General features: G+C 44.3%; 1 protein-coding gene across 2 annotated transcripts; it reads left to right on the top strand.

The window, feature by feature from the left end:
• The first annotated feature begins 61,853 nt into the window (after window positions 1-61,853).
• On the top strand, window positions 61,854-132,454 carry ACDO1 (Protein kinase superfamily protein). 2 transcript variants are annotated; one of them, XM_086521028.1, is made up of 14 exons: window positions 61,854-62,367; window positions 62,539-62,745; window positions 62,823-62,912; window positions 63,002-63,148; window positions 106,532-106,696; window positions 106,847-106,987; window positions 107,080-107,259; window positions 107,418-107,613; window positions 130,776-130,903; window positions 130,973-131,044; window positions 131,146-131,252; window positions 131,321-131,459; window positions 131,701-131,770; window positions 131,898-132,454. In XM_086521028.1, the coding sequence occupies exons 1-14, from the start codon at window positions 61,993-61,995 to the stop codon at window positions 131,960-131,962; spliced, it is 2,082 nt and encodes a 693-aa protein (XP_086377154.1). In that variant the 5' UTR covers window positions 61,854-61,992; the 3' UTR covers window positions 131,963-132,454. The 2 variants fall into 2 exon arrangements, with proteins under 2 accessions (XP_086377154.1, XP_086377155.1); XM_086521029.1 differs by lacking the exon at window positions 61,854-62,367 and having other exon boundaries at window positions 62,641-62,745; window positions 62,790-62,912.
• Window positions 132,455-144,179: the final 11,725 nt, after the last annotated feature.

Here is a 144,179-nt window from a genome sequence, read left to right as displayed (position 1 = left end):
AGGCTTGGGATAGTTAATGCTTTCTACAAAGTTTATGTTATGCTTGTGATGCATGAAGCTTTCCATCTTCATTGCATCACCTAGGTCACAAGGAACACAAAGACTGTATTGTACCAAGTCTCTCTTGATGGGAGAAACTATAATACAAATGCCTATTGGAAGGGGCACTGGCTCCATATGAATCCGGTCATCAATTGTTGTCATGTTCTCTAAACTCTCTCTCTTGCAAAAGTATCGTTCATGCCAAGTTAACTAAGCACCATGTTTATGTTGTTACCATGAATTAAGTTCACACGCTATGGTCACAAAGTAACCTCACAAAAGTGCTTTATCTAATTTTCTAATTCCGCTACTCTCAAAGTTCATAGGCCATTTCCCTTACATTGGTATCAGAGCATTTGGTTTCTCTTTTCTTGCTTAAGAAGAGAGATCCTTAAGTAGCCTATTAATGGTTGATTTTGTTAATTTTAGGGTAAGTGGGACTGGGATCTATTATCGGTTTTGTTGAGCCCACTATGTGGGATATGGTGTACCTCGGAAGCTTTGGTCTTAATAATGGAGTCTTTTTAGAGCTTTACCATTATTGAGCCATAAGAAGTCCGAAAGGAGCTATCCCTAGGCAACTCTGCTATGTTCGACCCACTCCACTACTCTCTATAATTAACCAATACTTAAGTGCTGATTTTCAAAGGCCAAGAGGAGTAGCAACTAAAAAGCATACACTACGTAAACACATAAGTTTTATTAACGTGGCTGACAATAACCAAGAGAGTAGAATGAACATTGATAACTTTGATTTTGCACATGAAGGTGCTAATGATGATGCCCCCATGTTTTTAATTATATTGTTACTAGGTTGCCACAAGCCATGGGGCAACCCTGCTTTTCACCTTCCTCCTCTTCTGACGAAAGCTATGGCTATTCTCCTAGAGAATACAAAAGGGGAGGACATCACAAATGTTACCCTGCATGGCCAAGGTCACAAAAGCTGAAGAAGTTCAAAGAGGGAGGAAATAGTATCTCTTTTCTCACCTATGATGGCACCTTTGGTGCTACCGACAAAGTATTGGCCTTCATCCAACAATTTGATGTGGCCTTTGGAGACGAGGGCTTCACGGAGTCCTCCAAGCTCCACCATGTAGCTATGCACTTCCAAAAATTGGCTCGTCAATGGTGGGCTAGTCTTCATGGCAATGGCGGAGCCCCAAAGACATGGAAAACTCTACGAGTTTCCATCATGAAGAAATTCCTTGCAAGCGATGCAAAGGACAAAGTGCTCGCTAAATGGCGGAGTTTGAGGCTTCTCTCTCATGAGTCTATCCACAAATATGTGGACAAGTTTTGAGATTTATATCTCAAGGCTACTATCTTTCAAAATATAGACTTTGCCAAGCAAAAGCAACAATTATGTGCGGGATTATCCAAAGAGATGGCCAAGTATGTCAAATCTTAACGGCCTGGTTCTATCACCAAAGTAATCCACCACACCATGGTTGCTTTGTGCATCAATTTCCAACAAGGGGCTAGACAGAATGTCAAGCAAATGGAAAATAAAGACAAAAGTGATGCCAATGGGAGAACCAATGCCCAAAATTCTCACCAAGGCCATTCCAACAAAAACAACAACAATTGGTCCAAGGAGAAGGGAGTTTACAAAGGTAAATATAAACTCTCTCCTAAAGAGCTAGAAGCTTTTTGTAAGGACCACAAATGTTTTAAGTGTGGGGACCAAGGCCATGGTTATCGTTCTTGCCCCAAGAGAATTGCCCGCAATGAGACTCCTAGAGCCTCTATGTTTGAAGCTCCAAAAAAGGATGCTCATTTCCAAGGATTTCTCCTTTCCTATGCTTGGGGAAAGATGCAAGAGCATGATGCCTTTATTTTATTTGACCCTGGTTCAACTCACAACTTCATACCATGGAGTTCTCCACCAAGCTAAGCATACAATCCCACGAGATAGGAGATACATTAAAAGTCGATGGATCTATCAAGGGACAAGACATCTCAGTTACTCCCTCAATTTGAAAATTGAGGCTTCACATCCAAAGCTATGTGGACAAAGAGGATTTCTTCATCTCCCCTCTCAAACATGAGGATGTTATTTTTGGGGCACCATGGTTTAACCGCATGGCTTCTAACATGAAGCTCCTTGAAAGGAGAATCTACTTCACCTACAAGGAAAAGAGCATGTACATAGATGCTAATGAGTTGGGGAACACCATATCCCTGCAATAAAGGGAATCAAGAGGAATTAGAGTTGTCTAATTTCCTAAATGGATTCCAAGATGTTTTGATTGATGGCATCCCTAGTGAGCTGCCTCTAAAACGAGGGATGATGACCTTGCAATTGAGCTCCTACCAGGGAACTGACTGCCTAACAAGCCTCCTTATCGAGTTTCCCAAGATCAACAAGAGGAGATCATGAGGCAAGTGCATGATTTGGTGAAAAAAAGGAATGGTGAGGCCTAGCTCCTCTCCATTTTGTTCACCAATACTTTTAGTGCAAAAGAAAGATGGCACATATCACATGTGTGTAGACTATAGAGCACTAAATAAGATCACTATCAAAAACAGATTTCATGTGCCACGGCCACTCAAATTCTCTTGAGGAGTACAAGCGACACCTCTAGGTAATCTTTCAAGTTGTGAGAGAGAATAAGCTTTTCATTAATCAAAAGAAAAGTGAATTTTTCCTACAAGAGATTCAATACTTAGGTCACATTATCTCTAAAGATGGCACCCATATGGATGCCACAAAGTTAGAGGTGATAAAAAGATGGCCTAATCCAAGGAATCTACATGAGGTATGAAGCTTTGTAGGTATGTGTGTCCATTACATAACTTAATGGAAAAGAACGTTAAGTATTCATGGACTGCAAAATAGCAAGATGCTTTTGAAGAGCTTAAGCAGAAGCTTATCTCTCAATGTGTGCTCACACTACTAGATCTCTCAAAGCCATTTCAGGTCCAATGTGATGCTTGTAGTGATTGCCTTGGAGCTATTTTGCTTCAAAAATGGCATGCCATAGCATATGAGAGTCAAAGACTCAACTCCGATAAGTGAGTACTGGGCAGATACGAAAAAGAGCTACTAGCTATTCTATATTCCCTAAACACGTGGAAACACTATCTCTTGGGGACTCCATTCATCCTACGCTCCATCTCCATCTTCTTCTTCTTCATCTCCGTGTGTGTGTGTGTGTATGCGTGAGAGAGAGAGAGAGAGTGTGTGTGTGTGATCAAGCATTGCGACAGCGGCACGACGACGGCGGCAAGGCGCTCACGAGCGCGGCGTAGCGGCATCTCCCTCTTCTTCGCGGCGAGGAATCCTCCACGACAGCAAGCGTAGAGCGGTGAGTGACACACCATCGTCATCTTTGAGCTTACTAGTTTAGGCTAGTTGCGTGCTTGGAGCCATTTGTGACTCGCACACAGTGTATCGGCAAGTCCCTTGCATTGACATGTGCAACAGACGCGCACATTTTTGGCATCGTTGCCGGGGAAATGCCATACACTAAGCTTGAATGGCACTCTGTGCTTCTTTGTGGTGCAATTTCAATTATAGGAAAGGTAGAGAAGGAAGGTGTACGTGTTGAGAAGGAGTTTGTTTTGCTGCTGTGTATTGTTTTGCTAATAAGGAATTGAAAGGTACTGTGTTTTTTCTATGTTAAGGTGTTAGGATTGAGGTAGTAGATCCATAATACTAGTTTTGTGTAAAGTACAGTGAGTAGTAAGTAGGTCTATTAGAGCTAATGAGTTACTGTAGTAGTGTGTTATTGTGTAACAATAGCTGTATTAGTTGCAAGTAGGTAGGTTAGGTGAATGTGTGCTCGTGCGCACAGCGCGGCGGCCACGGCGACCTTATCCCAAAAAAAATAGAAAAAAAAATAAAGGTAGGATCGGGATTGGGAATATCCCCCAGACCCAAGCCCAAGCTCACGCTCAGGCTCAGGCCTCATTTGCCCTTTAAAATTACATATTTTAGCATCACACGTAGCTAAAAATTGACCTTTTTGAGGACCAACGGAGCTTCATGTGACCGAACGTTGTGCTGTAAAGCACACCACGACCCTCTGAGTGATATGCTTGTTTCAAGCTATGATACACTTTAATCAAAAAACCGATCATTAAAAAACATCAAAAAACGAGTGAAAACAGTCACCTAAAAAAGTAAGCGGTTAACCTTCGAGGTTATTTGCTGACGCTTGTAGGGTGCCAAAGGCACATGCATCTGCGCTCTGGTCGTGTGCTAAAGACGGAGCAACTAGAGAGAATTTCGACTTACGCGGGTTCTCATTATCCACCTACCTTAGGTTCCGGGCCCTCGGCGGGGACCCAAGGTAGTACAAACCAAGACCCAAACAATAGCGGCTAGTGACTCTTCCTCTGACTACGACGTCATGGAGGGTTTTCCAATGCCTAATCCCAATAGCTCAACCCAAGACATGCATGCCATGGGCCCACGCTCCGGGCCGAGCATGCGTAGCCGCTTGAAGAAAACCTTTAGTAGAGCCACTCGCTCCGAACATGGAGCTAATGATGTAAATGAGGGGGGTGGGGAAGTAAATTCTCCATTCATGACCAATGTAGACCCTATGCCCTTAGAGAATGTGCATGTGAATACTCCATTCACTGCACCCCCTGACTCTTCAGAACTATTCCCCTCTGAGGGTATATTACCTAATGGTAGAAGTCTTGTTGAAGTGCAAGAGGTTGAGCGATATATCATTGCAGCTAGGGAAAAGGAAATCAAGAGCTTATACAAGGCGGAGCAACGAAGAGAGTTAAAGGTGAAATCTCCTATGTCAAGATCTTTGTTAGGAGAGCAATCGAGTGCTCTCGAATTAGCAACCACTAAGGGTCAACCGATAGAGAGCCACATTGCATCTAGTTCAGAGGACACCCCTAGCACCTCAAGCTTAGATGGAGCGTTCCTAAATGAGAATTGGGAGTACGAACTACAAATGAAAACTCTAACTGGCCTATACACAGGTCACACCTATCACGTGGGTAGGTTAGATGTCCTACAATCCACAACGGGTGCTACTAGTGTGGAGGATCAACAACAAAGAGTTTGTGAGGTCATCCATAGGGTAATTCAGCTGGAGAGACAGAACAAGAGGATCCACATGCCTTCAACGGGTCTCATGAGATTCTTCGATATAGGGAATGTTAAACAACCGACCTTATTGCAAATAGAGACTCCCTCGGTAAGTCCGATGGATCCTCCATATGTTGTTTCGCCAGGGGTCTCAATGCAATCTGAGCCCACAAGTGATAGCTTTACCTTTCCAAGTCTAGCTCATCTTTCCCTTGATCACACCACGGCTACCATGCCTACCCCAATGATGGGCATGCCGAGAAACACGCCATGGACCTCATTTGTTAGTAAAGCACCGCTACATGGTAGCTCAATGCCTACAACAATACTTACAAGTGTCTACCAATCGTATACACCCATGGATCCTCGTACTCATGTAGTTCCTACCCCTCCTATTGTTTCAACTACCTATGCTCCACAACCACAACACCCAAGCTCTTATTACCATGGGACCGTACCGGCTCGCATTAGCATGTCACATCCAACGTTTTCTATGCCCAGGGCCACCCATATGAACTTTGGGCCGCCACATGGCACAACACCGTACCAAACGTGGAACCCAAGGGCTTCCTATGCGCCAAGCCCAATGCCAATACCTACTCCACATGTAGTCTCTGGAGCACCTCCACTCATGGTGCCTGCTCCCTTAGGTGACTTGGCAACATTTTCTCAAGCTATCGGTCGATCTATCGCTGAGAATATGCGTAACACGCCTGATAGAGATCCTAGAAGTAAGGCAGTACAAATAGCCAAGCTCACACAAAAATTTAGTGGAGACAGGGATGTGAGAAAGCATATCCAAGTGTTTGAACAAATATGCGATTCTCTAGGAGAACACAATGACCTGCATAAGAGTAATGCTTTAAGCCTAACCTTAAGTGGAAAGCCTGGGGATTGGTATAGAACCCTAAGGGTGGAAGAAAAAACGATTTACCCTACTCTGAGGAGACTTGTGCGCATCTGTCGCACGTGTCAATGCAAGGAACTTGCCGATACACTGTGTGTGAGCCACAAATGGCTCCAAGCACACAACAAGCCTAAACTAGTAAGCTTAAAGATGGCGATGGTGTGTCACTCACCGCTCTACGCTTGCTGTCGTGGAGGATTCCTCGCCGCGAAGAAGAGGGAGACACCGCTACGCTGCCCTCAACTGCCTCGCCGCCGTCGTGCCACCGCAATGCTCGATCGCACACTCTCTCTCTCTCCTCTCTCTCTCTCTCTCTCTCTCTCTCTCTCTCTCTCTCTCACGCATACACACACACACACACACAGAAGGAGATAAGGAAGAAGAAGATGGAGATGGAGCGAGAGCACTCTTCAATTGCACAAATGAGAGAATAAGTGAATTTTAGGTTTAGTTGACTTTTATATGAGCTCGCCCCATTCACACTTGGGCGCCCATGCTTAGCCAACTAATCCCTTGAATGTTCCAGTTAGAGTGCACCTCTCATCGGCGATCACTCTTACCCTTTTCCTATTGGACCGACAAGCCCAGTACCTGACTCTACCAAGTAAATAATACAACGTCCATCGTAGGTGATAAGAATGTGCATGAGGGTTAACATGCCCCCATTCCTGATGTAGATTCCGTCCTCGGAAGCTATTGAGTTGAAGCCTGTTCGTCGAGGTGGAAGAGAATTTGAGATGAATGTCCTTAACCTTCTTCAGTCACTGCAAAATCAAACAACATTGGCACAGTAATTGCATTCTCATATACAATTAAAAGGCATATGCAGTTGTAGAAAAACAATTTGATTGGTAACAAAATTTTAAACCATTTGTCAGCAATAAACATTAAATAGTAATATAATCAAATGCATAAACAAATGTAAAGGTAAAAATTAAACAAGTCTGGGGTCGCTAATTTAACGATCGAAAAGCACTAGAGATCGACTATTAATACCATGGGTAAGCTTCTCAATTTTCTCTGGTCAATTAAGTTGTTTAATCGCGAGAGCCAAGTATTTCATGTCCGAAGGCTGACTAGAGGCTACCTAGAAGGCCTTGTAGTTAAGCTACGATAAAAGGAATTCTCATGAAATCATCGCCTGACTGATTACTTTTTCTTTGACCCCCCAAAGTCTTTTCACAGTTATTCCATTTTGATGTGTGTGCTTATTTTGTATGCCTTGGGTTTTTTGCTTTTCAAGGAAAAGCGTCCACACTGGGAACCTCTAGGGCTCTAGTACCATAGGCGATACATGTGAGTGAAGTACCACATCAAGCTGAGATTTCTCTTCCAGCTTAAGATTTTACATTGTGGCACTTTGATTTATTTATTTTTGTGTTCGTTTTCAGCATTTTAATTTTGTAACTTTGGGGGGTTATATAAAACTGTTACACCTCCCCAGGCTCATCACACTAGTAAACTCCCTTTATAATACTTAAGCTAAAGGTCAATAGGGATTAAGCCCACTAGAAAGCCCTAGTACATTTCACACAATACTGCCTAAATCGGATTAAGAACCTAAGTAACCATTGATTATTAGGAAGGCATTCCCCATGGTATTAAGAGAAGATCTGTAACACCTAACTTGGTAAAACTAGCTTAGTCAGACTGCTTGATTTTTGAATCTAAACAAGTGATTATGACAAAAAATTACATTGAATTTAATGTTTGGTAATAAGCAAATGCGCTGAATATTATGCTACCAATCACAATCAAAGCAGACAAACATGGATGTAAAAAAGATAAGGGACAATGCTAATGGACAAGAAACACATGTTTGTGTTGATGGTCATGCTTGATTTGAAAAGTGGATGAGAGAAAGATTCCATGAAGGTCCCAATCCTAACCACAGCAACATGTTCCTGTACACACTTTGAAACACAAGAATACCTCTAGGAGGCACATCAGTGGGAAAAAAGAACTTTGGTAATCACTCAACTCTAAAACAGAAACACTCCTATCGTACTAATCTTACCTACCCTCCATCACTCGAGTGATGAGGATCAAAGGTGTTTGATGACATAGGTTTCTGTTTCAGTGTACCGGATGTGAATGTGTAGGTCTGGGTCAATGTTTTGACTTTTATTGTGCATTCTCGTTTGCTGATTGCTCTTGCTTTTTATTTTATTTGTTTTTTGTGAGTATAAGGCTTCATATATACATTCCCTAAGATTAGGAGATTGAGAGGTCAGGGAGGAAGGTTGAGAGGGAAGCAAGTGAATGATGGATGTCAGCAAACACTCCCGCCTTCCTTGGGTAGAGCATACCTTTTGGAATGATGTGGTCACCTTTTGAAACCAATTGTTCCAAGCTGTTATGGGTGAAGGCTTTAACCAATAGTTTTCGACCACCCTATGCGTTTCATCTAGTTGCAAGGGTGGTAAGGTACTCTCCCATGATTTTATTTGCAACATTGTTGTAGGTGGTGAACTTACAACGGGAGGTGCAAACTCTTTCTTGCTTGTATGGATATGTACAATGATAGGTGGAGGTTGTGTCGAAGCTTCTATTTCCATATAGGAACTAATTGAAGAGCAAGAAGCTTCATTTGATTTCCCTGTTCCTGAGCTAGGTGGAACAAATTGTTCTTTCTTCGGTACCGAAACTAGCTCTAGAGCGGGTGTGTAGCATTCTATGATTTTTTTCTTTCCACGATCGTCAATTCGTTTTGGAGCTACAGGATTGGGCATACATGGGTCAGGTGACAAGTAAGAACACAATCTACGTTTTGGTACCCAGATTTGATGATTTCCTTGATAGTAGCCTTGGGCTTCCAATAGTTCTTTAGAAATCCAACTCCATGTTTTCTTACTGTTCTTGGAGCGAGTGGGACGTTTCTTACAAGGCTTCTGTTTTTTAGCACTAGCTATGGTCGCTAAAGAAGCTGTAGGGACCCACTTGTATGTTTTCTTCATTATATTAGGATGAATCTTGTCAGAACAAGCTATATGCATTGCTTGTAGCATATTTAAGAGTACGGGCATTTCATCCCCCTCAGGTGTTACCCAGGTCGTCCCCCTATTTCCCCGAGTGTCTATGGTTGCTGTTAGGTGGACCCAATCCACATTGTCCGACTCAGTCATCCCAGGTAGGACATCCATATAAGGAGAATCTTCCCCATTAACATCAGTGTCCGCTTTACACGTGTAACAATACTGCAATGGGGGCAAGTGAACTGTGGTGTCAAATCTATGATCATTTATAAACTTGTTTCCTAGAGGATGTGCTCGACCAGTCCCAAGATCCACTCGAATGACAGAATCTTGGAATTGCAGGTAGACATGGTTTTTAGACCAGTCATGCACCATTTTTGCTTCCCTCATGAAAGGACGTCCTAAGATCATCTCCGATGCCATAGTGTGTTTGGAGAAATCCATAACAATAAAGGTAATCCTTATTTTATGTCCAAAGACCTTGATCTTGAGATCTTCTAGCATCCCAATAGGTTTAACAATAGACCCATTGGCCATCTTCACTACTATGGTTGTGGTCGCAAGGTGAGGTCTTCCCATAGTTTCCCAGCAATTAAAAGTCACAATGTTAACCCAAACGCCACCTCCAAGGATTCCCTTCACAGTTAATCCCTTAGTAGTGATTGGTATGGTTGCATTGGATTCATCACCCTCAAAGTATTGTCCCAACTTGTTAACAGGTATTTCTATAACAAGATTCTCATCTAGGTTGGGTTGTGGATCTAAGTGTTCCTCCTCTATTGGCATCCCCCAGCTTCATCCATCTGTGAAATTTGTGGTAGCCCAAACTTTAGTTCTCCATTGAGGAAGGCTCGAGGAGCTGAGACTAGCTCAAGGTCTTTATATAGTTTGGACATGATGGTGGTTCTAACTTCTGAAGAAATGAAATCCATCAATTTGGCAATGTTTAACAGCACCTTTTAGCCTTGAGTCCCTTGACGTGGGGAAGATGGGATCTCCATTTCTTCGATAGGATCAAGTAGTCCCTTTGTAAACATTCTTTCCATCAAGAAGTGAGTACGCCCACTTCCCCATGACTTTAAGTCACTTTCTTCTTGGATGCCACTATGTATGGCTAAGGGTCTATGGACTTGGTGAAATTGTTGTTGCGTAGGGAACACGCTGTCTGTAATCTGGATCTGCCTAGGTGCTGGTTCTAGACCCCTTTGGGTATCTTCTACCAAACTCCTTAATTGCTTGACTCGCTCCATTTCCTCTGTAGGGTTTGATAAGTTCCTATCTTCTTCTTGGATCCTGGCCATTGTGGCTCATGAAGATCTTCCTTGTTGGTTTCTATCTTAGTGGTCATTTTGGTCTCCATGGTTTCACTTGAATCAGAATCTTCTTCAGAGTTGTTCAGATATACAGGGTCGTTACCAGTCCGTATGTTGGTCTTTGAACTGGGGTATGGACTTCGCTGCTTTTTGCGATCTCTTCCTTCGTGTTTTCTTCTTTTTCTGAGATTGGGCAATTGATGCCGTGTCTCTTTCCTCAAGAATATAATTTTGTTTTTGGAGCATCGATCGTGTGAGTACGTTTACTGGTACCACATGTGTACTTTGTGATGGCTCCTCGGTAACGTCAATCAAGTTTAATGGCGTGATCTTCGGTGCATTTGGATTATTTGGACATTGGGCAATCAAATGATCTATGCCACATCGATTGCACATGAGTATCGGCATTGTAGACGTTCTCACTTGACTGGTTTTCATTAGTGTGGCATTCTTTTGTAGCCTAATAGGACACTCGGCTACACGATGTGGACCTCCACACTCATAGCATTGAAGAGGTGGTCTCTTAGCAGTGTAATTGATATTTTGGCCTCTTGCCGCAAGAGTAGCTACTTGATATACAGGTTTGACTTGTCCCCAATAGTCCTCCATGTAGTATTGTGGACTTTCTTCAAGAACATCCAGCCCATAGGCAATATTAGGATTTATTGTTGGGGTATAGGCGTCTGTGCCTTGCCTGGCCGCCCAGAGTCTGGGCGCCCATTGACTTGTATACCTTCTACATAGCATAAGTGTATAGGGGGCTGCTCACTCTTTTGAGTCTCCCCACCCACATCGTGTGTGTCTTCTTCTCTCTCTCTCACTCTCCGTCTGTGGTGATCCCCGATCCCCTTCAATTGGTATCAGAGCGTAGGTGCGGAGGGAGCGCGTGTGTGCACAGTCACGACGACAGTGGAGAGCCAGTTTCATTCCCGAAATCGCGTCCGCGCGCGCGCACTTTCAAGAGTGCAAACAGGGTTTCGACTTCGGCATCGGCAAATTCAGCTTTCCGAGAGCGTTTCCATCAGGTGTCCTACTGTTTTACCCCCTTTTCAAAGCCATTCGAGCCATCAAAAACTTCATTCAAGCTACGGTTGAGGAGCTGCATTTTCAGCCCTCTTTTGGCAGTTTATGCTGCGTTTTTGGGTCGAAACGGAGGTTTTGGGCATAGCTTTCACACTCGGACTCGGATACATGTGATCCAGGAGTCTACCTTGGGGTTTTGGCACGCTCCGGACGCGCTCGTCATATCAGAATTTTAAAATTCTGAACGCTGAATTTTTTGCAGCAGCAGCAGTTGTTTATTGTGTGTCGACGATTCCACACATGGTTTTGCTCTCAGATGTGAGAGTGATATTTGCTACAAGTTTCCTCACAGGTGGGAGGATACAATGTATGCCTTATGTGGTTTGATGCTCAGGGAGACTAATGTGATTGCATTTTGAGCTCGGCAATGTATGCCTCGAGCATATTTTTTGGCAGTCACAGGTAGAGCAGATATTTGTGTACTAGATTTGCAGGTGTTTGCAATGATGTATGCAAAGTGTGGAGATTGGTGCATGCATTTGGAGTGCGGTTTGATGCGCTTTGGTTGCTCATGGTTTTGAGCGTGTAGTCAGTTTGGTTACTGGTTTTGTGGCCGTTTTACTGACGAAACTCTGGCGAAATTTTCCCAGGATTTTTATGCACATCATTTATGCGATCTAGGTAGAGATTGCGGGTTGCACTCAGCATTTACGTGCGGTGTTCTCTGCAGGTGGGAGATTTGTGCGTGTGTATGCATCGATACCGCACAGTGTGGTCTTGGTGATTAGCTCACGGTTTGACATTCGTACAGTTATCTTGACACACTCACAAGAGTGAATGTTGTGATGTATGCTTGTGTGGCTACGAGCTAGGTAGCCGGATTCGAGCACTTATGGCTTGAGGTTTTTCAGCAGGTTTCAGCTACAGGTTTACAAGTTTACAAGTAGGTTTGAGGTCTTATTTGGGCGCTGAATTTTCAGCCATTGTTTCCTCTTTGCAGGTGTCCATGTATGGCTCAGTTGTAGGCCGATCTGGGACACGTTTTTGACTTGTTTATGCAGCTGTTAAAGAGCTGAATTTTGGGGCTGTTTTGGGGCTGATTTGCAGCCATATCTGCAGACTTTTGTTGATGCGATTTGAGCCAGTTTAGGGCTGACTTGTATTGACATTGTGGGAGCTCTACTTTGGAGTGTGTCTCACAGGTTTTACATTGTGTTTTTGGCCATATTGGTAGACAGTTTTCAGGTGTTGTTGGTGAGGTGGTTTTGCTTTCTAGTTTGCTACATTGTGCTCATGGCAGAGACAGGTGATCGATCAGATTGTGACCTCTCACAGATGCGCATGTTTGATGGGTCAGACTTTGCAGCATGGAGAGAGTGTATGCTTGATGCATTGACACAACGAGGGTTGCATCGACCATTGAGTGGTGATGCAGGTAGACCTTCAAACATGTCTGACGATCAGTGGTAGGAGCTAGAGGAGATGGCACTATCTACGCAATCTTTGCACCTTGCGGAATCTGTATATGCTCTTGTTATGTATGAGACTACTTCGAGAGCACTTTGGCGCAGATTACATGATATGTATGATAGATCTGAGTCATCACGGACTCGTGTCAGACATGTACATTCACGAGCACGCTGACAGGTGACATGTTGGTATTGTGGTCATTGTGGACACATTAGACGACGTTGTTTTCGTCGTATGCGACATCGTAGGAGACATGGCAGTCTCAGAGATGTATGTAGTGATACCATGGACTCAGTTGCTTTGACAGTTGAGGCACATGTAGTGTCGGAGTATACTAGTGATGGGGATGTCACTTTTACCTTGAGCTATGCACGAGATGCTATACATGTGGATAGTGCACTCCCTTCGCAGTGGTTGCTAGACGCAGATGCTATGTTTCATGTCACGCCGCATCGTGCATGGTTTTGTAGCTATTCTAGCGGGATGCTTGGCAGTATACGTTTGACCGATGGATCGGTGCATGCGATAGCAGGTGCAGGAGATGTGAGACTGTCATTACCGAGTGGTGCATCTTACTTGTCGACATGTGCGCTATGTACCAGATTTGACAGTGAGTTTGATCTCGATTGGTCAGCTTAGAGATTGTGGGTGTCAGATTTCTCTACGAGAGCGAGATTTTGTGATGCATTTGGGTTCGCTAGTGATTGCGAGAGGTGCCATGAGTGGTACAGGTTACCCATTGCATGTGGATCACGCGAGAGACGGTGTTGTCTCCGTGATCATGCAACCAGGTAGAGAGCGAGAGAGTAGGCGAGTCTCTTTTGCTCATGGATATCAGGGTACTTTGCATGGAGTGCAGAGTAGTGAGCTCGTTGTGCACACAGTTGGGGCACGACTTGAGCAGTCACACAGAGAGGTGACACAGTCAGACATGCATGCTTTGCTAGTGACTGAGCAAAGCAGAGAGTCAGTTGTGCAAGATACTTCTATGCAGGATAGACAAGTAGAGCGGTCTTGCTCTAGTGAGTCACGACAGGAAGACGTTGTGCAAAAGTCTATGCATACGGAGTTAGAGCATGAGAGCTCTAGTGAGTCACAGCAGATTGAGTGGTCATGTTTGCAGTGGATGATTGCAGAGGAGCCTGAGATGTCAGCGATTATGCAGTCATTCCTTTCTATGCTCGACAGTGAGCATGGGGATATAGTTGTGCAGGATATGTCTTCCAGCAGACACCTAGAGCAACTAGTTTGCTCTGAGGTTGCACGACAGGTTGATGCGTCTTTTGCGGACAGTCAGGAGATGCATGTGGCTGACATGCCTTGTCAGTCAGAGATGCCTATTGCCAGTGATATATATGTTGATGCATGCTCCGTAGAGCTAGCAGGGCCCGCTAGCATTGCATCAGCATTTGGTGGTCTCATGTATGAGATGTTGATCTTGAGACCGGATATCGCAGCTGCAGTGGGAGCATTTGCAGTTGGGGTTGTCAGTCGTTTGTTGACTGATGATGGCATAGTGCATGAGGGAGATATGCAGGTATTGCATACATACTTGCAGTACGTGTGCGGTACGTCTGGTGGTGTATGGACTTACACGGGAGCAGGACAGCCAGATGCACACGATCACAGCCAGCCAGTGGATTTCGGTTGAGAGCGGTTTTCTCTCACCTTTTGTAGTCTTTAGACTAGGTTCCCTTGCTTAAAGGCACAGTCGCCTTTAAGTGGGAGGTTGTTGGGGTATAGGCGTCTGTGCCTTGCCCGGCCGCCCAGAGTCTGGGTGCCCACTGACTTGTATACCTTATACATAGCATAAGTGTATAGAGGGCTGCTCACTCTTTTGAGTCTCCCCACCCACATCGTGTGTGTCTTCTTCACTCTCTCTCTCACTCTCCGTCTGTGGTGCTCCCCGATCCCCTTCATCTATATCTTCCACGCAGGCTTCCAAACAAGTAATAGATGACTCACAACACACTTGATTCACAGAAGTGATTCTCGAATGTGGTGGTTGCGGTCCTAGCACTGGAGGTGGTGAAGGTGTTGTTTGAACAACATTTTGGGCCCTAGGGACCATGTGTTGTGCTGTTTGTTCAAGAGGTGGGGCTGGCATCAATGCAGGCACTCGAGGTGTGTCTGTCCATGCTAAGGTTGGTCTATTGGCCATCGCGCACTTAAATACTATGCAATCCTTGGCTTGATGACCATACCTCCCACATGCATTGCAGTTCCCATTGAATTTTACTCTAGAAGTAGGGCATTCACTGGTACTATGCGGTCCATAGCATACTGTGCACCATTGTTGCTCCCTTCTTGGATACATATGATTGTTTTGCGGAGCACGATTTTCTTTGATACCTCTAATCCTCCAATTGGATTTCATTGGTGATGACTGCTTCTCATGTGGTGATACCTCTAATGACTAGGCCATTGTAGATATCCTCATGTCGTAATCCCCTAATGAATCTATCAAGCAATTGATTATTATTGAACCGCTCATTTGGATTACAACGAGAATTCAAATGCTTCAAGCGACTAATAAAGTCTCTCACCGACTCTCCTTCCTCTCGTTGGGCTTTCTGGAGCTGAGAGGCTACACCCCAAAGTACTCCCTCTCGTATGTATTCTTTCAAGAACAGTCTCCTAAGATTAGGGTTAATCGTTTTTTTTTCCACCCTTAGGGTTCTATACCAATCCCTTGCCTTCCAAGCACACGACAAGTCTAAACTAGTAAGCTCGAAGATGACGTTGGTGTGTCACTCACCACTCTACGCTTTCTGTCGTGGAAAATTCCTCGCCGCGAAAAAAAGGGAGACGCCGGTACGCCTTGCTCAACCGCCTCACCGTCGTCGTGCCGCCGCAATGCTCGATCGCACTCTCTCTCTCTCTCTCTCTCTCTCTCTCTCTCTCTCTCACACACACACACACACACACACACACACACACACACACACATACACACACACAAGGAGATGAAGAAGAAGATGATGGAGATGGAGCAAGAGCACTCTTCAATTGCACAAATGAGAGAATAAGTGAATTTTAGGTTTATTTGACTTTTATATGAGCTCACCCCATTCACACTTGGGTGTCCATGCTTAGCCAACTAATCCCTTGAATGTTCCAATTAGAGTGCGCCTCTCATCAGCAATCACTCTTACCCTTTTCCTATTGGACCGACAAGGATAGGAACGTGTGTGAGGGTTAACAAGCCTATTCTTGAAAGAATACATACGAGAGGGAGTGCTTTGGGATGTAGCCTCTCAGCTCTAGAAAGCCCAACGAGAGGAAGGAGAGTATTAGTCGCTTGAAGCATTTGAATCTCATTTTAATCCAAATGAGCGCTTCAATAATAATCAATTGCTTGATAGATTCATTAGGGGATTACGCCGTGAGGATATCGACAATGGCCTAGTCATTAGAGGTATCACCACTTGGGAAGTAGTCACCACCAATGCGATCCAATTGGAGGATAATTTAATGATTCAAGGAGAAAAAGTGTCTATTGAGCCTAAATCTACTAGCTCGCAAGCATCGGGACATCAGCCAATGACCCTAAAGCCTATTGCTACGGAGCCAAAGATATCTGAGATGACTTTAGCAGCTCTCACCAAGGCTATTCAAGAGAGTCTTAAAGAAAATCGTGCTCCGCAAAACAATCATATGTATCCAAGAAGGTAGCAACAATGGTGCTCAGTATGCTATGGACCGCATAGTACCAGTGAATGCCCTACTTTTAGAGTAAAATTCAATGGGAACTGCAATGCTTGTGGGAGGTATGGTCATCAAGCTAAGGATTGCATGGTTTTTAAGTGCGCGATGGCCAATAGACCAACCTTAGCATGGACAGACACACCTTCAGTACCTGCAGTGATGCCGGCCCCACCTCTTGAACAAACAGCACAACACATCATCCCTAGGGCCCATAATGCTGTTCAAAGAACACCCTTACCACCTCCAGTGCTAGGACCGTAACCACCACATCTGAGAATCACTTCTGTGAATCAAGTGGATTGTGAGTCATCTATTGCTTGTTTGGAAGGCTGTGAGGAAGATATAGATCCTAATTTTGCCTATGGGATGGATGTGCTTGAAGAAAGTCCACAATACTACATGGAGGACTATTAGGGACAAGTCAAACCTCTCTATCAAGTAGCTGCTCTTGCTACAAGAGGCCAAAATATCAATTACACTGCTAAGAGACCACCTCTTCAATGCTATGAGTGTGGAGGTCCACATCGTGTGGCCGAGTGTCCTATTAGGCTACAAAAGAACTCCACACTTATGCAAACCAATGAAGCGAGCACGTCTACAATGCCGATACTCATGTGTAACCGATGTGGCATAGATAATTTGATTGCCCAATGTCCAAATAATCCAAATGCACCGAAGATCATGCCATTAAACTTGATTGAGGTTACCGAGGAGCCATCACAAAGTACACATGTGGTACCAGTAAACGTACTCACACGATCGATGCTCCAAAAACAAAATCATATTCTTGAAGAAAGAGACACGACATCAATTGCCCAATCTCAGAAAAAGAAGAAAACACGAAGGAAGAGATCACAAAAAGCAGCGAAGTCAGACCCCAGTTCAAAGACCAACATAGGGACTGGTGACGACCCCGTATATATGAACGACGCTGAAGAGGATTTTGATTCAGGTGAAACCATGGAGACCAAAACGACCACTAAGATAGAAACCAACAAGGAAGATCTTCATGAGCCACAATGGCCAAGATCCAAGAAGAAGATAGGAACTTATCCAAACCCTATAGAGGAGATCGAGCGAGTCAAGCAATTAAGGAGTTTGGTAGAAGATACCCAAAGGGATCTAGAACTAGCACCTAGGCAAATCCAGATTACAGACAGCATGTTCCCTACGCAACAACAACCTCACCAAGTCCATAGACCCTTAGCCATACATAGTGGCATCCAAGAAGAAAGTGACTTAAAGTCATGGGAAAGTGGGCGTACTCACTTCTTGATGGAAAGAATGTTTATAGAGGGACTACCTGATCCTATAGAAGAAATGGAGATCCATCTTCCCCATGTCAGGAGACTGAAGCCGGAAAGGCGCCGTTAAACATTGCCAAATTCATAGATTTCATGTCTTCAGAAGTTAGAACCACCATCATGTCCAAGCTATATAAAGACCCTGAGCTAGTCTCAGCTCTTTGAGCCTTCCTCAATGGAGAACTAAAGTTTGGTCTACCACAATTTGCACAGATGGATGGAGCTGGGGAGATGCCAATAGAGGAGGAACACTTAGATCTACAACCCAACCTAGATGAGAACCTTGTTATAGAAATACATGTTAACAAGTTGGGACAATACTTTGAGGGTGATGAATCCAATGCGACCATACCAATCACTACTAAGGGATTAACTGTGAAGGGAATCCTTGATGGTGGTGCTAGGGTTAGCATTGTGACTAAAAATTGTTAGGAAACTATGGGAAGACCTCACCTTGTGACCACAACCATAGTAGTGAAGATGGCCAATGGGTCTATTGTTAAACCTATTGGGATGCTAGAAGATCTCAAGATCAAGGTCTTTGGACATAATAAGAATTACCTTCATTGTTCTGGATTTCTCCAAGCACACTATGGCATCGGAGATGATCTTAGGACATCCTTTCATGAGGGAGGCAAAAATGATGCATCACTGGTCTAAAAACCATGTCTACGTACAATTCCAAGATTCTGTCATTCGAGTGGATCTTGTAACTGGTCGAGTACATCCCCTAGGAAACAGGTTTATAATTCATCATAGATCTGACACCACAGTTCACTCGGCCGCATTGTAGTATTGTTACACGTGTAAAGCAAACACTGATGTTGGGGAAGATTCTCCTTATATGGATGTACTACCTGGGATGACTGAGTCGAACAATGTAGATTGGGTCCACCTAGCAGCATCCATAAACACTTGGGGAAACAGGGGGACGACCTGGGTAACACCTGAGGGGGATGAAATGCCCGTACCCTTAAATATGCTACAAGCAATGCATATAGCTTCTGACAAGACTCATCCTAATATAACGAAGAAAACATACAAGTGGGTCCCTAAAGCTTCTTTAGCAACCATAGCTAGTGCTAAAAAAAGAGAAGCCTTGTAAAAAACGTCCCACTTGCCCCAAAAATGTAAGAAAACATGGCGGTGGATTCCGAAACGACTATTGGAAGCCCAAGGTTACTATCAAGGAAATGATCAAATTGGGTGTCAAAACATAGATTGTGTTCTTACCTGTCACCTGACCCATGTGCACCCAATCCTGTAGCTCCAAAACAAATTGACGATCGTGGAAAGAAAAAAATCACAGAATGCTACACACCCGCTCTAAAGCTAGTTTGGATATCGAAGAAAGAACAATTTGTTCCACCTAGCTCAGGAAGGGGGGAGTCCCATGAAGCTTCTAGCTCCTCATGTAATGCATCCATAGAGGTAAAAGCTTCTCCACAGCCTCCACCTACAATAGTGGACCTCCATAAAGCTACAATGGAATCCACACCTCCCAGTGTTCAAGAATCACTTGATGAACCACTTCAAGTTTGATCCTGGGAGAGTACCTTACCGCCCTTGCAACTAGATGAAACGCATAGGGCGGTCGAAAACTATTGGTTAAAGCCTTCACCCATAAAAACTTGGAACAATTGGTTTCAAAAGGTGACGACATCGTTCCAAAAGGTATGATCTACCCAAGCAAGGGGGGAGTGTTTGCTGACATCCATCATTCACTTGCTTCCCTCTCAACCTTCCTCCCTGACCTCTCAATCTCCAATCCTAGGGAATGTATATATAAAGCCTTATACTCATAAAAACAAGATAAAAATAGTAAAGAGCAAGAGCAATTAGCAAAGAGTGTGCATAATAAAAGTCAAAACATTGACTAGACCTACACATTCATATCCGGTACACTGAAACAAAAACCTATGTCATCAAACACCTCTGATCCTCATCACTCGAGTGATGGAGGATAGGTAGGATTAGTAAATAGGCGTGTTTCTGTTTTAGAGTTTAGTGATTAGCAAAGTTCTTTCTTCCCACTGATGTGCCTCCTAGAGGTATTCTTTGTGTCCTCGTGTGTACAAGAACGTGTTGCTGTGATTAGGATTTGGACCTTCATGGAATCTTTCTCTCATCCACTTTTCAAATCAAGCACAATCATCAACACAAATAGGTGTTTCTTGTCCATTAGCATTGTCCCTTATCTTTTTTGCATCTATGTTTGTCTGCTTTAATTGTGATTGGTAGCATAATATTCAGTGCATTTGCTTAGTACTAAACATTAAATTCAATGTAATTTTTTGTGATAATCACTTGTCTATGTTTAAAAGGCAAGCAGTCCGACTAAGCTAGTTTGACCAAGCTAGGTGTTAGAGATCTTCTCTTAATACCATGGGGAATGCCTTCCTAATAATCTATGGTTACTTAGGTTCTTAATCCGATTTAGGCAACATTGTGTGCAATGTACTAGGGCTTTCTAGTGGGCTTAGTCCCTATTGACCTTTAGCTTAAGTATTATAAAGGGAGTTTACTAGTGTGATGAGCCTGGGGAGGGTAATACTGTTATATGACCCCCCAAAGTTACAAAATTAAAATGTTGAAAACGAACAAACAAAAAAATCAAAGTGCCACAATGTAAAATCTTAAGCTGGAAGAGAAATCTCAGCTTGATTTGGTACTCCACTCACATGTATCGCCTATGGTACTAGAGCCCTAGAGGTTCCCAGTGTGGGCGCTTTTCCTTGAAAAGAGAAAAACCCAAGGCATACAAAATAAGCACACACATTAAAATTGAAACAATGTGAAAAGACCTTGGGGGGTCAAAGAAAAGGAAATAAGTCAGGCGATGATTTCATGAGCAATTCTTTTTATCGTAGCTTAACTACAAATGTCTTCTAGGTATAGCCTCTAGTCAGCCCTCGGACATGAAATACTTGGCTCTCACGATTAAACAACTTAATTGACCAGAGAAAATTGAGAAGCCTGTCCATGGTACTAATAGTCGATCTTTAGTGCCTTTCGACCGTTTAATTAGCGACCCCAGACTTGTTTAATTTTTTACCTTTACAATTGTTTATGCGTTTGATTATATTTTAATTTAATGTTTATTGCTGACAAATGGTTTAAAATTCTGTTACCAATCAAATTGTCTGCCTACAACTGCATATGCTTTTTAATTGTATATGAGAATGCAATTACTGTGCCAATGTTGTTTGATTTTGCAGTGACTGAAGGAGACTAAGGACATTCATCTCAAATTCTCTTCCACTTCGACGAACAAGCGTCAACTCAATAGCTTCCGAGGATAGAATCTACATCAGGAAGGGGGGCATGTTAACCCTCACGCACATACCTATCACCTAAGACGGACCCCGTATTATTTATTTGGTACAATCAAGTACCGGGCTTGTTGATCCAATAGGAAAAGGGTAAGAGTGATCACCGATGAGAGGCGCACTCTAACTGGAACATTCAAGGGATTAGTTGGCTAAGCATGGGTGGCCAAGTGTGAATGGGGCGAGCTCATATAAAATTCAAATAAACCTAAAATTCACTCATTCTTTCATTTGTGCAATTGAAGAGTGCTCTTGCTCCATCTCCGTCTTCTTCTTCCTTATCTCCTTGTGTGTGTGTGTGTGTGTGTGTATGCGTGAGAGAGAGAGAGAGAGTGATCGAGCATTGCGACGGTGGCACGACGGCGAGGCAGTTAAGCGCGGCGTAGTGGCGTCCCCCTCTTCTTCGAGGCGAGGAATCCCCCATGACAGCAAGCGTAGAGCAGTGAGTGACACACCATCGTCATCTTTGAGCTTACTAGTTTAGGATAGTTGCGTGCTTGGAGACATTTGTGGCTTGCACACATTGTATCGGCAAGTCCCTTGCATTGACACGTGCAACAGACGCGCACACATTGCTAGCAAGCACAATCAAGTGGTCGATGCACTTTCACAACAACCAAGGGTAAATGTGGTGTCTATAACAACTCACAATGGTGTATCTTTTATGATAGGTGAGTATGCTACTGACCGAAACTTTAAGTATGTAATTACAGCATTTGTAATAGGGAAGAAAAAAGAACCATTCACCTTGAAGGATGGTTATTTTCCAAACGACAATAGGCTATGTGTTACTCACCCATACAATAATAAAATCATGTATGAATCCCATACTTCTCCTTATGCGGGGCAAAGAGAGGTTCCATAATCTACTCTTCGAGGAGTAGAAATATATTTCTGTTGGTCTACCATGAAAAGTAAACATACAAGAGTATGTTTCAAAATGCGTGGTATACCAAAAGTTAAAGTTTGATCGAGGGAAGCGACTTGGATTGTTTCACGTGACAGGCTTAGCAAGAAAACACACTTTATGCCCGTCAAAAAGACTGTTAAGGCACATCAAACGGCAACCGTCTTTAGATCTCAAATTTTCAAGTATCATGGCTTGCCAACATCCATAGTGTCGGCGGACAAAGATCCTAGAATGACCAATAATTACTAGATGGGTCTCTTTGAGAATCTAGGAAGTAGATTAAATTTCTCTTTCGGCCTATCATCCACAAACGGATGACCAAAGTGAAATAAGTAACTAACGATTCTTGAATCTACTAAAAGCAGATGTCATGGAAGTATATCAATGTTCTCAATGAGAGAAGTACCTACCTCTTATAGAGTATGCGTACAATGACATTGTACATACTTCTATGAGGAAAGCACCTTTTGAGTTTAAAGAAGGAAGATTCAAAAGTCCCTTACTACTTAAAAGTACTTGGGAAGATCTTCGCCTATTGATGAATATAGCCGAGACTCACAAGAATCTTTTCCAAAGATTAAAGAGGTTATATCCATATCAAAGCAAAGGCAAAAAGGGCTGCTGCTAATAAGCATAGAAGAGCCTTAGCCTTTAAGAAAAATGATTGGGTCTTGCTAAAGTTTCTCAAGGCTCATCTAAGGCATACTACGGGCAAGAATCCTTCGGGCCACCAAGAGTATAATGCTAAACTAGCAACAAGATACTATGGTCCTTTTTAAATTCTTAAGCCAATCAATGAGATGCCTTATCAATTAAAGCTGCCCAACCATTGTCTCATGCACCATGTTTTCCATGAAAGCCTATGTGATCCTTACAAAGGAGCACCACCAAAAGAAGCAATAGTTGCAAACCCTCCGAAAATCGAAGATCAAGAAGAAGTACTTCAATCAGAGTCCATCCTATGACATGAAGACAAGGTATTAATAAACGGTAAGATTATGTGATGATATCTTATTAAGTTAAAGAATTATCCTTCTAAAGATGCTAAATGGATGCAAGGAACCTAACTTAAGGATAATATGAACCTTGTCAATGCTTACAATGCTGCGCTAGAGTAAGCATATGAAAATGTATTTTAAATGATTTTTTTTTTTGTCTTATAAGACTAGTTCTCTTTTTATTGTGCACAAATTAAAATAGTATGCATACTTAGAATCATGTTTGTGGTGATGAAATTAGGAGAAAGTTGGACTCACTTTTGGGCCCTGTAAGAAGTGCCACGTCGGCTTAGAGAGAGAAAATGAAAATGTTAAATTGTGCATTTTATGTGATACTTTTCTGCACAACAAAAAGCCAAAATGACATTCTTTGGTAGGTAGCCGCCGTCTTTATCATTCTTATCCTTCGTTCTCTTGTCAGGAATCCAACTAACCGTATGACTAATGATTTGAAATGCCAACTTACAAGCGTTCCCTCCAGAAACATAAGCCACACGAACTCTATCAACTCTAAACTTGAGAATATGGCCTTCCCTCCCAAAACCTCAGATATTTCTCCGTCTTCTTCTCTATCAACTCTAGGAATGGAGAACGCATCTTTTCCTGATGAAAACACTAATTTGAACTTACAATCCTCAGCCCCTTCATCTTTAACACTTACCCAAAGAAAGAACACACATCATCTTCATGTTGATGTATTGCAAGAGTACGCACCGTTTGCAGAAACGTAGGAGGGAGTCTTTCTTATCTCAACGGGAGAAAGAACTTAGAAGGACAAACAAGGAACATCATTTGGATTTGTGGACCGATGGGTCTATTTATCCAAAGGATCCTAGACAAATGCACCCCCTCTCTTTGCTAATATCACTAACCTCTTACATTTCACAGGCGATGGCAAGGATGGGCTATTGGGATACACTGAACATTTGGAAATGAGAGGATTGAATGCGGAAAGGCAAAGAAACTTCCTGACGATGGAGAACATGTAGCTAAAGAAACTTAATGAAGCATGCTATCAAAAGATTTCATCAAACAGAGAGACAATCCAAGGCCTTGAGAAGAAGATCACAAGTTTGCAAGAGAAAGACACCGTGCTTGGTAGTCAGAAAAGAAAACGAGATCTGTGCAACATTGAGAACATGAAGGTTGGTAGTGGTGGCCTGAAAAAACGAATACGAGCTTTAAGGTAACTTGAAGTTTGTTTCTTCAATGTGCTTCATTAAGAAATGGATACACTTACTTTCCTATACATGATCATAACGCATGGTGCTTTTTTGGTAGGTCTTTACTGTATCCAAACTCAAACGGTGCATTACAGCCGTCTAGTTCCAAAAGAAGTAGTTGAAGAGATGATAACTCAGAAAAAAATTTGTAAGTTGAAATGGAGGCTACTTACCTCCTCCATGAACGAGAATCAGCTGGAACCAATGGAAGTGCAAGCAATACTTGATGAGAGTGGCATCTCGCAGATGGGATATAGGGCACTCTTCAAAGCATTAGCTAAAAAGTCTCAAAATAAACTACAGAGAGGATCATTGCTGCCAAAGCCATCACATGTAAAGGCTGCTCGCCGGCACGTAAACGATGAGGTGTTTGAGAAACTTGGGTCACCATTCCATATTGAAGCAACGTTCTTAGGCAAGGGCGGCAGAGAGGTACAGTTTAATGAGCACAACAACCTCTTCGTTGATCTTGAAGCATTGCAAAGGTATGCAGTTCACTTCTTTGACATCAGTCGAGACGAGTGCGGTGGGGTTCTCAAGTTTGTTTTGAAGCTCGACGAGTGCGAGGTCCTGAAGAACAAGAAGCTGGAGAGAGTCACCATTACCCTCATGAACAAAGCTTTGGATCCATCAATAACGAAAGAGGATCCATGATACTTCAGCGTGCAATCAGAAAACAACATTCTAACTCTAGGATCATTTCAGGTATACTTCATTCACTCTATGATAACAAAAATATTGATTATTTGGTTGTTGATTTTGTGTTTTCGTTTTTCACTACAGGTTGATAAGGAAAACTTTGAAATTCTCGATTGGGTTTTTAGTCAAACCCAAATTCCTTCTATCATCATTGAACAAAGAAACGGAGCCGTTCTTTCAGTGGAAGGATTTGGTGACTACACAGTGGAATGGCACATAGCAGGTGACTTAAAGACTCTTAAGTGTATGTACAACATAACACACGGAGCAGCTGTGGCAAATCCATGCTTATATTGCATGGCTGATGTACAATCACTTGAGAGTGTGCAATGGAATAGAGCTCCCAACAGACATCTTCAAGATAAAACTTTTAAACCAGTGCTTAATATTCCTCTGAGTAGAGTTCACGTTTGTACACTTCATGCACTCTGTCGAATAATTGAAAAGGTGGTTCATTTATGTTTTGCATGGACATTAAAGCCAAAGAGTGAGTCGAAAAGAGTGATCAAAGCATTAGAGGGAGTGCTCTCAGACATTGGTTTGCATGGAGGCAATGTCAAAATCGAAGAGGACCCTAAGATGTCTCAAAGTCGGTACAAGGTACCGAGGAAAGCATCGATAGGCGGAGTGAAGGCAAGAAGGTTTCTTGGGTTCAACCTCAAAGATTCAGATAGAGAAGAAAGGAGAAACCTGTTCAACAAATGGAAATAGTTACGTAAAGTGGTTAAAGACAATGCTCGTGGTGGGGCAATCCAGAATCACAAGGCGTACATGTGGAAATCACTAGATAAAATTTTCCATTACGTTGAGCAGCATTCTTGGGACCAAAGTAAGCTCACATCATTTCAAGCAGCCTTGCTGGATTGGAAAAAGGCTTACCTTATAGGGTGGGGTGGGCAACATATCACACATTACATGGTGGGTTGGCATTCTACGTATACAAAACAAAATTTTAAATTGTACTCCACTGACCATTTTGTTTTATTTCAATGCAGCACATACTTTTCAACCATGGTCCATTTTTGCCAAGACATACGGCTCACTATCAATATGGTCCACACAAGGCATGGGAAAAACCCACTACATGGCAAGAACAGGTTATTTTAAGCACACTAGACATGGGGGAGGAAAAGAAAAGGCCAATAGCCTATTAGAGTTACACCAATGCACTTATAGACGACTAATTCATAGAGCAAGGTAGAAGGAACTTCTTAAGAGTTCAGAAATTACACGGTCTTTACAACACATCCGCAAAGAGAAGAAATAGATGGCTTGGGGAGCTTCAAATGCGGCAGAGCGCCATGCGAGGTGGCGACGGTCACGAGTTAGGAGCGGGAGAAGATGGACCTGAGCCCGTCGTTTTTATCCTCTTCGATGCACCTCCTTCTTCCTCACTTTTTACCTCTTCGATGTGCAAGCTCTGTAGGACGAGCTCGTTCCTCTGTTGACGGCAGCATCCCCACGGGCATCAGGCGTCTTCTTTCCCTCAGAAATATCCACTTGTTGTATGGATCTAAGCTTTCCGGGTCTTCAACCCCTGCAGCCAGAGCCTGAGCTGTGTAGGACATGAAATAGGGGGCTCTGAGTGCTTGGCACCCATACCCAATGCCAAATACGCGTAGAGCAAACTATTTCTCAATCAGAATTAGTCTTTCAGCGTTTAGTGGGAGGGGGTGTCCACCACACAATCTTGAAATAACTTTCATTGCAAAGGGTGGGAACTTTGCATTGTCATCGGAGTATTCCTTGTGGTATATTATGATCTACATAAAAATTGTAATGAATTTATGGGCCGTAAGTGAGATGAGTACAATTGCCAAGTACTTGAATTGTTTCTACAAACCTTTTTGTGGTTGAAACGCCCGATGTAGTGAGACAACGCCGCATCTTTGCCTTAGACTCCAGTGACAAGCCCTTGCCGTGAGCCTACCGCTCTTCTAAGGAAACTATCATCATACACTAGCACCTAGCAGCAAAAAAAATGATCATGATATTTTATCACTGGGCCATCTCTAATACCATCTGAATGCACGACAAAAGTTACCATCTGATTCTCGTCCATTTTTAGCATTGACCTCCCCCACAAGTGAATAGACTGACTATTTGTTACCTGATCTTTGGGTGCCACGTACCTACCCATGTTTTCCAAGCCGAGTTGTTTTGTTGTTGATTCAAACTGCTCACCTCTTGGCAAATTGGCCTCTCCAGACTTCGCTTCATTGAACGTATCTTTGATCAGTTGCCACCCTGAAGTGAACAGTGAGTCGCTGACAGCTGTGTCAACAATAAGATGTTGGTCCACTCCATCATTGTCCACAAATCCCATGTCTGCCTCACAAAAAATCACAATTGCCGCTAGGCAGTAGTCCTCCCATATATTGAGCTCATGCATGATATCTGTGAGCAGAACATATTGGGTGTCGCCCGCCATAGCAAAGCTGGGAGCACAATTCAGAGGCAAAGTCACTTCCTTACTTGGACTTTCTTGCTTGCACCCTATTGTTGCATCCGCAAGAGAAACAAGAGTTAAGCCCGCATCAAATGTTTCCTTTAGTACCTCTACCCTCTCTTCTTCTGGGTCGAACTGCACCTCCACATCCTCTACCTCTTCCTCCGATGCCAATGGACAACTACCGAAAGTTGTTGACTGGGAAGTCTTTGACTCACCATCCGTCTGCAAGTATAAGTAACAGACAAACCCATTGTAGAATTCCACTAAGCGACACTTTTTGAAGTGCTTCATACACCTGTCTTGTTCAAGCAGTGCATTGGAGGGACACTTTTCTAGACAGCGATTCAGTCTCCTTGAAGCACTCTTGTCAAGGTCAAGGTCGGTTGGGTGCACATATCTCATGCCATCAACTGTCATGGAATTGTCACAAGTGAATGCCTCATACTGTTGCAAATGGGTTTGTAGGTACTCAAATGAGCAATCTATAATCCTTTGTATAGAAAACTCTCCATTGAACATTCCTGATAGTTCTGGTGTACAGTGATGAGCACGGGCGTTATATAAGAACGTGAATAGTTTTTCTTCACATGTATCCTCGCTCACGTCTGTCTCCAGGACTATGATCCCCATGACTGAAAGAAAAAGCAAGCCAAAACTATTTGGTGTCATAACCAAGCGAATATTGAGCCTCGAGTACCCCTCAATGTCTCTTTTTGCTTGGTTCTGTCCTGTGCGCTAATGTCACAAGAGGTGACGTTAGTTGAGTCAGAACCAAGCGAGTAGGGGCCCCAAGAATCTCCGAAGGGCCCTATTCACTTGGTTCTGTCCCGTGCACTAATGTCATTAGAGGTGACGTTAGTTGAGTAAGAACCAAGCGAGTAGGGGCCCCAAGAATCTCCGAAGGGCCCTATTCGCTTGGTTCTGTCCCGTGCGCTAATGTCATAAAAGGTGACGGCTCTTGAGTCAGAACCGAGCGAATAGGGGCCCCAAGAATCTCCGAAGGGCCCTATTCTTTTGGTTTTGTCCCGTGCGCTAATGTCATAAAAGGTGACGGCTCTTGAGTCAGAACCAAGCGAATACGGGCCCGAGAATCTCCGAAGGGCTCTATTCGCTTGGTTCTGTCCTGTGACCCAAGCATTCGGAACAGGTGGATAATAACAGAGCATTTAATGTTATCAGTGATAGATTCATAGGCCTACTCACTCACTATGCCCAAACTCAGGCACGGTCACATAAGGAGTAATTATTCCAACCATGCATGCGGTTTGAGACCAGAAGGTGGCGATGGAGATGGCGCCAGCAAAGGACTCGACCCAATGGAGGTCGCTCAACGCAGGATCAATGCAAGAACCAGAAGGTGGCGATGGCGATGGCGACATGCCAGCAAAGGACTCGACCCAATGGAGGTCGCTCAACGCAGGATCACGAGAGGTGGCCAAGCGGAAGAGCGCAGAAAATGCAAAGGCAACGGCGATCTGTTTTTTCTACTTGGACATGGAGATGGAGATTGCAAGGGTGATCGGCATCTGACTCTCAACATAGGATCACGAGAAGTGGCCAAGGGGAAGAGCGCAGAAAATGTAAAGGCAATGGCGATCTGTTTGTTCTACTTGGAGATGGAGATGGCGAATGCAAGGGCGATCGGTGTCTAACTCTAAACGCAGGATCACGAGAGCTGGCCAAGGGGAAGAGCGCAGAAAAGGCAAAGGTAGCGGCGATCTGTTTGTTCCACTTGGAGATGGAGATGGCAACTGCAAGGGCGCTTGGCGTCTATCTGACCCTAAACGGTCACTCAAAAAGGCACGTGGGCTGCGCTCACAAGGACAACCAGTAATAAATGGTCTCAGATTCCCATGCAGTACGATTTACCAACCACAATCTCGCGCATAAGTGAAGTTGTCACCCTCCCTGAGGTAAGAATTCTAAGTTGAGGCAAAACCCCCACCAAACATCTCAAGTTTCAACTATTCTGCCTCTTTTCACGTCCTCTACTACACATCATTCTAATTAACTCTACCCCCATCGACGCTACGGGGTAAGCAAACTCCGTCACCTCTTACTCTCGCGCATCCTCCTTCTCTTACTCTTGTTCTGTAGTGCTTCAGTGATGCGGAACTCTACACACAGTGAAGAGGTATGCTACTTACTACCCTTCTGTGCACTTGTATTTTGTGTAGTCAGTACCAAGCGAATAAGGGAAGGTAAACCCTATTTGTTGCACCTGTTCGCTTGGTACTGACCATCGTCCTTGGTCAGTACCAAGCGAATAAGGGAAGTCACTTAGTTCGATGCCCCTGTTCGCTTGGTACTGACCAAAAGAAAAGTTAAGTGATGTCTGCTAGTACAGAGGTCAATACTAAGCAAATAAGGGGAAGGTAAACCCTGTTTGTTGTGGATTTAGGGTTTTTTTTTGCCAAATACGCATTTTGAATTTATAAGAAAGAAACAAAATTACAACTTAACACCAGGTTTTGAGTTAGAAAACACTTCAGACTTTACAAAGAGTGGCCTACTAATTTCCGGGGGTTTAGGGTTTGCAATAACCATGTAGTCCTTTTCCTTCACAGCCAGACTATCTCTTCCTGAAGCCTGTTGGCAAAGTTAATGGCTTCCTCATATTTACTGGCTAGATCAAGCACTTCATCCTTCATCTCCTATAGCCAATTAAAGATAGCCTCTACAGAGTCATTCTCGACGATCAATTGCTGCATGTCTTCAGGCCTTCTTGCTTCCAAAGAGTCTTTAAGGATTGAGACCCTATGCCTGACGATCAACATTTGTTGCAGCTTCAGGCTAGCATCCTGCACAGAGCATTTAGCAAATAAGCTCTTCAAACTAGGAGCTTCGAAATTGGGAGCAGAAAGCAAAGAATTATCAGCGGCTTACCTCGAGAATTGACTCCCGTGTTGGCAGCAGCCACTCCCGGGCTGTGTCGATCGAGAACATTAAGGGTAATATCGGGGGAGGGCCAAGGGGGGACCTCATGAGGAGGGCCCGGATGCGGTGCTGCGGGAGTATACCTTGGAAAGCAATCGTCACTATCCTAAGCTTCTTGTAGTTGTTCTGCGAAACCCTGAGGGAGGTTCTGAAACAACTGCTGGTTAAATAGACTAGATGGACATGCCTAAAAAGCAGAGCGTGGGTTCTTGCTTATGAGTGAGTGGTCTGTGAGGGGTGGTACCGCCATGCGATTTCATGAGAGATGGACGTGGGAGAGAGAATCAATGGTACCATCCCCCCGAGATTAGGGGAGGTGATGGGAGGGAATGACATGACGGTTAGGACCGCATGGATTTAAACGTCTCCTTCACATTGGTATTTTGTTGCAGGGGATGCAAACCTGTTCGCTTGCTTGTACACTTTTCTGAGGTCACTACCAAGCGAATAAGGTATTTTGTTGTAGGGGATGCAAACCTGTTCGCTTGGTACTGACCTCTGAAAATGTAAGTGGTGTCTGCTATTACTATTTTCTGAGGTCACTACCGAGCGAATAAGGCAAGGCAAACTCTTTCCTATGCACCTATTCGCATGGTACTGACCTCATGCAATATAAGTCATGTCTGCTATTACTATTTTTTGAGGTCACTACTGAACGAATAAGGGAAGGCAAACTATTTCCTATGCACCTATTCTCTTGGTACTGACCTCATGCAATAGAAGTCATGTCTGCTATTACTATTTTCTGAGGTCACTACCGAGCGAATAAGGGAAGGCAAACTATTTCCTATGCACCTATTCGCTTGGTACAGACCTCATAAAATATAAGTCATGTCTGCTATTACTATTTCAGAGGTCACTACCGAGCGAATATGGGAAGGCAAACTCTTTCCTATGCACCTATTCGCTTGGTACTGACCTCTGAAAATATAAGTGGTGTCTACTATTACTTTTTTTTGAGGTCACTACCGAGCGAATATGGGAAGGCAAACTCTTTCCTATGTACCTATTCGCTTGGTACTGACCTTTTCTAAAATCTGAAGTCCCTTGTGCTGACAAATGAATTGTCTTTTGGTGTTATGCTATTTGTAGAGATGCCTCGTGTAAAGGCCACGGCTAGGAGAGAAATAGGTGACTCTTTGAATGCTCAAGCAAGAAGACGCCGATATGAGGCGCACAGAGGTGTACTGCAAGAGCTGCGCAGGATAGAACGACACGTTCAACCTGCTATTCCACGTCTCCCTTTCCAGCGAGTAGTGCGGGAGATTTGCGAGCAGTGGAGAGTCGACGTGCGATGGGCCAACAGTGCACTACTCTGCCTTCAAGAAATTGTTGAAGACTACCTCGTGGAATTCTTCAGCAATGGATATATCCCGGCTGCCCATGCACACCGCGTCACTATCATGCCGCGGGATTTTGATACTCTTCATAGGCTGCATTTCCGCTACGATGGGCTGCTTCAGCCAGTGCCTATCCGGGATAGTAGAACCATGGATATTCTCAACATCCCCCCTCTCCATCCTCGTGCACGACAGACAGAACCGTCTAGGGCTGAAACAAACAGCAGAAGGACCCGATCACGGGTCGAGAGAAACGACATAGATGGGCAGGCTAAGATAGCCGCAGAGGGGCATGAGCAAGCTAGAGTGGACCCCGAGGCAGTCATGGAAGAAACAGAGACAGTTATCGAGGAGCCAACTAGACACCAAAATGAGAAATTCATGGAGGATCCGCAGCCAGTAAGGGATGATGAGGGGCAAGAGCAGGCCAGGGTGGAGCCTGAGTGTGCGCTCCTTGCCGCACTGTCGAAGCAAGGGCCTTGCCTAACACTGTGTGCGAGCCATAGACGGCTCCAAGCACACAACTAGCTTAACTAGTAAGCTCAAAAGAGGGCAATGGTGTGTCACTCACCGCTCTATGCTCCTACCGTGGAGGACTCCTCGCCGCGAAGAAGAAGGAGACGCCGCTACATCGCGCTCAACCACTTCACCGCCGTCGTGCCGCTGCAATGCTCGATCTCTCTCTCTCTCTCTCTCTCTCTCTCTCTCTCTCTCTCTCTCTCTCTCTCTCTCTCTCTCTCTCTCTCTCTCTCTCTCTCTCTTTCTCTCTCTCTCTCTCATACACACACACACAAGGAGGTGAAGAAGAAGAAGATGGAGATGGAGATGGAGCAAGAGCACTCTTCTATTGCACAAATGAGAGAATAAGTGAATTTTAGGTTTAGTTGGCTTTTATATGAGCTCACCCCATTCACACTTGGGCGCCCATGCTTAGCCAACTAATCCCTTGAATGTCCCAGTTAGAGTGCACCTCTCATCGGCGATCACTCTTACCCTTTTCCTATTGGTCCGACAAGCCCGGTACCTGACTCTACCAAATACATAATACACGTCCGTCGTAGGTGATGGGGTGTCCGTGAGCCGTGAGGGTTAACATGCCCCCCTTCCTGATGTAGATTCCGTCCTCGGAAGCTATTGAGTTGAAGCTCGTTCGTCGAGGTGGAAGAGCATTTGAGATGAATGTCCTTAGCCTTCTTCAGTCACTGCAAAATCAAACAACATTGGCACAGTAATTGCATTATAATAAGTGATTAAAAAGCATATGTAGTTTTAGGTAGACAAATTGATTGGTAAAAGAATTTCAAACAATTTGTCAGCAATGAACATTAAATTGCAATGTAATCAAATGCATAAACAGATGTAAAGGTAAAAAATTAAACAAGTCTGGGGTCGCTAATTTGACGGTCGAAAGGCACTAGAGATCGAATATTAATACCATGGGTAAGCTTCTTAATTTTTTGTGGTCAATTAAATTGTTTAATCGCGAGAGCCAAGTATTCATGTTTGAGGGCTAACCAGAGGCTTTATCTAGAAGACCTTGTAGTTAAGCTACCATAAAAGGAATTTCTCATGAAATCATCGCCTGACTGATTACTTTTTCTTTGACCCCCCAAAGTGTTTTCACAGTGATTCAATTTGATGTGTGTGCTTATTTTGTATGCCTTGGGTTTTTTGCTTTTCAAGGAAAAGCGCCCACACTGGGAACCTCTAGGGCTCTAGTACCATAGGCAATACATGTGAGTGAAGTACCAAATCAAGCTGAGATTTCTCTTCCAGCTTAAGATTTTACAGTGTGGAACTTTGATTTTTTGTTTGTTCATTTTCAGCATTTTAATTTTGTAACTTTGGGGGGTCATATAACACTGATACACCTCCCCAGGCTCATCACACTAGTAAACTCCCTTTATAATACTTAAGCGAAAGGTCAATAGGGTCAAGCCCACTAGAAAGCCGTAGTACATTTCACACAATGCTGCCTAAATTGGATTAAGAACCTAAGTAACCATTGATTATTAGGAAGGCATTCCCCATGGTATTAAGAGAAGATCTCTAACACCTAACTTGGTCAAACTAGCCTAGTCGGACTGCTTGATTTTTAAACCTAGACAAATGATTATGACAAAAAATTACATTGAATTAAATGTTTGATACTAAGCAAATGCAGTGAATACTAGGCTACCAATCACAATTAAAGCAGACAATCATAGATGCAAAAAAGATAAGGGGCAATGCTAATGGACAAGAAACACCTGTTTGTGTCGATGGTCGCGCTTGATTTGAAGAGTGAGTCGAGATAAAGATTGCATGAAGGTCAAATCCTATCAATAGCAACACGCTCCTGTACACACTAGGAAACAAAAGGAATACCTCCAAGAGGCACATTAGTGGGAAAAGGTACCAACACTTATTGAACACAACAAAAAACATAAGGAACCCTAACCTAATTATTTGCACTCCCCCTAGAGAGTCAAGGGAATAGGATATTGTAGAGGTTGGGGGGAAACCCTAAGGCTAAACCCCTATCCTCGTCGTCGAGATAAACAAAGTCATCATCCATGAGACTATATGTGCCATCCGTGTAGTCCTGTAAATTTTCTTCTTCATCATAGGTGCCCATGTTTACTAAGAAGGTCACTAGACGCCTATAGTCATCTTGGTCAAAAGGGTAGGCTTGTGCAATGGGAGAAACGCTCTCTACTACGTATGGATCAGACGTGGTCAAGAGACGTACCAGCCATTCTAACTCCTCAAAATTCCTCTCACATGCTAGCGTACCTAACAAGTCCCATTCACATGCAAGCACTGGAAAGACCATGTGAAATATTTGTGAAAAGTAACGAGGGTACCTCTCACCCAAGGCAGGAGTGGATGACTCTAGCGTACTAGCCATATCTGTACACGCAAATAGATGATGGTTAGAGTGCAAATATTACAAGGGTCATGTTCTTGTGCATAATTTGTTTTTATGATTTTGTGTTATGGCTCTTGCTCTTTTACTTTTTTATCTTGTTTTTGTGAGTATAAGGCTTTATATATACATTCCCTAAGATTGGAGATTAAGAGGTCAGAGAGAAAGGTTGAGAGGGAAGCAAGTGAATGATGACTGTCAGCAAACACTCCCCCCTTCCTTGGGTAGATCATACCGTTTGAAATGAGTTGTCACCCTTTGAAACCAATTGTTCCAGTTGGTAATAGGTGAGGATTTTTGCCAGTAATTTTCTATTACCCTAGGTGCCTCGTCAAGTTGCAAGGGTGGTAAGGTACTCTCCCAGGATCGAACTTGAAGTGGTTCATCAGGTGATTCTTGAACACTGGAAGGTGTGGACTCCTTTGTAGCTTCATGGAGGTCCACTACTATAGATGGAGGCTGTGTAGAAGCTTTTACCTCTATGGATGTATTACATGAGGAGCTAGAAGCTTCATGGAACTCCCCCATTCCTGAGCTAGGTGGAATAAATTGGTTTTTCCTTGGAGCCCAAACTAGCTCTGGGCTAGGTGTGTAGCATTCTGTGATCTTTCCCTTCCCATGGTCTGCCATTGGCTTTAGCGTTACACTGTTTGACTCACATGGGTTTGTTGTCGATAGGGAAGGACACATTTTACGTTTAGGTACCCAAATTTGCTCATTTTCATCATAGTAGCCTTGGGCTTCTAATAGTTGTTTTGGAATCCATCGTGATTTGGTCTTGACTCTCTTAGGGCGCGCTCTTGGTTTTCCGGGGAAATTTTTTCTTGGAATGGATGGGAGGGTTTAGGTAGTTGGAAGTAAGGCCTTGGGGACCCATTGATATGTACTCTTAGGTCGTGCAGGTTGAGTACTTGCAATATTATTGCTTGCTGCAACTACAAGTGTTGAAGTGCTAGGTTCATGGGTAGCCGGCAAAGACGAGTTAACCACCTTGGCTTGTGAATGTTGGCTATCCTTCAACTTTGCTAGAGTTTGCAACGTAGGTGACTTTGCTTGAATGATAGGGTAAGAATCGGTGGTCGCGTCGTGACACTACCAGTATCCCAATCAATAGTGCATTTGGTTGCCAACATCCACATGCGTCCCAGGTTTACGTTGCCTTCCATAGCTCCCGCGGGCATGACTAGAAACCTCTGCACTATGCTTCCATTGTCATAGACAACAGGGGTCTGAAGGACTCCAAGAATAGCAGTTTTCTTTTTATTAATGCCCTTGACTTGCATCGTAATCGGGGATAGGGTTGGTTTCCCTAATTGACACCAAACTCCATAGGACAACAAATTGTGTTTAGCTCCTGTATCTAATAAGGCATTGTATAGTACTTTCCCATAGGGGCTATTTAGCTCAATTGGGTATCGTAGGGGTGGCTCAGATTCTAATGAGTCGTCATCTGTGTCCTCGAAAAATGCTTGCGTGATTCCCAGATTAGCCTCTCGTTGGCGTCTAAGACGTTGTTGTCGTTCTCGAGCCTCAACTCTTGCTTGGATTTTTTTAAGCTCTGTTTGTTCCTTGGCAGCCTTCTTTTGATGGATAGCTTGCAACTCTTCCTGGCTTAGAGGATCATAATATCTTTTGAATTTACTCCCATTAAGGAATCCAATGGTTTCAAATCCATCTAGAGTCTCCACACGAATGGTACCTTGCGGGGTAATTTCACACACTCGATATGGTCCCTTACCAGCGTATTTCAATTTCTTCTTTTCATTACGTACCCCGTACATAAGAACTTTATCACCAACCTTGATGTCTTTATCCTTTAAATGGCTATCAAACCACTTCTTTCTCCTATCCTTCTCCACTAGAGCATTTTGCACAGCTAATTGCCTCTCTTCATCTAGCCTTTCCAGGATATATAATCGCTCCACTAAGGGGTTACCATCCCAACCTTCTTGAGAAGCTACTCGAAGACTAGGAATGACAAACTCCCATGGTATAACTGCTTCTTGGCCATACACCATCTTAAACGGTGTGCAATTAATAGCAACTTTATACGCAGTACGATAAGCCCATAAAGCTGATGTAAGCTTTAGGTCCCAATCAGTGCGATGAGCCTAAACTGTCTTTGTCAAAATGGAGATGAGAGTTTTGTTGGTACTCTCAGCTTGGCCATTTGCTTGGGGATAATAGGGTGTAGACTTGTGGTGAGATATCATGAAGTTTGATGTGAGTTCTTTTATTACTTCATTTATAAAATGAGTTCCATTGTCACTCACAAGTTCAAAGGGGCATCCAAAACGTGTGATAATGTTCTCAAAGAGGAACTTAGCTGTTGTTTTTGCATCCGCCTTTCGTGTTGCTTTTGCTTCAGCCCATTTGGTTACATAGTCGGTAGCCACAATGATATATCGTGATTGCGTGTTACGTGCAGCCGAACTAATCGGTCCTACAAAGTCTAAGCCCCACTTTTCAAATGGTTGGGTTACCTTGATGGGATGTAGAGGCATCCTATCCCTTCTTTGTGGCTTGTTGAAGTGTTGGCATTCATCACATCCCTTTGCAAAAAGTGATGCATCCTTAAACAGAGTGGGCCACCAATAGCCTGACTGTAAGATCTTTCGAGCAGTCAACTTTCCTGAAAAGTGACCACCAACTACGCCCATGTGTGCCTCTTGTAGAATATATAAATACTCATTCTCGCGGGCACAGCGTCTAAGAACATCATCTTTTCCTCTCTTATAGAGAGTTCCCGCCAGTAAGCAATAGGGTTCGCATTCCTTGATTAATTTTCGAGCTATATCTTTTCGCAGCTCTTTGGGTGGAAAACCATTAACTAAGAAGTTAACAATCTTTTCACTCCATTCAGGCATTGTCTCAACAATGAACAAAGGAGTATCAGGCAATTCATCATCAACCCCCGTAGGAGCTTCGCCATTAGGGATACGAGATAAATGATCGGCCATGACATGTTTCCTCCCAGGCCTCACAACAACGGTGAAGTCAAACTCAAGAAGAATTAACAACCATCGTGTAATTCGACCTGTGGAACACGGCTTGTTTACCAAATATAGCAATGTTTGATGATCAACATAAAACACAAACTTGGTAGCAAGAAGGTAATAGCGAAATTTCTTTACTGCGTAAATCATAGCTAGACCTTCGCGCTCTGTAGTAGTGTAGTTCATCTCGGCATCATTTAATTGGCGACTTGCAAAGCTAATAGGGTAGTCCAATTTATGTTCTCTTGGTTGAGTTAGAACACACCCAATAGCAAAATTTGATGCATCAATATGCACATGAAAAGGTACATTCCAATCAGGTGTTCGCAGGATTGGAGCACTTGTTACGGCCTTCTTTAATAACTCATAAGATTGATGACATTCTTCTGTCCAGTGAAAATCGATAAGAAGCTTGTACAATGGACGTGCTATCTCGGCAAAGTTTAAAATAAACCTTCGATAATAACCAACATGGCCCATAAATCTTTGAACTCCTTTATAGTTCGTAGGTGGTGGCAAAACGGCAATGGCTTTAATCTTACTCTCATCTGTGGATATCCCGTTCTTGGACACTATATGCCCTAGAATGACTCCATGCTTAACCCAAAATTGGCATTTGAAAGGGTTCAATGAGATGCGATAAAATCTGCACCTTTCAAATATTTTTCGTAGATATAAAAAATGCTTCTCGCAAGAAGAATAAACACAAAGGTCATCTAGGAAAGCTTCACAAAACTCCCTTAGAAATTCTTTAAACGCAGTGTTTATTAATCGTTGGAATGTAGCAGGGGCATTTGTTAAGCCAAAATCCATAACACGAAATGCAAACACTCCAAACTCTGTGATAAAAGCAGTTTTAGCTTGGTCCTCTAATGCAATTGTGATTTGATTGTAACCAGAGTACCCATCTAAAAAGCTATAAGCTTCCTTGCCCGCAACTCTTTCAAGCACATGTTCTGAATATGGCAAGGGATAATGATCTCTCCTAGTAGCTGCATTAACTTTCTTGAGGTGCACGCACACTCTTAGTTTCCCATTATTTTTTGGCACAATGACTATTGGAGAAACCCATTCTGAGTGCTCACTAGGGTATATGAATCCACATTGGATAAGTTTTTCAATCTCCTCTTGTACAATTTTGGCGTACTTAGGATTCATTGGATATGATCGTTGCTGGACGGGTTTAGCAGTGTTGATCATGGGAATTGTATGTTGCACCACAGAAGGTGGAACACCCTTCATGTCATGATATGTCCAAGCAAAGATATCCTTGTATTCCTTGAGGAGATCCTTAAGTACAGCCTCTTCAGTTTCGGTAACGTCTTGAGCAATAAAGACTGGTTTAGACTCTGCTAATTCTATCTCTTTAACTACCGTTGGACCATCATAGACTCCATTGCTTCCATTGGTAGGTATTCGTTGGGCTTTGGCATACACAACCTTTCGCTCCCCCATGGTATAAGATTTAAAATGTTCAGGAGCCGTATGTAAGTCAGCAGGCTCTTGTCCTGACGGAGACCTTTCTTTTAGTTCTGCCTCCTTTTGTTGTTGTGCTAACTGTCGATTTTGACGTCTTCTTATAGTTCGACTCAATTTCGGCTCTGTAACCTCCAATTGAGCGAGGTCAATGGGTCGCGGGCTGCACCACATGACACTCTGGAGATGTTCACCCCAATTGTCTACTAGCTTTCGATGAGCATCACATGCCCCTAGATAGCTAAGCCATTCTGCAGTAGATCTTTCCTTGTTTATCCTAGCTCTCACATTTGCTCGATATCGTCCTCTCTTATATGACCTTTGTTTCTTGTTAAGGTTTTGATTTTGGTAAATGTTTGAACTCAAATCGCCTAATAGGTCTTCGCTTGTATCTTCTTCACTCTCATATAAATTACCATAGATGGTCGTACTAGGCCTTGAGTGTTCAGTTTCTATACTTGGCTCACTCGATGTTTCCTCAGGTTCTGAATCCATTTCTCCCTAAGATTCCGTTTCTGATGTGTATTGGCCTGAACCCTTTGAGGAATCATCGGTTTCACTCTCAGATAGGTGTGCCTCTTTCTTATCATCGGATGTTACATGCGCTACACCTAACATGTTTACTGGTGCAATGTGTGGTATCTCTTCCCCATCTGGTGTTACCCAGGTTGTTCCTCTAGCTCCCCATGTATCTATAGTTGCCGCTAGGTGTACCCAATCGACATTGTCTGACTCAGCCATTCCGGGTAGGATATCCATATAAGGAGAGTTCTCCCCAATATCAGTGTCTTCGTTACACGTGTAACAATACTGTAATGGAGCTGAGTGAATTGTTGTGTCTGATCGATTATCAATGATGAATTTATTTCCTAGAGGATGCGTTCGACCACTTAAAAGATCAACTCGAATGACAGAGTCTTGGAACTATAAGTAGACGTGGTTTTTGGACCAGTCATGCACCATTTTTGCTTCCCTCATGAATGGACGCCCTAAGATCATCTCAAATGACATAGGATGCTTGGAAAAATCCATAACAATGAAAGTCTGCCTTACCTTGTGTCCCAAGACCTTGATCCTGAGATCCTTTAGCATTCCAATAGGCGTAACAATAGATCCATTAGCCATTTTTACCACTACGCTTGTGGCTTCAAGGTGAGGTCGCCCCATAGACTCCCAACAACTCTTTGTCACCATGCTGACTCCCGCACCACCGTCAAGGACCCCCTTTACATTTAATCCTTTAGTAGTGATTGGTAGAGTAGCATTAGATTCATCACCTTCAAAGTATTGCCCCAACTTGTTAACGGGTACTTCAATTACAGATTCATGTCCCGCTAGGTCAGATGGTGGTGCTAAATGTTCCTCATCATTCATTACCGAGTCAGGTTTGTTCATATGTGCAAACTGTGGTAATCCGGCCTGTAATTCCCCATTGAGGAAGGCTCGAAGAGCTCAGACTAGCTCGGGGTCTTTATATAGTTTGGACATGATGGTGGTTCTAACTTCTGAAGACATGAAATCCATCAATTTGGCAACATTTAATGGCATCTTGTGGGACGTAGGACCCTGACAAGAGAATGGTGAAGATGGAATCTCCACTTCCTCAAGGGGGTCGGGCATTCCCTCACCAAACATTCTCTCTAGTAGGAAAGGTGTGTGTCCACTTTCAGATGTCCTACCCTCACTCTCTTCCCGAATGATATTGGGTATAGCTAACGGCCTGTAGTTCTTGTGAGGTTGAACTTGTGTGGGAAACACTGTGTCCGACATCTGGATATGTTTGGGTTCAGGTTCTAATGTTCGTTGAGTTTCTTCCACCAAACCCCTTAGTTGTTGGACTCGTTCAATTTCCACTGTTGGGTTTGGATAGGTTCCAATCTTTCTCTTGCAATCCTCATTTTTTGTCTCTCGTGGCTTATCTTGGGGGTTCGCAACTGGGTGGTTTAACTTTGAATACTCTTTTGGTGTTCGTCGTAATTCCCTCTCGTGATCCTCCTCACTGGCTTTTTCCTTTGTAGTAATAGTTTTGGTCTCCGTGGTCTCTATCGAATCTGAATCATCCTCAGGGTCATTCATATACACGAGATCCTCTCCTGTCCCTATGTTAGTCTTTGAACTAGGTTTTGAGCTAGAAGCATTAAGGGATTTCTCTCTTCGTGTTTTCTTCTTTCTCGCTCGGCCAATGGATGCAGCATCTCTCTCTTCGAGGTTGTAATTTTGCTTTTGGAGCATCGACCGTGTGAGTGCATTCACTAGTGCTATGTTTATAGTTGGTCGTGTCCCATCAACAATCTCTATTATGTTCAATGGTGTGATTTTCGGTGCGTTTGGATTGTTAGGACACTGTGTGATCAAATGATCTATGCCACAACGATTACAAGTGAGTATTGGCATTGCCAATGCACTCCCTTGACTTGTTTGCATTAGTGCGGCATTCTTTTGCATTCTAATGGGGCACTCAGCTACTCGATGTGGTCCACCACATTCGTAGCACTGAAGAGGTGGTCTCCGGGCAAAACTATTAATGTTTTGGCCTCTTGCTGCTAGCGTAGTAGCTTGATATACCGGTTTGATTTGTCCCCAATGGTCTTCCATATAGTACATGGGACACTCCTCAAGCATGTCGACTCTATAGGTGATACTAGAGTCTATGTCCTCTTCGCAATCTACATAAGTACTAGATGACTCGCAACCTATTTGGTTCATAGGTGTAACTCTTGGATGAGGGGGTTGCGGTCCTAGCACTGGAGGTGGCAACGGTGTGGTTTGGACCACATTTTGGGTTCTAGGGACCATGTGCTATAATGGCAACTGTTGCTCCATGGGTGGGGTAGGCATCAATGCAGGAATTCGAGGTGAGTCTGCCCAAGCTATAGGCGGTCTATTTTCCATGATGCGTTTAAGCATTAGGCAATCCTTCACTTGATGGCCATACCTACCACACGCGTTACAAGTCTCGTTAAACTTTACTCTGAAAGTAGGGCATTCACTCGTAGTATGTGGGCCCAAGCAGATTGAGCACCATTGCTGCTCCCTTCTTGGATACATATGAGTGTTTTGTGGAGCACGATTACCCCTAAGGCTTTCTTGGATGGCCTTGGTGAGATCTGCCAAAGTCATCTCAGATATCGTTTGCTCTTTCACGATTGGCTTTATCTTCATTGGCTCATGCCCTGATGCTTGCGAGCTACTAGACTTCGGCTCGGCAGACACTCTTTCTCCTGCAATCATTAAATTATTCTCCAATTGGATTGCATTCATGGTGACTACTTCCCAAGTAGTGATACCTCTAATGACTAGGCCATTATAAATACTTTCATGTCGTAGTCCCCTAATGAATCTATCGAGCAATTGGTTGTTGTTGAATCGCTCGTTTGGATTGCATCGAGAATTCAAATTCTTTAGGCGACTAATGAAGTCTCTCACGGATTCCCCTTCTTCTCGTTGGGCTTTCTGGAGCTGAGAGGCTACACCCCAAAGTACTCCCTCTCGTATGTATTCTTTTAAGAACAGTCTCCTAAGAGTAGAGTAGATCGTTTTCTCTTCTACTCTTAAGGTTCTATACCAATCTCCAGCCTTTCCGCTTAGGGTCAAACTCAAAGCCTTACACTTATGTAGCTCATTGTGCTCTTCCAAGGAATCGCACACATGTTCAAAGACTTCCATATGATTTCTAGCATCTCTGTCTCCACTGAATTTTTGTGTGAGCTTAGCTACTTGAACTGCCTTGCTCCTAGGCTCTCTATCAGGTGCACTACACATGTTTTCCGCAATAGAGCGACCGATAGTTTGAGCAAATGCATCTCCTATTTGAGCAGGTATAATGGGTGTACGTGCTCCTGGAACCACATGTGAGATGGGAGTTGGCCTTGGCCTTGGCATACATGCGGCTCTTGGGTCCCATATTTCGTATGGTGGTGTACCAGACGGTGGTCCAAAGTTTACAGGAGTGGCCCTAGGCATAGGGGGTGCCTGATATGGCATGTTATTATTAAATGGCATGGCTCCACTTGTATAAGAGCTTGGATAATTCCATTGTGGATTGTAAGCTCTTGGAATAATCGGAGGTGTAGGAGCTACATGAGGCTGAGGTACGACAGGTGCACATGATTGATACATACATGTAGGTATAGTTGGGGGCACTGTGCTACTAGGCATCGGCGCAGTGTTAACAAATGAACTCCATGGTGTACTTCTTATCATGCTCACCGCTGGGATATGCATGGTAGCCGTAGTGTCATTAAGAGAAAGATGAGCTAGATCTGGGAAGGTAAAGCTGCCACTTGTGGGCTCAGATTGTACTGAGGCTCCTGGCGAAACAACATATGGAGGATCAATGGGGCTCACCGAGGGAGTCTCCATTTGTGATAGGGTTGGTTGGTTGGCCTTTCCCGTATCCAAGAATCTCATTAGGCCTGTTGAAGGCATGTTGATCCCTGTGTTCTCTCTTTCTAACTCGACAATCCTATGGAGGACATCACAGACTTTCTGTTGTTGCTCATCTATGCTAGTAGCACCCGATGTGGATTGTAGAACATCTAACCAACCCACAGGATAGGTGTGTCCTGTGTACCGATCAGTTAAAACTTCTGCTTGTAGGTTATACTCCCAATTTTCTTTTAGGAATATCCCATCTAGGCCTGGCGTGCTGGAGGTTTCCCTCGAAGTGGAAGCATTATTGCTCCCCATCGCTTGCCCCTCCGTGACTGCTACCTTGGGAGCACTCGGTTGCTCGGCTGACATGATTGTTGTCATAAGAGCCTTTGCTTTCAGGGCTCGACTTTGTTCTAGCCTTCGTAGGTTCTCAATTTCCCTCTCCCTTGTTGCTTGCATATAGCGTTTGATTTCTTGTACTTCGGCAAGACTCCTACCATCGGGTAGTAAAACCTAAGAGGGAGATAGTCCTAAAGGATCAGGAGGTGCAGTGGATGGAACATTCACATGCACACTCTCAAGAAGCATAGGGTCTATTTTAGGCATGAATGACGAATTTACTTCCCCACTCCCTTCATCTATTTCATTAACCGCATGTTCGGAGCGAGTAGCTCTACTAAGGGTCTCTTTTAAGCGGCTAAACACGCTGGACCCGGGCCGTGGGCCCATGGCATGCATGTCTTGACTTGAACTATCAGGGTTTGGTGTAGGATACCCCTCCATGACTTCGTAGTCAGAGGAAGAATCACTAGACGCGATATGAGGATCTTGGGTCGCGCTACCTTGAGTCCCGGCCGAAGGTCCAGAACCTAGGGTGGAGGAATAATGGGTGCCCGCGTAAATGGAGGCACTACCAATATGCTCGTGCTCTAACACTCGTCCAGAGCGTAGGTTCATATGACTTGGATCCCCTAGAAGTGTCAGTGAGTGCCCGTGAAGGCTGCTCACCTAGTAATTTTGAGTGTTTTGCAACCCAAGTCTTTTCTTATTTATTTATTTTTTGATTTTTTTGTCCTTTTTTTCTGACCCAGCTATAGAATAGAACGTATGATAGCTCAAAACGAGCGTCTCGGTCAGAGGGACGTGCCGTGCTTTACAGCCCTCCATTTGGTCACTTTATGCCCTCGGAATTCCTAAAACCGTCAATTTCTAGTAGGGAACTAGGCCCAAATTAGAAAGTCTAAGGGTGCAAGTGGGAAGAGAAGGGAGGAGAGTGAAGGACTTGCTCCACATGCTCTCATTCCCTCTTGAGGGGGTAGGGTATATATATAAGAGTGAGTCTAGTATATATCATAAGATTGAGGATTAAGGCCTGGGCCTGGGCTTGGGCTTGGGCTTGGGGAAATGATCCCGATCCCGATCAAAATTTTAGTGTAGCCCCCCAGTCACTCACGCTTAAATATTTTCGTTTTTCTTTTTTAATTTTAAATTTTTAAATTTTTTTTTTTTTTTTGAGGCAACGACCGCGTGCGGTTTAGGTGACCCTTTCTTGGCCACACACACTGTCAACACCTACCTAACCTCTCTGTCAACAGCTCACAGACAGCTCACCACCTTATCTACTTACTAACAGTGCTGCTAACCGCTAACTAATCTACCTGCTTACTGACAGTGGGCTAAATGTCCACCTACTTCCTCTCTCACTACCTTCCTGTGCAAAGACTGTGTGCAGGCAAACCTTGACAGAAAACTGTGTACAGACTGTGTGCAAACAGAAATTGCTAACTGCCTACCTACTTATTCATTCACTGCGAACAAGCTAACGACTACTAATTGTGCAAAGACTGTGTGCAAACAGAAAACACAACATTATGCAGAAATCACAGAACTTGCAGACAATACAGAAATTAAAAACTTGCAGAAAAATAACTCATTCCTCTTCCTCTTCCTCTTCTTTCCTACTACAAACAACTCATTGGAGAAGCACAAAGTGCCTCTTGGGCTTAGTGCAGGGCGATTCCCCGGCAGCGGCGCCAAAAATGTGCGCTCCTTGCCGCATTGTCGAAGCAAGGGCCTTGCCTAACACTGTGTGCGAGCCATAGACGGCTCCAAGCACACAACTAGCTTAACTAGTAAGCTCAAAAGAGGGCAATGGTGTGTCACTCACCGCTCTATGCTCCCGCCGTGGAGGATTCCTCGCCGCGAAGAAGAAGGAGACGCCGCTACGTCGCGCTCAACCGCTTCACCGCCGTCGTGCCGCCGCAATGCTCGATCGCTCTCTCTCTCTCACATACACACACACACACAAGGAGGTGAAGAAGAAGAAGATGGAGATGGAGATGGAGATGGAGATGGAGATGGAGATGGAGCAAGAGCACTCTTCTATTGCACAAAGGAGAGAATAAGTGAATTTTAGGTTTAGTTGGCTTTTTTATGAGCTCACCCCATTCACACTTGGGCGCCCATGCTTAGCCAACTAATCCCTTGAATGTCCCAGTTAGAGTGCGCCTCTCATCGGCGATCACTCTTACCCTTTTCCTATTGGTCCGACAAGCCCAGTACCTGACTCTACCAAATACATAATACACGTCCGTCGTAGGTGATGGGGTGTCCGTGAGCCGTGAGGGTTAACACTGAGGCATCTATGGAGCAACCAATATTGAAGGAAAATGATCCAGATCCTGAGGAGCCTGAGGCTGTTAGGGAGGAGCTTGAGGCAGCTAGAGAGCCAGCTCAAGAAAGGCAAGGGTAAAGCTCTGCATCACAAGGGCCATCCAACGTATCGGATGAGTCAATTATTTTAGAACAAATCAACGAAGAGAATGAAGAGGAGTTGAGAGTTCTGTTGATCTCAACGCCTCTGCATGTGCAGATACAGCTGCCTGGAAGGTCAGAGGAGGCCTGCACTTTCAACCTCGATCATCTAGACTTCCTGTGCATGTGCAGTTTCACCAACTCCAACGCAACGAATGAGGTCGTCAACGTTGCTTTATGGTAATTCTCATGCTCTTTAAAAGTCACGTTTGGTTCATTAAATGGGTCTCTACCGAGACATGGGTCAATACCAAGCGAGACAGTGGCTTATGGAATTGGATAGTGGTACTACTCGCTCGGTATTGACCCATGTCTTTGCGACAGTCGTCAAGTTTTTCTTTATAATGGCTCACTACCTAGTTTGATGAACTGGTTTAGCAGAGTCAACTTTGATCTAGCGCGCTTTCTGGTCACTGCATACAATCAATTGTGAGTATTTTCTTGCCTTGTAAAAAACATGTTGCATTTAGAATCTCTCCTCATCTTTGATGGTGTCTTTGTAGTGATCATTGGAGTCTGATGTTATTTGACATGGAAGCTAAGATTGTTTACTACGCAAACTCCGAGCAAAGCAGGGCGTTTCACGGTCATGTAAAAACGTAAGGCCCATTTGGGTACATTTGGAAAGCAGTGTCTCTTTGTAATGTGTTGCTGACTCAAGTGGTTATGTATGTAGTGTCGGGAAAAAACTTGTATGCTGTGTAGAGCATCTTTTGTTAGAACATGATCTAGGAAATATAGTCCGGCACGAACGGGTAACCGTGCCCACGCAGACTGATGACTATAGCTGTGGTTGGCGAACCTGTTTGAATGCCCTGTTGCTCATCAGTCAAATTATGGATGTACCGAACGTAAGTAATCTGCTGTTTTATTGTTTGCTGCAATGTATGTATGAAGCAACAAATGTTTGTATCACGCTTCTACAGGAACTTCGATTACATAACTACACCCCCAACAATGTGCGATATTTTTTTGTAATGGTCATCCAGCATATTATAATCTCGATAAACAGACACACAAGAGAGGAGGCGACGAGAGCTAAGGAGTTCGAAGAGGCTCGCATTAATGAAATGACACAACGCCACAATCAGACTCAAGAAGAAGTTCGAAATATGGAAGAAGCAACAAATCAATATTATGCGGACGCTGCAGAAGTAGAGGAATGGGCTACACGTCGACGGCAAGAGCAAGAACAGCGGGAAGCTTCACAGGTGCAAGAAGCATGGGAAGCCATGGAAGAGGCCCATGATTTCGAGCGACGCAAAAGGATGCCTGAGACCAGCATCCCCAGAGGCAGAGGTAGCAGCAACCGGAGCAGAGGGCAAGGGATGAGTGGCACAAATCGGGGGAGAGGACAGGGGACGAGTGGCACAAACCGGGGGAGAGGATAGTAGCAGGGAAAGGGAGCAATTTACTTGTATAAATCTTGATAGAACAACACAATATGTAAAGTTTTGAAACATTGAAAATGTACATTTTTGAAACATTGTTTGACCGCCAAAAAATGTCTCTGCATTAGTCATTTTGAAGAGTACATCATGGTTTGCATGGCATCAAAGCTCTTTGCGTGCACAAAGTATGTGACCTAGCTTCCGGTGGAAGCAATTAAGTGAAGTGCATTTGTTAGTGACTCCTTGCACAATGTTGTTTTCTCTTTGCGCCTTGGAATCTGAAAAGAAGAAAAAGTTAGATTCTGTCTTAATGTATTAAAGACAATCAAAATTTATCGATTTAGTAAGCACCTTTCTATTGTTGAGACTGAATGCATACAATTCCGGCAAAAGTGGAAGTTCTTCACATGTAAGATCTATCCTGAGCTGTGCAAGAGTTGTGCTTGACATTTTCTCCATCACAGTAAGTAGGCTGTCTCGAAAGTAGAGCTCCATTGATAAAGGTTTGTTCTCGAGGCTATTCTCTGTATCTTGGTCGAGTGGAATAAGCTGCTCACTAAGAAGATGATATCTAATATAGTAAAACGATACTAAGAAATTTTGAGAGCTTATAATGAACTTGCAAATTATGGACTTCTTTTGCAAAATACAGATTTTGTTCTGTGATTGTTTCCTATCCCAATCATCATCTAAAAAGTCCAAACAGCTCTAAGACTTGCAAATGAACATTGTTGCGGTAGTTCTTATTTGCTCATCGAAGAAAAATCCACAAACACTTCAAGAGGCATAAATAGTGCGAGCCGAACTATTTTTGTGGCAATTGAATACTTGAGGGACTTTTGTATATCCTGAAACAACTTATTCCTAAAGCTTTCACTAGTTTGCGAAGTAGGCAAGGACCAATCCTTGCTGTCAAAGGATGGAAGTGACAAAGGAGCTGCACGACCCCAACCAATGGAAGTTCTCGGTTCCACATATGACATATCATAAAAGAAAATTCCATTATCTGCAAGTTCCTTGTGTTGTCTTCCTCGGTACATTTGCTCACCAATAAACGCATGGAAAGCATCAAAAATCCCAACTATGCTCTCAACTGGTTGCCAATCTGTCCTATTCGATGGATAAATATCTGAAACATACCAAAGATGATATCCACCACCTAATATTTGAATATAATCATGCACTAAGCGAGATGCTGAAATAACTTACAGTTGGGTCGATGCCTTGAAAAACTTGGAGGAGAAGTTTGCAACCTTAAGTTTGCATGCTGGAAAGCATGTTGTATGAGGACCTCTTTCACCCACTTGCTTTGTGCACACACTTTAAACTCTTTAACTTGACCCTTGAAGGCCTCCATGAAATCAGTGTGTTGCCTCCTCTTCCTCCTCCTAGTTTGCAGTAGAACCCAACTTCCGATAGTTATTTGAGATGGTATCCATGCTTGATCGTCTGTAGTATAACTGTTAAAAATGCTAACAGAGTCAATGGTAGTGCTACAGAGTCAATGGTAGTGCTAGGCCTTCGAGAAGTAGACATGGTGTGCAATAGAATGAATACACAAAAAGGTGAGCGCAAATATGAAAAAGGGAAGAAGTTTTGAGAGGGAAGTAGAGCTACTCGAAGTCATATTTGGGAGGGAACAAAGATACTAGATAGAGTCTTCAATGAAGTCAGAAATTCCTCAGTACAGAGTTAGTACGACTTACGGCATTTATGTCTTGAAAGCGTGAAATTGTGCAATTTGATGAACCAAAATAATATTTCCTCCCTTTTTTTAAAAGAGCTTGACTCCAAAATGTCGATTTTCAACGTAACGTTAGCCTCTTCCTCAGTAGTCGAGCGCCACTCTCTCTCTAGAACTGAAAGGCCCAAAAGTGAGTCCAGCTTTCTCCTAATGCGTCTCCCAAACACCAAGTATATAGAACTTGTCACTCTACTTTGGAAGTATGATATGGACTAAAGAGCAGACATGCTTGCGGCAGCTACATCTCCCAAGCACCAAATGAATTAGTCATCCATCTTGGAATGATGTTGTAGGGTAAAAAGGGATCCTCTACCCGCTAAGAAACATGGACTAATGACTAGGCTTTATCTTATCTACCTCATAGTAGTCGAGGACGACTATGATTTCCAGAGAGAGGTAACGTCATAAAATCTAATATCTAGCTAACCCAAATGATTTTCTCATATTAAATTGATCATTTAATGTGGGAGAATAAACGGGAACAAGAGTTAGAATAGAGACATCTACTTCTAGACCTATCTCAACAGGGGACCAAAAGAAGAGATGGTTGCATCTCAATAGGGGTCCAAAAAGGAGACGGTCTACCAAATAGCAATGTGTAATAAGTGCTTCTAAACTTATCTTAACCGGGGACCAAGAGGAGAGATAGTTACATCTCAATACGGGTCCAAAAGGAGGTAGTCTATCAAAGAGCAACGTGCATCTAATGGAGCTTAAAAGACCTTAGGGTTAGCTTCATTAAAGGCCTCCAATAGTTAGTGTTAAAAGTCCTTTGACCTTAGACAATCTAGGATTGAGCTTGAGGTGGGAACCCGGCCTAAGCTTGAGGTGCTTGTCGTGCTTACTGACTAAGGTGCTTGAGGTGCTTGTCGTGCTTGATGACTAAGGTGCTTGAGAAGCTTCCTATGCATGGGGGGTAAGGTGCTTGAGTAAAACAGAGACCCTACAAAGGAGGGAGAAAGGCCCAAAGTTAGGGGAATCTTTGACTTAACCTCCTACTCACCCAAAGGGCACCCTTTTCTCAAGGGGCACATGGGACACATGTTAGACTCTCCCTATGCTTAGCCACATGGTGTGCCTGAATGCTATTGGTTGGGCTAAAGAGGGGTCCAATGAGCTTCTAGTTCCATTCAACAAATATCTAGATATTTTCAAGCTCTCTCTCTCTAAGGGGTAAGGAGGACACTTGTCCAAAGACTACCCATGTACTTGAAATGCATGATGCATATGATTGGCTAGGGGGAGAGGGGTCCAATGAACTCGCCCAAAGTAGAACTCACCCAAAGCAAGCAAGGGGTGTGCTGGGGGGGGTATAAACCTCTCACACATTCATTTTGTGGATTCATTCTCACGTGGTGAAAGTGGAGGAACTCCATCTTCTTCTCCAAGCTTGTTGGGAAGTGAGAGCCTACACCAACTCTCTTGGCTATGGAATGCAATCCAACCAAGAGCCATGCTTCAATGCTTAAGCTTGCCATCTTCTCCATCTTTATTACTATGCTATTATGTATGCTAGCAAGAAGAGCGATAATGAGTGAGGAACTATTTCTTTCTCCTATGGAATGTTTCTTCTTCCTCTTCCCTACCCTCATTCCCCGCGCTCTCTCCACCTTTGAAGGTGTTTGAGGTCCTAGGACTGAAGCTTGGAATAGTTAATTCTTTCTACAAAGTTTATGTTATACTTGTGATGCATGAAGCTTTCTATAAAATTTAATGGCCTAAAAACTTGTGTGTAGCGGAAATTAGCATGAACATAGTGGGCATTTCATTAGAATAGATTCCTAATGAGAATTACAAGAGTTCTTGGGTGGAGAGAGAAACAAAAATCATAACACCTAGTTAGATGGCATGAACAATACTTTCAAAAGAGAGAGAAATTAAGCTATTGACAACAGTTGAGGACCAGATTTGCATGGAGCCGGTCCCCCCTCCAAAAGGTTTTGTATTATGGTTTCTCCCATCAAGAGAGACATTGTACAATACAATTCTTTGTGTTCCTTCAAGACTAGCTAGTGCAATGAAGATGAAAGCTTCATGCACTAAGCAAACACAACATCAATTATCCCCGGTCTTAGACCCAAGACCTCACACACCTTCAAAGATGGTGAGAGCTAGCAGGGTATGAGAGTAGACTGAGAGGAAGAAGGAGTATCTTACGAGAAAGATGTACATCTCCTCACGTAATCACTCATATTAGCATAGCTTAGCTTGGTAATTAGCTTGGTAGAGGAGATGAGTATGCATTGGAGCTTGGCTCTTGGTTGGATTTGCATCCACATGCCAAGAGTGTGCCGATGTAGGCTTCTATCTCACAAGCTTGGAGTAGGTGATGAGCTCTCCATTAAAGCTTGGGAAGAGATAGTCTTTTTCTTGCTTCTCACATAGACTGTGTGAGAGTGTGTGTGTGATAATGCCCTGCAAAAATCAGCCCCCTCTCTCCTTTGGGCGACCCCTCTTGCTATTTGCTCTTGCTATCCTCCCATTGGACCTCCCTAGGACTAGCCAATGACAATTAAGCAGCATAAGTGATAGCCTTCTGACATGTGTCCCCCTTTCCCCTTTTGTGAGAGCTTTAGGTAATTTAATAATTCAACTAAACTCTCATTGGACCCCTTTGCCTCCTGGCCAATAGGAATCAGGCAAGCCATTGGGCTGTTGAATGCTCATTGGACCCCTTGGGAGACTGTCCAATAGTCTTCTAGAGGACTTAATTCTCATTGGTTCTTTTATTAAGCGTTTTTAAATTAATTAAACTAGATTTACTCTAGCCTAATTCTCATTGGTCCACCTCCAATATGGTCCACCTCCAAGGCCATCCAATAGGAATTGGGTACACCTTGTGGGCATCTGGCCTAGGGAGCTGACATGTGTCCCTCATTCCCTTTGTGTAAAGGAAGCTTGTGTGTGTGTGTGTGGATTTCTCTCTCATCCCCTACATGCAAGGCTCGCCCCCTCCTAAGTAGGGATTGTAAAGACTTTTTTGTACACACACAAAGCATCCAATTCCTCTATGGTTGACCTTTGGACACAACCTTTGAATTTTGGAACCTTAGCATTTTGGAAGTCTTAATGGGCTGAACCTTAGGGTCTTTTTAGCCCATTGTTGCACATGGCTCTTTTGCAGATGGCCCCCCCTTTGGATCCCTATTTTCCCTCCTTTGGATCCCTACTATGGCCGGTCTGCTAGCTTAACCAATATTCTAGCTTTTTCTCCCCTGGCACTTCCCCATATTAAATGATCAGTTTAACATGAGAAAATCATTTAGGAGAATTAGATATTGATTATTATGACATTACCTCTCTCTTGAAATCATAGTCGTCCTCGACTATGGTGTAGAGAAGATAAAGCATATTCATGAGTCCTTTTCTTAGCAGGTAGAGGATCCCTATGTTACCCTACGACATCATTCCACAATGGATGACTAGTCCATTTGGTGCTTGAGAGCTTGAGGCTGCTGCAAGCATGCCTGCACATTAGTCCTATCAATCTTCCATAGTAGAGTGACAAGTGCACAATAAAGAAAAAGAGAGTCTTATAAGACAAAAACTTTGTTCATTTTTAACATTTTGTACATTTGCTTACTCTTGGGAACCATTGTAAGCATTGACAAGGTTTAGGTTATCCTTTAATTGTATGCCTTGCATCCATCTAGCATCTTCAAAAGGATAATTCTTAAACTTAATAAGATATCGTCGGATAGTCATACCGCCTCTTAGTACCTTGTCTTCATGTCGGAGAATGGACTCGGGCTGCAGCACATCCTCTTGGTCCTCGATCTCTGGTGGGTCTTCAATAGTTGGTTCTTGAGGTGGCTCTCCTTTCTAAGGCTTTAATAGGCTCACATGGAAAGCATTGTGTATGAGCCAATGATTGGGCAACTTGAGTTGATAGGCCATCTCATTGATTGGCCTAAGAATCTGGAAGGGACCATAGTACCTTTTTGCTAGTTTAGCATAGTACTTTTGGTGTCCCGCAGGATTCCTGCCCGTCGTGTGCCTTAATCAAGCCTTGGGAAACTTTAATAAGACCCAATCATTTTCTTTAAAGGTTTGGGCTCTTCTGTGCTTGTCAGCAGCAGCCTTTTGCCTTTGCTGTGAGATAGAGATAGCATCCTTAATCTTTTGAAAAGATTCTTGTAGGTCTCAGCTACACTCATCTGCAGCGAAGATCTTCCCCCATGTACCTTAAGTAGAAAGGGACTTTTTTATCTTCCCTCAATTACCTCGAAAGGTGCTTTTCCCGTGGAAGTATGTACAGTGTTATTGTAAGCATACTCCACTAAGGGTGAGTACTTCTCCCATTGGGATCTTTGATCTACTTCAGTTACATAGGCTTTTAGTAGATCGAGAATGGTTAGGTTAGCTATTTCACTTTGGCCATCCATTTGTGGATGATAGGCCGAAGAGAAGTTTAGCCTTGTCCCTAAATTCTCAAAGAGACCCTTCCAAAAATTACTGGTCATTCTAGGATCTCTATCTGACACTATGGACATTGGAAAGCCATGGTACTTGAAAAATTGTGAAATGAAGAGGGTTGCCATTTGATGGGCTTTGATAGTCTTTTTGACAGGTATAAAATGAGCTTGTTTACTAAACCTGTCTACTATCGTCCATATTCCCGTATTCCCATGGATAGACTTAGGCAATCCAAAGATAAAATCCATGGATACGCTCTCCCATGGTGAATTAGGGATTGGCAAGGGTTGAAGCAATCCAAGTTGCTTCCCTCTATCAAATTTTGTCTTTTGGCATGCCACACATTTAGAAACATACTCTTGTATGTTCACTTTCATGGTAGGCTAATAGAAATATGTTTCAATTCCCTTTAAGGTACACTGAATCCCTCTATGCCCCGCATAAGGTGGAGCATGAGATTCATACATTACTTTCTCACGTAGTGAGTTAGTAACACATAGTCTATTGCTATAGAGAAGATAACCATATTGTAAAGTAAATGGTTCTTCTTTCTTCCCTAATGCAAGGGCTGAAATCACATCTCTAAAATCGGGATCAATAGCATACTCATCTATCATTGAAGATAGATCATTGTGAGTTGCTATGGAAACCGCATTCACTCTCGGCTGTCTTGAGAGTGCATCAGCTACTTGATTATGCTTGCCAGCAATGTGAGCAATATGAAAATGAAATTGCGAAAGGAAATTTTCCCACCTCATTTGTTTGTCGGAGAGCTTGGTCTGCGTCATGAAGTACTTAAGACTTTGGTGATCCGTTCGCAGAATAAAAGGAGTCCCCAATAAATAGTGCTTCCATGAGTCTAAGGCATGTAGAACTGCAAGGAGTTCCTTTTCATATATGCATAGAGCTTGCTCAACAAGGTCAAGCCTTCGACTTTCATAGCCTATGGCGTGCCCTTCTTGGAGCAAAACAGCTCCAAGGCAATCACCACAAGCATCACATTGGACCTCAAATGGTTTGGAGAGATCCGGTAGTGTAAGCACAGGTTGAGAGATAATCTTTTCTTTAAGCTTTTCGAAAGCATTGTTCTCCTTAGCAGACCATGTATACCTAATGCTTTTCTTTGTTAGGTCATGTAATGGTCCCGCAATTTGTGAGAACTTTTCTATGAAGCGTCTAAAGTATGCACACATACCTATAAAGCTTCTTAGTTCATGAAGATTCCTTGGTTTAGGCCATCTTGAGAGATAATGTGACCTAAATACTGAATCTCTTGCAAGAAAAATTCGCTTTTCTTTCGATTAACATAAAGTTTATTCTCTCTTAAAACTTGAAATATTACCTGGAGGTGTTGCTTGTGTTCGTCTAATGAATTAGAGTAGATGATAATATCATCAAAGAACACTCCAGTGAAGGTTCGATGAGGCTTGAACAGCTTCTCCATCAAGCGGTTGAATGTGGCTGGTGCATTGGTCAAGCCAAAAGGCATGACAATGTATTTGTAAAGACCAAAGGTGGTGCGAAATGCGGTCTTTACAATGTCTTGATCAACTATCCTTATTTGATGATAGCCACTTTTTAGGTCAATCCTACTGAAGTAGGTCGATCCTTGTAGCTTATCAAATAGGTCTTCTACCCGTGGAACGGGAAACCTATTCTTGATAGTGATCCTATTTAGTGCTCTATAGTCGACACAAATACGATATGTGCCGTCTTTCTTTTGCACTAATAGCCCAGGTGAGCAAAATGGAGATGAGGTAGGCCTAACCATGCCCTTCTCAACTAACTCATGCACTTGCCGCATAATCTCCTCTTGTTGAGCTTGAGAAACTCTATAAGGAGGTTTGTTAGGCGGTGAAATTCCTGGAAGGAGTTCAATTGCATGGTCATCATTACCTCGTTTAGGAGGTAGCTCACAAGGGATGTCGTCAATAAAAACATCTTGAAACCCCTTGAGAAAATTGGATAACTCTAATTCCTTTTGGTTGCTTTTATTTTCTTTTGCTAAAGCATTAGGTTCATTTTGAGAATCTTTAACAAAAATCATGTACACGGAAATAGAGCTCTTTATTGACTTGTTGAAAGCTGGCGTATGTACAATGGGGATAGTGTTACCCATTTCCTTAGCATCTATATACATGTCTTTTTCCATGAACTTAAAGGAGATTCTCCTTTCAGGAAATTTAACATTGGCAGCCAGGCGGTCAAACCATGGTGCCCCTAGGATTACATCCTCATGCTTGAGAGGAGAGATAAAGAAGTCCTCTTTGTCCACATAGCTTTGGACATGAAGCCTCAATTTCCCGATTAAGAGAGTGACTGAAGCTTCTTGCCCCTTGAAAGCACTGTCTGCGGGTAGGACATCTCCCATCTCGTAGGCTTGTATGCCTAGCTTGGTGGCCAACTCTATAGATATAAAATTGTGAGTAGAACCAGGGTCAAAGAGAATAAAAGCATCATGTTCTCTTACCTTTCCCCAAGCATGGCATAGAGGAGATCCTTTGTGGTGAATTTGGTGAGTCTCCTCCTCTTGGATTTCAACCAAGGTATCTCTAGGAGGATCTTGGCGGTTGTTCTTTTGGGGACAAGCGCGGTACGCATGCCCTTGTTCGCCGCACTTGAAACACCGATTATCCTTGCGATAACGCTCAAGCTCTTCAGGAGAGAGTTTGTTTTTACCTTTGTAAACTCCCTTCTCTTTAGCTTTGTTGGAGTTGCCCTTAGGAGACTTTTGGACATTGTCCTTCCCCTTAGGCTCGTTGGAACCCTTGTTTTCTGTGGGCTTATTATTTCTTTTAGCCCCCGTTTGGAAATTGATTCGAGAGGCCACCATAGTATGGTGTATTACCGACAATATGGTACGTGGCCTTTGGGAGTTGACATACTCCGCCATTTCTTCGGTTAAGCCCGCACAAAATTGTTGCTTTTGCTCTCCAAAATCCAACTTTTTGAAGACAGTGGCTTTGAGTTATAGGTCCCAAAACTTGCCTACATATTTGTGGATGGATTCATAGGGAGAGAGGTTTAAGCTTCGCCATTCGGTGAGTACTTTGTCTTTGGCATCGGTGGCCAAAAACTGCTTCATAATGGACGCTCTTAAAGCTTTCCATGTTCGCAGAGCTTCACCGTTGGCTCGTAGGCTAGACCACCATTGCCTGGTGGATTTTTGAAAGTGCATAGCTACATGGCGTAGCTTAGAGGACTCCGTGAAGCCCTCATCTCCAAACGCCGCATCAAACTGTTGGATAAAGGCCAAGACTTTGTCTGTAGCACCAAAGGTACCATCATAGGTAAGGAAAGAGATGCTCTTCCCTCCCTCTTTGAACTTCTTCGGCTTGGACGACCTCTTCCATGCGGCATAGGATTTCCTATGGCCTCTTCTTTTTGATGGTTCAAAGGTTGCACCATCACTTTCTTCAGAAGGTGAAGAATTTGAGGAAGGTGGAGAAGAGGGTGACCTCTTTCTCGCCTTTTTCTTGTCTTGATCTTCGTCGTCTTCACCATCACTTTCATAAGAGGAAGAGGATGGAGAAGAGGGTGTCCTCTTTCTTGCCTTTTTCTTCTCTTGCTTTTTATCATCCCTCTTTGAATTATGGTGTGGAGAAGGGTGCGATGGTCTTCTCCGCTTTGGTGGTGATGGAGAGCGTTTAGCCCGCCATCTTCGTGGAGCCATCTCCGTCGAGGTGGCAGGAGACTCACTTCTTTCTCGTTACTTTGGTGGAGGCTCTTGAGTTCTCCTTTGGGAAGGAGATGCATCATCAAGAAGTAAATTCTTGAGCCCTTCGTATGGAGTCTCTTCTTCTTCTCGAATCGGAGAGAGACCTCTTTTGGAAGTCTCACAAGGAGGCTTCCTAGGTGTTCTCTCGTCATGGTGGTGAGCTTGGAGAATCCCGTGAGCACGGAGCTGCCGTTGCACTTCACTTTGGAGAGATGGATTGCCCATGGCTTGCTGAAGCCTAGAAACAAGATAGTTAACAAGCATCGGAGCATCATTAGTAGCTTGCTCATTAGCAAAATCAAAGTTATCAACATTAATTTCACTCTCTTTACTATTGTCAGCCATTCTAACAACTTTTAGGCGTAAACTTTTTAGGTGTACTTTGGCACTTCAAGCCCTAGTTGCTACTCCTCTTTACCCCTTTAGAAAAAGCACTCAAGCTATTGTACTCGTGGATCGAATACCATTAATTGCAAGGAATAGAAGAGAGGGTCTTTCAACACCAAAACATCATCGGCTCCTGTCAAGCTTCTAATAGCTCAATAGTGGTTAATAAGCCGTAGGCAAGCCTCGTAGGACTCCACTATTAAGACCATAGCTCTCGATGGTGATGCCCCGTTAACTGCACGAAGGCAGGCGCACTGCAAGGCTGAAAAATCCCTATTCTACTTACTCACAGGCAACTAATAATACCAACCATTTATAGCTAGCTTGAGGACCTCCCTTCTTGAGCAAGAAAAGAGAAACCTTGTGCTCTGATACCAATGTAACATTTAATGGCCTAAAAACTTGTGTGTAGCGGAAATTAGCATGAACATAGTGGGCATTTCATTAGAATAGATTCCTAATGAGAATTACAAGAGTGCTTGGGTGGAGAGAGCAACAAAAAGCATAACACCTAGTTAGATAGCATGAACAATACTTTCAAAAGAGAGAGAAATTAAGCTATTGACAACAGTTGAGGACCGGATTTGCATGGAGCCGGTCCCCCCTCCAAAAGGCTTTGTATTATGGTTTCTCCCATCAAGAGAGACATTGTACAATACAATTCTTTGTGTTCCTTCAAGACCAGCTAGTGCAATGAAGATGAAAGCTTCATGCACTAAGCAAAACACTTAGCAAACACAACATCAATTATCCCCAATCTCAGACCCAAGACCTCACACACCTTCAAAGATGGTGAGAGCTAGCAGGGTATGAGAGTAGATTGAGAGGAAGAAGGAGTATCTTACGACAAAGATGTACATCTCCTCACATAATCACTCATATTAGCATAGCTTAGCTTAGTAATTAGCTTGGTAGAGGAGATGAGTATGCATTGGAGCTTGGCTCTTGGTTGGATTTGCATCCACATGCCAAGAGTGTGTCTATGTAAGCTTCTATCTCACAAGCTTGGAGTAGGTGATGAGCTCTCCATTAAAGCTTGGGAAGAGATAGTCTTTTTCTTGCTTCTCACATAGACTGTGTGAGAGTGTGTGTGAAATAATGCCCTGCAAAAATCAGCCCCCTCTCTCCTTTGGGCGACCCCTCTTGCTATTTGCTCTTGCTATCCTCCCATTGGACCTCCCTAGGACTAGCCAATGACAATTAAGCAGCATAAGTGATAGCCTTCTGACATGTGTCCCCCTTTCCCCTTTTGTGAGAGCTTTAGGTAATTTAATAATTCAACTAAACTCTCATTGGAACCCTTTGCCTCCTGGCCAATAGGAATCAGGCAAGCCATTGGGCTGTTGAATGCTCATTGGACCCCTTGGGAGACTGTCCAATAGTCTTCTAGAGGACTTAATTTTCATTGGTTCTTTTATTAAGCGTTTTTAAATTAATTAAACTAGATTTACTCTAGCCTAATTCTCATTGGTCCACCTCCAATATGGTCCACCTCCAAGGCCATCCAATAGGAATTGGGTACACCTTGTGGGCATCTGGCCTAGGGAGCTGACATGTGTCCCTCATTCCCTTTGTGTAAAGGGAGCTTGTGTGTGTGTGTGGCTTTCTCTCTCATCCCCTACATGCAAGGCTCGCCCCCTCCTAAGTAGGGATTGTAAAGACTTTTTTGTACACACACAAAGCATCCAATTCCTCTATGGTTGACCTTTGGACACAACCTTTGAATTTTGGAACCTTAGCATTTTGGAAGTCTTAATGGACTGAACCTTAGGGTCTTTTTAGCCCATTTTTGCACAAGGCTCTTTTGCAGATGGCCCCCCCTTTGGATCCCTATTTTCCCTCCTTTGGATCCCTACTGTGGCCGGTCTACTAGCTTAACCAATATTCTAGCTTTTTCTCCCCTGGCACTTCCCCATATTAAATGATCAGTTTAACATGAGAAAATCATTTAGGAGAATTAGAGATTGATTATTATGACACTTTCCATTAGTTTTTCTCCCCTGGCACTTCCCCATATTAAATGATTAGTTTAACATGAGAAAATCATTTAGGAGAATTAGATATTGATTATTATGACACTTTCCATCTTCATTGCATGACCTAGGTCACAAGGAACACAAAGATTGTCTTGTACCAAGTCTCTCTTGATGGGAGAAACTATAATACAAATGGCTATTGGAGGGGGGACCGGCTCCATATGAATCTAAAATGTTGTCATGTTCTCTAAACTCTCTCTCTTGCAAAAGTACTGTTCATGCCAAGTTAACTAAGTACCATGTTTATGTTGCTACCATCAATTAAGTTCACCCGCTATGCTCACAAAGTAATCTCACAGAAGTGCTTTATCTAATTTCCTAATTCCGCTACTCTCAAAGTTCATAGGCCATTTTCATTACACCATTTGCACATAGGCTCCACCATTTAGTTTTTTCTGATCTTGCCAGTAGACTTGAGGATCCTTTCATGTCCTTTCCCTTCTCTACCATATTAAAGTCTCCGAAGAGGAACCATTCCCCTTCAATCGGAGAATCTCTAAGGTGCACCCATAGTTTGGCTCTTTCCTTGGCGGTGCACATATCGTATATGTCAAAAGTGGTAACTAACTCATCAGACCACTTAACCCTCACACCCAGATTTCTCCATGAGGGGTGATTTAATACCACCTTAGGCTCCATATCCCTGTCCACAATAGTGAGGATGCCGATGTACCCGTCCACTCCTTCTCTGTACAAGATGAGTTTCTTCCCTAAAGATTACTTTGTTTTGTTGAAGGCATGTAGGTGAGGCTCTTGGATGCGTGTCATAAGTCACTATCTCCACTTTTGCTTCGTATGGAATTTGACACTTTTGAAACCTTTTTTGCTTGTTGGCCTTTAGATGTCTGATTTGGGTGTCGCAAGACCTACTTCTAGGGTTTTGGGGCGTTCTGAACGCAATGGTATTGACAAAACAACCCATATATGCTCTTAATACTTGTTTCCATGATTTTCTAAGACAATTTGGTGAAAAATGCAATGTGAGAGTGCCACATCAACAGCGTGTTGAGTGTTGCAAGTAAACAAGGGAGATGTGAGTAAAACCACTCAGCAAGAAGAGAGATTCAATGTAAGAGTTTTTAATAGAAGTGTAAAAGTAGCAGCAAAACCGATGTGGGTAAAATTGCAAGTGAGAAGGATCCAAGCACAACCACCCATAAGCAGGAGCAAGAGATTTACATGAGCAGGAGCACGAACCAAACCACTTATGGCTACGTTATGCTGCAAATGTTGCAGCTTGTAGAGAAGAAGGGCTTGCCTACACGTCTTGAGGTTTGTGGATGAGTAAAGCTAATATGTGTTTACAACACATAGGACTACCATGCCATGGAGATATTGTAGTCAAACAAACTGATATAAGAGAAATAAGGTTTTTGAAATCATCATGAGTTACTATGACAGGATACCACAAAACGTGAGCACACTCATATGGCCAGTTCACATTGAGGTGGGTTGCAAACATTTTGGAAACTTGCAACTTATGGTTTTGGTGTTAAACCGCGTGTCAAATCATTTTTTACAGGGTGCTATGTCACTCTCCTGTGATTTTATTGGATGCAAGAGTTGAGGGCGAAGCCACATTACAACTTGTGGTCAACAAGTTGGCATTTTTTTTGCTGCAACCCCTCATGTGAATAGGAAAAGTTCGCTAACGATTTGCGAACCTTCCCATAAATGTGAGCGCCTCTATAGAGCTCATCCAGGATCCATTTCTTCGTGAGGGCGGTGTGGTGCTACCGCTCTGGCTTTTGGCAAACGCAAGAGATCAATTTGTACGCCACACGTCAGCACCGGATCCGACAGCGGGAGTCAACAACGGATAGGAAATTCTACTGGCAGGGCGCTTGCCACGTGGGCAAAAAGTACCCAACCCGAAATGCCGCCAAATTCCAATCCACACAAAAACATTCGCGTTCCTATCCCTTGCCGAGCAGAGAGTTGGAACTTGGCATCGCATCCTGAGCAGAGTAGAGCAGACCAAAGTTTTGTATCTCTAGGGTTTTCTGCTTGCCATAAAAGTTCAAGACAAGCTTGGCTACTTCCATGGCTGCCTCGACTTGCGATTCTCTCCTGCGCCTTCACTCATCTTCGCTTGTATCCGACTCACATGATCTCAACCATGGCGGCAGAGGCAGCTTCCTTGGGGCAAGGCTCTCCACAGATCTCATGGGTTCTACAGAGCTTGCAAGCAAAGGACAACATTCTGTTCGAAGGAACTATGAAGTTTTTGCAGTTTCTTCTGCTCCCACTCCGTTGAGAAATACGACCTCAACAAAACGAACTCTCTTGAAGCGCCGCGATTCTTTGGAAAATGCATATGTGAATAGTCCTATGGAAGATAAGTCTAGCACAGCTATGGATGTACTGGACTTGGAGAGAGGAGTGTGTATTCCATTTAGGAAGTACACACCAGAAGGGGTAAATTTTCTGTCACCCTCAGAAATTCACCGGATTTATCCACTTCCGAACATATCTCTAGTCTTTGGAGCACCTTTTTGTGAATAAAATGAGGGGGATAGGTCTTACCTTCACTCGAGTTTGCAAATGCTAGTGATGGTATAATTTACCAGATTGCGTTGTCTTGAGCAGGTTCGGCAAAAGGTTTTAGATACACCAGGGGCTTTTTTCTCTGTGGTCTCACGTGGTGCAGAGATTCTGTTGAAAATGGGTTATTATTGGGCCAGCCTTTCTTATGACTGTCTTATTGGGAAAGGTGAAGAAATGGTGCCCTACAGGGCTGAGCAGCTGAGGAACTTGCTGTGTGATCTTGGTCCATCTTTTATCAAATCTGGGCAGGTAATCTTTTGAAGAGTTTAGCATAACAGGTTTCCTTCTTTTAGTGATGGGATTTTAGATTTAAATTGGTCTAACAGGTATTGGCAAATAGGCCGGACATCATTCGTGAAGATTACATGAATGAGCTTTGCATCCTGCAGGATGATGTGCCCGCTTTCCCAAATAAGGTGCTGTGATGAGAACAGACTGGCAGCTTGCAAGGAAACTTTCTCCGATTGAATGAATTTCTTAAAAGAATTTCTTTGTGTTAATCCAGCTGGCTTTTGAGATCATTGAAGAGCAGTTGGGTGCACCATTAGAGCAGTTGTTCAGCAAGATATCATCACAAACTGTGGCTGCTGCCAGCTTAGGGCAAGTGTATAGAGCTACCCTTCGAAGCTCTGGGAAAGAGGTTGCCATCAAGGTAATTTTGTTCTCTCTAGTAACATTGGCAATGCTAGCATCATAATGCATACATGATGCATGCATTGTTTGCAGATGCAACGAATGCTTATTAGGCAAAAAAAACTTTGAATTATTTAAACGAATGTGGAGTCTATGGTTGTTTCACTTTATTGCATAGAGGAAAAGTGGATTATGCCTCAAAACTTGGGAATTGGGAGACATGAGTGACGACAAGAGTAAGTTATCACTATTAAAAGGCATCACTTTGATACCTGAAAATCCACCAATGCTTGTGAAAATTGCAGCAGCTATATCTTGGAATAAGTGTTGCATACCTTCTTGGTCAACCTAACCGAGCAGCTGAAGGGGCTATAGAAGATTGTATAATGTATGCCTTAATCTCAAGAAGTACTGCTCGTATGACTGTAAAGATCCTCAATTGTCTTCAGAAGATCATGAACATTCCCCTTTAATGTAATGCCTTTGTATACTCTAAGCACTAGAAATGTGACAACTTCTTACTTTTATCAACACAATTTTATAGCACTGCTGTTAGAGGTTCACTAGCCACATGATTTCCAATTTTGAATGTCTCGGCTTTCTCCTTCTCCGTATAAGCCTTTTGGTAAAAGGCTTGCCACCATGACACTGTCAATAGAGAAGTGTGCACTTTTGGAGTTGGGTCACCATGAAACACGTTTCGGCCCGGGTAAACCTTGAAACTTTGAAACTCCTGATACGTTTCAGATGGTGCTGAAATGCCCCACATGAAACCTCGACTGAAACACCCCTTAGTTTTTACTCCAGCTCGCAAAGAACGAAGGTCTTTTGATTTTTTTATATTGACGGTTTGATCCGATGTTTCATCTGCTCTTTCCTATGGGGTGAAATGATTCGCTCCGAAACTCTGCGTTTTCGAATGAAACATTTGTCAAAGTCGACAATGTGGATGCGAGAGAGAGAGAGAGAGAGAGAGAGAGAGAGAGAGAGAGAGAGAGAGAGAGAGAGAGAGAGAGAGAGAGAGAGAGAGAGAGAGAGAGAGAGAGAGAGAGAGAGAGAGAGAGAGAGAGAGAGAGAAATCTGTCTGTGACTGAAAGAAATCTGTAATCTTCCGCTGTCTCTGGATCTCTCTCATTGTGCTCCTCTTCAAGAGGTCCTCTGTGTGTTTGCGAATCTCCAGTAAGTATAATCCGAGGCATCTCTGATCCTGGTATCTTATGACTCTAGAAAGTGGCCCAAAACCCTCTGAATAGATAGTGAAAGCGGCCTGGTATCTCATAGTATACTGGGCAGTGACATATGTATATGTAATGTAGCTCTGTCTTTGGCTCTATTTGGCACACCTGACAAATCCTGGACTCATCGGGTACTCTTAATCTGCGTGTCTCGATTTCTAGTTGATGTGAGGATGTGCGTATCTGACCAATAGCACATCGTATCCCGTGGGATAGATGAGTATCCATGTATCCTGGTCTGATCACAAAACCATCCTCCGTGAGTTGGAGAAGATGCTCTCTATAGAAAGTCATCTTCGTGCCTAGCTCATGTGTAGGTTGTATCCATGTCCTCTTCGTATCCAGCTGAATCAAGTCCTGTCTGATGAGCCTGGTAATCTCTGCCCTAGTGAGGGAGATGGAGGGTGCATCCAAAGAGTATTGAAATGGGGGTAGCCGGTCCATACTAAAGCCATGTAACTGAAACCAAGATGCCATCTCTGCATACCAACATGATCTATCTCCCTGCAATGCTAGGTGTCGCGAAGACTCTAGTGCTAATCGAGCATATCTGTCTCTAGGGAGAGCCCAAGTGCTATGCATAAATGAAATTGATCGAGTGAGTGCCTCCACTACCAGTGGAGGAGCAGCGAGCTCTGCCCTAACAATGTCATGTGGTACTGAGGCCTTGGCCCTAATCATCCGAGAAATCATAGACACCAAGGGCTTCTCCATACATCTTCATCCATCAGTACTTCCAACTCTGCTATGATGATCAACTGAGAGGCCCCATATCTCCACTCCGTCCAGCATGGCTGAAGTGACCAAAGTGTCAAAGAGCCAAAGCTTTGTCCGAGGCTCATGGAACTGAACCTGCGAGCATATCCTCTCAAGCCTCCCCAATGCTGCATAGGCTCTGGTCGATCGCGTATCTGCTGCAGGCCTCAGGAAAACTGGACCACTGAAAACCGCCCCAAGATAAGTGTATGTATCTGCATACTCCACAGTCTCTCAACCATAGGTAAAAGTGGGGGCGGACCTCCTTACCCATTGCGCCGTGGTGTTAAACACCATTACCTTCGTCTTACCAAGGTTCACAAACAATCCACTGTCCCGTGCAAATACATGCAATGCATCCAAATGACGCTGCATCCCCTCTGGAGAATCGGAGATCAACACAATATCATCAGCATATAATAGCAACGGAATCCATGTCCTTGCAAGGTGAGCACCTCTATCACCCTCTGTATGTACATAATCTGAAAACTCATCTACATGTAAGGTGCAACGGAATGAATGTTGTATTTTCTCAAGATTAGTGATCTTTATTGCTCAAGGGTCCTTTTAGTTCTTAGGGAAAGAGAGAGCTTTCCGTCTTGTAGAGTGTTGTGGTCACGAACAAAGTGAGTGGATATTGTGCGTGCAAATGAATGAGACTGAGAGAAGGAGAGAGAAGAGATACGACACCGAGAGGTTGTAAAACCCTCCTCCGAAGGCCCCACTCTTGTCGGCGAGAGTGGTCTACTTTGATTGCACAAAGGTGTACAATGCGTATGCAATGAACTGATGCAATGGGACTATGCCGATGACGACGACGGTGGTGACGACGACGACTTAGGCTGAAAACTGTGATCTTCTAGATGCTGAATTTGTGGACTGTTTACGGGGATGAAAATGGACTGTTTACTGCTGTCTTGAGGCTGAAAATGAATGGTTCTTATCTGGGGGTCATGCTGAGAGTAAAAACGCTGGACTGCTGTACCTTCTTGGCTGCGATTTCTTCTGATGTTGAAGGCTGAAAAACGCAGGTTGCTGCAGTCTTTTCCCTTGCCAAAAACGCTGTTCTTGAAGTCTTATTTCATGCTGAAAATCGCTGCTATGGCTGAGGTAATCATGCGGAGAAAACATGCTACAAAATGCTGAAACCTGCTGCTGATGAAGGCTGAAAACAAAACGCTGGTTGGATCTGCCCTTGCCAGAAACGCTAGGAAGTTGGGGGGTAGTGCTGAGAAGTTGCCTGTTGAGCGGGAAGCTCCTGCTACCTCTTCTGCCAGAAAGTGCTAACTTGGGCTTGCTTATATATTAACTTGCAAAATTGCCCTACCTACTTTTGTTGGAAAGTCACTGAAAAAATAATAAGTGAAAATAACCAAAAATAGGAAAATAGGCTAAATGCACTGGAAAATTCCCCTAACTGATGCTAATGGATTCTGATGGGAATTCCGATAATCATGCTGTGTGCAACCGGAGGATATGCATCTATTGCTAAGTGATTGGGCATGCACGGTCTACGAATAGACTCACAAAAGTGCAAGATCACTGCTAATCTAGACTAACTGAACCCTCCTGTGGTGTAGCTTGTCCACGGACATATAGGGTTGGGATGTGTCACGTGACACTACATATATCCCAAAGAGAGTTGGAGATAGGGGATAACCGTGCTTCTCTCCAATGGTGGAGTGAACCATGTCGGACATGCCCTAAGTAGCGCGTACCTGTCCTACCACTGTCCTGTATAAAGCTAAGATCCCCCATATTAGCTTTGTGGGCACCCCTATGTCTTGCAATCTGCGTATGAGTCTGGCTTGTGGCACTGTATCAAAGGCTTTGCGGAAATCCACAAAGCTACAATATATCCTCCTGCCATGGTGTCTACCCTCCTCAATAATGGCTCTGAGTGTCAAAATCTGGTCAAGAGTGGAGATACCTTTCCTGAACCCTGCCTGTCGTGTTGCTCATATGCCCTCTCTCTCTCTGCCCATCCACTCAGCTCATGCTCAAGAATTGATGCATATAGCCTAGCTAGAGTGTGACCAACCATGATGGTTCGGTAATTCCCAAGAAGCATAGTATCTCCCGAGTTGAAGATAGGCACAATAGTGGACATACTCCAAGTCTCAGGGAAACCCTCATACATGACTCTATTAAACATCATAGCAAGAGGCTCTGCAAGCATATCTCTAGCATGGATAAAGTGCTCTGCTACGAGACCATCATGATCCTGTGCTATTCCTGTCTTGATCTTGTCAATGGCTTTCCTTACCCTCTCAGCCGTAAAGAAAGTACATGTTTCTGGGCATGTCTCTGGGGGTCAGGCAAAGGTGGCTGCCCCGATGCTGTATAGAGAGATGTAGCATATTCCCCCCATGTCTCTGTGGAAGTGATGGCTGGCGATGAAGAGTGCTCATTGAAAAGCATCCATGCCTCACTAGAGTCCTGACTCATAAACAGCTGATGCAAATCACGCTCTAATTGAGATATTTAAGTCCTCTTCTTTCGTCGCACTAGGCGGCGGAGGATAATCCGTGATTGTCTATGTGTAGTAGTACCCATGAGTACCTCTCTCTGTAATCTGATCCTCGTCTCTCTACACCTCATCATACCAACAGTTCTGAGGCATGCTTCCAGATCGTCTGCGTGTAGGCTGGCTGTGAGGATATGCCTCTGATGCTGCATCATGTAGCGTCTCTGTCCGGATCTGAGTGAGCTCATCTAGTGGTCGTCCTGGCTCCTGAGTGCATGGCTGTCTGTATATCTCATCAGTGTACACGTGATACGTCTCCCTCGTGAAGGTATAAACGAGTATGTGTGGAGGCCTCTCCCAATGGAGCTGTGTTGAACTGGAACGATAGAGTGAAAGACAAGATAGCATGATCGACTGCTACCCCAACCGGCCTAGTTCCCACCACGAAATCCTGAAAGGAAGGAATTGTAGTCCTTGGAATCACTCTAAGAAGAAAACCCATGTACACTTGTTACCTTGAGCACCTATCTGCTACTACCAAGTGCTCCCCTGGAAGCAGGTAGTGCTTGTCCCCTGTTCGCCACCACTTCACAACCTAGTTACTGTTGTTGAACATTGCGGCACCACTGCTTGGCCTATCGTACCTATGTGTGATCACCACCAACTACCCTGGTTTAGGTCTTGGTCCTGGCCCTAGTGACCCACCTCACTCTTTCTATGTCTAGTGGGAGCTCTCTCTCTCCCCCTCCCTCCCTCCCTGTGTGTGTGTGTGTGTGTGTGTGTCACATACAGTGATGGTCACACACACACACACACACCCCTAAAGTGAGTGAACGTGCGTATACACACACACGCAAGCTGTCAGGCACATAATTTTGGCTATACAGTCTATCCGTTGTTGAAAAAGGTTGGATTTGTGCAGTCTACCGGGTCTCTCTCTCTCTCTCTCACACTCTCTCTCTCTCTCTCTCACATGCACACACACACACACACACACACACACACACACACACGTGTGTGTGTGTCAAACACACAATCATGACTATTGCAGGTCATTGGGAAAGAATGGAGTTGCGTAGAATTTGAACCACTTCATGCAATTTTTGAAGTCTCTTTAATGTGTCTACGAAAAGGAGGATGACTTAGTAGGGACTTAACATCACAATTTTGACATTGATACAACAGGCCATGTAATTCAACCAGAAGGCAATGCTTGGAGGCCCTCTCCTTCGTCTAATCTTCTTTGCCTCCATGGATGGGAAGCGCATGATTAGAGCTCTTTCTTTTGAAGTCTCCCCATTTCCTTGTGTCTTCTTCCCTACCCTCCATGCCTTTGTATGAGTAGCCTCACTACCCATCATGCGGAGAAGTTATTTGACTTCCGCTTCCACATCATTTCGGTCTTTTAGACCGGTTATTCGTATGTGCAAAGCTCTAGTCTTCCTTCGTTGCTCTTCTTCTAAAGTCATGTTGATGATTGTAGGAGTGGAGATAGAAGTGGTTTCTTTTCCTTTCCCTTTCTTAGTGACTTCAATCTATTTCTCGGCCTCATCCGCCTTCTTGTATGTCTTCGTGATTACATCCACCCACGAAGATGTCTTTGCCCGATTCTGTTTCTCTTCCTCTTTGATCATTCGTACCTGTTCCTTGATGACCTTGATTTCCTCTTATCACGGAGGCTATAATTCACCATCCTCTAGTCCATTGCTTGCTCTATCAACAAGTTCTCGCTTGAGGGTTGAGACCTCTTCTTTGAGTGCTTGTGAATCCGTCCTAAGTGCTTGTATCTCTACGTGCAGGTCCTCTTTTTCCTTCTTCCATTGCATGCCTTCGTTGAGGAACATTTGAAGAAGGTTGGCCTTCTCCTTCCACCATTCTTCCATCTTTGCTTTCCATTCCTTCTATCTCCCTTTCCACTTGTGTTATCTGCTTGTTTGTAAGAATGAAGGTCGCCTTTGTACGGGACTTGCAAACTGGTGAAGCGTTCATGACCTCCATGGTAACGGCCCCTGTTACGCAGGTCCTCAGTTCTGCTCGTGTTTAGTAACACTGCTGAGTACTGATGGGGTTCTGCTGCTCCCACCTACACTGGCTAAACGTGATGGCGACTTGCTGTGCAAACTGTCCCAAGTCTGTTGCTTGTTGTGTCTGCACCTGTGCGCTGCTATGACTGTTGCTTTGTAGCCTGTTACAACGTGTCTGCAGAGAGAGAGAGAGTTAGAGAGAGGGTGTACCTGCGTGACCTGCTTCCCCTGTGTTTCCACAGTCTTGTGCGTTCAGCAGTCCTTGCTCAACAACCCAGCCGTGCGCGTCCTGCAGCCCTCCATGAGAGAGAGAGAGAGAGAGAGAGAGAGAGAGAGAGAGAGAGAGAGAGAGAGAGAGAGAGGACTTGGACTCGATGAAACTGCACGTTGCCTTGCCTAAACTTTGCCCTGTTGATTGAACCTTACGTTGCTGCTGCTGTCGTAACATCAAAATCAAAACATTAACGTAAGTTTTTATTACGTGACGTGGTTGTTTGCCGTCGACTTGCGCACAAATGCAAGCTATCGTGCAACGCGCAATAGAGTTACAGCGTGATGGGCTGGCTGAGCTGGATGCGCAAGGCGTTGAACTGCTGTCCCAGAGAGAGAGAGAGAGAGAGAGAGAGAGAGAGAGAGAGAGAGAGAGAGAGAGAGAGAGTCTCCTGAACCAATCAACCTCGGCAATGAATAATGGAATGTGTATACTATGGAGGCAAGGCGTTGCTTATATAGCAACCTCAGTAAATTGCCCTACTCAAACTTTGACAAATAAGTAAAATAAATATTTAAAAGCCAAACTAAATAATGGGATCACATTGGGTAGTTCACTTAAAGATGCCAAAATCCAACACCCTCTCTGCAGCTCATAGTGGACATCAATAGTGAGACCAAGTTGATGAAGAAGCTACCATGTGTTGGATTAAAGGCTTAAATAACCCCTTTTTGTACATTTTTTTACTTTGTCTAGGTTCAATATGAACCTGGACACATTTTTTTAAAGTCACTTATAATAAAAGTAGGAAAACCCAAAACTCACTTATTGAGTTTTCCCCAAAAACGTGAGCTCTCTCTCTCTCTCTCTCTCTCTCTCTCTCTCTCTCTCTCTCCGTGCTTCGATCCTTAGCACTTCCTCTCTGTTGCACTCCGTCTCGTGCTTCTGGCCCCAATCCTGCACTACATCGCGACGCGCACCTACTGGTACCTTCTGCTTCGTACTTTCAACTGGTATCAGAGCCCTAGGGTTTCAAAACAGCACTGCGCAGTTTGTTGGACAACGAGTTAAAATTGCTCTCCCGCGATCAATTTCGCTTCCATCGCAAAGCTCCTTGCTTCCGGAGTCAAAAAGGTCACAAAACTGTCAAAACAACCCGAAACAGGCTGTTTGTAGGTCAAAACAGGTGATTTACAGGTTATAATAGGGCAAAACAGCAATACGCAGGTGTACCAAAGTTGTGGGATCACATGTATTGATGTTTGTCGCGACAAATTGAGTGAAAAGTTGAGTACAGGTGCTTGAAATTGCATTTTTCAATTGAAATTTCAGATTTGGACAGTTTCATGTAAAGAAATTGTGGTCTGTCGTATACAAAGTCTTGTGGTTGCTCCTATTTGCTGAAATCTTCAGCCTATTGCATCTCTCTTGTATACACACTTGTGGTTGAATTAAAATGGTTTCTTCCTCTTCCACATTTGACACTAAAAGTTTGATGGAAATCAAAGGGTTTGATAGTCAAGGCTTCGACCTTTGGCAGGAACGCATGCAAGGTATCCTTTTCTTAAAGGATTGTGAAGATGCATCGGAAGAGAATAAGCCGCCAGGTTTGTCTGACGAAGAGTGGGCCAGGTTGAGTAAGAAGTCTATGGCCTACATCAAAATGACTATCAATGATGACATTTTGACGGACATCAAGCGTTTGGACTCTGCATATGCAATATGGCAAAAGCTAAAGTCCAATTATGAAAACACTACACCTGTGAACCAGGTGCATTTGATATGAAAGTTAGTGAATATACAGCTTGATGACTCGAAGTCAGCTTTTGAGCGTTTGAGCGCTTTTACAAGTGTGTTGAGTCAGTTGCAAGATAGTGGGCTTCAGCAATTCGATGATAAGCTGAAAGCTATTTTCTTGCTTATGACATTGCCAGATACTTGGGAAACCTTGGTTGTCTCCTTGAGCAACAATCCCACCCTCACGTATGATGTTGTGAGAGGGTCTATTCTCAATGAAGAGATTAGACGCAAGTCTAGTGGGGAAGGTGGCAGTTCTGCCTACAATGCAAGAGGTAGAAAACAAAATTGATGCGGGCAACGGGATTCAAAATAGAAGTAAGAGCAAGACAAAGGATAAGGATGTCTCTTGTTATCAATATGGCAAAAAGGGTCACAAGAAACCCGATTGCAGGTATTTCAAGAAAGAGCAAGAAAGGAAGAAGGAAACGCAAGATAAGAAGAAGAAAGATGAGAAGAAAGGGGAAAAATCAGCAGGTGATTCCTCCAGGGATGCTGAGAATGCAAATGTATCCTCTAGTGTGGTCATTGAGGAGTTGTCAGAGACGTTGAGGAAATCTTGGTAGCGGCTTCATGCCCCTCAGATTCGGTGATAGCTAATGCAGAAGACATACTTATCTCGAGGAAAGATGTCATTGATGCATTGCTCACTGCTAATGATGGCCTATCCTAGTCATGGATAGTGGATTCTGGTGCTTTGTTAGGTGCAGCGGAATGATTGTTTGCGCTTTGCTCAAGATGAGTGCTCCGAACTGTGCTCAAGGTTCCTTTTGTTCTTAGGGAAGGTAGAGCCTTCCGTTCTTAATGAGAGAATGCTATGCTCACAAACAAAGTGAATGGACACTGAGCGTGCAAGTGTATGAGACTCAGAGATAGAGAGAGAAGAGAGATGCGATACTAGAGACGTTGTAAAACCCTCCTCCAAAGGTCCCACTCTCGCCGACGAGAGTAGTCTACTTATGATTGCACAAAGTGATACAATGACGATGCAATGGACTGATGCAATCTGGGACTATGCTGATGACGACGACGGTGATGACGACGACGACTTTAGGGCTGAAATCTGTGATCTTCTATTTGCTGAATTTCGGGGCTGTTTTGGTGGCTGAAAATGACTGTTTTGGCTGCGTTTTCGAGGGACTTCTGCAATGCTTCTAGGGCTGAATCTGCTACCGATCTGAAGGCTGAAAACACTGCTGCATTCGCTTCAAAACAGGCTGAAAATGAAAACGCTGAACTGATCTGCTACAGATGGGCTGCAAACCAAAAATACTGATGCTCTTCTAGCGTTAGTAGAAAAACGCTGGGCTGCCTGGGCATCTGCTGGCGATTGGGGGAATCTGCAAACGCTAGGGAACTTGAGAGGATGGCGATCATGGGACTGATGAAAACGCCAAGTGATGGAAATGCCCGGCGATAAAGGAAATCCAAAAACGTTGGGGGTACTGCTGGGGTTCTGCTGAGAAGGTGTCTGTTGAGCATGTGCTCCTGCTGTCTCTTCTGCCAGAAAGTTCTAACTTGGGTTTGCTTATATATTAACTTAGCAAAATTGCCCTACCTACTTTTGTTGGAAAGTCACTTAAAAATAATAAGTGAAAATACCAAAAATAGGGAAAATAGGCTAAATGCACTGGAAAATTCCCCTGACTGAATTTGATGGATTCTGAAGGGAATACTGATGATCATGCTGTGTGCAACCAGAGGATATGCATCTATTCTAAGTGACTGGGCATGCACGGTCTACGAATAGACTCACAAAAGTGCCAGATCACTGCTAAATCTAGACTGACTGGACTGACTGAACCTTGATCATGCTGTAGCTTGTCCATGGACACATAGGGTTTGATGTGTCACGTGACATCCCCTCCTTTTCAAAGTGAGGTACTGGTACCGAAGTGTATGGCGTCGAGGGAGATCGCCAATAGCACCGGGAATCCTGGAAGGGACTCTTCTCCGGCCCACTCTGATGGGTGGGTCGTGCAGTACTTGAACTTCATAATGGTCTGCAAGGCTTGCTTCTTTGGGCCGCGCCGAAAGCGATACAAAGTCTTCTGTGGCTCCTTCGATGCTTCAACTTCGTCGAGAGTCGTGCTTCTTCCTTCTTCAAGAATCTCCATGTTTGAAAATTCCTGAAACCACTTCCAACACAAAACCATGAACATACCTATTCCATGTAAAGCGAGTGGAAAAAATCTTGTGTTCGCTAAAGACAGTGCATGCAATGTAGATGAACATAGAGACGGAGTGACAACCCGTTCATCAAATCTGTTATGATCTAGAGCAATCAACTTTGGCAATTCACAATGGAAATGCCCATGCTTGGTGCTCATACTTTCATGTGCTCTTTCTACAAATGTGTCATGCCAAGGAAGAGACATGGAATGTGACTTCCTTACAAACATACTTTTCAGCTTTTTATGAATAATCCGCATACATTGTGCTCATCCATGAAAGAAACGTGCTCAACATACAATATGTCATGCCTAGGAAAAGGGATCACATAAAGACGCTGATTAAAATACAAGAAATGATCACGAATGAAACACTCGAACAATGCGTGCGTATCAATCATGTGAACACATAATACTTCCTGTAAGTGTTCGTTGGACCTAGGATCGAGAGCCAAGATTGATCCTTCCTGAATGATCGAATCGTCCTGTGGGGGTTCTTTGGACCTTGTCTCGAAAGCCAAGATCGGTTCTTTGTGATTGATCGAATCTACAACGAGGTTAGCTTCGCTAGAAAAAGCATCTACTAACACATCATCCTTGTGAACAATCACATCATCTTCATGCAACTCATCATGCTTGTGAGAAATCACATCTTGATCATGCAAATCATCATACTTGTCATTGGCATTCAAATCATCATGCTTAGCAATATCATTCAAATCATCATGCTTATCTTTGTCATCCAAATCATCATGCAAATCATTATCAATCAAATCATCATCATGCTTCACACAATCATGCAAATCCTGTGTGTCATGCTTTGGAGAAGAAGAGACCGAGAGAGTCTCCTTTTCCCGAATCTCTTGCATCGGTGCCTGAACTTGAGAAAAGAGTCGCAACATCTCTTGCAGTCGTGCTTTGTTCTCGCGATAAAATCTTGCTTCTCTTTCTTTGTTTTCTCGATCAAATTTTGCTTCTCTTGCTTTGTTCTCTCGATCAAATTCTGCTTCTCTTGCTTTGGCTTCCAGCGTGCTTGCTCGCCCTCACACGCTATGGCTGCCATTCTTTCTTAGTACTTATGGTCGATGGCTGCGATTCTTTCTTTGCTTTCTAACTTCCTGTCCATCATCCTCTTGTCGAAAGTCTCCACAAGAGTTAGTGTAATCCTTGTCATAGTAGGGGAAGGGTCGGAAAAACCTCCTGGTGGGGAAAATTCTTCTTCACCTCTCTCATGCTCATCACCTCCAAGCGACGTATCCATTCTGCTTTGAGTGATGACCATTCTGAAGTCGTGGGTTCTTGTGGACTTGGGTTCTTAAGTTCACGAGGAACTTGGGTTCTTGGGGGTCTTGGGTTCTTGAGGTTTTCTTTCGCTTGCAAACCGCGTTTGAGAAGGATCTTCTCTTCACCCGAGTTCTACTCTTTTCCGCGGACGCACCCCTTGGCGGCCTTGCGCTCACACCAAAGTTGCTTTTTCCCACCTCACGTCGATTGGCCGGTCGCTAAGTGCATGGTCCCCTCTCAATGAGTGAAAAGAGACACAAGGGGAGGCTGGGCAAGCCCTTCTTTCTTGGGATTCCTGTCACTCTTCAAAAACACGATTAGGAATCGACACGCCCGAGTGAACTTGGGTTCGTGCGACCGCAACAAGCAAAAAAAATTATGTGGCTCTTGTGGTTCTTTCCTTGAGTGATACAGAACACTGCCAAAGCTCTGATACCAATGTTAGGTGTAGCGGAATGATCTTTTGCGCTTTGCTCAAGATGAGTGCTCCGAACTGTGCGTAAGGTTCCTTTTGTTCCTAGGGAAGGTAGAGCCTTCCGTTCTTAATGAGAGAATGCTATGATCACAAACAAAGTGAATGGACACTGTGCGTGCAAGTATATGAGATTGAGAGATAGAAAGAGAAGAGAGATACGACACCAGAGACGTTGTAAAACCCTCCGGCGAAGGCCCCAATCTTGTCGGCGAGAGTGGTCTACTTATGATTGCACAAAATGGTGCAATGACGATGCAATGGACTGATGCAATCTGGGACTTTGCCGACGACGACGGCGGTGATGACGACGACGACTTTAGGGCTGAAATCTGTGATCTTCTATCTGTTGAATTTCGGGGCTGTTTCGGTGGCTGAAAATGACTGTTTTGGCTGCGTTTTCAAGGGACTTCTGCAATGCTTCTAGGGCGGAATTTTCTACCAATCTGAAGGCTGAAAACGCTGCTGCATTTACTTCAAAACAGGCTGAAAATGAAAACGCTGAAGTGATCTGCTACAGATGGGCTGCAAACCAAAAACGCTGATGCTCTTCTAGCGTTAGTAGAAAAACACTGGGCTGCCTGGGCATCTGCTGGCGATTAGGGGAATTTGCAAGCGCTAGGGAACTGGAGAGGATGGCGATCATGGGACTGATGAAAACGCCAAGTGATGGAAATGCCCGGCGATGAAGGAAATACAAAAACGCTGGGGGTATTGCTGGGGTTCTGCTAAGAAGGTGCCTGTTGAGCATGTGCTCCTGCTGCCTCTTCTACCAGAAAGAGCGAACTTGGGTTTGCTTATATATTAACTTAGCAAAATTTCCCTACCTACTTTTGTTGGAAAGTCACTTAAAAATAATAAGTGAAAATACCAAAAATAGGGGAAATAGGCTAAATGCACTAGAAAATTCCCCTTATTGAATGTGATGGATTCTGAAGGGAATACTGATGATCATGCTGTGTGCAACCAGAGGATATGCATCTATGCTAAGTGACTGGGCATGCACGGTCTACGAATAGACTCACAAAAGTGCCAGATCACTTCTAAATCTAGATTGACTGGACTGACTCAACCCTGATCATGCTATAGCTTGTCCACGGACACATAGGGTTGGATGTGTCACGTGACATGGTTCATTGAATGTGACTCCATCTTTGGAGTGTTTTGCTACATATGCTGCAAGCAATTATGGCAAGGTGTACCTTGGTGATAAGTTTGCTTGCAATATTGAGGGAATGGATACTATGCGTTTGGCTCTAACAATGGTCAAGTGCTTGTGTTGAATGATGTCGGGTTTGTACCAGGCATTAAGAAAAGTTTGCTATCTGTTGGCCAGGTAGATGCACATGGTTATACTATCATCTTTGATGGGGGTTCATGGAAGTTGCTTAAGGGCTCTATGCTTGTTGCAAAAGGGTCTAAAAGAGGTACTTTGTACTATCTTCGATGCAAAGCTTTGCCTGGCAAGTTTCTTGCTGTTGTTGAAGTTGCTTCACACACGGAATTGTGGCATAAGAGACTTGGCCATATGAGCCAAAAGGGTGTTGATGTGCTTTCCTCTCTCAAGAGGGTTGATGTGAAAGGCAAAAACTTGGATTTTTGTAACGATTGTCTTTATGGAAAGCAAAAGAAATCTTCTTATTACTTTGGTGTCTCTCACAAAGCTAATCCTCTTGATCTTATTCACTTCGATATGCACTATGCCTGTTAAGTCTTTTGGTGGTGCATTGTATTTTGTTACATTTATTGATGACTGTACTAGAAAAGGATGGGTGCATTTGTTGAAAAGTAAGATGAGACTTTTAATGCTTTTAAGAAGTTTCATGCTTTTGTCACTATGCAAAAGAGTACTAAGCTTAAATGTCTCAGATTTGATAATGGAGGAGAGTATGTATCTGCTTAATTTCAACGTTTTTGTGATGAAAATGGGATTAAAAGAGAGTTGACAGTCCTTTATAATCCGTCTTCTAATGGTGTGGCTGAGAGGTATAATCGTACTTTATGAGAGAGAGTGCGTTGCATGTTGTCCACTGCTAATCTTTCCCAAGAGTTTTGGGGGGAGGCATTGAAAACTGCAGTTCATATTTGCAATCGCTCTCCTAATAGTACGCTGAAAAATGACATTCCAGAGGAGGTTTGGTCTGGCAAACCTGTCTCTTATGATCATTTGAGAGTATATGGCTGTGCGAAGCTTTTGTTCATGTACGCAATGACTTGAGAACAAAGTTTGATATGAAGTCCATTAAAGGAGTCTTCCTAGGTTATGGGGAAGAAGGTGAAATGAGCTATAGAGTGTGGTTACCACAGTTCAGAAAGGTAATACGCAGCCGAGATGTAGTGTTCAATGAGGCAAAATTGCTTAAGAATGCTACAAAATCTGACGTTGACAAGAAAACAGTCAGATTTCAGCCTTCTGTGCCACCCATTGATGTTGAAAAAGAGCCTCATGATGCATTACCACAAGCTGAAATTGATAATCAGCCGGTTAACCTTGAGCCAGAAGAGGTAGGACATGATTTTGATGCTCCTAATGAGAATGGACAGCCACCTGAATTGACTGAAAATGATTTTCAGCAGCATGATAGAGCTGAAAATGAGTTACCTTATGATTTAGAACCGTTGCCTGAGAATGTAGATCATTGGGTACGCAGGTCAACTCGTTTGAGAAGGCAACCGCAGAGATTTAACCCCTCTTTGGATCATGTAATGTTGACAGATGAGGGTGAACCTCTTACATATAAAGATGCCAAATCATCTGAGTCAAGCAGTAAGTGGGAGCTTGCGATGCAAGAGGAAATGAAATCCTTGTATGCAAATGATACTTGGGATCTTGTGCCATTGCCTAAAGGGAGAAAGGCTCTTCCTAACAAATGGGTATACAAGATTAAGATAGTGGATGAAAAACCAAAGTACAAGGCAAGATTGGTTGCAAAAGGATATGCCCAGAAAGAAGGAATTGATTTTCAAGAAATCTTTTCTCCTGTTGTAAAGCTTACAACTTTACGTGTCCTTTTTGCTCTCGTAGCGGTGCTTGATTTGGAATTGAATCAAATGGATGTAAGGACAGCGGTTTTGCATGGTGACATTGAAGAGGACATATACATGAAACAGCCTGAAGGTTTTGTAGTTCCTACAGGCAAGGAACTTGCATGCAAACTGAAAGGGGCTTTGTATGGTTTGAGACAATCATCACGACAGTGATATAAGAAGTTTGACAATTTTATGCTGTCTCAAGGCTTTAAACGCAGCCATGCAGATCATTGTTTGTATACGAAAAGGGATAAAGATGGTAGTCTCATCATACTTGTTCTCTATGTTGATGACATGCTGCTTGCTGGGAAACATAAGACTAGTCTTGATGCTTTGAAACGTAAGCTAAATTCAACATTTACTATGAAGGATTTGGGGGATGCAGAGCATATTTTGGGCATGCGTATTAAAAGAGATAGAAAGCTGAAATTGTTATTTTTATCTCAAGAAAAGTACATTGCAAAAGTACTTGACAGATTTAATATGGCTGATGCTATGTCTGTTGGGGTACCTTTACCTCCATAGACTAAGCTTAGCAAAGCAGATTGCCCAAAGGATGAGGTGGCATTGAAAGCAATGAAGGGAGTCCTTTATGCATCAGCTTGTGGTTCTCTTATGTATGCTATGGTTGCCACTTGTCCCGACATTGCTTATGCAGTGGGAGTTGTTAGTCGATACATGTGGAATCCTGGCAAAGCGCATTGAGAAGTTGTCAAATGCATTTTGAGATATTTGAAAGGTACACAATCAAAGTGTATTTTGTGATGCAGACATGGCAGGTGACATGGATACCGGGAAATCTACCAGTGGATATGTATTTGCCATTGCTGGTGGTACAGTCTCTTGGTGTTCTAGGTTACAGAAAATTGTGGCATTGAGTACTATTGAGGCTGAATATATTTCAGCCACAGAGGCTTCAAAAGAGGCCATTTGGTTGGGCAGACTTGTAAAAGAACTTGGCATGCCTGCTCATACACCCGTGTTGGGTTGTGATAGCTAGAGTGCTGTCTATTTAGCCAAAAATGCCATGTTTCATGCGCGTACCAAACCCATAGATGTGCGGTACCACTTCATACGACAGGTATTGGAGGATGGTCTAGTCACCTTGACTAAGATCCATAGACAGGATAACACTGTAGATGTTGTCACCAAGAGTCTTGCTAAGGCTCAACATGAGCATTGCATACAGCTGGTGGGAGTTGGTTAACTTAAAGGGGTCATTTATGCCTTAAGTGGGAGGTTGTTGGGTTAAAGGCCTAAATAACCCCTTTTTGTATATTTTTATACTTTGTCCATGTTCATATTGAACCTAATATGAATCTGGATACATTTTTTTAAAGTCACTTATAATGAAAGTGGGAAAACCCAAAACTCACTTATTGAGTTTTCCCCAAAAACGTGAGCTCTCTCTCTCTCTCTCTCTCTCTCTCTCTCTCTCTCTCTCTCTCTCCCTGCTTCGATCCCTAGCGCTTCCTCTCTGCTGCACTCCGCCTCCTGCTTCTTGCCCCAATCTTGCACTACATCGCGACGCGCACCTGCCGGTACCTTCTGCTTCGCGCTTTCACCATGGACACCCCAGAAAACACCAGTAATGCTGAATACACCTCGGATTTCCTACCCTCAACTTTGTACCTGAGAATGCCATCTTAAGCATAGGTTGCCTTTTTAGAAACTTTGAACTGTAGACCACACTGCGTCCAATAATCTCCATTCGTGAATTGTGAACACATCACATCCGAAATATAATCCTCTTAGATATGAACTGTGGAACAGTGAATACACCATGTTCATAATCCGACCAACAACAATGGATTGGTGCACTCATCCTTAGTGTTTTAGATACGTCTGATTGGTTACCTACCAGATGCATGTGCATTGAACTCCAATCTATGGATCCAAACACCGATAACTTGAACTTCAACACAAGGGTCCAAATTAATTATAGGGAGCATTGCTTGCCCCTCTCTTCCACTCACAAACCTCTCTCTGGCTGAAGCTAGTGGCGGCAACTGCTCTTTGACTAGAGATCTAACGTTGAGGCCACTGTGGCCGCCGCCACATGTGCCATGCCGATCTCCTCTGTCAAATCTTTATTACCGTAATCTTTGTCTAGCTTGCTTTTGTATTTGTCTATCTGTGAATACCTGCTTTTGCCTTTGGCTTCAAACTCTCGAGCCAAACAAAGCGACGTGCCACATTTATAACAAGAGTTGTCGGACCTCGTGGGTACCAAGACAACTACCTGAGTACTAGTACTGCCATCCTTGTCAAGCTTGCCTTTGTGCTTGTCCTCTAGCGAACTTGTCCATTTGCTTTTGGCTTCACAACCTCGAGCCAAACTATTTTGCAGTTTCCTTGAGAACTCTGCGAAAGCATAGGCCGCTAACTGGATGGTTGTCGATTTGTTTTCCATAGCCACTTGTTGGTTTTGGTCTCACCGTGTAGGGGTGGGGGAGGAATGTCGTTGCCAAGGCTCGAGCACCTTCGGGTCTGGCGTTTTAGAACGCAGTCGATAGGGAAGGGGTCCGCTAGTGCCACCAAGAGAGAAGACCGTCGGGGAGCGTCACAAAACAATCAGCGCGGGGGCGGGGGGGGGTCACCGACTGGCGGCGCTGCAAGTCTTCACTGTTGGCAATAACGTTTTAGAACGCTGTCGACAGAGGGTAATTTTCGCTAGTGGGGTGCCTTGAGCAGCATATCAAAACGCAGTCGGTGGGGAGTTCAGCGGTGCCGTCCAAGGGCCTTACGATGACATCAAGGGGCTACCTATGGCAGCATTTTGAGATGCCGTAGGGAGGGGAAACGTCGACGACGAGGTAGTCTTCTCCTCTCAAGGGCCGTGTCTTGCTTGAAGCTAATACCAGCATAGAGACCAAGGGGAGAGAGAGAGAGAGAGAGAGAGAGAGAGAGAGAGAGAGAGAGAGAGTCTCCTGAACCAATCAACCTTGGCAATGAATAACTGAATGTGTATACAATGGAGGCAAGATCCTTCTATTAGTTAATAACACTGCCCATTGGGCCACAAACTGCCCCAGCAAGAGGGGGGGACTACATCAGTGTGAGGGGAGACTCCCAATGAAAAACTGAGATATATACATTGTAGGTTAAATCAAGATATGGGAGGGGGGAACAACAACACAGGTGGCCGGTAGTGCCATCTAGGAGCCCCATGGTGTAGAAGGCCCTAGACTCTCCCAATGATAAACTGAGAGATATATATAATGTAAGCTAAATCAAGATATAGGAGGGGGGAACAACAACACAGGTGGCCGGTAGTGCCATCTAGGAGCCCCATGGACCATGATGTAGAAGGCGTTGGACGCCATAGTTGCAGAAATGCCTCGCGGCGGTCCCGCATGCGGTCGGAGCTTCCCTGTAGCCTCTCGAACTAACCTCGAAGTGTGTGGATTAGCTCCAGCCATATATCTCGTAAAGTCTCCACCGGGTTGATGGGGTGAGCCTCATGATGCGCAAGCAAGGGGCTCTCTATATGAATCAGAGAGAGAAGTTGCAGATAAGCTCCTATCACAACTCTTTATCATTGCTTGGGGCGTAAGCTCTGTGACGGGCTGAAGTGTGGGCCGGCTCTCCTGTATCACAATCATCCTGCTAGTTGAGGATAGCTTAAACCGAAGTGTTGGGCCTGTGAGGGTGGACCAAGTGGCAACACCCGAAGTGTATTGACTCGCTGACGACAGGGCTGGCATCAGCTGGAGAATCCGAAGCCAAACCTGCTGCGCCATGGGGCAGTCCCATAGACAATGCCTCTGTGACTCAAGTGGGTGGTCACACCCGGCACAGCCCGTCGGGTGGCCACTGTAGACCAAAAAACTCCCCACTGCGGTAGCTCAATGAGCGGCAAGCCACTGGAACATGGTGACGCTCCTCGGTTATCTGTTGTCCCACAAGCGCTCCCAAAAGTCTGTTAGGAACTCAATTGTGAGACCCGTCCTCCTGCCAGTGACCTGCTGCAGCAGGGCGGGCCTCTCTTCGATCAGCCAGAATGTGATGTCCTAGTCGTGCTGTGTATTGGAAAAAAGGGGTCCGTAGGTGATTTGCTGAAGCAAAAGGGTCCAAAACCACCCCCCAGGGTCCCACTACACTCGTGACGAGGGTGACATGGACAGTCTCAAGATCTGTTGGGTCCGGATCAAGCGCACACATGCTCCCTCTGATCCCCAAAATTGGAATCTGCTGAAAACAACATTCTGCTACCTCAGGTACCTCAAAAGCAACTCTGTGAAGTCGACCCCCTCACTGAACCTCATTAAACATGCAAGGGCCTGAGTTGGAGCAGGCCCGAACTACGACGATGACCTCAAGGCAAGTAAAGGCCCCCATCCAGCTGGGAGTCATCGGCTCGAGAGGCGTGTGCCACTCTGCTAGCATAGCCTCAACAATGTCCTGACACATACTCTATACTCCCCTCATGTCGCGTAGCTGGGTGCTCTGACTCTCCTTTGAAAGTGCTGTAAACTGCAACCAATCTCCCAAGGTGCGGTCAGGACTGTCAGATCTCTGCCATGAGACCCCACTACTGCCAACCATGTGACCTCTCTGTGCGTTGATCAAAGGGTTCCATGTAAGAGGCTGTCTCAAGCGTTCTATGCATGTGGACTGGTGCTGCTCAAGTGCCCCCCTCAGCTGCTCCCGCTCCCTAGACAGAGTACCCAGCTACTCTGTACTCCCCTCATGTCGCATAGCTGGGTGCTCTGACTCTCCTTTGAAAGTGCTGTAAACTGCAACCAACCTCCCAAGGTGCGGTCAGGACCATCAGATCTCTGCCATGAGACCCCACTACTGCCAACCATGTGACCTCGCTGTGCGTTGATCAAAGGGTTCCATGTAAGAGGCTGTCTAAAGCACTCTATGCATGTGGACTGGTGCTGCTCAAGTCCCCCCCTCAGCTGCTCCCGCTCCCAAGACCAAAGTAGGCTCGACGCGAAACAATCCTCCCATCTCCTGCTGAGGCCCACCCTGTGCATCTTTGTGAAAATCCAATGGGTGGAGGGGCTCCACAGCTTCCTGTGTGTGGAACTCTGCCTTTGATTCTATGTAGCAAGAGCTCTTTCCAGGGCTCCTTCTCTGGAAGACGACCCCTGACAATGAGCTTCCCAAGGAGGGCTCTACTCTGTCGTCCCGGATAAGTGATACCCATTCCCGCGTGAGAACAAGGTAAGGTGATGACCTGCCAGGAGACTTTGGCCGGAGCCAACTGCGTGTCTCAGTCTCTCTACAAAAAGTTTCTAATTAGCCTCTCTAGCTGGCTGATACAAGAACTCGAGAAGATCCAACAAGATGTGATGTACCACATGGTGACCTAAAGCACCTGGATGGCCACAACAGCTGTCACGATGTCGTGCAGCTCTGCTTCCATGATAAGAAAAAGAACAGAGAAATGCAAGCTAAGCTTCTTTGAAGCCTACACATTTAATGGTCAGTGAATAGGGCTTGTTAACAAGCCAAGTTTAATGATTAATGTATGCCAGATGCGGCTTAAAAGGGCCAACAGATGCCTTAACGATGCCAAGAATGATTATGCTTGAAGTGAGCACAGATGGGAGTTTATGATTTAGAACGGTAGTGCTTGAAGTGCTCTACCAGCCTATCTTCACGGCTCGTCAATAGGAGCTACAGTGAAGAAGTTATGGCATGTTGAAGTTTGAGTCGATTGCAGATCCGTACCGGATTGGGCAACTGCAGCTAAGGTGACAGAGATGAAATGAATGCATGGGCCTGAAGTGCGCTACTTCTAGAGCGCGTCGGTCTTTTCAGATTGGTGATTGGAGTTCTGGTCGCCAAGATATTGGCCGATAAAGATTCACCGAGGGTTGGTTCCGTACCACTCCGGTCCGCTCGGTCAATTTTGGGATGCAAAAGAGTAAGTGCTCAAGGAGAATCTGTCCAAAATGTTATCTCCTGCAGTGCATTGCTAAGCAGGGTATACTGCCACCAGCGTCACTACGACAGTTTACATGTACGCCAAGCTTGGTGTTCTCATAAAGTATAAAAAGTGCAGGAAGAGCTTCATGTTCGGAATGTGACCTCTCAGAATGCATTGACTGCGGGCAAGGCAGTGCCAAAATGTATGCCAAATGTGGTACCCTTAAGAATGAAGGGTCAAAGCCCATGACCTTAAATAAAAAGGCCGCCCACTTAAGTCTTGGCCGCCCAATGCCCAAGGGCACCCTAGGCTTGGCCGCCCAATTAATGAAGAGAAGGGCTTTAGTGTGTAGGAAGAAAATAAAAAGCGAAGGCATGGCGCAGCAGGCAGCGAGGAGAGGCGCAGGGAAGAGGAGACGAGCTCGCAGAGGGCTCGGTGAGGCTCAGAATGCGACCGCCATGAAACGAAAGCTGACGAGCAGGCTAGGGCGATCGTTTTCGGCATTACTCCCGGACTTTTTTGTGTTGCTCGACCTCGTGGCTTGCCACATCATCGTAGACGTTCCCGCGCAGTGACGCCGGCGCTACTGCTTAGGGAAAATGAGAGCTATTATTAGGGACACTTTTTGCATGCGAGTGTTGGCAAGAAAACGAGGAGAAGAGGAGGCAAAAAAAAAAGAGGGCTATCAATGAGTGCAGCAGGAGATGGTAAGAGAGTTCGAAGAGTTGCAAGGGGAGTTAACGAGCAAGCAAGGCGAGGAGGTGAGGGTAAGCAAGAAGGCGAGCTCTTTCTCTCTCTCGATCTCCAATCAAAGCAAGGAGTTCTCTCTCTCTCTCGGCCATGGCGACATAGGGGAGGCAGGAGGGTTAATCTCTCTCTCTCTCTCTCTCTCTCTCTCTCTCTCTCTCTCTCTCTCTCTCTCGGATAAGAAAAAGGACTTGTTCTCGTGCACAAGCAAGAAGACTCTTTCTCTCTTGCTCTCGACATTCAACTAAGAAGAGAAAATCTAACGAGTGAAAGGTTTCGAGCAGAAGAAGGTAATCGAGAAAGGAAGATTGAAGCGGCTTGGAAAGGGAGTCGGAGCTTGAAGGCAATAAAAAATCAAGTTGATTAAAGGAGAAGTTGAGGTCGTGAACGACAGATAAGGCAGTGCAAACGCACAAAGCAGAAAGTTGCAGGATACTTGATAATAATTGAGGCAGTGAATTGACTTGAAGCTTGCAGAATCTAATGGAACTTGAAGCAGATAAAGCGACAAGAGATAAATTCCATCACCGTCATCCGTTAAAGATTGAATTAGCATTTTGTTAAGTCTGGTGTCGTTAATGGCCCGATTAATCCTGTAAATGGGAGCTTAAACTCCTAGTTAGCAGTTGATCCAAGTGACGGTGCTATTAACAGCCCGCCTTGGCTAAGGACTAAGTTGTACTCAAAGTAATATTCAATTATTTGATGATTGCGGTGATTGCTAGGGTTATCAGTTGTTCTTGTTCTCTCTCTTTCACACCTCCCACAGCCAGAGGCCCTGCGCCTGCCCGGCTCACGTAGCGAACACATATCCCCCGACAACGAGGACGTGGCAATTGTTAACTATGTCACGAGGATGTGGCAACTGCTAACCTTAGTTGTTGGTTTCTTTCCAATGATTTTTGTTTTATTTTAGAGACCCTCTTTTTGAAGTTGCAAATGGTCGGACATTGTATGGCCAATGTGAACGGTAGTTTCACCCGCAGACAGGAAGTGGGTCAGCACTGGAATTCGTATAGTAAGAGGATGTCTAGGCTCAGTGCAAGGTCATGTAGGACCCCCCTGTCGCACTTAGCAAGTTGGTGGATACTAGGAAGTGACAATAAAGGCATAAAGTCAAGGTGGGATCACGAACAGAAAGTATCCCACAGTTGGGCCACATCACTTTTGGATGCGGTCCCAATGAGGATAGATGGTTAGATGACCAATGGGAGCCCAACGGAAGCATCTCCTAAAAATTAGGGAACTGCTATTTTGGGCCGTGAAATGTGTTTGCGTCATTACCTTCAGTATGACCAGGGGAACACTTTACAACTCTGTCGCGAAGTCAACTGGGCAACCAGTCGGGAACCCCGAACGGGCAAATGCTTGTAAATGTACCAAGTGGAACTTTACTGTGTACTTGCCTCATTCATAAAAATGGGCGTTGAATTTTAAGCTGGGAGAGCCTCATTTTGCAATTGTCACAGGTTAAGAGCTATGGAGTGCTTCCTTTCCACTCTTATTGTTAGGTGCAGCGGAATGATTGTTTGCGCTTTGCTCAAGATGAGTGCTCTGAACTGTGCTCAAGGTTCCTTTTAGTTCTTATGGAAGGGAGAGCCTTCCGTTCTTAGTGGAAAGTGCTATGATCACGAACAAAGTGAATGGACAATGTGCGTGCAAGTGTATGAGACTGAGAGATAGAGAGAGAAGAGAGATACGACACCAGAGACGTTGTAAAACCCTCCTCCGAAGGCCCCACTCTCGTCGGCGAGAGTGGACTTATGATTGCACAAAGTGGCACAATGACGATGCAATGGACTGATGCAATCTGGAACTCTGCCGATGACGACGATGGGGATGATGACGACGACTCAAAGGCTGAAATTTGTGGTTTTCTATGTGCTGAATTTCGGGACTTTCGGTGGCCGAAAATGACTGTTTTGGCTGCATTTTCGAGGGCTGAAAATGGGGGTCTTCTGCAATGCTTCTAGGGTTGAATCTGCTACCGATCTGAAGGCTGAAAATGCTGTTACATTTGCTTCAAAACAGGCTGAGAATGGAAACACTGAATTGCTCTGCTACAGATTGGCTACAAACCAAAAACGCTGGTTGTCTTCTACTGCCAAGGGCTGGCGTTAGGGCAAAAACGTTGGCCTGTTTGTGATGCTGGCGATGGTCAAGCTGAAAACGCCAGGGTGTCAGTGGGAGGTATGGCGATATGTAAAACACTGTGCTGAAATGGGGAAATGGCTTGCGAGAGTGATGTCCCAAACTGAAAACGCTAGGCTCATAAAGAGGAAACGCCAGGCTTGGGTGGTACTGCAGTTCTTGGTGAGAAGATGCCTGTTGAGCATGTGCTCCTGCTGCCTCTTCTGCCATTGAGTGCTAACTTGGGTTTGCTTATATATTAACTTAGCAAAATTGCCCTACCTACTTTTGTTGGAAAGTCACTTAAAAATAATAAGTGAAAATACCAAAAATAGGGAAAATAGGCTAAATGCACTGGAAAATTCCCTTGACTGAATCTGATGGATTCTGAAGGGAATACTGATGATCATGCTCTGTGCAACCAGAGGATAATGCATCTATGCTAAGTGACTGGGCATGCACGGTCTACGAATAGACTTACAAAAGTGCCAAATCACTTCTAATCTAGATTGACTGGACTGACTGAACCCTGATCATGCTGTAGCTTGTCCACGGATACATAGGGTTGGATGTGTCACGTGACATCCCCTCCTTTTCAAAGTGAGGTACTGGTACCGAACTGTATGGTGTCGAGGGAGATCGCCAATAGCATGCGGAATCCTGGAAGGGACTCTTCGCCGGTCCACTCTGATGTGTGGGTCGTGCGGTACTTGAACTTCATAAAGGTATGCAACGCTTGCTTCTTTGGGAAGTGCCGAAAGTGACACAAAGTCTTTTGTGCCTCCTTTGATGCTTCAACTTCGTCTAGAGTTGTGCTTCTTCCATCTTCAAGAATCTCCATGGCTGAAAATTCGTGAAACCATTTCCAACACAAAACCATGAACATAGCCATTCCATGTAAAGTGAGTGGAAAAAATCTTGTCTTCGCTAAAGACTATGTATGCAATGTAGATGAACATAGAGACAGAACGACAAACCGTTCATCAAACACATGCAAAATGAGATCGAATCTTATCATTCTTTGGATCTAGAGCAATGAACTGTGGCAATTCACAACGGAAATGCCCATGGTTGGTGCTCATACTTTCATGTGCTCTTTCGAAAATTGTGTCATTCTAAGGAAGAGACATGGAATGTGACTTCCTTACATACATACCTTTCAGCTTTTCATGAAAAATCGGCATACATTCGTACTCATCCATGAGAGAAAAGTGCTCAACATACAATAAGTCATGCCTAGGAAAAGGGATCACATAAAGACGCTGATTAAAATACAGGAAATGATCACGAATGAAACACTCGAACAATGCGTGCGTATCAATCATGTGAACACATAATACCTCCTGTAAGTGTTCGTTGGACCTAGGATCGAGAGCCAAGATTGATCCTTCCTGAATGATCGAATCGTCCTGTGGGGGTTCTGTGGACCTCGACTCGAAAGTCAAGATCGGTTCGTCGTGATTGATCGAATCTACAACGATTAGTTTCGCTAGAAAAAGCATCCACTAACACATCATCCTTGTGAACAATCACATCATCTTCATGCAAATCATCATGCTTGTGAGAAATCACATCTTGATCATGCAAATCATCATGCTTGTGAGAAATCACCTCTTGATCATGCAAATCATCATGCTTGTCATTGGAATCCAAATCATCATGCTTAGCAATATCATTCAAATCATCATGCTTATCTTTGTCATCCAAATCATCATGCTTGTCATTCAAATCATCATGGAAATCATTGTCATTCAATTCATCATGCTTCTCATAATCATGCAAATCCTGTGGGTCATGCGTGGAGAAGAAGAGACTGAGAGAGTCTCCTTTCCCCAAATCTCTTGCATCTGTGCCTCAACTTGAGAATAGAGTCGCCAGAACTCTTTGTTTTGTCGGTCTCTTTGTTCTTGTATTGCTTTTCTTTCTGCTTTGTCTTTTGCGTGTCTGTGATCCATTTCTGCTTTTCTTACTTTGGCTTCCAAGCGGGCTTGCTCGCTCGCACGGGCTATGACTGCCATTCTTTCTAGGTACTTACGCTCTATGGCTGCGATTCTTTCTTCGCTTTCTTACTTCCTGTCCATCATCCTCTTGTCGAAAGCCTCCATAGGAGTTAGTGCAATCCTTGTCGTAGATGGGGAAGGGTTAGAAAAACCTCCTGGTGGGAAGAAATTCTTCTTCGCCTCTCTCATGCTCATCACCTCCAAGCGAAGTATCCATTCCGCTTCGAGTGATGATCGTTCTGCAATCGTGGGTTCTTGTGGGTTCTTAAGTTCACGAGGAACTTTGGTTCTTGGGATTCTTGGTTCTTGAGTTCTTGAGGTTTTCTTTCGCTTGCAAACCGTTTTTGAGAAGGCTCTTCTCTTCACCCGAGTTCTACTCCTTTCTGCGGGCGCACCCCTTAGTGGCCTTGCACTCACACCAAGGTTGCTTTTTCCCACCTCACGTCGATTGGCCGGCCGCTAAGTGCACGGTCCGCTCTCAATGAGTGAAAAGAGACACAAGGGGAGGCTAGACAAGCCCTTCTTTCTTGGGATTCTTGTCACTCTTCAACAAAACACGATTAGGAATCGACACGCCCAAGCGAACTTGGGTTCGTGCGACCTCAACAAGCAAAAAAAATTCTTGTGGTTCTTGTGGTTCTTTCCTTGAGTGATACAGAACACTGCCAAAGCCCTGATACCAATAATAGGTGCAGCGGAATGATTGTTTGCGCTTTGCTCAAGATGAGTGCTCCGAACTGTGCTCAAGGTTCCTTTTAGTTCTTATGGAAGGGAGAGCCTTCCGTTCTTAGTGGAAAGTGCTATGATCACGAACAAAGTGAATGGACAATGTGCGTGCAAGTGTATGAGACTGAGAGATAGAGAGAGAAGAGAGATACGACACCAGAGACGTTGTAAAACCCTCCTCCGAAGGCCCCACTCTCGTCGGCGAGAGTGGTCTACTTATGATTGCACAAAGTGGTACAATGACGATGCAATGGACTGATGCAATTTGGGACTATGCCGATGACGACGACGGGGATGACGACGACGACTTAAAGGCTGAAATTTGTGGTCTTCTATCTGCTGAATTTCGGGACTGTTTCGGTGGCTGAAAATGACTGTTTTGGCTGCGTTTTCGAGGGCTGAAAATGGGGGTCTTCTGCAATGCTTCTAGGGCTGAATCTGCTACCGATCTGAAGGCTGAAAACGCTGTTGCATTTGCTTCAAAACAGGTTGAGAATGGAAACGCTGAACTACTCTGCTACAAATTGGCTACAAACCAAAAACGCTGGTTGTTTTCTACTGCCAAGGGCTGAATACCAAAAACGATGGCTGGACTGCTGGCGTTAGTGCAAAAACGCTGGCTTGTTTGTGATGCTGGTGATGGTCAAGTTGAAAACGCGAGGGTGTCAGTGGGAGGTATGGCGATATGTAAAACGCTGGGCTGAAATGGGGAAATGGCTTGCGAGGGTGATGTCCCAACTGAAAACGCTAGGCTCATAAAGAGGAAACGCCAGGCTTGGGGGATACTGTAGTTCTTGGTGAGAAGATGCCTGTGGAGCATGTGCTCCTGCTGCCTCTTCTGCCATTGAGTGCTAACTTGGGTTTGCTTATATATTAACTTAGCAAAATTGCCCTACCTACTTTTGTTGGAAAGTCACTTAAAAATAATAAGTGAAAATACCAAAAATAGGGAGAATAGGCTAATTGCATTGGAAAATTCCCCTGACTGAATTTGATGGATTCTGAAGGGAATACTGATGATCATGCTGTGTGCAACCAGAGAATGCTAAGTGACTGGGCATGCACGGTCTACGAATAGACTCACAAAAGTGCCAAATCACTTCCAATCTAGATTGACTTGAGTGAGTGAACCCTGATTATGCTGTAGCTTGTCCACGGACACATAGGGTTGGATGTGTCACGTGACACTCATGTACAGTTAGGTGCTAGGAGTGATGCCCTGTACACTACACACTGCTCTCTCTCTCTCCCCTATGTGCAGTTATGTGATGCCCCGCAAGAGGGCTCTTCATTTGACTCATGTACAGCTGTGTGGTTTCATGCTTTTGTGCTGAGGCAAGAGTCTCCTTGAGCAGGAACAGGGGTAGCTAAGTGCTACTCCAAAGCAGGTACCGGTGAGGGTCATAACCTCACCATAAAGGTGTGTTTTTAGCGCTGTGAATGCGCTCTGTTTTTTCAGCCATATGGACGCCAGAATCATTGGGAATAGTGCCCCACTGGCAGAGGACAGCTTGGGGACTGTTTAGGGCTGAAAACAGGGCAAAAACCAGTAAATACAGCGTGCTGAATTTACTGTTTTTGGGCAGGAATCAGAGGTTTTATGCCAGTGGAAGTGTGTTCCAGCAGGGGAATTGGTTTCAGGCAAGTTTTGGGGCTGTTAAGTTACCGAAAACAGGTGGTATCTAGCTGGATACAGGTAAAGTATTCCCAGGACTCTACTTTGTAGTTTACGCTCTCAAAGTAAAGAAATGCCGAAAGGGGCGCCAATTTTGGGGCCTACAGGTTGTCAGCTCGTAGCATTCTAGCTTCCGAGCCGTGTGTGTTCATAAGTGTTAATTCCAGTCGCGCATGTTCCTTTTGCAAAGTACTGTCTCTCTTTGTGTGTCTAAAGTAAAGCAAAGAATTTTGGGTGAAAGCCAACACCTACCACCCTCGGGCCGGTTTCAACATCCCTGCCAACAAGAGAGAGTCTCGCCGAGCTCTATTGTAATGCTTCCTCCTAATGGCTAGGAGGAGGGGGGCAGTCTGCTGCTCTGATGACAAGTCGAAGCCAACTCGGCGGCCCAAGTAGCGAACGAGCGTCCATGGAGGGATCCAATGTAAGCCTTTACCAGACATCCAGTCATGTGTGGGAGCATCATCAACCCAAAAAGCAACTGTCTTGTGCCAGTTGATCAATGCTCCCTACGCACAACAAAACACCTCTAGAGCCTACTCACACCTGTGCAAATTGGCCTCACAGCCCTCCAAAAACATGCCCGAGTCATCAACAAACTCAGTGTCCAGAAGCTCCTCTCCCAGATGGGGTAGCTGTAGGCCACACAAACCAACCTCCAGTGAAGCCAAAAATCTACTTGCCTCTACGTAGAAAAGAAACAAGTAGGGGGCAAGAGGACAACCTTGCCGTACTGAGCGTGTAGGAATGAAGCGTTCCCCTCGACCTCCTGCTAGCAAAACCTGAGTGTGAGCACATCTGTAGAGAGCAGACACCCTTTTGATCTCCATGCATCTTGGAAACCCATCCTGCGCAAAGTGCCCTCCAAGAAGTCCTAGTCAACTATATTGTAGGCCTTCTCAAAGTCGAGGAGCACCATAAGATCCTCTCCTCGCAAGGGGGCAAGGGCAGTTGCCTCCCAAAAGGTAAAGATGTTGTCAAGGATAGTACGCTCCTTGACAAAGCGTGTTTGAGTCTCATGGTACGCTCCCTGACAAAGCCTGTCTGAGTCTCATGTATGAGGCTCTCAAGTAGTGGCTGAATTCTCAAACTCAGAGCCTTTGCAAGAATTTTGTAGGCTGAGTTGAGAATGATGATGGATCGCCACTGTCGAATTTCATATGGAGATCCCCCCTTCTTGGGGATAAGATAGATCAACCTCTCGCTCATGCTATCATGCATCTTCTCAGTGTGAAAAATGTGTTGGTATGCACTACATAGGTCTGGTCCAAGCACCTCCCAATACTCCAAGAAAAAGCTGGGAGTCAAATCATCCTCTCCAAGGCAACTACCACGAGGGAGTGCTCTAAGAGCCTCCTGAAGCTCCTCTGACAGGAGAAGGCGCTCAAGCATCTATCGCATCTCCTTAGTGACGAGGCAAGGCATTTGTACCCACACTTGCTCTCTGCATGCATCCTTGCGCTCTGACTGCGGCTCAGTTGAGAGCAACTCTCTATAAAAGTCAGTAGCTACTGCCCGTGTGTCCTCGGGCTCTGTGGCTACCATCCCATCCTGTTTCCTCAATTGTCGGACATTGGACTATGCATGGCGGCAGGGACCCACTATCTCAAAGAACTCTAGTAACTCTGCCGCCCGCCTGGGTACATTGAGATGCCTGTCGGTGGTAGGCAAACTCATGGCTTCTCTCCTCAATGGTGATCAACCTGCTGCTTGCAAAGCCATGGAATCAAGTCAAAACCCAAGGCTAAGGCTAAACATGGCTAAACACAACCCAACATTAGAAAAATGCCTCACATTGGTCGGGCATAGCCACAAAACAACCCTCACTCCCTAACACCTGTCCCTACGAGAAACTGGGACCGACTATACGAATCCAGAGAGATGTAAGGTGCAATAGAAGTGAATGTTGAACTTTGCTCAAGATGAGTGCTCCGAACTTTACTCAAGGTTCCTTTTACTTACAGAAGGGAGAGCCTTCCGTTCCTTTAGTGAGAGAGTGCAATGGACACAAACAAAGTGGTGAACACTGTGAATGAAGGTACTGAGACTGAGAGATAGAGAGGGAAGAGAATACGACACCAGAATGTTGTCAAACCCTCCTCCGAAGGCCCCACTCTCTATGGCGAGAACGGTCTACTATTGATTGCACAAATCTCTACAATGCTTGGACTTGCCGACAATGTCGACGACGATGAGGACGACGACGAGACGGGCTGAACTCTGAAAACGCTAAGGGCTGAAATCTGCGAATCTTTATGTGCTGAATTCTGACTCTATGTCGGTGACGATGTCGATGACGACGGTACGACGACGATGTGCTGAAAACGCAGATGCTGAAATCTGCGTTTTCCGGGTTGAATCTATAAACTTTGCGGGATCTGACCGTGCGACGAGAATTTGCTGCGGGAAGGTGAGATCTGCGAGGTTCGGGGGTTCTAATGCTGTCACGTGACACATCCAACCCTATGTGTCCGTGGACAAGCTACAGCATGATCAGGGTTCAATCAGTCCAGTCAGTATAGATTTAGCAGAGATCTGGCACTTTTGTGAGTCTATTCGTAGACCGTGCATGCCCAGTCACTTAGAGTAGATGCCTTTGCATGATTGCCCTCATCTCCCAATCCCCTAGCGGTTGCAGATCCACCCAATCGCCAGCAGAAGCATCAATTTGCTAGCGTTTTCCAATCTCAGCCCATCAGCGTTTTTGGAGTTCCTCAAGGCCAGCGTTTTTACCAACCCTCAGCAGAAGCAGATCATCGTTTTGGTTTTCAGCCAATGCCACATCAGAACAGTAGCAGATTCAGCCCTTGAAGCATTGCAAAAGATCCCCATTTTCAGCCATAGAAAATGCAGCCAAAACAGTCATTTTCAGCCACCAAAACAGTCCTGAAATTCAGCAGATAGAAGACCACAGATTTCAGCCCTAATGTTGTTGTCGTCATCACCGTCGTCGTCATCGGCATAGTCCAAGTTGCATTAGTCTATTGCATACGCATTGTACCACTTTGTGCAATCAAAAGTAGACCACTCTCGCCGACGAGTGGGGCCTTCGGAGGAGGGTTTTACGTCTCTGGTGTCGTATCTCTCTTCTCTCTCTATCTCTCAGTCTCATTCACTTGCACACATAGTGTCCATTCACTTTGTTTGTGATCATAGCATTCTCTCATTAAGAACGGAAGGGTCTACCTTCCATAAGAACAAAAGGAACCTTGAGCACAGTTTGGAGCACTCATCTTGAGCAAAGTGCAAACATTCATTCCGCTGCACCTAACAAATGTGGGTGCTAACTGCTGAAAATTGAAAATGCTGATGCTTGTGGGATTCCGTCGCGAAGATCTGCAAAAACGCTGAAGTGCCTTGCAGATGCAAAAATGCTAGGGCTGATCTGCTATTTCGGGGAAATTTGCTAACGCTAGGATTGATCTGCTGTCTACTGACACCGGGAATCTGCAAGTGCAAAAAACGCTAGCTGATCTGATGCAAAAACGCTAGGCCTTCTAGTGAGAGAAAACGCCAGAGTTGTTGCGGGGGTTGGTCTTACTGAGAAGTTGCCTGTTGAGCAAGGTGCTTCTGCTGCCTCTTCTCCCAGAAAGTGCTAGCTCTGGTTTCCTTATATATTTTATTAGCAAAATTGCCCTACCTAGTTCCCAACGAAAGTCACTTAATAAATAAGTGAAAAATGTCAAAAAGGTTTGAATGCACTGGAAAATTCCTTGATGGATTTTGATGGGAATGTTGATGATCATGATGTGTGCAACTGGAGGATATGCATCTAATCTAAGCGTCTGGGCATGCACGGTCTGCGAACAGACTCACAAAAGGGCCAGATCATTTCCTATTCTAGACTGACTTGACTAAATTGAACCCTGTTCATGCTGTAGCTTGTCCACGGACACATAGGGTTGAGTGTGTCACGTGACATCCCCTCTTTTTCAAAGTGAGGTACTGGTACCGAATTGTATGGCGTCGAGGGAAATCGCTAATAACATCCGGAATCCTCGAAAGGACTCTTCGCCGGCCCACTCTGAGGTGTGGGTCGTGCGATACTTGAACTTCATAAAGGTCTGCAACGCTTGCTTCTTTGGGCCGTGCCGAAAGCGACACAAAGTCTTCTGTAGCTCCTTCAATGCTTCAACTTCGTCTAGAGTCATGCTTCTTCCTTCTTCAAGAATCTCCATAGCTGAAAATTCCTGAAACCACTTGCAACACAAAAACATGAACATACCCATTCCATGTAAAGTGACTGGAAAAAATCTCGTCTTCCTAAAAGATTGTGCATGCAATGTAGATGAACAAATAGACGGAGTGCGAAACCATTTACCACATACACGCAAACAATGAGATCGAATCTTGTGTTTCTGATCTAAATCAATCAATTGTGGCAAAACACAATGGAAATGCCTATGCTTGATGCTCAATCTTTCTTGTGCTCTTTCTACGACTGTGTCGTGCCAAGGAAGAGACAAGGAACGTGACTTCCTTAAATGCAAACAGTTCCCATGAGTGAAACGTGCTCAATATCCAATATGTCATGCCTAGGAAAAGGGATCACATAAAGATGCCGACTAAAATATAGGAAACGATCATGAATGAATCACTTGTACAATGCGTGCTGACTAATCATACGAACACATAGTACTTCTTGTGAGGGTTCTTTGGACGTAGGCTCAAAAACCAAGATCGGTTCTTTCTGTTTGATCAAATCTTCCTGTGGGGGTTCTGTGGACCTCGACTCGAGAGCCAAGATCGGTTCTTCATGATTGATGGATCTGCAATGAGGTTAGCTTCACTAGAGAAAGTATCAACTAACACATCATCCTCGTGAACAATCACATCTTCTTCATGCAAATCATCATGCTTGTGAGAAATCACACCTTGATCGTCATGCAAATCATCATGCTTGTGAGAAATCACATGATCATCATGCAAATCATCATGCTTGTCATTGTCATTCAAATCATCATCATTCAATTCATCATGCTTATCATCATGCAAATCCTGTGTGTCATGCTTTGGAGAAGAAGAGACTGAGAGACTCTCCTTTTCCCGAATCTTTTGCATCTGTGCTTGCACTTGAGAAAAGAGTCGCAACATCTCTTTCATGTGTCGGTCGTTCATGGCTTTTCTTGCTTTGATCTCGCGATCCATTTCTGCTTTTTTTTCTGCGCATTCACGATCAAATTCTACTCTTCTTGCTTTGCATTCCAACTTTCTGTCCATCATCATCATGTCGAAAGCCTCCATAGGAGTTAATGCAATCCTTTGCATAGATAGGCAAGGGAGAGGGTCGGAAAAACCTCTTGGTCGGGAAAATTCTTCTTCGCCTCTCATGCTCATCATTTCCAAGCGAAGTATCCATTCCGCTTCGAGTGATGACCATCCATTGAAGTCTTGGGTTCTTAAGTTCACGAGGAACTTGGGTTCTTGAGGGTCTTGGGTTCTTGGGGTTCTTGAGGTTCGGGGTTCTAGAGTCTTGAGATTCTTGAGGTTCTTGAGGTTCTTCTTTCAATTGCAATCTGTCTTAGAGAAGGATCTTCTCTTCACCCGAGTTGTGCACCCCTTAGCGGCCTTGCGTTCACACCAAGGTTGTTTTTTCCCACCTCACATCGATTGGCCGGCCGTTAAGTGCACGGTCCGCTCTCAATGAGTGAAAAGAGGCACAAGGGGAGGCTGGACAAGTCCTTTCTTGGGTTTCTTGTCACTCTATAAAAAAAAACACGATTAGGAATTGACACGCCCAAGAGAACTTGGGTTACGTGCGACCGCAACAAGCCAAAAAAAAATCTTGTGATTCTTGTGGTTCTTTCCTTGAGTGATACAGAACATTGCCAAAGCTCTGATACCAATGTAAAGTGCAGCGGAAGTGAATCTTGAACTTTGCTCAAGATGAGTGCTCCGAACTGTGCTCAAGGTTCCTTTTACTTACGGAAGGGAGAGCCTTCCGTTCCTTTAGTGAGAGAGTGCAATGGACACAAACAAAGTGGTGAACACTGTGAATGAAGGTGCTGAGATTGAGAGATAGAGAGAGAAGAGAATACGACACCAGAATGTTGTCAAACCCTCCTCCGAAGGCCCCACTCTCTATGGCGAGAACGGTCTACTATTGATTGCACAAATCTCTACAAAGCTTGGACTTGCCGACGATGTCGACGACGATGAGGACGACGATGAGACGGGCTGAACTCTGAAAACGCTAAGGGCTGAAATTTGCAAATCTTTATCTGCTGAATTTTGACTCTATGTCAGTGACGATGTCGATGACGACGGTACGACGACGACGGGTTGAAAACGCAGATGTTGAAATCTGCGTTTTCTTGGCCAAGGTTGTAAGGTATGTAGTATTCGGTATGTGTTGGATACGTACTGTACGTTGTATCGTATGGATTGGGCCATAAGGTACGTAAAATTCGTAGTTTATTTTTAAAAGCTAAAAATACAAAGAATTTCAAATTTATATACAACCTATCTAGTTTAAAAACACTGCACAATACTTAAACATAGCCACAACTTTCAAAAAACACTTAAAATCACCTCACAAGTGATGTAACCGCTAGAATCGAGTCCATACCACATGGCATAGTGTAGGTCAAAAGTACATAACTGAATGCTGAATCCTGATACAAAAATAACATAGTCACTCAATAAAGAGTCTGGGTGGCTCAAGCAACAAAATAAAAAGAATAAATGAGTCAAAGCACTGGGAAATCACTAGTAAGTACTACTCAAAAGCATCATCACAGGCTGATGAAGACTCAGAGAGCATGTCTCCATCTGTCAAGACATTGCCCTCATCATCATAATCGGGCTCTCTCTCCTCTGGCACAGATGCTAGGGGTGCATCACCCTCATCTGGATCATCAGCCTTTGAACTCTGGGTGTGGATGAGTCGAACAGCCTCATTGGCTCGTCCACGAGCAGGCCTAACGGGTAACTTTCCTCTGCGAATGCTCTCTCTGTGTGCAACCTCTGGATCTGCAACAACAATGCGAAGAGGAATACTGTAAGCTCGAGAGCAAGATCTAGTGACCCGGCGATCCACGCTCTCTAGCTCCCTGTGCAACTCTCGAAGGATCTCCTCCTGCTCATCTCTAATCCATGCATCGACCTCCTCCGCAGTAGGATCTGCCACCATCTTCAACTCTGTGGGATACACCTACACAGACAAGACAAAACATAGTCCATGATTCAACACTGTCTTTTGATCATTGACTTGTTTTCATAAATGTGCATGTAAATCTCACCTGCTTGGGTGTCCCCAAGGCATGAAAGCTGCGCACAAGCCGCATGTTAGCATGGCAATAAACCAGTCTCTCTAACTGCTTGGTGCTAAGACGATTGCGGATCTTCGTGTGAATAAGAGAGTATGCACTTCAGTTGCGCTCGCATGTCCCAGCTGAGCAATCCTACAACAATTCAAATAGCAAACACTCATGGGTCACAAGTGTCACGTGACAATATAGATTCATCATTCAATAATTATAAATTATAATTCAGACTTCAATATTCACCTGAGAAAGGATGCGCAATGCAAGGTGGCACAGCTTGGGATGGCCTTGGCGTCCATAGTTCTGCCACCATGTTAAAGGAAGCTTGGTAGCTTTCTTTCTCAATGCTACGGACCACACAAAGGTGGGTCCTAAACTGTTCATGTAGCTACTCATCTCTGAATCCAGAATCAATTGCTCATCCTCATCATATATAATGTTCAGATATTCAGAGCGTAGTGTGAGCAATGAAGCCTCCTCAAACAATTCTCGGCTCTTGTAGAGAGAATGGAGAACTGGAGCCATCCCATGGATGGGACGACGCATGAACTGCCATCGAGTCTCTACAATAGCTAAAATATCATCACGATTGCAAACAAAATAGTCACAGTAAGTATGTGTTTTGAAAAATTATAAATAGACATGTCACATGAGGACATTAGAGCACTTTGTAGTTTGTACTTACCGATCCTGTGTCAATGAGGTACATCCAGAAATGTGTCTTCATTTGCATAAACAGATGATACACCAACCCAAGTGTAGAGCCCTCCATGTCTGTGACCCGTAGTAGTACATACAATGGCTGTAGAGTCACTGCCAAGGACTGCACCCGTGTCCAGAAGGTCTAATCAAGAACCTTTCTTTGAATGTACTTGGTCGCCTCTGACAGAGCGTGGTGCATAAATCTCCACTTTGGATCCACAACTGTCTGCAGCAATGGATCTCTCAATCTGAACAGCCTCTGAAGCACCAGATACATGTATGCAAAATTGGTCTTCGAGGGACGCACCATGTCTACTGTGCTGTGGCTCCTGAAGATTGCCAAGGCCTCGTGTTTTTTGCGGAAAAAAATGGTAAGCTTGGACGCATCAGACACTGTAGGCTGCACCCATGGAAGTTTGCCTATGTCCTCCATGAGAAGGTCTAGGCAATGTGTAGCCCATGGTGTCCACACAATGTGCTTGAACTCAGCCTCCACCATATCCCCCATGGCCTTGCAATTGGAGGCATTATCAGTGATGACCACCTACAATGAGTCATGACAAGATATTAAATGAAGTGTGGACATTATTACGTTGGACAATGTATGCAAAATTCAAATGTGCATGCCATATGGTCAGGAATTAATATCTACCTGCACGACGTTCGTCTCCCCAACCTCCTTGATGGCCTGGCGAATATGTTTGAAGATGAACGTCGCAGAAATGCGTTCTCCAGCTTTCCTTGCATCCACGGCTCGTAAGAAGTATGTGCCCAAGCAAGAGGAAACAAGGATATTGATAATGTGGCGCCTTCGTGTGTCACTCCACCCATCAAAAAGAATAGTGCATCCAAATTGTTGCCACCCAACCTTCACTGGAGTCAATGCTCGGTCTATGATCTCTTTTTGGTCGTCAAGTATGGTAGTGCGCATCTTTTGGTAGTCAAGACCATTCCAGGAATTTGTAGCACCAATCTGTGAAATAGCTCTCACCATCCTCTTCCATTGATTAGTCTTCAACACATTGAATGCAATGTTGCACTCTATGAGAGTCCGCGCAATCTCCATCTCTGCAACTTTCTGTCGCTCTTTTACCCATGAATCATTGTGTACACGTGATGGCAATGTGGTTTGCTTGGGCCACGTACACCCTCAACCCCACCTGCACTTGCTGCTGAAGCACTAGCACCCTCATCCTCAGCCTGTGAAACACGAGCTCTCTTTCTACTAGTGCCTGCAAATGATGGCGCTGCAGACGCCGAGCCGCCAATATCTCCAAGTAATGCATCCTGCAAGGCATCCTCTGCTGCTGCTGCTGCACGTGCTCCCCCTGACTGTGACGATGCAGTAGATCCTGGAGGAAAATGCTCCAAAATCAAGGCATCCCTCAATGCAATCGGGATAGCCTCGCAAACCCCACAATGTTCAGTTGTGCCAATACCAGTGAGGTGCTTCAAAACCCTGGTAATTGTACTCGTCATCTGCTCTTCGGAGTACTTGCACACCCAAGTGCGAGTCCGTGAACCTGCTTGGCCTCCTGTGTTGACAACTCTCAGGACATTGGTGTGCTCGGCCCAAAGAGGATTAGGTCGACGAGGCATGATAACTCTGCAACACAATTAACGCACACTTCAAAGTTGAATACAAAGCTTACAATCTTTCGCGAGGTCAGGACTCTAGAGTGCCTCCTTTGAGGCTTGCAGACTCCAAACACAAAGGGAGGGAGGGAGGGAGAAAGAACCTTATTGGTGGCGGCAAGTCCTTCCTTGGTCTCTGTGCAGACACTGTGCAGAGACTAGTCACTATGTTTTGGTTCTCTATTGTGGTAATAAGATGTATAGCATAGGTGGCCTTATAAAAAGTCTCGCCCAACCAGTCCGACCAGGCGGATAAGGAACCGACGGGCAATTTTTTTTATAGAAGCTTTGCACGTATGGAATCGTACTGTACGTACGGATTCTGTACGGACGTACCGTACGGTACAGAATCTAGCCGGACGTACGTACGGAAACAACCCTGTTCTGGGCTAAATCTGTAAACTTTGCAGGACCTGACCGTGCGACGAGAATCTGCAGCGGGAAGGTGAGATCTGCGAGGTTGGGGGTTCTAATGCGGGTGCTAACTGCTGAAAATTGAAAACGCTGATGCTTGTGGGGATTCCGTCGTGAAGATCTGCAAAAACACTGAAGTGCCTTGCAGATGCAAAAACGTTAGGCCTTCTGGTGAGAGAAAACGACAGAGTTTTCACGGTGGTTGGTCTTGCTGCAAGGTGCTCCTGCTGCCTCTTCTGCCAGAAAGTGCTAGCTCTGGTTTCCTTATATATTTCATTAGCAAAATTGCCCTACCTAGTTCCCAACAAAAGTCACTCAATAAATAAGTGAAAAATGTCAAAAATAGGAAAAATGGGTTTTAATGCACTGGAAAATTCCCTGATGGATTTTGATGGGAATGCTGATGATCATGATGTGTGCAACCGGAGGATGTGCATCTAATCTATGTGTCTGGACATGCACGGTCCGTGAACAGACTCACGAAAGGGCCAGATCACTTCCTATTCTAGACTGACTTGACTGAACTGAACCTTGGTCATGCTGTAGCTTGTCCACGGACACATAGGGTTGGATGTGTCACGTGACAAGAGAGGCCTGAGCTCTTAACATGACCATCAACACTAGATTATATTCTCTAGCATGCATTACACGATACAATTCGACAATTAGATTTCTATCAAGTCATCTCATTCTCATCAAGACTCTTGATATTCGACCATAGCAATATTAGCCATCACATCGAGATCATGTTGATCTCTCAGGGGTCTCTCTATACACTAAGAGAACGAACCAAATTGGAACTATTGATGCACTTGATTTATATGCTTCAGAAAATGATATGCAAATGACACAGATTCACATATGCAGTCACAAAGCATAAAGACATCCATATGCAACTCAACGCTTCCCATACACAAAACATGAAGACGTCCAAATATCTCCAAACGCTCCTTCGACTGTAGCTTGTCATTTAGAGGGCTCCATTTACAACCAAACACTCCCCAAATTGCAATTTGCGTCATTCAGAGGTTCCAAGTACAACTAAACGATCCCCAAACTGTAGTTTGTGTTGTTCAAAGATTATTACACAACATTTAAACCAGTATTGTAACTAGAATCAAACAAGTTAAATCGGCATCAAAACAAGATCAAACAGGTTTAAACAAGATTTAATCTAGTTCAAACAATTTAAACAGTGCTCAAAGAGTATTCAAACCTCAATCAAAGTCTAAAACAAGTGGCTCTTTTTGATGCATAAGAGTAGATCTCCATCTCCCATACTCCCAAATGCTTGCAAATCCATCTTCCTCTATCTTGCAAAATGTTGTTCCTAAAATAACAAGAGCAGCAAAAACATAATTTTGACACATGTTGCAGAAACCCTTATTTGTTACTGAAAATCCTATTCTTTTGAAATTATCGGAATCAAAATTTGTCTTATCAATGTGTAGGGCTTGTCGAGAGGATCAATTTTGATTTTTGCCTCATAGCCAAATTCTCATGTGTTGAAGAGATTTTTAGAGGTCTCAGCAACACAAGAAAGCGTCAAAAAAGTATATTTTAAAGGGAAAAAAAGAACTCTTGTTTTTGTTAGAGCTTCAGCCAATGGTGGCTGGAGTATCTCCTAGGAACAGATCAGGGAGTGAGGGTTGTTTTGCAGTCGTACCTGAGATAGACATACTTTCTCGACAGTGCATTCCACGGTGTTGCCTACCCGGTAGGTCGGCATGAGGCGGGACTCCTGCTCCTAGGGTTTTGCGGGGCCAGAGTCTATCTTTTCTGCATTTTCCCTATCAAATGTGGGAAGTATGTCAATTAATAATCGACTTTACACATTTATTAGGATTTCTAGCAGGTTTTACGGTCATGGGCTTTTTATGCCGGGTAGGGCACTCTTGTGCACCATGTAGGCCCCCCCTTGCGTATTTTCATATCAGATTAGTAGAGCTAGCCAGCATTTGGGTCCAACGCACTCTCTCTAGCGTTTGTGTCTTTGGCATTTTCTCTCTCTAGCGTTTTTCACAGCTCTAACGTTCTCTCTCTCTCTCTCTCTCTCTCTCTCTTTCACAGCTCCAATGTTCTCTCTCTCTCTCTCTCTCTCTCTCTCTCTCTCTCTCTTTCACGCATGTGTTTTGCCTTGCAATCTCATTCTCTCTCTAGTACTTGCACTCCACTGCTCTCCCTCCCATGTGCAGTTTGCATTGTAGATCAAGTGCGAGTGCCCGTTCGGTGGGCGGTACATGATAGGAGCATTGGTCTCAAAACCCTGGCGACCCTTTCGGTATTTCTTTTATATTGCTCATGACAAAGATACAACTGTCAGGGAGAGACTCTCTGCAAATCTGCAAGTGCAATAATGCTAGAGATCTCCCCCAAGCCTCATATTTAAAGGCTATTGGATGAAAAGCATATCTGTATTCCCAAAATTCACCGCAATTTTTCGGTCCCTAAAAGTCCACCGCAATTTCTTGGATTTCGTACAGGGTTGCCACACCATCAAGTTGTCACACCACAACAATGTCCTCTCTCTTCCTCCCTTGGTTAGGGCTACCATGTCATCGTATTTGTGACAAAAAAAATAGGGCACCCATCAAAAAGGTCTACAAGTGGTCGGCCATACAAAAATTGGAAAATTTCCCCACATGCCTAGATCTTGGGTACAAGACTAGGGATCTGGTGTCTCCAAGAGCAAGTCTAGTCTACCACTCCATCAAGCACAACTCTCTAAAGAGAAATGCAAGGCACCAAGATAGACAATCTTGGCCATCAATGGCAACAAATGCTAGAAATGCCATTAGTGTCCGCCGAGTCCATGGAACCTAAATCAGCCATATAGGCTAGAGCTCCACCACGTGTACACCATGATTCGTGGGCATGTCATCAATGGCTTTCGGTTATAGGAAAATTTAGAGGTTAGTTGTGCCTCCTTCGAGAACTAGTCGAGCCATCCTACTCCAAATTCGGGTTCACAATGCCAGAAACCAACATAGACGTGTCTCATGTGCGAGTATCACAGAGATGAGCAACCTTCGACTCGTCTGCTTCACCATCCTGAATCCGATTCCGACTTTTTTGGCAATTCATTATCCCTTCGAATATGCTCCTGTTCTCCACACTTATGACATATCGCCTCCTCCTTGGATCTCACCAGCAATAGAAGTATCATCCTGTTGTGACTCTTGGTTCTGCTTGCCTTTCTTGGATGATTGTCTAGCCAAGGCCTCGGAGCCCCCTCGGAGACCTCCATAACGGGTCCTCTTGATCCAACACCATGGGAAAAGCTCCTCTTATGTCAAATTATTGGTCCTTCTCGAAGTAATCAAGGCTATAAATAGAAGGCAGTGTACTCGGGATTCAAATCATAGTTACAGGGAATGACCATTTTCAGGTCTCCGTTCCCCGTTCCCATCCCAATTTCGTGTTCCAGATCCCTGTTCCGTGTTTCAGACGAGTATCCAAAACATGGAATGTCATTTTATGCATGTTGCCGTTCCGCGTTCGCGTTCCAATTTCCCGTTCCGGGTAACTATGATTCAAATGCGTCATCAAGATTTTAATCATATCTATGGAAGAGTTCAACTTCCTTGCATGAAGAATCACCCCTTTCATGGACCTCGACACTCGAGGGTCCAAAGTCCACAACTGTACCTCGAGGTGAGCTCTCTTCATAGGTGCCATCCTATTGTAAACTTTCTTCATTTTTGTGCTAATTTTTCCGATTCGATGCTTCTTTTAGTGCTAGGCTTCATTATAAACCTAATAGGACCCATAAATGAAAGTAAAAGGGAAAACTAGAGCGCTCATAAACTGTCACTAGGCTAGACAAAAATTGGAAAATCACCCCACGTTTAGAATTTGGAAAGGCCTCACATTGTTATGCATAGACACAAAAAGGCCCTCACTTACAAGATCGAGATAGGGAAACCCAAAAAAATGACCTCCAAAACTTTGACATTCTTTACCTTATTTGGGGAAAGAACGAGTGTAACAACAAAGGAGCATAAGGATTCAATTGTGTGATTGCTAGATCTTGTCTTTTGTCATTCCTTTGCGCATGACAAGAATGGGTCTCTTGGTGATCGTGCAAGATAGCTCACAAAGTCACAAATGAGCCCAATGTCAAAGTATAGGTTTCTATAACTGCCCTAGACATGATCTCTAGGGATGTAATAGGTGGCCACCAAGTGCCACCCTTCCAAACTAGGGAGGTTGATGGCCTGCCCTGGGGGCATCAACTCACACCTATTTTAAGAAGTTTTTTATTTTATTTACTACTCTTTTTGGGGGGTGGGGGCACAAGAAATGGCTGGCCGGCCCCCAAGCTGTTTGGGGCTGACAGAAGTGGCTATCACAGGACTAACTAGCCAGTATACAAAGACCATGAGGCCCTAGGAGACTATATAAGAAAGGAGATACTAAATCTGAGAGGATTTCTACATGTTTGGGGGTGGGATAGGGTAGCTATCTATTTGTGCCCTCGTTCATCTGTATCGTTCTTAATTTTTCTGAATTATTGGCGTGTAGGGTTGTCCTGATAAAATTATAAATAAAGGTTTGTTTTCATTTGTAAGCATTTTGATAACATGCTGGACTTCCTTACGTTGGCTAAGCAAAGAAAAAACCTTCGACCATATTTTTAGGATAGGACGACATTCTTTATTCTGATGTCCTTCATTTGCAAGCACGGAAGCAGGAATAGCAACTATGACTTGAATGGTTCTTATCATCTCATCAAAAACTGAGCAATGCAATTTTTTTTGGGGTTTTCATGTGTCAGGTTCAACGACCAGGGATAGAACCCATAATATACAGGGATTTGTTCCTCTTCAGAACTCTTGCTTCATTTTTGAATGGCATAAGCCTTAAGAAGCTGGGTTGCAATGCAGAGCTTATTGTGGATGAGTTTGGTGAAAAATTACTGGAAGAGCTTGACTACACACTCGTAAGATGCTACTGTGTAATAACAATCATTTTTATTCAATGTTCTGTGATGTTCTCCATTTCTTTGCATCTCATGTGATCTTTTGGCATTGAAACTGTGTCTTTCGTTATATGATTTAATTTAGTGCTACTTATGCTGTTATATCTGTAGGAGGCGCGCAACATAAAAGATTTTTTGGAGAACTTTAAAAACGATGCTACAGTAAAAATACCAGAGGTATATCAAGAACTAAGTGGTGAACGAGTGCTTGTGATGGAGTGGATTGATGGAATACGCTGCACTGATCCTCAGGTTGAGCTTCTTGAGTTTCCGAAATTCTGGGCATGTAGCATGAAATGGTCAATTTAAGGGAGTGATGTTGTGTGGTGACCTCTTTGTCATAGGGCATCAAAGATGCTGGAATAAATGTACCAGCATTTATAACAGTTGGAGTGAGTGCAGCTCTAAAGCAATTGCTTGAGTTTGGACTGTTTCACGGTGATCCCCATCCTGGAAATATTTTTGCCATGCGTGATGGTCGTATTGCATATGTTGATTTTGGGAATGTTGCAGAGCTAAGCCAGGTATGCATATTGCATATTCACAACTTGTTGAAGCACCTATGCTCTGTCTGTCCCATCATGAAAGATATGCTTGGGGGTTGATGCTCAGGCATTGACTGGTGCAAGCCTTGTACTATATGATGCCTCAAGTTTCCTTCACTTTTCTGGTGTTGAAACAGCAAAACAAGCAGATTCTTATTGATGCTGTTGTCCATGCGGTGAATGAAGACTATGTAGAGATGGCAAACGATTTTACGAGGTTGGGGTTTCTTTCACCTGGGACGGATTTGACACCTATTGTGCCAGCTCTTGAGGCCATTTGGCAAAATTCCACTGTAAAGGGATTATCAGACTTCAACTTTCGCTCAGTAACGGGTGATGTTTCTAAATTTTACCTTGTTCTTTTGTTTTTCAATTGTGGTGCATAGTGAGCCTTGTTGAGTGAGATTTAGGTTAGAGAGTAGGTGAAATGGAGGGATGAGGGGGTACGTAGAGGTAGAGCTGGTCTTTCCTCCATGTGCTAATGTGCACCCACTTATTTTTTTTCGTTTGTTGGTACTAACTAGCGTGGTCCCCTTTTGTTGGGTACCATGAGCTTCATACAACACTACTTGCCTATGCGACCGAGAACACATAGTCCGCCTAGTTAAAGAGCTGTAGTGCGATAGTTGCAAGTCCCTTGAGATTCTGTCCAAATTGTGCATGCTACGTTAGATGAAGCATGCCGTCCGCCTCAATACAAGCTCATATTGCGGGGTTGAACTACAATGGGTCATGATGGACATGTCTAGGAAGGGAGACCAGAAGAGGTGACGAGAAACAGTACTACTGATAGAGACACATGAGAGCCGAGAGCAAGGACTACCGAGAGTATAGGGCTACTAGTGGGACTCATTTCAAGGGAAGTTTATGCGGCTCAAGATTCCAAAAGCTCATGAGGAGTCGTAGTCCTATTGAGACTAGAGGTGCAAGGAAGAGTATAGATTATGCTAGGAGATCGAGAGGACTGGTCCAGCGGCTCAAGATTCCAAAAGCTCATGAGGAGTCGTAGTCCTATATAGACTAGAGGTGCAAGGAAGAGTATAGATTATGGTAGGAGATCGAGAGGCCTGGTTCATGTGAGTCGGGCTAGAGCTACATGAGAAGTGCTTGGTCTCTGCTACTTTGCCCCATTGGGTTCAAAGTTTGCAACACACAAAGGAGGGGGACCCCCTATAGAGGACGACGGAGATACACACTGACCATACACGAAGAGGATCCCCTGTTCCCTTTCGAGGATGTCGCCTCTTGGTGCCTATGGATATGGGAGGGTCGAGGGATACCACGATTGGTATAGAATTCGGGGGAGTGGTTGTGGCCTTGTTGTCAAATTCTAGGGGATTTTTTTTTTTGAGTACACAACGCCTATTGGCAAGACCATATATTCCGGCACGACCCTGTTCACCATCGTCCTTGCCATGTACAGCGTGGGCTTGAGCAGATCTTCATGTAGTTGGGGATCGAGCATTGGCATACGTATCTTGTATTTCATGTGGATACTAGCACATGTGTTTGGCTGCCTGTTCTGGCCATGGTTACACTTGCTAGAGCTGCACCTTATCTATTGATGAGTCTTTGTGCTATTGCTATTGGGTCTGCCCACCTGCTCATTTTGTTTGGCGAGCGGTATTTATGCTTTTTTCACGAGTTGGTTTGCACCATGGTTTTATCACGAGTTGGTTTGCACCATGGTTTTGTCACTTGGTGTTGACAGTCTATTGGGGTCACACCTCTAGATGACACACTTTAGATATGCTCCTTTCTACTATCCATGAGTTTGATGCCCATCCGCGCAACATCGTTTTATTAACGATTTGCAGGATTACGTTGTGGATTAGTTGGAAGGCTAGATATAGATGCACACATGTTTTGAGTTTCACTTCTTCCTATAAGTTTGACACCTTGACGGATATTTGGTCAGAGCTAGCCCAAAGACTTCAAGGATGGTGGGCTAAGTAAAATTTCACTTTTTCAGGATTGAACGATTGGAAGAAAGCTTAATAGTTCCTGCAACTGCTCGACAATATTTATGCACTGGGTATGTGTGGGTCCTGCTTTAATTTTTACTAACTTGGGTCCCATCGGACAGGGGGCCATAAGTTGGCTGGGGGAAAGGGTTTTAATCCTTACCCTTTCTTTAATAGCTGGGCCACTTGGTGAGGATCAGTAAGTTGGTAAAGACTTCTTTTTTTTTTTCCCAAGAAAAAGATCCTTCTATTAGTTAATGAAACTGCCCATAGGGCTACAACCACCTCTTCAAGAGAGGGCTACAACAACCATGATGGGGAGACTCTCCCAATGAAAAAACAGCATATGTACAATGAGGCTAAATCAAGAGATGGGAGGAGGGAAAACCCACACAGGTGGTCGGTAGTGCCATTGGAGTACACCCTGGACCATGGTGTAGAAAGGCCCAGGACGCCAGAGTCGAAGGAAAGCCTCTCTACGCTCCCGTATGCGGTCGGAGCTGCCCTGTAGTCTCTCGAGCTGTCCTCTGAGAGTGTGGATCAGTTCTAGCCAAAGATTGCGAAGAGTCTCTGCTGGTGGCACAGGGAGAGTCTCAAAGATGCGGAAGCAACGGGCCCGCTAGATGAACCAGAGTGTCAGGCCACTGATGAGCTCCCAACACTCCTCTCTCTCATTGCACCACTCCCGTGGAGTAAGCTCTGTGGCAGGCTGGAGTGTAGGTCGCCCCCCGTGCATCACTATCATCCTGCTGGTGGAAGATAGCTCAAACTGAAGTGCCGGGCCTGTGAGGGTGGACCAAGCCGCTGCTCCCCAAGTGTATCGTCGAGCCGTGGAGAGAGCAGGCATCAGCCGAAGAACACGAAGCCACACCTGCTGTGCCAAAGGACAATCCCAAAGACAGTGACCCTGACTCTCTGTCACAAAGTGATGACATGGCGGACAGCAGAAACCCTAATTTCTGCCAGAAACCCTAAAATTCCTGCAAACCCTAATTTTTGCCAAAAACCCTAAATTCCGGAAATCGCGGAGGCGGATTATTAAAAAAAAAAAAAATAAAATTTTTTTTTGGAAAATGATGAGCGACGCGAATTTTGCTTTTGCTTTTTTTAAAAAAAAAAAAAGATAAAAGACTCTCAAGAGAGAGAGAGAACTGATGCTTTTGATTTTAAAAGCTTTTGGGGCTCTGCTTTTGGGCATCCCTTGTAACCTTTAAATTAGTGGTGAGGGCCTCACTTCTCAGAGCATCTGGACGCAGAGTCTGAGAGTGAAACCCTAACCGCTCTCTTGTACTTTGATGATTGATTAATATAAAAAGAAATACCGAAAGGGGCGCCAGTCTTTGGGGCCAATATCTCTAGGCACGGAACTCCGCCGGGCCAGTGAAAATCTATTGTGATCTGTGAATTGTTTTGAAGTGGTTATTTGGTGCTGTCGCGGTTGATTCTTGACTTGGAGTGTCCAAGTTTGTTACAGTGGTATCAAAGCACGGCCGATTTCTCTTCTACGGGAAATCCGATCCCCGAATTTTTTTTCCGCGGCACCTATGGCTTCAGGCAATGATCAGTCGACTCCCTCTGCATCTGGAGATGCGGGCTGGGATCACAACGAAGATTCAGACAGAGAGTATGGCCCGCCTCAGCCTACTCAGGCGGAGCAAACAGAGATGGAGCGTCGTCAATTGATTGGCGATGCAACAAAGATGATGCTCAATTTTGCCAAGGACCCGAAGATGGTAAAATATATGAACCAGACCTCTTTGAAAGAGGTACAGATGGAGTGGCAGAGAACCACAACACCACTCCGGAAACCTGCTCTCAAGAAACCTTCTACCTCCAAGAAATATACGGAGAAGGAACTGGAGAACGTGGTTGATGCACAGATTGCTCAGCTTTTCGACGTGCAAAAGAAAGGCAAAAAGCACGGCAAAAAGCAGAACAAAGGTACTGACTTCCCGGGATATTTGGGTCGTCAGTCGACATTCGACAAAGCAAAGAAACGGAAGAAGCGTGTTCGATTTGAAGGAGTACCCAGTTCTTCTTCTTCTTCTTCTGACAGTTCTTCTAGCTCCTCGGATTAGAGCGAAGAAGACAGAAAAAAAGCAAAAAAGCGAAGCAAGACACAAAGCTTCGGAACGGGCAAGAAAAAGGCAAAGAAGGCTACATCTCGCCCAGAGACTGACAGTTCTACTGAGGACTCGTCTACAGACAGCTCAGATTCCGATGACGGAAAGTTTTATGCGAACAAGAAGAATTTTTACAAAGCCAACCAGTATGACTTTCTCGAAGATAACAGCAAGAAAGTCCGAGAGTTTAAGGAAGGTGGCCACTCGATCAAGTTTGATACTTTTCAGGATACTCAGATGCTTCGAAGGCTTTGTCTCTTATACAGCAGTTTGACATCGCTTTCGCGGGAGGACGCTATTCAGAGCACTCCAAGATTCGGAGAGCTGCCTCTTACTCTGAGGGGAATGCTCCTACTTGGTGGTCCACGCTTCTATTAAGCAAGACTGTGCCAGTTACATGGCTGAAATTCAAGAGGCTTTTTATTTCTTCTTGGTTGACTCAAGAGTTTGAGCGAGATATACGAGCTGCTTGGAACCATCTCCGGATGACCAAGAGCGATACAGTGAATTCTTATTGTGAAAGATTCTGGAGCTCTTTTCTACCCGCCTCTTCATTCAAGAAGATCTCGTTCAGAGAACAAATTGAGCGGTTTACCTTGGGTCTACCTACAGAGATCCGAGATCACTGCTTGGAACAGAAGTCAGCTTCTATTCAGGAGTTGATGAGTCATGCGAAGCGGGGCTTTGCCATTCACTCTGGCAGTCTGACTTACCCCACAGATGAGGCCATGACACAACGAGCCAAACAGACTTCTGGGAATGAAAGTAGAATGAAAAAGAGCAACCCAGAGAAAAAAAAAGGATGCACGACCCAAGCTTACTCCTGAGGAGAGAGCTCGCTTCATCAGAGAGGGGAAGTGCTTTGGATGCGGGAAACATGGACATATTTCCGCAAAGTGCCCTGATAAGGCACAGAAAGAACAGAATGATAAAGACGACGACAGGTCTGAGAGTTCGAGAGCAGCTGAGGAATGTGGCAGAAAAGGCAGATAGAAAAGCAGAACTGGTACCACATGGCGTGGGACTTGCACCGAATCAAATGAATGAAAGTACAAACTTTGCCGTTTTTTTTTTGGGGCAAAGTGAAGGATGTAGAAGCTCTTTTGAAGGAGCCAAGGCCAACTTCTTTTCACTTGGAATTGGCGGCTCGATTTGGAACTGCGCCCGACAGACTGACGCCACTGGCGGAGGTAGTTCGACTGGCACCCGGATGGGATGTTGCCATTACACCGAGCATTGGCAAACTTCGTTTGCAATGACAGGGGTGTTCAGGGCACGCGAGTGACGTTCTACTCGGGATCCCTTGGTACCACAAGAACTACGCCGTGGTTGACTACCGGGCCGAGAAAGCGACTTTGATAAATGAAGGGCTTAGAGATTGTACTTGATGAACTTCAGTTTTCTTACTCATTCTTTTGGGAGAACTGAACGATGGATAAAAGTTGAATATGTTTTGACCTGAAGAAAAGAACGCCAAGATTTTTATTTTATTTTCTCCACGCTCATGCCGATTGCTTTTGAGAGGGCCTGAAGATCATACCATTGATCTGATTTTGGAAGCACGCCACCGAATCGGCCACCTTATCGTGTGAGCCGAGTACAGAATGAAAAGATTATGAACTCAGTGAAAGACCTCTTGGAAAAGGGTCTTGTCCAACCTAGTACTTCACCGTATTGCTCTCCAGTGTTGTTGGTTTTGAAGAAAGACGGATCTTGGAGAATGTGCATCGATTATAGCACTCTCAACGAAATCACCATCAAGAACAGATTTCCGATTCCTAGGATCGATGATATACTCGACAGGTTACAGGGATCCTCGTGCTTTAGCAGGATTGACTTGAAGAGTGGATATCATCAGATCAGGATAGCGCCAGGAGATGTCTACAAGACAGCTTTTCGGACGACTTTTGGGTTATTTGAGTTTTTGGTGATGCCTTTTGGCTTAACCAATGCTCCTGCGACATTTAACCGGATGATGGATAGGATTTTTCGAGAGTACAGGCTATTTGTTGGCACTTTCTTTGACGACATCATTGTTTTCTCCAAGAATGAGGCAGAACAAAGAGATCATCTGATTCAAGTCTTTTAATGCTCAGAAAAGTGAATTTTTCCTACCAGAGATACATTTTTTTGGGACACATTGTGTCAGCAGCAGGAGTGCAAATGGACCCGGCCAAAATAGAGACTATCCGTGATTGGCCCGATTTGAGGAATGTCCATGAAGTTAGAAGCTTCTTGGGACTGTGTTCGTACTACAGGCGGTTCATACGAAAGTTTGCAGAGGTTGCTTCCCCTTTTGCATATCTTGACACAGAAAGGAGTACCTTTTTCGTGGGGACCCACAGAGGTGACTGCCTTTCGGACATTGAAAGAGAAATTGACTACGGGACCTATTTTGACTTTGCCGGACTTGCAGAAGTCATTTGAAGTATATTGTGATGCTTGTGGTCGTAGTTTGGGTGCGGTCTTGATGCAAGAAGGCCATGTCATAGCTTACGAGAGCCGTTTGTTCTCTAGGCCGGAGATGACAGCACAGATCTATGAGAAAGAGCTTTTGGCGGTTATCCATGCTCTTACTCAGTGGCGGCATTACCTACTCAGAGCGGATTTTATTGTCTTTACAGACCATCAAAGTTTGCGCTACTTCTTGTCACAGAAGCAGCTTTCGGAAAAAGCAGATGCGGTGGGTGAACATCTTGTCACAGTTCCACTTCCAGATTATCCATGTGCAGGGACAGAAGAATGTGGTGGCAGATGCTTTGTCTCGGAAACCGTTGGTTCTGGCTATTTCCGCGATCCATCATAGGAGCTTCGAGGATATGGTCGATTAGTATGCCACAGATACAGGTTTTGCAGATATTTTCACACGGATACGGGATGGGGAGACAGTAGCTGGATACTCCCTTCGGGAAGGCTACTTGATGAAAAAGACTATGTTGTGAGTTACACAACCGTTGAGGGAAAAGGTTATGACTGATTGCCATTGTCCACCTTTTACGGGTCACCGCAGCATTGCTACCACCATGAAAGGGGTAGAGAGAGATTTCTTTTGGCGGAGATTGAAGAAGGATGTGGAAGAGTTTGTGCGCAGTTGCTTGGTATGCTAGAAGGTCAAGTTTGACAGGCATAAGGCACAGGGATTGTTACAGCCTTTACCCATACCCACCCACCCGCCCCTGGGAAAATATTGAAATGGATTTCATTTTTTTTTATCTCCCGAGAATACAGAATGATCACGATGATTTTCCGATTACATGGCACGCCTGAGACGATTGTCTCCGACAGAGACCCCAGATTTATGAGTTTGTTTTGGAAGGCAATTTGGGAGAACATTGGGACGCGGTTGCAGTTCTCGTCATCGTTCCACTTGCAGACTGACGGGCAATTTGAGATTGCCAATTCAGTGATTTTAGATTTATTGAAGTCTTGTATCTCGCATCAGAAGACTCAATGGGAAAAGAACTTACCTTTGGTGGAATTTGCCTACAATAACACGATACACTCTTCGACGGGGAAGACGCCATGAGAGATTGTTGAAACTGCTGCGAAGGTTCCATCCTTCCTGAGCACGAAAGATTAGAAATTTGAAGCGGATGAATATTCGCGAGATTTGGATACGGCTTTTGCCAAGGTTCACGAGACTTTACAGAAGTCTCAAGAACGACAGAAAAAGGCAGCGGATCGCCATCGTCGCGACTGGAAACTGAAGGAGGATGATTGGGTGCTCTTACTTTTGAGAAGGCACGCCTAAGAAAAAAAAAAGGGAAAGGAGAGGCTTTTTCCAAAGCTTAGTATGTGATACTACGGACCTTTCCAGATTACTGACAAGATAAATGATGTCTCCTTCCGATTGGACCTGCCAGATACTTGGAGGATTCATAATGCATTGCATGTGAGTCTCTTGAACCCCGTTAAGGGTGATGTGCCTGATGATGGGGAGCCTGATGAGCAACCCGAAGTGGAAGAAAACGAGGAGATCCTTGTTCCTGAACAGATTTTGGCACATAATGATACGAAGAAAGGTAAAGTCCGAAGGCGGTTCTTGGTTAAGTTCAAGAACTTTCCTGCATTTGATGCGAAGTGGATGGAGGAGGAGGACCTAGCAGATACTCCTCGGATTGTGAAACTTTACCTCGATGTTTTGGTTTAGCATAGTCTACTCCAAACGGAACCCAGAACTCAGCTTGGCCGAAGATCTGGTGCAGTGGGATGCACAAGAGGGGAGTCACTCCACTCCTTTGTCAACAGATGCCTCGATTTTGATACTAAAGTCACTGATGTCTCTTTGAGCTTCAGGGATACTGAGAGCTGACAGTATTCTGCTGGATGACTTTATGAAATGGAATTCCTGATTATGATACTGATTTGTTCTTGACTTCTTGTGAGTGCAGGAACTGATGCCGAAATGACTGCAGCATTTTGGTTTGATTGATCTCGAATAGACATGGTTGCAATAGGGGTTAGTCAATCGGACATCGATGAGGTCCCGATTGGACCTAGATGTGATTGCTAGCTACATTGCCGATAAATCATGGTCTAAGATCCGAATGAATGTTGAATGTCATGTGATGTCCTGTGATGTCGTGTGATGTGACTGTCGATTTTGTACATGTGCTAGATGTGCGTTCCTAGTACGTAGGTACTAACAGTCAGTGTCTGCTAAGACGGTTTATGGCTTTTGTCGGTTTTGCAGGCGTAATCGCGGTCGATTACAATGCTTTCAAGAGGGGGGTATGTCACAAAGTGATGACATGGCGGACAACAAAAACCCTAATTTCTGCCAGAAACCCTAAAATTCCTGCAAACCCTAATTTTTGCCAAAAACCCTAAATTCCGGAAATCGCGGAGGCGGATTATTAAAAAAAAAAAAAAATAAAATTTTTTTTTGGAAAATGATGAGCGACGCGAATTTTGCTTTTGCTTTTAAAAAAAAAAAAAAAAGATAAAAGACTCTCAAGAGAGAGAGAGAACTGATGCTTTTGATTTTAAAAGCTTTTGGGGCTCTGCTTTTGGGCATCCCTTGTAACCTTTAAATTAGTGGTGAGGGCCTCACTTCTCAGAGCATCTGGACGCAGAGTCTGAGAGTGAAACCCTAACCGCTCTCTTGTACTTTGATGATTGATTAATATAAAAAGAAATACCGAAAGGGGCGCCAGTCTTTGGGGCCAATATCTCTAGGCACGGAACTCCGCCGGGCCAGTGCAAATCTATTGTGATCTGTGAATTGTTTTGAAGTGGTTATTTGGTGCTGTCGCGGTTGATTCTTGACTTGGAGTGTCCAAGTTTGTTACACTCTCCACAAGATGGTCACAAGCTGCACATGCGGCCGAGAGACCACTATGCACTAGCCAACTCCCAACTGCTGTAGCTCTGTGTGCGACCAGCCACTGAAACAAGGTGACTCGCCTTGGCTGTCTGGAATCCCACAACCTCTCCCAGAAGGCTGCCAAGAAATGAGCTGTGAACCCTCCTCCTATCAATGAGCTGCTGTAGCGGGGCGGGCCTCTCTCTGTCATGCTAGTATGTAACGTCCAAGTCGAATAGTGTACTGAAAGAACGGGACACCTGGGTGGTCTGCAGAAGAGAAAGGGTCCCTCCAAAGCCACTCTCTAGGATGCCACTGTACTCGTGCCAGTGGACAGCACTCCCAAGCCCACAGTCTCTAGTGTCCAGTCGCAAGAGCTGTTGGGTCAGGATTGATGACACAAGTCTTTCCACATATGCCCACCACTCAGATCCTCTGAAAACAGCACTCTGCCACGTGCGGGGCCTCTACTGCAACTCGCTGTAAGCGTCCCTCACCCTGTGACTCGAAAAAAAGGGATGTAGCAGTCTCTGAGCAGGCCCGAACTGAGATGAGAACCTCCAGTCGTGTGAAGGCTCCCATCCACCTGGGTGCTACTGGCTCGAGAGGTGTGAGCCACTCAACTGGAACTGCCTCTGAGATGTCCTGGCACATGCTCTGCATCTCTCTCATGCCCTGTAGCTAGAAACCCTGCAACTCCTCTGACAAGCCTGAAGACTCTAACCAGTCACCTAAAGAGCGTGCTGGACCCGCTACCATGGGACCCCAAGAAACATGAGGCCGACTACCAACCAAGTGGCCTCTCTGAGTGTTAACCATGGGGTTCCAAACAAGGGGCTGTTGAAGGTGTTGCTCCATGCAAGTAGGCTGTCGCTGCTCCAGGCCTCGCCGCAAGTGCTCCCAAGATCGAAGCAAACTCACAGCGAAGCGGTCCTCTAGTCTCCTGCTCAAACCAACTCTGCGCATCTCTGTGAAGATCCACCTGGTCAAAGGTCGCCAGGGGCCTCCAGCCTGAGGCACCCTAGCTCGAAGCCGCTGTAGCAAGAACTCCTTCCAGGGCTCCTCACCTGGAAGGCGGCCTCTGACTATGAACTTCCCAAGAAGGGCTCTGCTCTGCTGTGCTGGGTCAATGATCCCAAGCCCTCCCTGTGAACAAGGAAGAGTGATGACCTGCCAAGCCACTTTGGCTCGGGCTATGTGAGTGTCACGTCCCGACCAAAGGAAGTCCCTGATCAGCCTCTCTACCTGGTTGATACAAGAACTCGAGAAGATCCAGCAAGAAGCGATATACCACATAGTCGCCAACACCACCTGGTTGGCCACTACTACTCTGCCAGCCAAAGAAAGTCGTGCTGAGCTCCAGTGTAACAACTTCCTCCTGATAGACAGGAGGAGGGGAGCAATTTGCTGCTCGGGAGACAAGTCCAAACAAACCTGATAGCCAAGTACCGATCTGCAGTCCCTGGGGGAATCCACCTAAAACCCTCTCCTGGCATCCAATTGGGCATAGGAGCACTACCAACCGAGAAAGCCACTGTCTTTCTCCAGTTGATCAGTGCGCCAGATGCACAGCAGAAGGTCTCCAAAGCGTGCTCACACCTGTGCAAGTTGGCCTCCTGGCCATCTAAGTACAAGGCTGAGTCGTCAGCAAACTCAGTGTCCAATAGCTCATCTCCCCGAATAGGGAGTGCTAAGCCCCGTAGACTAACCTGCTGTGACACCAAAAACCTGCTCATCACCTCAGCATAGAATAGGAAGAGGAAGGGGGAATGAGGTAAATCAGACCCTCACTCATGCTGTCAGGCATCACTCCTGTGTGCAAGATGTATTGAAAAGCACTACAGAGATCTGGGCCAAGCAAGTCCCAGTACTCCAAGAAAAAACTGGGAGTCAACCCATCCTCACCTGGACATCTACCACGGGGGAGGGCACTAAGAGCCGTGTGCAGCTCCTCAAGCTCAAGTGGCAGCTCAAGCCTTTGACACATCTCCTCAGTCACAAGGCAAGGCATCTGTGCCCACACCTCCTCCCTGTATGCATCCTGACGCTCTGATTGAGGCTCTGCAGACAGTAACTCACGGTAAAAGACAATAGCAATTGCACACATATCCTCGGGCTCAGAAGCAACTGACCCGTCGAGCCTCCTCAACTGACTGACCTTGGCATGCGAATGTCGAGGTCCCACTGCCTCGAAGAAAGCACCAGTCACTCTGTCGCCCACCTGTGTCCACTAAGATGCCTGTCGATGGAAAGCAAACTTATACCGCCGCTTCTCTGTGCTAACAAGCTCCTGGCGAGCCTGCTGTAGCTGCTCCTCCAACCAAGGATTGTCTGGATGCTGCTCTTGCATCCTCTGCAACGAAGCAATGCCCCGTCTGAGACGCTGCTGCTCCTCTCTCGTTGCAGCCCCAGCGAGCCAAAGACTCCTAGAGAAAGAAATGACTAATCTGAGCTAGTCTTGAGGCCACTCTGTCAGCAAGAGAACTTGCCCTAAGAGCCTCTACTCGCTCTCTGAGTGCAGAGTCCAGCAAGACCCTCTCTGGGATGCGAAGCATCGTGCTTCCCCTCCTCTGCCTGTCTGCCACTGTGAGGATCACTGGTGCATGGTTCGAGAAGGAAGTCCATGCCAGAATGCCAACTGTCCCTCCCAAGTCATTGAAATGGTCACTAGTGTAGAAGCGATCTATCCGCGATAGATTCACTCCTCCCACTCTGCGGTCCGAATGAGAGAAGGCAAGGGGCCTCACAAAACTAGAGTGCTGCCACACATCCGAGACCCTCACAGTCATACAAAATCTCTCCCAAGCTGCTAGCTCAACTCCATGCACAGTAGCATGGCTACCACCAATCCGGTCAGAAGGGTCCTCCAACACGTTGAAGTCCCCCCCTATGCACCAATGTTCTGCCTGTGGCAAAGTCTCAACTATCTGTGACCAAAACTTTTCTCGTGCACTCACCACATTGGGTGCATAGATGTTCAGGAAACCCACAAGGCAACCCTCAACCTGCATAGTAATCCACTGAGCCCTGCCTGGCACAATAATCCCTCTGCTTACAATGGCCTGCTGCAAAGAATCCGCAATAGTCATACATACCCCACCCTGGATGCCTCTAGGTCCAAAAGCAGCTGACCAAAAAGTATCATATCGTCCACGCAAGAGCTGACCACAACGTCTAATGTGGCTCTCACACAGATGGTGCTCCTGAAGCATAAGGAGATCAATCTCTCCTCCCACAAGGCAGCGTTGAAGCTCCTGACGCAGTCAACCCCGCTGACGTTGAAACTGGGGCCCACCAAGTCCCTGCACATTCCATGAGACGATCCTCATGGGGAGCGAGAGAGAACAAATGCTGCCGCAGCAGTTAAACGTGCTATCTTCGAGGCTGGCTTGGATGGGGAGTAATCCGCATCCGAGCGTCCTCTAGATAGGCGTGACTGCAACGAGAGCCTGGCCCAAGTCCAAGTAGAGCGAGCTGTTGGTAAAGCAACCTCCTCTGTCCAGGAGTCCTCATGAATGTGTACATAGCATGGCAAGCACTGTGTATCGGCAAAGAAGTAGACCACAATGTGTCTACATCCTGCTGTATCTGGAGGGGTCACCGCAAACTGGCCAGTGGCCACAAAGTCTGAAGCATGTCTGTAACTCCTAGTTCTCCCATGTAGTGAGAGAACTCTAGGACTTGTGTGTGTAACCACCCCAACACTGAGTCGAGAGTCCACTCAGTCTGGTCCTTGCTGCAAGGGGAAAAGAGAAGCCAACCGCTGAGTCCAAGGCCTCTATCCCCCTAGCTGCAAGGAACAGAACATGGACCCTGAAGCAGGTTGCCTCATGGTCTGCTGATGGGTCGCCGAGAAAACGAGTGAAGTTGTAGTCAAAGAAGTCCCATCAGCGCCGCATGTCGACGCTCGTCAGACCACGAGGAATAGCTGCAAAAGGAGACGTCTGTAACTGCAGAGGGGGTCGCAAGAAAGGTTGTCCCTCTCTCGCCAAGCGACTCGTGGCAAAGGCGCTGCCAAGAGATCTCCTAGCAGCCGGAGATGGCCCTGCCCCGTGGGTCGGCTGTGGAACTGGAGCGGGAGGGGGGGGAGTAGGAGCAGGGGTAAGAGGTGGAGAAGAGGGGCGGGGGGGAGCGGCAGAGGTAGAGGGGCGAGGGGAGGAGGCGGGGGGGAGGATGATGAGGAGGGGGGGAACTCTGGGGGGGGGGAGGGGCTGTTGAGGGTGAAGCTGAGGTGGGGGCTGGAGCAGGGACCTCATCTTGCTCAAGAGGACCGAAACGGTTCCCCGTGGGAACCCACTACTGCTCGGCAGGCGCCTGAGGACCACTCTGAGTGCCAGGCTGTTGTTGTGGCCCTTGCCGTCGTCGACCATGGACCTGCTGCCATCCCTCCTCCGCTGGAGCCCCAGGTTCGGAGGGAGGCTCTGCATGTGTGCGCTGTGTCTCTGCCTGTGGCTGCTGGCCAGTCCTTGCAGGCTGGGGCTGAGTCTGTGGTGTAGGTCAAGGCCTCCTCCGTGGACAGGCCTTCGCAAGATGGCCCATCTGTCGACAAATGAAGCACTAGTTCGGGAGACCCGAATACTCCACGCTCTGTCTAAACCAACCTCCACTCACCTGAGGCAGAAGAATGACCTTCGGGAGCGTGTGAGTGTCCCTAACCAGAACGCGAACTGAGGGAACGCTAGTTGCCTTGGCAGCTACTGAGGCTGCCGTGCGAGGTGTCTCCAGGACAGTCCCAATCGCTGAGCCTATCGTGGACAAAAGTGGTAAGTACTCCCTCCGCAAACCAGGAAAGCAGATGGAGATAGGGATGTTTGCCTCCTCTACCAGAACATCCGAAGCAGGGTCAAAACCATGTCTCCACTGTCGAAAGTGGGCTTGAGATGCTCGAATGGTCAATGGACTCATGGCGATGAGGTCTCAAACTCGATCTGATAGTAGCCTCGTCCGAGTATTTGTACGCCCAAGATCTTGCTCACCTCTGTTGGGTCGGGTACCGGGAATCTTGCAGATGACAGAAGTCGCCTGCAAGCGCTCTACCTCTGCGGCTAGGCTCGCTTGCTCTGTCGGTGAAAGAGCAAGTCGAATGGTGGGCTCAACGGGGTCGAGTGAGGGGGCTTCGGTAGAGTCCCTTTGTGGCGGAGCTGGAGCCTCCATCTCCATCTGTGTCTGTTGCTGAGTCGAAGAAGGCGGGAAGGACGCGAAGCTCCTAGCAGGCCGTGAGGACAGACTCCTGCGAGCAAAAAAGGGGGGGGGGGGAGGGGGCTGAAAGCGGATAAGCTAGGGGCGGGCAGGGGAGGGGCAACGGAGAGGGGAGGGGGGCGGGGGCTGAAAGCGGATAAGCTAGGGGCGGGCAAGGGAGGGGCAACGGCGAGGGGGGGGGGGGGGGAAGGGGAGGCTAGCGGGCGGCGTTAGGCGGGGGCAGCGCGCAGGGGGCGGGCTGAGGCAGCGAGGGCAGGGGGGGAGGGGGCAGCGATGTCGCGGGGAGGTGATAGCGAGCGGGTGGGTGCAACAGCAACAACGAGCGTGCCTCTTGGTAAAGACTTCTTCTTCTTCAGCTTCTCCTAAACCCCTCGATCGGAATCTGCAGGTTCAGTCTTCAGTGGCTTGACACATCAACAGTTTGTGACATCCCCCCTTCTTGAAAGAAGAGTAAGTGTTCGCGATTACATAATATCTGCAAAACAAGTTACCTCAAAAACATCCGAGGTTCATTCTGAGGGTCATTCAATTTTTCTCATTCCATATCGGAGCTCTTGATATTCCGGCGTAGCAAAATTAGTCATCACACCTGGACGGTGCTGATCTATATTGGGTGTCATGACGCATTAAACTTACATACCCAGACAATCTCACCAATTAGGAATATTCAGTGGTTGACACATCGCAATGCAACACAAAGATATTCAGACATTATCAGTACTCCTCCCAGGAGCAAATTCCAAACCATTGAAACTAGCATTAAACCAGAATCAAACAATTCACAAATCAGTGGTCGAGGATTCCGATTTATTGTCGGAGTTTCTTTTGTGGTAAACTCTAGCTTTCCTTTTATAAGCTTGTAACCGAACGCGGCATGGTCAATAAGCTCTTGCATTGTGGGTACTTGCTTAGACATACAATACTTTTGTAATGGTGATGGCAATCCAATTGTGTGTCGCTTGCACTCGTCCTTCAAGGGAATCAACTTGAAGAAAGACACCGGAAGGTAGACGTCGAGAAACCTTTGGTTGTAGTCTTCCATGGTCTCGGTGGCAAGCATTTTCGGTTGCCTCATTCCGTCAAAATCTTCCATGTTCTTTGTGGCAAGCATTTTCAAGCTGTCCCATTTTGACATAATCTTCCATGGTCTCCGTGGCAAGTTGCCCGATTTTCAAGTTGCCCTATTCTGACAAAATTTGGACTTCAAACAAGGAGGTCATATAACTTCGTGCAAAAATTGTCTTCAAAGCTTGCCAAGTCTTTTGAGCATTCAATTGGGTCGCGATTGAACTCCACCACTGCATAGCATTATCCTTAAGAAACCCATTGCTCGAGAAATCTTTGATTCTTTTGTATAGTTTCCCAAAGCATAGATGTTGTCGAATTGATGGAGGAATTGCAAAGCTTTGTTTCGATCTTCCACTCCAGAAATAGTGGAAAATTTGATTGTCGTGCCGCCATCCTTGAAATCCTTTGGTTGGTTAGGCGTAAACCCCGGATATGGATAGCAAGAATATCCATATGGACCTCAACCATTGTACCCAGGTGGCAGTGGTGGTGGGGGAGGTGGTGGCAACGACGGTGGTAGAGGCGGTTGCACTGGATCAGGGTTAGGCGATGGCTGCACCATGTTCCTAAAGACTCTCCCAATTGGAACAGACAGCTTAGAAGGTTGCCGATTCGAAGCTCTTGTACTTTCTGGTGCCGGAGGAGGTGGTACCACTTGGGGCATCTGAGGCAGTAACATGTAGTTAAGAAGCTGTTGGAAACTTTGCAGCATTGGGAGATTCTACTCAGGATACCACGAAAGTATGTCGCAAAGCTTGTCGAGAAGAAACTGCAAGCACTTTGCTGAAGCCATATACGCCATTGTATTCTTGGTAGGACCAGTATGCTTTCAGGAAAGGACACGATTGGAGCTTTGATACCTCTATAACGGAAGGGCACCACATGCCAACGGAAAAGAACATATAGAACAAACTTTAAAGCACTTCAATAACGGCTGAACTTGAAAGAGATGCACAACACATTAGATGTGGAGTGGTGGAGTTCCACCCCAAGAGAGCACTGGCCCTAAACCCTAGTACCCCTTTCGGTATTTCTTTATATTGCTTCAACAAGTAATAGCTCGGTGGCATCCGCTCCCGTGTGAATGCCACAGAGAGAGCCCACCGCATGAATTTAAAGGTCCACGGCCATTCAAAAACAGTTACATCCAAAAGCATCTGGTCCATACTCTCTGCCATGTCAGTAGGTCCGTACAGTAGTCACATCAGCAGGTCTTTACACAAGGTTTATTTTGAGTGTGTGGGTCCTGCATTATTTTAATGGTCTTGGTTACCTCACCACCCAATTATCAGAATACGCTGAATAATCCAAACACTCATGGGCTGAGGTTGGCTGATTAGGTAACAACACCAAGAATTTCTACACACGAGATTCTTAAAGGGGGAGCCTCCACACAATGATGAGGCCCCACATGGAGGATTTTTGGCAGCAGTTATCTCCACCTAGCAGCAAGAATACAATGAGCCAAGAAATACCACACCTGGAGGCCTCCAATATGAACAATACTATTTAAAGGTTGTATCCAAAGACTATTTTACTCAAAGGTTGACGGATAAGCTGCTTTGAGCATACATACACCACAAAGGTCTCTACCCTCCATTGGAGCCTAGCACATAGGTGGTATACTCTTATCATGTTTACCCTAAGTTTAAATGTGGACGTGGATGACAACTAGGAGTGCTCTCATTTACATTAAAGCTTTGGTAAGTAACATTTACCCTATTTTATGAGTATTAAAAAAAAAAAAACACCACCTCTCTTCATTTTGAGAAGACTGTTACTTTGTTGGGCATATACTTCCAAGTATCATTTTCCCTTTCTGTGCAAATGAAACCATATGATGGTGAGAGGTAACAGGGCTCTCCTTTACGTTAAAGCTTTGGTAGGTAACATTTACCCTATTTTCTGAGTGTTGCTTCACCTTGTGTTTAAAAAAAAACCCCTCACCCCTTTCCACTTTGGGAAGACTGTTGCTTTGGTGGGCATATAGTTCCCAGTATCTTTTTCCCTTTCTGTGCAAATGACACCGTATCTCCCCCCCCCCCCCCGGCGCGCATCCCCCTCCTCTGCAACTTTAAATATTCTACGTTGGAGACTCATATAGTATATATTTCGCTAATCGAGATTTTGGAACTCATGTTTGTTTGCATATTGAGTCTATTGCTTGAGTGGTACATATGTTGTGACCATTGATGATCATGTGGTATGGAGTATGAAGCATTGGTAGTTTCAATATGGCATCACTTCCAAATTGTATGTTCAGTCGAGTTTGCTGTTGTAGATAAACTTTGCATGGTGTTTACTTCTGGATGATTCAAGTGGTGTGTCACATTGCGAATGATTCTCAGTTTATGGCATAGTCTTTATTTTGTGCTCGAAGAATAACTTCATATCACGAATTGTGTAGTGGTTTGTGATCTTAAATATTTTTGAACATTGACGATACCTCCATTATCCTAAACTGCTCTGAGTTAGGTTTTTTAAAAAGTACGAAATTTTGCGTACCTTAAAAACTCTTACCATTCAATACTCCGTACTTTACGTTCCAACACTACGTACCTTACCACCTTGGTAGCCGCTAAAGGCCGGGATTCTTACCATCATGGTTTCCTTTCTGTCCTAGAGAGCCAGGTCCATTTCTCCTCCTCATGCCACCTCTGCTCCACCCCCTCAACCTGCTTCTCCAACTCCCCCTCCAACCTCTGTTCTTGTCCACCTGTTGTTGACTGACCCTGCCCAACATACTACCACTTCCTCCCTAGTTGGGACTGAGAAGCTTTTTACAATGTGCCGCTCGTCTTTTTGGGCCCGAAGGAGGGGATGGGGGGGGGGGGGGGTATTTGCACGAGTCTAGAGATGGGGAGGCTTGGCTGGCCGCCAAAGGATCTTGAGCTATGGTTAGGCAGCTCGGCTGCCACACTGGATTATTGCAGTCTCGGATGCCGATGTCTCAACCTCCAATGTCCTTGTCTCTGAAGGTATTATCTCCAAATGAACAAAGGCTAGGGCCTTTACTGGAACCGAAAAAGTAGAAGCCTCCCCAACTCGCTTTGGGCACTTTTGCCAATAATTGCCTTTTTCTCCACAATTGTTGCAACGCCGCTCAGCTTGCAAAGCTTCTTTTTGGGCATTTGTCCGTTTGTTGTTATTGTTGCTTTTCTTATTACTCATCTGCTTGTTGTTGTTGTTGTTGTTGTTGGAAGAACTGGCCAAGGCTTTGAAGCTTGGCTTCTTCCTTGCATTGAACTACTCTTCTTGGTCGAATACCATCGGGCCTATGTCCTCTATCAGAACCTTCACCCTATCCCATGGCTGAGGAAAACTTGGGCATGTGAAAAGGCTAGAGTAGGTTGAGATGATGAGGGTTTTGCAAATCAGCCACAAACAGCACCAGGGCAACCCCAAGAAGGACAACAACCTGCTGTATGCTCCCCTTTGTCGCGAAAAATCAGCACCCAAAATTCGCAAAGAAACCAATCTGACTCGAGAGTAAACCGTGGCTCTGATACTATGTCAAAGCCATAGTGGAAAAGGTGAATCAAATGACGATCAAGTCTGCAAGTGCGAGCAAACCTCCTCTCAAACAGGGGCAGCCACCGAATCTCCGATCTATTTTTGATACACCTCCACTGAACAAGCTTGCGAAAAAGGGCAGCCCACCACATGGGCCTCGGGCAGCCACAACCTGCAAAACAAGGGTAGGGGAGGGGTGTAGAGTGAGATCGCATTGTAGAGAGAGAGAGAGAGAGAGAGAGAGAGAGAGAGAGAGAGAGAGAGAGAGAGAGAGAGAGAGATGAAATGAAATGAAATGTTATATTAACGTCTTCAAAAAGGCCAAAGTGACCTATGAGACTAGAAAGTTACAATGTGGTGGATCTGATACAAAGTCAGAGTAACAAGATGACAAAATAAAATACTATGGAATCCTAGCCTGCTAGGTGTGAACTAAGCAGCTAACTGGGATAGCTGAATCACAGGAGATCTAGCATCAGTCGTTGGCGGATCTCATCAATCTCCTCCATGGTTAGTAGTCTGACTGGGCGTCGTGCATGCCTGGCCAGAGTGCTCCGAATCTTCTAACGTAGCCTCTGTCGATGCTGTGTAGTCCTCCGCGGTCGTGGGTGCGTGGATTTCCCAAGTTCAGTCGCTCGATCGATCAGTGTGCCTCTGGTGTGAGACGAGGGGGAGCTCTGTTGTGGGAGTGCCTCTTGCGGCTGTCCTGTGTCTGTTCTGAAGAAGTCTGTGATTCGTCTTTGAGACTGGCTAGCCTTGCCACTCATCAGGCTGTCTCTGTGTCTGTGCAGCTCGAGCAAGAACAAACCCAGGCATCTCTGATCCTCATATCCCATGACTCTTGAGAGAGAGAGAGAGAGAGAGAGAGAGAGAGAGAGAGAGAGAGAGAGAGAGAGAGAGAGAGAGAGAGAGATACCAACCGGCCTTTAATAATAACTTTATTTTTCAGAGAGAAATGAAATGAAATGATATATTAACGTCTTCAAAAGGCCAAAATGACCTATGAGACCATCAGATACAAAGTGGTGAATCTAATACAATGTCTGAAGTACAAGTACAAAAAGTATTGAAAGTGAAAATGAAAACTGAAATGTGTGAAATGTGAAATGTGAAAATGTAGAGAGAGAGAGAGAGAGAGAGAGAGAGAGAGAGAGAGAGAGAGAGAGAGAGAGATTTTATTATCGTTCTCGGAGGTCAAATATGACGTATGAGACCAAAGTTACATGTGATGTAGTATTTGTATGGTTGATGAGTGATCTCGATGCTCCAAAATTGTGGTGATGAGAGTCGTAATGGAGAGCCCACACTATGGCTGGGAGAGGACAGTGTGTAGGTCAAAGTAATGGCCGAACATGTGAGAGAAGCAAGTTCGGATGTGACCAAAAGCTGAGCACTCTAGTAGTGTGTGGTACTTAGACTCTTGAACTTGCAGTGAGCATAATGTGCATAGTCGATTTGACTCTTCTCCATTGTCCCAACACCTTGTCTCGCATCGAAGGGAATGGGAGCTAAGCCGAATGGCTGCGATAGTGTGTATCGCGGACAAGGGGATAGGCTCAAGCATGTAAGTGTGAGTACGGTTTCCTCTTTCAGCGAAGAACATGGTTTTGTAGTTGGGGGTGATATGGGTGGTGTAATGTATGAAGCGTGACCCACCGAATTTCTCCCAAACCGTAATACATTGACGTTGTAGAAAAGCTTCATTCACTTGGGAGTCAATTGAAGTATGATGTAGCAAGTGTAACGCATGCCATCTCCCATACCACTTCTTTATGTCTTGCATCCATCTCGTGCTCAAGATCTTGCTTTTATGTGTCTTTTGAACTTTTTTGCTTGCTTCCCATGCAATTGTAGAAAGTCGATGTGAGGCATCTTTATCATGTACTCCACAACCCTTTCCATGCCCATAACCTCAATTGGAAGAGATCCCGACTCAAGAAGTAGGAGCATATATGGTGTTTGTGTCTTAACTTGGAGAAAGTTTGTAAGAAAACACTTTTGGACATTCTCAAACTCTTTCCAAGTAGACTTTGAGATGCTCCCGTCCCACACTTCAATTCCCATAAAGAAGAACTGGTGTCACCAATGCATCAATAAGGTACTTCTTGAGAACCCAACGCTTGATGTTTCCCGCATCACACATGTTCTCAAATGCATAATGTACTCTCTTTCCCGCTTCCGAACGACGCATAGCACATTCATGCCACTTGTAAATGGACGGAACCTCAAGGCCAAGGTACTTAAAGCTCTCAACAACTTCAAGTGTCTCATTGTTGTATACAATGCATGGCTTCTCCCTATGGTTGGTTTTCACAAGTATAGCCTTTGTTTTGGATTCATTCACAATCAGCCCACTATGCAAGCAAAAGTTCTCAAGGACAACCATAAGCTTTTGTGCATCTTCTAAAGTGTGTGCTAGAAGCACTACATCATCCGCATACAACAAAAGCATGATTATTGCATTGCAAATAGTTACCTCTTCAATGCCTTCTTCTTGCATAAAGTCAAGTACCATTTGTTTTAATTGATCGATTTATAGACCAAAGAGTTGGTGACAACAGACATTCTTGTTTAACCCCAATAGTGCTCACAAAATTTTTTGAACTTCCTCTTCCCATGCGCAATTGACACATCACCTTCTTATAGATTCAAGAAACTGCAAGCATAAACTCACTTGGTACTTAGGAGTTCTTCCATCCTTTTCCACAAATTGTTACATGGAATCATATCAAAGGCTTTCTTAAAGTCCACAAAACAACAATGCAATCGCTTGCCTTTCAACCGACTTTCCTCCATGAGAACACGAAGAGTCATAAGATGATCAATGGTGCTATGGCATCGACAAAAACGCCCTTGTCCTTTTGCACGCTTTTCATTCTCTTTAGCTCAATCACTCAATTTCATCTCCATTATGTACCCAAACAACTTTGCCATAAGAGACCGAATCATTATAGTCCTATAGTTGTTTACATTTTTTACATCCCCTCCTTTATGCAAAGGCTTGACCCAATTAGTACTCCAATTATAAAGCATATCATGTTGAAGTGCAAGGTTGAACATATCACACATCCACTCATGGATAAAGTCTTCTGTCCATTTGATCATCTCCGGCTTGATACCTTGAAAATCTCCCGCTTTGCAAGTGGCCAACTTTTCAAGCCCACTGCATACATCCTCAATAGCAATAAAAGAGGGCATATATGGGAGTGAATCATAAAATGACATTTTTTAAGCATTTGGTTGCTCATATAATTGCCTACAATGTGTGTACATATCCACTAGACATAAGTTACCAAAATTCTGAACCCGCTTGCCCCTCAAGTTTCTCCAAAATCTTCTACATGCACGCGCCTTTTCTTGGACTTGAAAAAGTTGTTGCTTTACTTCCCATCTTCTTCTCTTCTTTTGAATTAATGCCTTGTATGTATGCAAATGACTTTGATAGTTATCTTTGTCCATAGCTGCATCAAGCTTTATCAAGGACTTTCGAGCATCTTGACATTCTTTATCAAACCACCTTTTGCATGATCTATCTTTGTTGATACCATGGAGATGCTTTATGGCAAAGCATTGTTCGACACAAGAACAACTAACTTTCTTGAAATCTTCCCATTTAGTTTCCAATGGAGCGAAGAGAGAGAGAGAGAGAGAGAGAGAGAGAGAGAGAGAGAGAGAGACAATATTTTCTTGATGTGAGAGAAATGCTTTCTTTTTCCCAATTCACAAAACTTCATTATAATTGGTGTCTCGTTCGATGCGCCCTTACGTATTCTCCATGTATCTATAGGCATCTTTTCTTTTGACCCCATTTTCATGCACAAAACCAATGCATCCTCTCTTGGACTCTTGCCCCCTTCCCATCCCACAACTCCTACATTCAAAGCTTATATTCTCCTCCTCTACTCTTCCTCCTATGTATCATTTATCATTATAATACTTGGAGAAGAAGCCGAGGGCCTAAGTTTTTGCTTTTTATCCACTTCTATCCATTTAGTATTTTCCTTGTTTTGTGTTATGACATTAGTTTGTCCCCTCAATCCATTCTCCACGTGTGACTTCAGCTCCTTGTTTGTTCTTGTCATTGGACCTATTGTATGATTTTGAGTTGTCCAACTTGTATCCGCAAGTTCTTCTTGTGGTCTTCAATCAAAGCATCCTTTTCTCCCTTATATGCAGTTTTCTGGTTCCGGTTTCCAAGATTCATAAGTAGTGAGTGCATCATATAGTTTCGATTGCACCACTACTACAGACAGAGAGAAGGTGCTATGTTATGTAGAGGAGGCTAACTCAAGTCTCTGTTTTGTGATTGTTGTTGCATTGCAGCTAAATTTAATCAGATGGTTTACCAGTATCCTATACGCATTCCTGAACGGTTTTCTTTAGTTATTCGGTCCCTTCTGACTCAAGAGGGAATTTGCCTTACTTTGCAGCCTGACTTCAAGTTTCTTGAGGTATAATGAATAGGTTTCATTGTGTATGGATTCAATACATGTCACCTTTATCAATGATGCTTTGTGCAGGTAGCTTACCCATATGTAGCTAAGCGCTTGCTAACTGACCCTGATCCAGCCTTGCGGGAACGGCTTATTCAGGTACTCTTTCTGGACAATTGGAATTGTATCTATTAACTTCACTGTGGAAGGTCTTCTATGGCATTAAAAGTTTCCCGTTCTAAGCTATTAAAGGAATGTAGGTTCTATTCAAGGATGGGGTCTTTCAGTGGAAACGGTTAGAAAACTTGATTGTGCTTGCAAGAGAGCAAGTTGAGATGATGTCTCCATTGCAAGCAAGAGGAAAAGGGTAAGGTGTTAAGCAAGGCAATGTTTATTGATCTTGTGCGGAAAAATTACATTCAAGAATCTTTGCAGGCGAGACTTATTAAAATCATCGAAACTAGATCTCACTGGCACCATAAAGGACGGTGCAAGAGTTGTACTTACAGATGCTGGAATAAGACGGCAGCTACTCATGGCCTTTACAGAGGACTCCAGGCTGCACATACAAGAGGTCAGTATTGCCTTACCCTTATAATAGAATGCAATGTGATTGCAACCTCTAGATTTGATAACAAAACACAAATTACCATAGGGTTATGCATTTTTGTAATGTTGATGAGTTCAATAATGATCCAATATGTGAAACATTTCTGCAGCCACAGTATGAGATGGCAAGAGATGAGCTTCTTTTGCTTTTGCAGGCTCTCCTCTTCATTTACTAACATAAGCACCTTGCCTTTTTGTGATGGCAGCTTCTGGACATATATCGGCTCGTAGAAGGGGAATTTGATTTTGGAAATTTAGTGGTGGACATTGTTCAAGGTTCTCTCTCTCTCTCTCTCTCTCATGTCAAAGGTTGAGAACTACTCCAGGACATAAGCTATCATCTTGTGTCGAAGACTAAGCTCTCCTTTAATGCTATGCGATTTAATCTGATGTGCGATGCCAGGGATACCTGCTGCAACAAGGGATTTGATGCTATCTTGGAGTGAATCGGTTCTTGTAGATCGGTGATCGAGCATTAGTTGTACAATGATGCAATTCAAGCAAGCATCTCCTTTGAGCAGATTTATTCATTCTTTGGCATTCTCGTGAGGGAGCTCATTTCTCTTGAGGGATTCAATGGATGGCCGCGAAGGATGAAGACATCCTTTGTGGGTGAAAATTCCTTTCGTTTGCTTGCTACAACGGGTACATTTTGGGGAGCTGCAGGTGGAGTTTTTGTGTTGCGTGTCCAATTGACATGATGATGTCAATGAATCATTCATAAGCTGCATCAGCTGAAAACAGAACATGTACACTAAGTTATATAATAGGTCACAGACAACTGTTGTATAAATTATTGGAAGGATTGGCTCCTTGTATCTCTATCTGGGCTAGCATTATAGCTTGCTCTGTATCTTGGCTCAAAGTCTAGACACATGAACACACAATTGAATAACAGTGTTCATTCGGAACATCTGGAAAACTGAGGTTTTGAATTTATACAAATTCTACATGCTCAAACCTCAACGTGTTCTCTCTCTCTCTCTCTCTTCTAAACAAAACACACACAAATTCAAAATTGCACTGCAAACCATGCTTCTCATTGATGTAAACAAATTCTCAGTATGCAGAAATCTCTGGAAAGCGCTTCATCTCGCCACTGCTTTTGGCTTTGCTAAATCCGAAGATGGCTTCAATCTAACGTCTATGACAAGCAAGACATTGGTCTCTGCAATTATGGAAATAATTAAACATAGATTTATTGGGCAGCTCCAGCCTCGAGTAAATCAAGGAAGCCAAAACAAGAAAAGGCAGCTCCTATAGCAAGGCAATTAAGATCAAAAGTAAACAATTGTAGGCGTAATTTTTTTACTTCTTTCAATTCAAGCGCATGTAATTGTAGGCGTGTTTGCAACGTCTGGCTCTCAAATGCGGAGTGAGTAGCATGAAAGAATCATTGCATCATGAAAGCATCAAAAGAGTAGCTATTCAGCTGATTCCCTTAAAAGGCATCTTGTGTGAATGTGAAGCTTGAAGATCCTGAACAACAGTGCAAAAACAATGCTAAAGTGGCACCCAAGCATGACCGACAATGGCTATAAAAAAACATTATTAAGCAAATGAAATGTGTAAAAACGTGTGAAATCATAGGCTCGGCTTAGCACCTTTTTACACAATATTTGGCATACTGGGTCTACGCGCAGATTAACTGGAATCCGTCTCCCAAAAGCAAAACACACAAAACAATCCTCTCTCTCCTCTCTCTTCGCCCACATGCCTCGCTTGCCTGCACAGGATCTCCATCGCCCACCTCAGCCCCTGCGTGGCAGCTCCCTCACCTTTTTCGTGACTGCACCGCACTCATGCCTTGCACCTGTGGCACGCAACCAGTGCACCACACCTCCCCATGAGTTCCTCTCTCCCTCTCTCTATCTCCTAGCTCCTGGGGATCGCAGACCTCGCCATCACCTCCTCTCTCGCTCTCTCTCTCTCTCTGGCGTTCGCAGACCACGCAAAAATCTACTACTCTCTCTCTCTCTCTCTCTCTCACAGACACGCACACAGCGTCGCATAAAAAAATCTAGGGAAAATTACCAAAATGCCCCTCTAATTTGAGGAAATTCTCAAAATACCCCTCAAATTTCAAAAATTCCCAAAATACCCTCGATATTTTGTCATATATTCCCAAAATGCCCTTCAAGTTTTCCAAAATTCCGAAAATACCCCTGGTTGTGAGAGTAAATTTCTCGAAAAATAAATTTTTTTGTAGGTCTTCACAAGATGCTAAAACTACAATTTGAGTTGGTTACGTAGGCTTTGGAGATGGATTGCTTCATTATTTTTAGACATAATTGCATTTTTTGCGATGGTAACTGGTAAAAAATTACATGCTGAGCACTCAAAAACGGATCTCAATTGTCAAAAACGAATGAAGATTAGAAAATATTGAACAATCCAACCAAAATAGATAAAGGGTATTTTGGGAATTTTTAAAATTTGAGGGGTATTTTGGGAATTTCCTCAAATTAGAGGGGTATTTTGGTAGTTTTCCCAAAAATCTACTTCTCTCTCTCCCTCTCTCCTCCACCTATCCGGCAAGCTGTTCACATCTCCCTTTCCATCGATCACCCAAGAGGGCATCTCCCGAGATACCCTCTAATCAGAGGTGCTTCAAAATTGGGGAGACATACTGGCTTGGCTTGAGCACCTTTTTTGGCCTGCTATTGTTGCCTTGTGTTTTTTCTCGAGTCAAAATTCACTTCTGTTATAAAAATTGAGAGAATTGGCTATTGGTTTGAGTTCAACTTGTGATAGATCTTTTTTTCTTTGGTAGTAGTAATACGAGTATTCCCGCTCGCATGTCACAAATCCTGTCCGTAAGGTTGCTCGGTTGCATTCGAACCCATGACTTGGGCTAATGCTCAACCAACCAAACTAGCTCCTTGGACCTTTGTGAGAGAGATTTTACTTGTGTACTAAATAGATGAGCCAACAAAGGAAAGCTCCAAGGGTCTCTACTCTTAAGGCGAAAGACTCTTATTGTGTCCTTTCTCTTTTCATAATATATATAATAATCTCTAATGGTTGTATCGTGAAGAATAATTGAAGGTAGTGGCCCTTTCTTTCTAAAGAGATTTTGTGGGATATCGATTGTAGGTATAGTCACAAGACACTAAATAAAAATGTCCGCCATGTAGGGTAAAGTATCCAATTTAGAGACTAAAATTTTTGGGCCCCAAGCTTGAAACGGACCCACCTCAATTTAGAGACAGGAAAATTGACATATTCTTAGAATCTTGCCTATGTGTTTTGTTGTGATTTTTTGAAAAGTGTACCAAAATTGGGCCTTGAGTGTTTCTAATGCATCAAAAAAGGTCAAAATTGAAGTTTCTTAAGTGGAGCACTGAAAAAAAATCTTTAAAAAATCAATCTTGGTATCATCGGATTCATCTTTTCATGAGGATTCTAATTGCAATATTCAAAATGATTAGATTTGTAAAATCTCCCTCAAGAATATTAAAAGTAAAAGGCTTGTTTGTAAACTGTCCCTAAACTGGCTACTTTACCCTAATGACTTAGTCACATAACCAGTCATGGCTATCATGGATGCATGGAGAGCATCCATGATACCCTTGAAATTGAGAGGGCATTAGGTGACCTATGGTCCTAGCCTGTTTGCACTGATATCTTGGTTGCACATCCCTACCATGGCCAACCTAACATGCTTGTGCACTCTTGGTTGCCCATCCAAACCTACAGCTTGCACTGTCACTTGGATTTTGTTCGATATTTGACTACCCGCCTACATGGCGAGCAGGCGCCTAATGTTACACAACCAAAAAGATTCTTGAAGGGAAAAATATCCATCAACAAGACAAGAATATGTCCGCACGATTCTAAGAAAACCGTTAAAACTTAAGAATCTTAGGAGATGCCTTCGAAGAAGAGCAGGAGAATGGTCGCAACCTGCAGAAGGGGGGCAGCGTGGCCTACAGCAGACGAACCAAACCACCTTAATGTATGTCAAGGGGAGTTGGCCTAGTGGTGAAGGTGAGGGGCTCTAAGCGCACCCACTATGGTTCAACCCCTGAGACATGCAGGTGTGTGTGAGTAGGTGCAATCTCGTAAAACTAGTCGAAGCGAAGCTTTGAACAGTTAATTTTTTTAATAGAAAAATCCCCTTAATATGTATGCATATGAAGCTTGAAATATTATGAATCACCACACATGTTTACTCATGTGATATCATACATAAATTAAGGGTGGTCGCCTTGGGAAATCCCATGCCATTACACGGCTAATTTCCTACCATAGGCTTCATGGCAAAAAATTGGCCATGTTTTGACACAGGACCACCATGAGGACGCTGGAAAGCCATGAAATGTTGTAGGGGTAACAAAGATGGTGCAACCCTTGCCCTTGCAAAGTTTCTTCATGATCCAAAGACGTCATGACAGTCTCACACCATCATATGGTCAATTTACTGCCACACAGACCCACTATATGAAAGAGTTGTTTCAGTATGAAACTTGAGGCATTGTGGCTCTCCCAAATCTATAGTTTTATGGTTTGAGGGTGTGAATTTCTGATAATTCACTCCTCTTAAGCCTTTTTGGCTATCTTGGTATAGGTCGTCACAATGACTAGCCCTTATCGGTGGTTATGGCCAATCATCACCTACCTTTGAGGATCCTCTATGTCCTAGGTTTGGGAATATGCCAAAACTAGGATTTTGACAGATGGCTCACATTGGATTTTGGCATATGTTAAGGCCCTGGTACTAGCAAATAATGCCACTCTACTAAGAAAATTTTCACACATAGGAATAAAAATTGGAGCGTCTATCCCTGCAAAATTTCATAGCTATTTGGAATTATTTGGTTATATTAATGGGACCTCACCTTGTGCCAAAATCTAACGTGCGACCATATGGCAAGCATGACACAGGGTAAGGCTCATTCATGACCAATCCATGCCAAGTGGCTATGGAACTTTGCATCCATCAAACCCCACATGTGGAAATATCATGGCCATTTGGGATCATTTGGTTGTGTCGGGGCCTTGCTCTATGCCAAAATGTAAAATAATCATCAAATAATTGCATGTTACATTTTGGCATAGGGCAAGGCCCCAACATGATCAAATGATGCATATGATGATTGACCTTCAAAAGAATTTAGGTTTTTTTTCTCATGTGGGCAAAAACTCTCAGCCAATTGGCACCACTTGGTAGTGTAGAGGCCTTACCTTGGTGACTATATGTGTCAATTTGGGCATAGGATAGCGCCCCCGCCCCCCCCCCCCCTCTCAACACAAAACCCCATAGTCAAATAGTGCAAGATGTCTATGAAACTTTTGCAAGTACTATATGGGTCTTTTCCTTGTGCTTTCAAATTCTCACAACGATCGAGCATTGTTTACTTTTTCAAGGCCTTAACTTATGCCAAAATTTAACATGCTAACATATGGTGAGCACATTGAGTCCTAACATAGGGTAAGGCCTTGACATGATGCACCAACCCCAGGTGGATATGAAACTTTGTGTGCATGGTAAATTAGATCAAACCCCCATGTGTGAAAAGTTTCATGTCTGTCTAAGATTCTTTGGTCATGTCATGGCCTCCAAAATCTAATTCCTTGCCATATGGTTGCATGCTAGATTTTGGCACACGGTAAGGCCCTGATGCAACCGAATGGTTATGAAACTTTGCAAGCATAGAAATCTGTGTTGTTTCCCTATGTGTGCAAGATTTTTCAATATCTGATACCATTTGATCGTGTCAGGCCCTTGCCATGCGTAAAAATTTAATGTGCCGCAATATGGCAATTTGGGCATACGATAAGGCCATGACATAGCCAAGTGGCATGAGATGGATATGATGTACAAAATAATGAAATAACTTAGGATCATAATAAGAGGCAAAGTCATGAAAATGAGCCCAAATGAGAAGACATGGTGAACATGATGTGGAAAGAGTGAAAGTTGCATAATGGCATTAGCATAAGCATGGGTACAAAGCGGGTGCTAAGCACCTTTGAGTGAATTACCTAATTAAGTGTCCGTGTGCGCATGCGTGCCTTTATATAGGCATAGAATGAGCTAAAGATGTTGGATTAGAAGTAGCTAGAAGTTTCTAGGAGATGAAGCTAGAGGTTTCCCTATGAGATGCCCTTGGAATCTATAATATGCTATGAAGATGGTACATTTTTTAGGTGTCCAAAATATTTTGCTAGCTAAGGGTGTGTTCATGCATGGCACATGGAAACTTTTCCAAAATTACCCGTTTGAAGTGTTACTTGGGAGACATCTACATGATGTTATATAATGTTTCCTCTTAAAAGTGTACATGTGATAATTCAACTCAAAACGGTGGGAAGGTCTTACCTCAATTGATCAATTGAGGTAGTGTCTAATTCCAATTTAAAATCCATAGGGAAGGCCTAACCCTTTGGAGCAATGTCTAATCCCTTTACAATGATGCATGGTTTACATGAAGCTTTTTGGTACAAGAACAAGTTTATACATGTATAACTTTTTGCCTTCCTAAAGTGCCTTAATAAAACTCTTCTCTATGAAAGATCTCCGCTTATTGAAGAAAGAACCTCATCACCCCAAAGGATGCAAGACTGATAAGCATGTTATTGTGACCAAAAAAGAGGTTTCCCAATTGGGATAGAGGGTTGACATGCCTAAATGGGATAAAGAAGCATAGAAGAATATTCCTCAACGTCTCACATATGAGTGTTTACTTTGGTGACAATCTCTAAGAGCATCATGGTAGAAGAAGAAGAAGTCTTATTTGAGGATTTTCAATTCCTCCTGAAAGTCTTACTTGAGATTGAGTTGGTCTACCACCCCAACTCATATCCGCCGCCACCCCAAAGTCATGTTCGTTACCACTACAAACCTTTGGATTAAGGCAAATGAACATTTTGGAGGCTTCAAATACAGAGAGATTGATGAAACTTTTCATCATGTTGTTATGTTGGAATATTCCCTTTTAGATGATTTCCCCCTTTTAGAAATTTTATGAGGAGAAATTATCAAAGGAAAATTGCTTGAAGGTCCCTCTCAAGAGAATTTTCAAAAGGAATTATTTAAGAAGGGAATTCTCCTTCTTAAATAATTATTTAAGAAGTAAATACTTAAGAAATAACTCCCTTTTTTTTACATGCACTATTTTGAAAAGTTCATTTCTTAAATAACTCCTTTATCTTTTAAAAAATGGGAGAGTTCTTCTCCTTGCTTGACGCACCCTTTCCCAGTGTAGCAAGTGCGAGGTGAAGGAACCATGAAAGTAATCTGTTTATGTTTTTCTTTAAAGATGTTCCCATTGATAAGCTTGCTCCAACTATTTTGTACACCTTGCAAGTCATGAGTTGTATAGTGCCGACATGCAAGATATGAGAATTTCTCCTTGAGCCACCTACAAGCTATAGGTGCTAGCAGATTGGGCAGGATAGCACCAAGATGGGTTCAAGAGAGTCTAGGTTGGGGTTGGTTCCAAGATCGTTGGAGCTTTAACATTAAAATATTAGGATAAATAATTACAACAAGATTAACACAAACAATGATAATGAGGTGACTCTTGTTAAAATTAGTAGGATGGAGCTTAATGAAATAAAGATAGAAAAGTGATGGCTTGATGAAAGCCAAGGTAGGTTCGAACTATAGTGAAGGAAGAGCTCTAAAAAATAATGATAGCCGAAAGTCGATGGCTGGAATTCAATGGCCGGTGTCCGAATTCAAAATCGGACTTGTCTTCTCAAGGGTGGCCACACATGGACGGATTGGAGGGTCTGATTTGGACTTATCTACACAAGGGCGGTACACATGGTTGCCCCTCATGAGAGAGGGCAGCCCTTTTGGCCTATAAAAGGAGGCCATTTCTACACATATTTCATAATGTGAAATTGATGTAACAAGGTGAGTGTGAGGTGGTGAGAGTGAAGCAAGGCAGGAGCTCTATTAAGGGTATAATTCCTTTGTAAACTACTTCTTGTTTTAAAGTACTAAAGCCTTTGAGTGGCTGCTTTCCCGTGGACATAGCCCACATTGGGTGAACCACGTAAATCGTGTGTACTCTCTCTCTCTCTCTACTCTATAATCTCTTGTGTGTGAAATCTATCTCTCTCCATTAAGTAATCTACTCAAATATCTATTTAGCTACGTCATATTTCCTAACAACTGGTATCAGAGCAAGGTTTGCTCGTAGCTAAATTATCTCAAGGAAAGGATTCCTTGAATTGAGTGGGAGTTATGGCGGAGGAAGGGAAGCTCAAGATTGAGAAGTTCAACGGCAAAAACTACCAACATTGAAAGATGCAGACTGAAGACTATCTCTACCAGAAGGACCTCTATTTGCCACTAGGCGGTCTTGCAAAGAAGCTGATGGCAGATGAAGCATGGATTGTCCTTGATCAAAAGGCACTGGGAACAATCCGGTTAAGCTTGGCGTCAACAGTGGCCTGTAACGTTTCGGAGATGAAGACCACAGAGGACTTGATGAAGTCACTTGATGACTTCTACGAGAAACGATCGACATCCAATAAGGTATTTCTCATGAAGCGCTTGTTCAATCTAAAGATGAATGGTTCAGTTGCAGAACACCTAAATGACTTTAACACAAACATAAGTCAACCTCGATCGGTGAAAATCAATTTCGATGACGAAGTGCGAGCTCTCCTTATACTATCATCTCTACCGGATAGTTGGGACGTCCTTATGATGGTTGTAAGTAATTTTATCTCTGGCACAAATACTCTTAAGTTTGATGATGTTGTGGGTGTTCTCCTAAGCGAGGAAATGCGAAGGAGAAGCACAGGAGAATCATCAAGTGCTGCACTATCAGTGGAAACAAGAGGAAGGCCTAAAGAGAGGTTCAAAAACCAAAAGGATTGTGATCGCTCAAGGCGGAGCAAGTCACGCACAAAGTTAGTTCTTGAATGTTGGAACTGCGGAAAGAAGGGCCACGTCAAGAAGGATTGCTGATCCAAGAAGAAGAAGGAGACAGAGTCTCAAGACAACAAGCCAACATCGGAGGCCAATGTGGCAGGTAAAGTAGAGCAAGATGCTCTAATTCTCTCATTGGACAATGTGTCTAATTCTTGGATAGTAGATTCTGGGGCTTCATTCCATGCGACACCACACAAGCAACATTTCCAAGATTACACCAAAGGTAATTTTGGGTATGTATACTTGGGAGATGATGAAGCTTGTGAGATTGTCGGCAAAGGTACAGTTTCTGTCAAAACTGCTAACGGAAATGAATGGAATCTTAAAGACGTTAGGCATGTTCCATCTCTTCGCAAAAATTTGATCTCTATAGGACAACTGGACGATGAAGGTCACAACATTGCATTCGGAAACAAATGGTGGAAGATCTCAAAGGGATCTTTGGTGGTTACCAAGGGAGAAAAGGTCGGTACACTTTACTTGTGTACTGTTAGCACACAACCTTCAGCTTGTGCAGCAACTACAGAAGTTGATAGTGTGGTGTGGCACTACCGGCTTGGGCATATGAGTGCCAAAGGAATGCAAATCCTTCAAACAAAGAAGCTTCTACTATTTTTGAAAGAAGTGGACTTAGAGTTCTATGAAGATTGTGTTTATGGTAAACAAAAGAGGGTAAAATTTTAAAAATCAGAAAATAAAAGAAAAAATAAAAAACTTGAGTTGGTTCATTCTGATGTTTGGGGTCTTGTAAGTACACCATCACTTGGTGGCTCATTGTACTATGTAACATTCATAGACAATGAGGCTAGAAAAACATGGGTTTATGTCATGAAGAATAAGTATGATGTATTTTCCATATTTCAAAGGTGGAAAGTCTTTGTGGAGAATGAAACAGGTACCAAGGTTAAATGCCTCAGATTCGACAATGGAGGTGAATATTGCAGCCAAGCTTTTGAAAGCTTTTGTGCTAGCAAAGGCATTTGGAGGCAAAGGACAATCCCAAGGACACCTCAACAAAATGGGATTTCGGAAAGGATGAACATGTCAATCATGGAGCGAGCACAAAGCATGCAGCTACATGTAGGCCTACCGCTTGAGCTTTGGGCGGAAGCTGTAAGTATGTCTGTGTACTTAATCAACCGGTCACCCTCAACGACATTGGATGGGGGAGTTCCAGAAGAGGCATGGACAGGTAAACCGGTGAATTATGCATTTCTCAAAGTATTTGGGTGTGAGGCTTTCATGCACATAGATAGAAGCCTAAGATCAAAGCTAGATGCAAAGTCCAAAAAGTGTTTCTTCATTGGCTATGGAGAAGGTGACTTTGGGTATCGCTTATGGAATCCTGAAGATGGTAAAATCTTAAGGAGCAGGGATGTAATTTTTAACGAACAAAATATGTACAAAGATTACTTGGAAAGAAAACAAACAAAAGAAACAGGTGATGAGTACATGGAGCTTGAGGACAGTGAAGACTCAAGGACTGCAAATGGTGACAATGTCAACCAAATGAGGAGCCTCAACCTATTCCCTGAAGATCTATAAGAGCAAGTAGACCTCCAGAAAGGTTTGTTCCTTCCTTCAACCATCTCTTGATCTCAGATTCTGGAGAGCCGGAATCATACGAAGAAGCTATGCAACATGAATCCAAAGAAGAATGGACGAAGAGCATGCAAGTGGAGATGGACTCACTACATCGTAGCCAAACATGGGAGTTGGCTGAGTTGCCTAAAGGTAAGCGGGCACTTCAAAACAAATGGGTGTACAAGCTGAAGGAAGAAGAAGGTGGAAAGAAAAGGTACAAGTCTACGCTTGTGGTAAAAGGGTTTTCTCAAAAGAAAGGTATTGACTTCATGAAATATTTTCTCCTGTTGTAAAAATGAACTCAATTAGGCTTCTCTTAAGCCTTGTGGCTGCTCATGATCTAAATCTCGAGCAAATGGATGTAAACACGGCATTCCCTCACGGTGACTTAGAGGAGGAAATCTACATGCTTCAACCAAAGGGGTATGAAGTAAAAGGTAAGGAGAAAATGGTTTGCAGATTAAAGAAGAGCTTGTATGGTTTAAAGCAAGCATCAAGACAATGGTACTTGAAGTTTGATGGATGGATGTTGGATCATGGATTCACAAGATGCAACCCGGATCCTGCGTCTACACGAAGAATTTGGGAGATGGGAAATTCATCATCCTAATGTTGTATGTTGATGACATGTGGATTGCAAGTACTAACATGTAGGACATCAAAGACCTAAAAGAGGAGCTCTCTAAATATTTTTCAATGAAAGATTTAGGTGCTGCAAAGAGGATACTTGGTATGAAAATATCAAGGGACAGGACGAAGAAGACAATAAAGCTATCTCAAGAGGATTACATCAAGAAGGTACTAGAAAGGTTTGCAATGCAAAATGCAAAACCAGTTTCTACACCTTTGGCTGGTCATTTTAAACTAATGAAGGATATGTGTCCAAAGACACAAGAGGAGATGGCCTATATGTCTAAAGTTCCATATGCTGCAGCGGTAGGTTCTCTAATGTATGCTATGGTCTGGACAAGGCCAGACATTGCACATGTAGTGGGAGTTGTGAGTAGGTTCATGGACAACCCAGGTAAAGAGCATTGGCAAGCTGTGAAGTGGATACTTAGGTATCTAAAAGGGACAATAACAAAGGCTTTGTATTTTGGAGGAACTGATATTTTTCTTCAAGGGTATGTTGATGCAGATATGCCAGGTGACAAAGATACTCGAAGGAGCACTACGGGCTATGTATTCACGGTTGGAGGCACAACAGTAAGCTGGGCTTCAAAGCTACAGAAAGTGGTCTCACTTTCTACCACGGAAGCAGAGTATGTAGCAATGACGGAGGCAAGCAAAGAAATTCTGTGGCTTCACAGATTCTTAGAAGAGCTTGGATTCAAACAAGACAATTGTGTCTTTTACAGTGATAGCCAAAGTGCTATCCATCTTGCGAAGAACTCAGCCTTTCATTCAAGGACAAAGCACATTGAGGTGAGATATCACTTCATACGCACTCTTTTGGAAGAGGGGCAGCTAAAGCTAGGAAAGGTGCATACAAGTGAAAATCCTGCAGACATGTTTACAAAGGTGGTCAACAAGGAGAAGTTGAGCTTTTGCTCATCTTCAATTGGCATTCAAGGATAAGAAGCCAGGATGGAAAGCAGTCAGAGGTTTGTTTTGGAGATCAGTTTCCAAGTGGGAGATTGTTAAGTATGGAGCCTCATTTACCCCTTGTAATTTTCTGTGGTAAAAATGCACATTTGTAAGGCCCCCATTATGAGGAGAAGCCATCGTGCGTGAAGAAAAATAACTCGCCGAAAATCAAAATTTTCTCGGTCAACCAGAATATTCCTTTTCACTGGAATATTATGGCCGGATGACGGCCGAAAAGTGGTCGAAAAACGACTGGTCAGTTGGCCGATTGGCCGGTGGTCGATAGTCAATGGCCGGTGGTGGCCGCTGGTCAGAATTCAATGGCCGGTGGCCAAATTCAAAAGTGGACTTGTCTTCTCAAGGGCGGCCACACATGGGCGGATTGGAGGGTCTGATTTGGACTTATCTCTCTCTCTCTCTCTCTCTCTCTCTACCCTATAATCTCTTGTGTGTGAAATCTATCTCTCTCCATTAAGTAATCTATTCAAATATCTATTTAGCTACGTCATATTTCCTAACAATTTATGGAGTAGCTAATAAGAATGTTCAATTTAGAGGGATGAGATACTATCATATAGGGAACATGATAGAAAGTGCAATAACTATTGTAATAAGGTG

Source organism: Adiantum capillus-veneris, chromosome 10 (genome assembly GCF_014529385.1).
Source record: "Adiantum capillus-veneris isolate H3 chromosome 10, ASM1452938v2, whole genome shotgun sequence".
NCBI lineage: Eukaryota > Viridiplantae > Streptophyta > Polypodiopsida > Polypodiales > Pteridaceae > Adiantum > Adiantum capillus-veneris.
Note: the sequence above shows the minus strand (reverse complement) of the source record. Positions and strands in the feature narration are given on the sequence as shown.

Bases quoted from the DNA above. Each gene is read 5' to 3' on its own strand.
- ACDO1 (XM_086521028.1), top strand. From the start codon at position 61,993: ATGGCTGCCTCGACTTGCGATTCTCTCCTGCGCCTTCACTCATCTTCG. The intron at 106,988-107,079 runs GTTGAGCTTCTT...TCTTTGTCATAG, and splicing joins TACGCTGCACTGATCCTCAG to GGCATCAAAGATGCTGGAAT. The intron at 130,904-130,972 runs GTATAATGAATA...TGCTTTGTGCAG, and splicing joins CTGACTTCAAGTTTCTTGAG to GTAGCTTACCCATATGTAGC.